The following is a 141337-nucleotide window of genomic DNA, read 5'->3' on the forward strand; positions in this document are numbered from 1 at the left end:
AACCTGAGGGGACTCCATCACTTTGGCAAAAGCTGGAAAAGGCAAGGTAATGGGGAAAATAACCAGACAATAACTGATACAAAGAAGGTGTAGAGGTGCTGATTTGCTGGCCCCAAGGGCTGCAGACCATCAAGGTAAGTTGTCATCTGGCAGATTCAGAGCAAAGAACATGAGGAACTTGATTGGGCTGAAGTTTGTTGCCACAGGATGAGGTTTTTGGATTCAAAAGTATTACTGAGATTTACAGTTTTTTTAAAAAGAGGATTTTGTGGGCAAATATTGAGGTCTCACCTGTGTCCTGAGTGTTCTTCAGAGAGCCTGTGAGGGGAGGGTTGTTGCAGATCTGCTCTCACGCAGTTCCTGTGGCACCCAGCGCTGGCCAGTCCCAGCTGGAACACAGGTCTTGGTAGCCTTTGCCTGCTCCTCACAGGCTGTTGGGCAAGGCAGGAGAAGGGAGCTGGCTGCCTCCAGGTGACCTCAAATTTGGATTATTGATCCTATCCCTGGCTGCCTGGAGGCAGATTTTAGGACTGGAATTCTATGGGTGGTAAAGAATGTGGAAAAACATGTTGTGGTGAAACCAGCACAGTTACACCCCAACATGTCTTGCCTGATCTCAGTGACCTGGAGCAGAGTAAATGACATCCCCTTGCTATTTGACTCCTTTCTGGCCCATCTTCAGCTGCTTTAGGCAGAGGGACTACTCAAGGTATGGAAATTGTTCTGATACTTGGTGTTGGCTGCTAAGTAGATAAGTGTGCTGTACACAAAACTGTTCCAGAATGAGGGCCTGGAAGGGCGTGTATAATGTGTGATTATACGACTTCTAAATCTTTGTCCAAATGGTGCCAGCCACTTCTCTTGCATTAATTCAAAGCAGAGCTGTCTAATTCTGCACAGAGGTGCCAGAGCAGCTGCTTAAACAGCTTTAAGGAAGCATAATTTTATAATCTCCTGAGTATTAGCTGTTAATTTGTTACTTTGTGCCCACAGTAGCTGGAGTAACTGATGAGCTTGGACAAGGGGATCACTGTCACAGGCTGCTCTCAGTGTGCTGATGGCCATTCAGGTGCTTGGAGCAGCGCCATGAAAAGCATGAACATTGCAGAATGGGATGAATTTTACCCATTTCAGTTCAGTTTCCCAGTGATGATTTCCTGTGGTGCTACCTGAGCATTGGTGCTGGCCAGGAGAGAAATGGAAGGACGGTGTGGTGCTGAGGACAGGAGGACACAACGGTGTAATTTTGGACAGCAGTGTTGGAGTCCTTGTGGAGCTTCACCATTGTGACGCTGGTGGCAAGGTTTTCTCATCCCCAGGTGCAGAAGAATTTGGTTGTTTTCCATGTAAGTGGCACAGGGCTGTCCAAACCCAGAAGGGGCTTGGACTGTCTCCTGTCATTGGTTTATGCTCCCTGAGAGGGGAGCAGGCCAGAAGACACCAGCTGGGCCCCCTTTTAATGGGACTTTTGGTTGTGTGAGGAGCAGTAGGAGGAGAAATAATCCTTCTGTGGACAGGAAGCTCAAAGTGCTGCTGTGAGGGCCTTTGCCAAGTGATGGCAGGGTTGCTGCTGAGCGAGCTGCTGTGCCAGCAGCCTCAGAATCAGTGCTGTGTTTATCCTGGCACGTGTCCCCCCAGCTGACCCAGTGCCGTTGCCAGGTCTGAGATGGTCAAGTGGTCCCCATGTGGTTCTTGGTAAATGAAGTTCAAAGCAACCTGTAACCTGGTTATACGATTCAGCTATGCCCTAATTCAGGTCAAAGAATACAAAAGTACAGTTTCACAGCAATGCTGAGTTTGGTCTATTTAAAAGAGAGCTCAAACTGGGTCCCACCTTTCACAGGGTCCCCAAGACCTGCTCTGGGTGGAAACACCACGTCAGTGAGCAGCCCTGGAGACTGAACATCCATCACGTGTCCCATGTCCCAGATTTCCTTTGGAGCTGCCAGCGAGCCTCGCGTTGGGGCTTCAAGGCTTCTTATGCTTCCTGTGCCACAGCAACTTCAAACATGTTCTTTGCTAAATCTCTGCTAGGACACCAAGATTAGAACTCTCTGCTCCAGTTATTAATCTCTGGAATACTTAATGTGCTGTGTAAGACAGCATCTCGGAAGAAAGAGAAGATGCCCGTGAACTGTCACTAAAAATGTAGGATTATCCCTCCGGAGACAGCCCACAATGATCCTCTGGCAGTCAGTCATAAACCACAAGTTTTGAAGCTTGTGTGGGATGAGCAGAGGAGGGGAGAATGCTGTAATGGATTTAACATTATCCCCAAAGTCATATGGTGGGATTTCCACCCGGTGGTTCAGAACGCCAGGCACAGAGCAGCTGTGCTGATTCCCTTTGCTCACTCCCACTGCTCTGTGCAGGGAGTGAGCTGCTCCCTGAGCATCAGCTTCAACAGAACTCGATTTGAAATGGCTCAAACCCCAGGCATGGTTTGCCAAGAGTTTTTCAGGCTCTTTTCAGGCACTCAGCTTCCTGTATGTAGTTGACAAACACCTTTTCCCCCTCCATGTTCACACGAGCTCAGCCCTCATGTCAGCAAGGTGTCATAGTTTCAAGGGATTTTTTTGTTGCTGTTTATTTTTAAATTACATGGCTTTCTTTACATCCTTGGGGGTCTTTTCTTCCTCTTTTTGAGCAGTGGACTTGGTTCCCATTTTCTAATGCAGCAGAGGCTGTGATGAGAGAACCGTTTTCATGGATCCAGCTCATTCAATGTTTGCTTGTGACAATTCACGGCTGTTGCTCTGCCCTCACTTCTGTGTCTCAGCAAAGCCAACCTGAGAGCGGTGCTGGCTGAGGCTTTCACAGAGTGCACAACTCCTCTGGGGAAGGAGGGAGGGCAAGTAAAATCGTGGAGGCTTGGTCCATTTGTGCTTATGCACAGTGTGCCAAGTGGGAAAACCTTCAAACCACTCATGTCCTGAAGCCAGAAGAAGTCTCAAGAATGGTGAGAATCTCTCTGTGCAGGTATGCTTTTATTTTTAAGCAATTGCTGTTCCCTGCTATCAGAGTACAAAGCAAGCTGGATTTATGGTCTGACTGGGAAACTTTTGTGCTCTTAAAATTCCTGGGTTTAGTCAGGACAGTATTTTTTTAGCTTTTAAATTATTTCAGATTTGAGTGGAAGTATGAAGCAGCTTGTCCCTTCATCTGACAGGAGGTAAATATGCAGTGCTGATGGGGAAAGCATTTTTATGTTGTCAGTGATGTTCTGTGAAGGCATCCAAGTTCCTGCACTTCCAGCAGTCAGGCTGTTACAGCAAGAGGAAGCTCCTCCCCAGGGAAGCTTGTGGCAGGTCTGGCTGGACAAATGAGCCTCACAACATGCAAGGAAGGAGTGTGGCTTTGTTCAAACCCATGTCAAATGAATTCCAGAGGAGAGAGACCTTTGGAAAGCTCCTTCTGTTTGAGCTCCTTGGGACTATAGTGGGTGATAGAGTATTGGATTGCAGGGAGACCACGGTGCACTGGGTGCCTTCCTTGTTTAGGTGAAGGGCAAAGGTGCGTGGTGGACCTCTGAGTAGGAGAAGTTTTGAGGGATGGTGGTGACCTGCAGCCCCCAAAGCCTCAAAGCTGCTGTGGTGACACTTTCCCGAGTGCCCTGATGCCCAGGAGGGTTGGGAGGCTGTTGACTGCAGCAGAGGCTGATTTTTCCTCCTCTAAACTATCACCCTGTTTCTGCAGCTCTCTCTGGAGCACACTCCATGCTCCTAAATGGCTCCTTATGCCAAGTGGGAAAACTGTCCTGTACAAGTTTGGGAGGCTGGAAGCTCACTGCCTTGTCTGAGCTTGCTTGGAAGCAAGTTCCAGTCAGTGCAAACAGTTTTTGAATAGTCTTATCTTTCCACTAAACATTTTGATGTGGAAGTTTTTTTCTTCAGGGTGTTTTCACTCTCTTCAAAGGAGAATAGTAATGGGTAAAACTATCCTGCCTCACTGACACTTGTTTCTGCACTTGAACAGCAGCCCCACTGTGTCCAGATGAGGTCCTGTTGCTCTGATCTTCCTGATCTCCTGTGAGAGAGCCCCTTCACTGGGCTTCCCCACACAATTTTAGAAATAACTCAGTCCCTGCTAGAACAACCAGAAGTCCCCTGTGGTACGCAGACTTCTCTGTCACCCCCTTACCTTGAGCACCAGCTGCCTTTCAGCGTTTTGTCTGCTACACTTAGATAAATCCACCTGATCTAGAAGCCATCAACTGATAAACTCTCAGTTGCTCCAGAGGCAAAATGCCTTGAGAGGGTCCCAAACTACTTTCTTGGACACATCCACAATGATATGTCACCCTTAAGCTCAGTTTTGTTCCTCAGTTCCTTGTGCATTAGCACAGTGCTCCTGGCTGGCATTGCTTCTCAGCTCTGGGAAATGCATTTCATATCCTCGTCCTTAGACTAGTTTCTTTTTCCCACTCTACAGCTTGGTTAAAATATACCCCACTCCTCCTCTCACCCCAGATTCCTGCCACATACCTGGCATTCTTTCATCCTTAATGAGATGAAGGAGTGGGGGATTTCGCCCTCCTGGAATTTTAGAGGAATACTAAGTGGATTTCTCATGAAAAGCCCCATTTAGGATACGAATCACCCTGACAGATAGTCCATGACAGCAAACCTTGGTTTTTTGCTGGTAATGGTGAACAGAATTTTTAGTTCCCTATTAAATAACTGCTTTCTGCTTGGTTGTTATAAGATGATCAAGACCCTGTTGGAGCAAGTTCCCAGTGGATGAAGCAGAGATTTGTATCCTTGCAAAGGTAGATGGGGAGACCAGTGGAACTCCTGCTGCAATCTGGCCAAACTTTCCATATAGACAAGACACCATAAAAGCGGTTAAGTCAAAATTGTTTTCATCCAGACTCAGTCATTAATTTCCCTTAATAAACATAAAGGTTTGTTGGATCAGAGGTTCCTCCAGCCTGGTCCTGGAAGTGACCTGCAGGAGATGATGAGGGGGGAGTGTAGGAATAGGAGCAGTGTGATGTGCGTGTAAAACAGGGAGAGGACGGTGAATCATCCCAGCTGGTCAGTGTTACACAGCCAGGGACACTGGAACGCAGTGTTCCTGGAGTCCTTGCATGGGATCCACCACAGAACCCTGCCCTCACACGTGTTGAAAGGCCAGGTTAAAGTATTCAAATTACAGAGCTCAGCAAGGATGATGAGTTTGGAGTAGCAACACCAGTCTGGACTGAGCATCGTGCTGGAGCGCTGGGCTGGGGATGTTCCTGAGGCTGCAGCGAGGCAGCTGCGACAGCCCCAAGCTGTGCCCCAGCAGTGAAGGGCTGGCACAGGACACAGCGAGCCCGGCCCTGCTCCTGCTCTGCGAGAGGGGCTTTGCTCAGCTCCGCGGGGCAGCGGCAGGAGGAGCGCTGGGCCCCGCTGTGAAGGGGGCTCCGGGTTCCTTTCATCCCTCTCTGCTGTGGCAGAGGGCCACGGGCTGTCCTCGCTGCTGGGAAACAATGGAGAGGAAGGCTTTGATTCCAGCAGTGATGGACACCCTCCTGCTCCAGGGTGGTGCCGATGGAAGGAACTGGGGGCTCGGTTATTTGCTTTTATCCTTTGTTAACCGCTGGTGACTTCTTGTTGTGGGAACTGCTGTGACTCCTCTGTAGGTTTTATTTATGCTCTTTTTGGCTGACGCGGTTCGCAGGAGGCCTTTGATTTTCAGCGCCGGCAGTGTCCCCTGGGCTGGGAACGGGAAGAGCTGAGCCGGGCTGTCCTCAGGCGCATCCAGCCCGGGGACAGGGATGCTGTCCCGCTGCGGTGGCACCGCACATGGCCCGGGGAGCGCACATCAGCCACACGCTGCTCTGGGCTGTCCCAGCTGGGCGATCTGTGCCCAGCATTGCCCTCCCGTGCCACAGCAGCGTCCCTTGTCAGCAGCAAGGCGGCTGAGAGCAGCTGGTGGTGCTGCAGTGCCAGCGGGTGGAAAAGGTGCAATTGGGCATTTATGGGAATTTGTAGGGTTTTTTTAAGAGGAGGAGAACCAGGAGGATACAGAGCTTTTTGTAGCGGGTTCATGCTGCAGGTTTATGCCTGGAAGAGCTGGGGAAGGCCCAGTGTGTCATCCAGGAGAGCTTTGCTCAGGCCTCCTTCCACAGGGACTGCAAGGGATGATTCCCCAGCTCCTGAAGGCTAGGCTTCCCCCTGTGCTATAACATTTAATCCATGCTTTTTACCATAGTTCCTATTCACAGGGGTCTACTTCTGCCCCTTGCTGCCCAGATCCATTAGTCTGGGTACTGAGTGAAAACAGCTTTTATAATGATGCAAAAATGGAGGGTATAACTCATATTTATACTTCCCCTGAGCCCAGTCTCTTGAAGGCATGTTAGAAATCTCATTGAATACTGTTTTTCACCACACAACAGATTCTCCAGGCAGCAGAGATGACAATTCCCAGGAACCATAAACCCCTTGAGCATGTTTACCCAACTCAAAGCGCGCTTTATAATATTATAACACCTTCAACCCACTCTGCAATTGTACATGCTGGGATTTGAAATTGTACAAGAACTGGTTATGCTGTGTGTCTTACAGAGAGCTTGGAAATGTGTTTTTAATTGTGAATTTAGGAGCTGTGGATGGCAGCTTTACAAGCAGTGTCACTTCAGTCACGGGAGCCAGCAGCCACCAACAATTGATTTTATCAGGTATCAAAGTGCACCCTTACGCTCTGGGAAGCAGGGCTCAGAGAGGGTTTTTATCTCAAGCTCTGGGCTTTATGGGGAGGGGTTAAGTAGATGGTCACTGTTTCAAGGAGAGCTTCCAAGTGCTCTCCAACACCCCTCTGCACGGTCTGGCAGCAGGGACTGAGCTACAGAGCCACGTGGGAAGTGAAGCTGGTTCACGTGGGAATGCCCCTGCTCTGGAAGAAGTAGATATCAAGAAAACAACATAAAAAATACCCCTCCAAACACCACTGTTGTGATTTTAAACCCAAAATAGCAATTTGGTGTTTCCCATAGAAGGAACCCTCCGTGACTCGTTCTGAGCAGCCCCACTGACTGTTTCCTATTTTTCTTCCTTGTAGGCGGCTGTTTGAGCCGCTCCGGCTCCTGAATTAAAGGAAGTGTTTTCCTGAAATGCAGACAGAAATGCTCCTGGGTTTTCTGGCTCAGGAAATCAGTCCTCAAATCTGAGTCTGACTTTGGAGCCACAGACATGAGCAGTCTCCACCAGGCTGGTAGGAACCCAGTGAGTCCAGCCCTGCCAGAAGGGAAAAATCCCATTTCTCCTGCTTTGAAGACTTCATGTCCTTGACATATTTTTGTTTCATGGGCTTTGTCAGAAGATGCCCTACCAGGCTGCCCCTTCCTTTCAAAAGAAGGCAAAAAAATCTAGGCAAAATCCCCTGGTATTTTATATTATTATAAATACATATATTTTGACATCCTAAGATCTTTCTGGAAATTAAAGCAAAAGTATGTTTATTTTAAAAATCTATTGCACCTTCATGTTTCTGCTTGAAAATAAAAAGGTTGTACCTCTCTCAAAGTGGCATCAGTTTCTTTTCAGATGTATAATTTCAACATTTAGAACTTAAGTGCAAGCCTCTAATGCCACTATTTCTTAGTACCACTGCCACGACTGTTTAGACATAAAAGCCATTGGATTACAGCTTTATGTTAAATGAGGAACCATAATTAATATGATCATGTTTAATTTCTTCCTTACTGAAGGAACAGAACGATAGAATAATTGCGCCAGAGAGAAGAGAGTTTCCTCAAATGAGTAAATGACAAGATTTAAAAAATAATTTAGCTATCGGAAAGAGAAGTTTAAGGCATCAGATAGGATCAGTGGAGGATATAAGATGCAGAATGCCCTGCTTGAGATGTGGAGAGAGAATCCCAAGGAGGTTCATTTCACACCTGCAGCATCCCCCCTCCCTGGTGTAGTGCCAGCCAACATCTCAGCCCCATGAGCCGCTTGCTCACTCCCCCAGTGTGAGGGGTGAGAGAAAAGTGAGAAAACTCATGGATTGAGATAAAGGCAGTTTCATATGGGAAGCAAAAGTCACGTGTGCAAGCAAAACAAAACCAGGAATTCATTCCCCACTCCCTATGGGCAGCAGGTGTTCAGCCCTCCTTAGGAGAGCAGAGCTCCATCACGTGGAACAGCGGCTGGGGAAGACAAACACTCCAAATGTTCCCCTTTTCCTCTTCTCCACCCAGCTCTGTGTGCTGAGCATGAGGCCACATGGGCTGGGATATCCCCGGAGTCAGCTGGGATCAGCTGTCCCTTCCCCACATCTTCAGCACCCCCAGCCTCCTCGCTGGTGGAATAGAAAAGTCCTTGGCACGATGCAAGCCCTGCTCAGCAGGAGCTGAAACATCCCTGTGTTATCAACACTGTGTTCAGCACAAACCCAAAACAGGCCCATACCAGCCACTGGGAAGAAAATTAATTCTATCCCAGCCCAAACAAGTACAGCCAGGTGCAGGTGGAGCAGCGGGATTTTCCCGAGCTGTCCCTTTCCTTCTCAGCACTGTTTCATGGAAAACACAGAATGAAAAGCCTTTGGTTGTCAGAGCTCCACAAAATATACTCTGTTTTTCACTGCTCTCTCCATTTTTTGTCAAAACTACATTCCCTGGCCATTTTGGGAAGCAGAACGTGTATAGAGAAGTGGCAATGACCCTGCTGTCATGTCCAGCCCCTCTGTGACTCTTTCCAGAGAGGCTCATAATGATTTGTAAACCTGGGAGGCTGTGCACACAGAGACATTTTATACTGAAAAGAGGTAGACTTGGATTAAATATAAGGAATAAATTCCTCCCTGTGAAGGTGGGGAGGCCCTGGCATAGGTTGCCCAGAGAAGTTGTGGCTGCCCCACCCCTGGAAGTGTCCAAGGCCAGGGTGGACAGGACTTGGAGCAACCTGGGATAGTGGAAGGTGTCCCTGCCTGTAGCAGGGGGTGGAAAGAGAGGGTCTCTAAGGTCCCCTCCAACCCAACCCATTCCATGACTGGGTGATTTTCACCCAGCTCTAAGTTCCTGCACGTCCCCATGGGTTTGTGGGATGCTCTGGAAAGGTGCCTTGCTGTACCCTGTAATTTGCTCATGTACAAACCAGGGTTTGATGGCTCCATGCCTGCTACCCTGTCATGAGTGAAGCAGCACCTGCAGCTGGCACTGCTGACTGTCCCTGCAGCACCCTGGTGCATCCCACAGAGATCACAGTCCCAGCACTGACACCTCATCCCTTTATCTTCTGTACAGCACATTTTGCCATTGAGTCCTCAAGCCTGGGAGCACTTATCTTCTCCTGGTGGAAATCCAGCACGAATGACTTCAGCAGGAACAGAATGATGCAGCTGGAGTACGCTTTATCCACACGCTGGTACAGCGTGCCACAGCCTTGATCACACATCACCGTTCACCTCTGAGCCCCCAGCCCACATTTTTGGTGTACTGTAAATACATTTGTGCTTTTCCCTTCCACATGGCTGCATGCTGACACCCATGTGTCCCAGGCCACTATTACCCTTGTGTTTCAGGAATACAGCTGGGTGCCACTGAGAGGGTGTTAGAACACCCTTGTGCTCAAAAATATGACCTTCAAATTACTTGCTTAAACTTCTGAATGCAGAGGGAGGAGAGTGTATGTCAAGCTCTCTGTTATTGCTGGGGTGAAAGAAGAAATGAATGCTTATTTCTGCCTGCAGTTCCTCCCTGAGCTGTTCCCCAGGAATACTTTGCCATTAAGCATCCCTCCCAGATTTCTGGTGACATTATTAGTGGTAATGGTCAATTAGGTACACAGGGAAGGGAGGAAGAGTGATCAACAGAGATGCCAATTTTAACCCTAGCAGGACAGAAGAGAATTAATGCTTGCTGAGCAGAAAGATTAAGATCCTAACAGAGAAGGGAAGAGAAGGAAAAATTGGAAGCCTTCAAAGAAAGAACTACAGAAAACATTTAATTCTGCTTTTTCAGGCTTCCAGAACAAGCCAAACACATTTTCACCTGCTGGCTCAGATTTGACTTTTGATTCACAATTATATAATGTGTTTTGCAGCCCACATTTTAAGCAGAGTCTGAAGGTAAAAGGATCCAGGGGCCATTGTACTATCAGGGAGAGGAATGTGGTTTTTGATAGAGGTGGGAATTTGCAGCAGCTCAGGTCTGGGCTGTTCAGGGATTAGGTCAGTATCAGCTCTCAATGCTGCCTTAAGGCAAATTGAATTTTTCCACAGAAGAGTGAAAGATTAAGAAAGAAAGAAAGAAAAAAAAAAAACCCAACCCTGTAACTTAACTAATCACCTGCCACTAAATAAGGCACCATGAACTATTCACCACCTCCACTCTGCTTTATACATTACTGCAGTAATTACATGGCACATTTGGTTGGAGCATTTCTAATCCTTGCAGAATAAAAGGGATCCTGCCCTGCTGTGCCTGTGCTGTGTTGGTGGCTGCATTTGAGTGCCTGGTGGTGGGCTCAGTCAGGGGGTGAGGTGTGGGCAGGCAGGAGATGAGCTCGGAGGGATGGGGATAATGAGTGTGGTGGTTGTCCAGCTGGGAATCAGCTTTGTCCCACAGGGGTTGATTCTCAGCTGTGTGATTTCAGAAATTCTGGGTCTGTTGGTTTGCATTGATGGCTGCTGTTGGAGAGAAGGCAAAAAGGCTGCCTCCTCCAAAACAGGTACTGGGTGTCTGTGACTTGTTGCTTTTCCTTCTGTAGTGGAGTAGCCCCAGTGATACCCCACCCCAGGTGCTCCTGTAACTCCTGTTAGACCCTGGGCTCAATTCCCTGCATGGCTTAAGCTTTGTGGGGTGGGTGGGTGCTGAGGATGGGATTGGAATGGTGGTTCTGCAGGACAGGTGTCTCTGGTCGCTGCCTCCTGGTGAGCAGAGCTCCTTGCAGAAACCCTGCAGTGGTCACAGGCTCCCTTTTGCTTTGCTCAAAGGAGGCTCACTCTAGGTAGAAAAAATCTGTTTTCACTCAGTAAACAGGGAAGAAAGCTGTAGATATGCCTAAGATAATGGTCTCCTCACTCTTGAATTAAGAGAAGGCTTAATGATGGCTCTGAGAGTGTTTCCTACTGCAGCTGCTCAGAGAAGAAGGGAGGGGAAGCACCTCACCAGGGATCACCAGGACTGTTTCCCCATCTCTCTGCTGGCTGAAAGTAATCTGTAGCATGGGTTATGCTTTGCTGCTCCTGGGGCTGTGGACTGTCTCCTCCAGACCCCCTCCCACCCTCCTGCCATAGCTGTGCGTGGCCAGGCTTGGCACTGGGGGTGATTAAGGGCGGGAAGATGGAAGGAAAAAACCAATTATTACAGTGTGGACAACAGCCTGGTGGCCCTGCAGAGAAGCAAAATCTATTGCAACACCTTTGGCAGCACTGCTGGAAGCAGAGCCTGTTTCTCACAGGCTCAGTGCCAGGAGTCACGGACCTGTCTCCAGCAGTGGTGTGGGTATGCTCAGGCTTGGGCTGAAGTGAAGGGTTCAGGTTGAGCAAGTTCAGCCAGGTGTGCCAGCAGCACTTTGTGGTCCTGCCAGGTTTGCTGGGGACTCGCTGAGCTGCAGCCTGGCAGGGCTGTGACGCTGCTGAAGGGCTGGGACTGTCACCTGTACCATGAGAGGGGGCTGCTGCACAGGACACAAATTACCTATTTGAGTTATTCCTCTGCTCGTGACCTCTGCTGATGTGTCTGGTCCTGGGTGTTTTTGGTGGCACTCCTGTTTGGTGGCTGCCTTGGCACACTGTGGAAGGCATCAGCTGGTTGGACTTTGAGGGGCAATGAATGATTCCCTCAGGTGGAGGGGTGTTGGCTGAGACCTTGAGAGGCTCATGCTGCTGAGGGTTCATTATGTTGTGTGCAGTGCTAGAGCCCTGGGAACCTGAATAGGAGTGGTTTGGGTTATTTGCAAATTCACAGCAAATGGAGGTGTCCAGTAGCACTGGGTGAGGTGGTCAGAGGACAAATGAGGCTCTGACCTTGGGCAAGCCTGGGGCCAGCCAGGTGCACACCTCCAGCCTGCCTCCTCCTGGGATTTCTGGCTGTTCCTGCAGCCCTTCTGGGCAGGGGCAGGGCTCATGCCTGTCCAGAGGTAATTTAAGATTTCTTGGTGGTCTCTAAATTGCGTGTCCCCCAGGCCATGTGAGAGCCCAAGGAAACCACACAAAGGGAAGACTTTTCCCTTCCAATGCTGCTGTGTGCCCATGTTGGGCAGAGGCAGTGAAAGCATCAGCTTTCCAGCAATAAGGAATTTATAGCAACCCATTAACTCCATTAATTGTTGTCTTAAAGAAATGAAAGGAGCTGCCTGCATGAATTAGTGAAAGGAAGCAGGAGGGGATTTTTCTCTATCCCTCCTTACAGGTGTGAATTGAGAGGGGTGCACCTCAACCCTGCAGCCCTTGTGCTCCCAGGGGAGCACAGCAACATCTCCCACCCCCAGCTGGGCTCTGCCAGGCAGCTCCCAGGGCTTTGCCATGGACTGGGGGACGATGCTGCCAAGCCAGCTGTGCCAAAGCCTGGCCTCCCCAGTGAGCCTCAATATCTGTGTGCTCATGAGAGCTGCAAACTGATTTTTTTTTTTTTTTTTTTTTTTTTTAAAGAAGTCAGACCTGAAACTTCAGCTACACTCCGTGGGGATACATCTTTTATTTAGGTACCCACATGTGACTGAGCACTTACAGCCTACCACCCACTGGAAAAGGCAAGATTTTGCCCCTTGCTCAGCAAAATTGGCATTTCAGGCATTATGAGGCAATTTGTAAGTGTCCAGCCTAATAACAAGACAAAGCTTGTGTTGATATCTATGGGAGCAGACTTAAACCAATGTTCATTGCTTTTGGAAACCTTTCTTTTTCCTACTGTATTTCAGATTTAGATGATTTTTTTTCCCCCCACTGTTTCATGGTCAGGGATAGAAATATCTCCTTGATACAAGGTACTGATATTTAACATCAGGCTGCCCTGATTAAGTAAAAATTATTTCTTAGAGTGTGATTTAAGGCACAGCCAAGAAAATAATTTAAAATGTGAATACTTGCTGCAGCTGTGAGACTTAATAGACATAAATCTGTGTTTCTGGTGACTTCACTGATGCCTCACCCCCCATATGCCTCTAAAACATTATTACCGAGAAAATTTAAGACCTTACCAAAGAAGCTTAGCCATAGCACTTTGTGTTGTATGTTATTTAGTGTCCCAAAGTGCTGAGCAGTGGTTTCTGGGGAAGGGATGGGTAGTTTAATCCCATACCTGAAGGCTTTGGTGGCTCTTTTGAGAGGCTTCATCCCTGCTGCCAGACCTGGCTGCAGAGCCAGAAGTCTCCCACTTTAACCACTCTCCTGAGGAATAATTTAGCATGGATGCCAAAGCATCTTCTCAAACCAGGGAACAGCTGGTCCATCCCCAGCCATGGAGAAAGACATCCCAAATTCTACCCAAATTGGATTCCTCTTATGAGTACGAAAATACTGTAACTCCTTCAGAAATTAAGACTACTCAGATTAACCACCACAAATCCTCCCTTCTTTCCTTCTCCTCCAGAATAATCCTTCTCAAAAACCTTTAGGAAATGAGTGGGGTCAGGCTTGCAGAGCACTGGGACAGCCAGGTACTGCTGTGAGCTGACCCTGTCCCTTTGGGGTCTGTTCAGTGCCACCAGGCCTCAGTTCAAGTTGTTCTGGTAACCAGCCCTGAGTCATTGCACCATTAATTCGGCTGAGCCTTCAACAGTGCTCATTTCAAACATCAGGGCTTTATTCCTTCACCTGTGGGTGGAATTAAAAAAAAAAATTAATTAATGCTAAGCAGTTATCAGCATTTAGAAGAGTCTTGTGTGCTTTGCAATGACTTTACCCAGTGTTGTCTTATATTTCTGGAATGTCATCTTCCTCTCTGCACTGGTATTTTCCTGGGAACTTGAGCATAGTGGTAGCTCTGTGTTTGTCCTGGCTACTGAGTCAACACCTGTAATGCTTTCAGACTGAAATAAGTGTTGTTTATGTAATGTAAGTGGCAAAGGCTCAGTTTTGATGACTCCATCCCCAGTGCTGTGAGTTTTTATCCATCCAGTCACCTCTAGAACAGCTGAATAATTGCATGGTTAAAACATGGCTTTTGTTAAACAAGCAGCAGCAGTTGATGAGGGGATGTGGGACATTGATAAGAACTTGATGAAGCCCTCCGCACTCTGCCTGGTCAGGCATCAAATCTTCTAGTGGGAACTAGAAATTGATGGTTTTATTTCTTATAAAATGGAGAAGTATGTGAGCAGAACTCATCTGTGAAACAACCATCATCCTGCTCTTTGTTCCTCTTTTTCTGAATATTTATTTTTCCTGGAAGTTCATCCTTGTGTCAAAAAATATCAGACAAAGTCTGTGAGACAGGGATGTCCATGATCAGACTAGGTGGCACAACTGTGAACCAGACTTTTATTAAGCACTCAGAGTATCAGAGCAGGAAACTTCCAACTAATACTGATGAGAATCCATTTTTTCCCCCTCATTTTAAATACTGCAGCACAATGTATGTTGTCATCATCGCTTTTCTTGTTACATTGTTTGCATTGATTTCTTTTCTACTCATTAGGATCTCAATGAAAAAATGGTCTTCCATTTGTTCTGTAACATGACCAGGGCAACTTAACTGGAACACATGTGAAAGCAATTAGGAACATCTTGACCTGCAACAGATGCAGAGCCATGCCCAAATGAATGGCTGAATGCACTGAGAAAGGAAAAAAACATTCATCTGCTTTGCTAAAAGCTCAATAAAAGTGGGAAAATCTGGGGTGTTGCAAAATAAAACCCAAGTTTGGGGCAGGAGCCACTTGTGTGTTGCCATAACCAGGGAACAGGCTTTGTTCTGCATGTTCTGCTCTGTTAGGTTGTCTTGATACATCATTAAACCAGGTCTCAATAGCCTCAGGGGGAAAAAAGAGAATCCTGATGTTGCTTTTAGAGCTGTCTGTGTTGTGTAATACTGAATATTCAATTAAGATACCTTAACCTTGAGTCTGTATTTCTAATGTCAAGGAACTTTGATAAAGGGCTGAGTTTCTGCTGGCTCCTGATGTGTCTTTTGGTGTTGCTTTGTTCTCATTCTCACTGTTCTTAAATGCTGATTATTTAAATGAGAATTTATGGATTTAAAGAGCAAAGGCATTATGTTCCCTTTTGGAAACACGGGGCACGTGTGACTGACTGGACTCTGAAAACACAACCCAGGTTATTTGAATGCTGCTGCAGCAGAGTCTTGTGTTTGCACAGCATCATCCCTGTCAGGGCAGCTGACCAGTAAAGCCACCCTTCTTCTGGAGGAGAAAGTCCTAAGCACAGAATCTCTGTGTTCAAATCCCTATAACCCAGCCCCTGACTCTCACAGCCGTAAATCCAAGCTGCAGCTTTCCTTCCTCAGGCCCTGCTAAAACTAACAGGGGGACTTTCATCAACTGTAGAAACTGGATCTGGCTCTGAAAGGTGGACAAAGGCTTCTGACACTCCTGCTGAGGCTTTTATGCCTTCAGCTATCAAGTGTGTTCTGTGCAGAGCATCATTAAAGATGCATGGCCTGTCAGGATCATTTCCCAGCGGGGCAGCGCTGCCTGGGCTCGGAGCAGCAGCCCCAGCATTCACAGTCTCCTCGTGCTCCTTTGCTTCACAGATGGTCAAGTCCTGCTGAACTCCAGGGCTCTCTGAAGCTGGCCCAGCCAGGTACAGCTGTCTGCTGTGAGGACTTGCTCAGAGCCAGGGATGGCAGTGCCAGCCTTTCACAGGCTCGCTCTGGGGTGCTGCTCCAGGGGACAAAGTGAGTGGTCACTCCTGGGAGAGGAGCAGGACCTGAGTGAAGGCACCAGAGCCATGGGAATGGCTGGAGAGAAATTCCAGTGAATAAACCCCCCTGGAAACTGGAAGATGAAACTCCTCAGAGAGCAGAACCAGGGCACTGAGCAGGCTGCAAGGCACAGCATGGCTGGTTCATCTCAAGGGTTAAGTGCCGGAACAAGCCAAGGGCTTGGGGTTATGATTCCAGAAACGTGTTTGCAGTTTTTCTGTTCCAAAGGTTTCTGAGGCCAAGTTTCTCTCTGAGCTTGGATTAAAATATACATTGCAGAGTTGTATATCTAAACAGAAATGCCAGGCACACCCTTGAACCCTTCAGCTTGTCAAATACCTGAATGCCACAGGGTATTTGGTGGCTAAATGTTCTGTGTGCTAACTGCAAACCAGATTATCAGACAAAATTTGCTTAAACTGGGGGGAAAGCTCACAGATGATGACAAAGCACTGATGAGTTTCAAGTCCAGTGCACAGGAGATATTTTAATTAATTCCAATCAATGGCTGCCTAATAGAAGGCAGAAGGCCCTTTAATGGGACCAGTGTGTGAGAGTTGTGTAGAAATTTCATGGTTTTCCTCCGGTAGTGCCCTGACCATCCCTCTAAATCACAGTCCTCTGCAAAAGTGACATTTCCTTTCAAAAGCAGTGCTGTTCTTTGTATTTGCCATTACACTCAACACTGTTGTGTTCCTGTGATCAAGGACTAGATTCTTGGGTCAGGATTTTTTATAACAGATTAAAGAAAACAGAAGTTAGAGAAACGTGGGGCGCTGTGGGTGTTTGAGGATGGTGCAGACCCCATTTTGCTGGTGTACCAAACCTGGTAGCACAGCTCTGCTCTGGGTTTCTGTGTAAGTCTCTGCTTTCTCTGGGCATAGTTCCCAGGCTGGACAACAGGAGCATGGCAAATATTTTCCAAATTTCCATCAGTTTTGTGAACTATAGGTGAATGCCCACCCCTGTTCCACAAGTGAATTATGGGCTGGGTGATTTCCTTCAAGGCCAGAAACTGAGAAATTCAAGGATGCTATCAGGAGTGACAGTTGCAAATAAAATATCATTGTCTTATCTAAATGCTAAACCATCTTTCAGTAGCCCAGTGCTGAGCTGTTCTAGGAGCATCCTGCTTTGCCTGATGTGATATTTTCTTCCTAAAATCCTTCATCACTGACACCAGAGCTGTCCAGAAATGCCTGATTTCAGGAAGACAGAGGGTCTGGCTTCTGAGTCATTCTTTTTGGAGACTGTTTTCTGAGGTTCCCCTCCTCGTGAGTAGCTGTGGCTTTTAAACTCCCTGAGACAGCATCTATTGCTAATGTCAGTGCAGTGAGCTTGTGCAGCACCAGCAGAGGGTTGTGCTTTTATGTTTTAGTCTGTAATAAACATAAAGCAGCTTACTGCTGACCTTCAAAACTTCCAGCCAGGTGCAAAGTTTGCACCTTGAGACGATCTTTGTAATTAATCTCCCCAAACTGCTGTGAAGAAGGTAAGTAACAGGTATTAAAGTGCCATGTGAGGGTGAGAGGAAAGAAACAAGCTATAATGACAGAAAAGGTTTTCAGCCCATGGACAGAAAAAAGTGTTGGGCTGTCTGTGTGGTCTTCCCCAGAAACTTCTGGAGGTGGCACCTACCCCACATGTTGCTCTGCTCTGCTGCAGCAGGAGGGAGGCTGCATCAGGGACTTGAGACACTAGAAAAGAGGTAGGGATTAGTCGTGAGGTTAAACCAGTGCTACTGCAGGACTGCTACTGCTCTGGAGGGCTGTGTTCTGCTGCAGTGCAATCCCTGTTTGTCACTGCAGTGCCTGTGTGGAGCTGGGGGGAGGAAACCACCTCCAGAGCAAATCCCATCAAAGCAAACCCCACAGGATTTCAGGCCAGGCCCTCAAGTGATCCCATGGATGTGCTCACCTGACACCAGGGGACTGGCTCTGGGTACAGGCAGCCCTGACAAGGTGGGGCAGGCAGTGCCCATTCCTTCAGCCGGAGGATGAGGAGGAGCAGGCTGCTAATAACTGGGATACAGTTTCACCCTGGGCAAGCAGCCAGCTCCTAACCACAGGGATTCTGACTTGTAACCTTGCAAGCCGTGGATCTTTGCCCACCAGCCTGTAATATTTCTTTCCTGTCAAGGCTTGAAATCCTTCATAGGTCAGCCTGGTCCTGGCTCTTTGTGGGTTTAGAGAGGTTTTCCTCTCCAGACCTGCTCCTGGCTTTTGTGTCTGCAGGTGGCCCTGCTGGGAAAGTCTTGGATGTTACAGTGCAGCTTCCATTGCCTTGGGCAAGTGCTGGGACTGGTACTGAATGTTCTGCCTGTTGGGAGTTGGCATTTGTGCCTGCAGAGGAGGAGGAGTGAGTGGCAGCCTGTGGTGTGTTGTACAAATATTGGGGATTGATCAATTAATCGCTTTTCTCCTTTTGGTCTATTTACAAGGTACAAACTGCCACTGGCTCCACCCCAAGTCTTAATTTTTCCACAGGGGTGGTGAGGATACACTCGGAGAACTTGTTGGACTGCTGGGAAGTCCTTGTGCCAGTTCACTGCCCAATTTGGAGCGGACTTTCCTGGTGCAGGTGGAGTGATGTCCTCAAGGTGACAGCCCCTCCTGCCAGCCTTTGCAAAGTTTTTTACTGATTTGAAGCCAGAGCATGAAATATCAGTTACTTTGGACTTTTTTTTGCTACACCACTTTCTAATTCAGCTGCACCAGGTGTATGCACCTTCTTTTTGCCTCCTGGGGTTTTTTTCAGCTAATCTCTGATATCCTCTCCCAGCCTTCTACTGAAATCAGCATGAGTATCCCAGATCTACTCCTCTGTCTCTTTTAGTCCCACAATTCTGCTGCTACTTCAGCTTTCCCTTGGTGTCCTCCTGTGTCCTCTCTTTTCTTACTGATTTCCTTCATCTAACTTTCCTTTTTAAGTCAGGCCCTGGTTATTCCATATGTGAGACATTTGAGAGCCTTCCCATGACATCAGCACTTTCCAAGCCCTTGAATCTGTTGTTTGTTTGTTTGTTTGTTACACAGAGAATAATCAATGTCAGTGTTCTTACTCATTAATCTTACTCTAAAATATTGTTTCACCACTGGCAACCCCCTGGTCTGAGCATCATTTCCTTTTCTTGTCCCTTGCTGTTGCCTTCTGGAGAACCCACACCCCACAGGTGGATCATCCCTCCCCTCCCACCACCCCACAGTTCCCCTTGTGCTGCACCACTGATTTCCTCCCACCATCTCTGTTTGAAACCTGCCCTTACCTGCAAGTTTGCCCATTTCCTTCTGTTTCCCCATCTCTTTCTTACCCACCTTCCTTTTCAGCACCCCCCCTGCAGTACTTTCTGTGCCTCCCTTGCCCAGCTGGCCTCACCTCCTGCACTGGGTGAGCCCCAGTGCTCGGAGCAGCCCATGTCCACCAACTGTGACCAACTTCTGCCTTCATTTGTTGTCTCATCACTTGTTTCTCCTGCCCAGCCCTCACTGTGCTGCCAGCCTCTGCCCATGGGCATTCCCAGAGGTGTTTGGATGTGCAGGCAGGGAGAGGACGTGCTCCTCTGCTCTGCAGGGACTCTTGCTCCTTTGCAGCAGGTTTAAGTAAGGACATGGTCTGCTCGCTCGCCATCAGACAGCAGCTCTGAGCTGGAATAAACTACACCAGGAGACCTTGAAACATCATGAAAGGAAAACTTTGCCAGGGCATTAAAACTGAGGAGATTGGAAGCGTGAATTGAAGAGGGGAGAGGAAAACCCAGCAGCACCTTCAGTGCCGTGTGGGGCCGCAGCCCACCTGCGCTCAGCCGTGTGTTTGACACGCTGACGCCAGCGCTGCAGGCTGAAGCAGAGACCACAGGCACACGTGCCCTGCATGCCTGCAGAAGCAGGGCAAGAGTTTTGCTGTCACCTCACTTCTTCACTTTAAACTCCCAGCACAGCCCACAGCAGCTCCTTCTGTGCATCCCAGCCACGGGGACTGCTCAGTGTCCTTCAGCCACTGCAGCTCTCTGCCTGCTTGTTTAATCCAGGGGGCTCGTCTGACCGCTGAGTAACTTATGTGTTATAAAAGCACAAGAGAAAAACCCCCTTCTTAGGCCTGGGTGAAATCTTTCCAGCAAATAGTGGGCTTCTGGAAGAAAGGAATTTGAGGGACCAAAACTACCTGTGAAATTGGATTGAAGGCTGGATGAGGAAGGGGAATCTAGGAACTGGGTCTTTGAAAATGCTGGTTGCTTTAGTGGTGCTTTTTATGAAAGTTCACCTTTGAAATGTCTTTTTTTCTTAACCTAGGTCTCTGCAAAATTTTATTCGTACTGGGAAAAAAAAAAGAAAACTCGATGCAGTGAATTTTGACTGTATTAGAAAACAAACATTGTATTTCTCTTCTAGCTCCAAATCTTTGTATTGGCAACTGAAGCAAAGGCTTTGATTTGCCAGCAAACCCGAGGGTGATGCAGATGCCTGCGGGCTCTCAGATGAGCTCAGCCCTGCCTCTGCCCTGAAGGTCTCCACCTTCTCCAGTCCCAGGCCCGGGGCACTGCAAGATCCTGCCGAGGTTGTAGCTGTCCTTATCTTCCCAATCAGAGTGCTGATACCCGAATTTCAACAGAAAATGAGGGGGGGCTGGGGGAGCATTGTTTGGGGATATTTTTGGGGTTTTTTTAAATCTCATAGCTGTTAAGCTGCATTTCAGCTTTTTCTGCTGACTCACTGGTCTGGCACAGAGCCAGGGTATTTATGAGGCTCCCCCTTCATTTCCATACGTGCCTCAGAAAGCAGCTGTGCTTACAACACAATTTCAATAAACAGACAACTGAATTATGGGCTTCAGAGACTGATGCAAAGTTGCTGAGCTCTCCCAGTGCCCTGGGCTAAGGCTCCTGCTGCCAGACTTGGGCTTTGGAAAGCTGCCTCCACCCTGCGCAGCCCAGGGCTGCTGAGGTCCTGGCTGGTGATCTAAGTCTAGTCCCAGAGCTGTAATTCACCTCTAACTTGGCTAAAGCTTTTCCCATTCCATCCATCCTGCACCTATAGCTCTCTGGATCCAGACAGGTGGAGAACACAGATGTGCTTTCTTCTCATCAGCTTTGTTTTCAGATTTTTGCATATACAGAGGCAGCAATAAGCCAAGTTTTACAGTTAAGCCATGTCTCTGTGGGTCACTTGCTGACTCTTAAACTGTGGTTCTGCCATGTTGGAGTAGTAATGAGTGAATTCTGGACAGAGCTCTCAACCACATGGCACAGTAAGCTCCCACCTTAATCAGACCTTCACGCTCTGGATGGTCTCTCACACTCCTGTACAATTGCGAGATCCAGGTTTATTACCCACGAGCACTTACCTACACCTTGTCCTATTTCAAGGAGTGACTCACATTTCGAACCTGAAGGCCTCTCTTGGGCTAGAAGGGTTTCAGTGAAACCCCACAGCTCAGTGTCAGAGATGCTCCCCGTTGATCTGTTCAGTCTGGGAGGAGGCTCTTTCCCCAGGAGAAATAGAGTCCATGGTGATTAATCCTCCAAACCTTCTGAAACCTATTTCACCCTGGAAAAGGCAACTGATCCCAGACACAGTACCTGACAGCAGCATGAGGAATCCTCTGCTCTGCTCCCAGTAGGTGAGTGTGGGCTCCCCAGTGCCACTCCCCGGCCCAGGAGGCTTCTTGGCTTCTCTCCCAGCTCCTGTGACTGGTTTGACCCCTGGCAAAGGGTCTTATCTGCCTTTAAAATTGGCATAAGGCACACTTCAAGAATGGCACTGGGTTTTGGTATCAGTCACTGTGTTTAAAAGCCTGATGTGGTGTTACATTGCATTGGGGGGGGGGATTTTGGTTCCTCCTAAAAATTGTCTGGGATCCCATCCCTCGCACCAAATCACTCAGTGGCAAATAGGAACCCGCTGCCGGGCTCAGATATTTGTGCCAAAAACCCTGGCAAAACAGTTTCTAAACCACACATCCACCTTCCAGCCTCAGTGGGGGCAGCAGCATCCCTCACCCTGTGCCCAGCCAGAAGTCGGGGTAAATCTTACCCACAGGCAGCCGGGCGGGCAGGCAGGGGTGCGACCTTCCACCGAAATTCAAAGAGGTTTCTTTTAAAAAAAAAAAATTTATTTATTTATCCTAATTACCCCTCCCGGCGACAGAAACAGCCCCGCCCGCCCCATGCGGACGAGCCCTCGCTCCCGCAGCATCCCCGGGGATGCTCCGCGCCTTCACCTGCAGGGCGGGCGCCGGTCCCCGCCCGCCTCCGGCCCCGGCCCCTCCTCGGGGCGGAGCTGCGGCCGCAACCGGGGCCGGAGGCGGGCGGGGACCGGGTCTGCGCGGCGCCGCTGCCTCCCGCTGCCTCCGTCCGCCTGCTCCTGCCCGCGGGAGCGCGGGGCCGGGCCCGCTGCGCGGAGCTGCCGCGGTGAGTGCGGGGCCGGGGCCGTGCGGGGGGCGAGCAGCGGGGATTGGGGCTGGCCCGGCCCGGCCCGGCCCGGGGGATGCTGCGCGGGGCTGCCGCGGTCCTGCCGTGCCGCGGGCGGGTGCGGTCCCCGCCGCAGGCAGCGCGGAGTTTGGGTAACTCCAGCCCCGAACGGGCTGCAGGAGCTGCTGCCCTCCCCGGGCAGCCCGGCACCGGCTCAGCCCGGCCACCTTATCGTGGCACATGGATGGGGACGCGGTTCCCCCTTTCCAGGCAGTCCCGACTCCGAGCAGCTTTTGTCGCCCGTGTAGAAGTGCCGTGCGTACCGTGGGGCATCGTGCGAGAGCCAGTCCGCTGTAGATGTGGGTGTTTTGGGCTGCCCGTGGGTGGGTTTTGCTTAGTGCGTGTAGAATTCCTCTCCCTTCTGGCACGAAAGGGGTGTGGAAGAAATTTACTCGAGGTAGCATAAATACAGGCAACCGTAATTCCTGAAATGGCATCGGGGTTGCAAGTGCTGGTTTCTGTGAGGGGTGAAGGGCTTTCTTGGAGAGTCTCCTTCAGACACTGGCAGACCGGGGGAACTTCAGGCTGAACTTCAGCCCCTTCTCCGGCTCCAGGGCCTGAGGTGTCAGTGGTGGTAGAGGTGCTTTTGGTTGACTCTGACAAGCCACCGAATTCATGTTTATTTCTCTGCTTGCTTACCATGAAAAGATCTTTTCTGCATGGTGATAACCGCTCAAGGAGGGGGAAGATGCTTCAAGCTGCAGTAGAGTAGTAGCAGGAAAAGTGGCTTTTCACAAATTGTCAGGGAAAGGAGAGGGTTTGCAAACCTAGAAAAGAAAACCCAAACCCATCTCTGAGCCCTCCTGTTCCCTAACAAACGCTCAGCGAACCTCGGGAGCAGCAGCTGCCTGGGCTGCCCTAGCTCTCACCTTGACCCAGCCTTCCTTGACCTGGTGTCCTGAGCCTTGCCGTTACTGTTAAGTGGTTTTTCACAGATGGAAGGGCCAAGTGCTGTTATGGCAGAAAGCAGAAGGGTTTTTTCTGGCTGGACAGAACTTAATTTGGAGGTGGATTCTGTTCGTTGTGAAAGATGTAATGTATTAAATTCTGAGAGTGAAGAATACTTTTTCATTTATGTTTTTTCCTTCCTTTCCTTCTCAGTGCTATGGGTTGGATCAAAAACTGTGGGTGATATAAAATACTCCTATTACAGTATTTTCATGGGGTCTGCTTCATGTCCTGAGATCTCTCATGAGGTTGGGATTAAAAAAAAAAAAAGCTTATTTTCCCTCTGACTGGAAAACATAAGTGACTGTTTCATAAGAAAAATAAGATTTAAAGTGTTGAACTTCAGATATATGTGATGGATGTGATGAAATGCTGAGATATCGCATCTTCTTTTTGCCATCAAGACCACGTGTTCAGGATGTGCATTTCCAACAATGTCTTCTTGTTGAGTCGGTTGTTGCAGGAAAAATGACCCTGTGTAAATGTGCTGGTACCCATTGTACCAGCTCCTTGGTGCTTCTGCAGTCACTTTGTTGGAACCTTATTTTCCCTTGGTTTAATAATTTATAAAATGCCTGTTGCCTCTAGGCACATTTCATCCAGCAAGAAGAAAAACATCCACCAGTGTTTACTGGTTACGGAGCCTGAGGTTGACAAATAATGAAGCTTTTGTGGATGAGGGGGTGTCTCATTTTTATCTTATATAAACTCACAAAAATGCAGGATTTGTGCTGAAAGTCTTGTTGGTTATTACTCTGTTCTTTCCCTCATCCTTTAGAAGGTCTCTTGCCTGCTGGTGACGAAGTGGGTTTTAACTGTGACCTTCCTTACCCTGATTTTGGGTCTGCTTCTTCTTTTTCCTTTTACCTGTGCCTGATTTAAGTTTAGCAGCTCTTGAGCATTTAACAACTGTCAAGTAAGATGGCAAAATCAGATCCTACATCTTCACCAGCTGAGCTGCTTTGGCTGAAAGAGATCAGCCTCTTTTTGGGCAATAAATTGCTCTCTCAAATCCTCTGCCAGATACTTATGAGCCACTATCATTAACTGCATTTTGAATCACTCATTGAGCTGGAGGGGGGAAATTGGCCTGCAGTTCATCTCCTCTCCTTTGAAACTGCTAAATGATGATTCAGTGACCTCAGTGGGCAAATTATATCAGCAGCTAATTGGCCTAAGAAGAAAAACTTGCTTGATATCAAATAAACTGGCTGCTGCTGTTCATTATCCTGAAGAAGATGCTCCAGGTGAAACCTCCAGTTTCAAACGGTGACAGGGTTTTGTTGTGGCACTGGCAGGGGGACATAGTGAGCTCCTTCTTTTGGCCATACCTGGGTGTGGTGTCCACTCCACCTCCAGCAGGTTTTGAAGGTATTGTCCTTTGAAGGATAAAAACCTTAACGCTTCAGGCTTGCCTTCCACTGTGGATAGCCCTCTCCTCTTCCTCCTCAGAGGGTGCAGCTGCTCCCTGGGGTGTGGTGTTTCTGGAGGACTTGGATTTGGGGGGATCCCAGCAGAGGTGAATTTAGGAAGGAAGGGAAAGCATAATGCAGGAGCCCTGCTCATCACCTCGTCATTCCCATCTGGGTTTGGCAAAGCCCTTTCCAGGAGCCATGTACTGCTTCCCAAAGAAGCCTGGCAGCTTTGTGGCCCAACACTGGGGACACGGGTCAGGATTAGCCCCCTGTGGGCAGTGAAATGTGCTGGGTGACCAGCCAGGGAGAGTGGGACAGTGAGCTCTGCCCATGCTGCGGTCAGCCCGACCTCGCTGCTTGTTCAGAACAGTTCAGGGCCAGTGGCTTCTCTGCAAGGAGGGCTGGAATTGCGAGGAGTGCTGGGGTTCAGGCATCCAGGTGTGGCTTGTTCAGCTTTCCTTGCTTGAGGAGCTGCAGGAGTGAGCTGGGACGTGTGAAAGGGGTCAGCTGTTGGCTTTTTGCAAGGCTGTTAGTCAACTTACACCACCTCCTAGGATGGTCTTGCCAGCTGGCTCATCCTTTAGGGAAGTTTCAAGAGGCTTATCGCAATCTTACTAGAAATCTGTTGTCTTCTATTAATCTGCTTGTCTCCTTCCCGAGTGCTGCCCTGCGCATTCATCCCGACAGCCCCGTTCTGCTGCGCTGCCACTGGCCCACACCAGCTCTGCTGCTTGCCAGGGCCTGTTTAGGGCATGCACAGTTGTGGACTGTCACTTTTTACTGTTCAACACGTTTTTTCTTTATATAAATAGAGGGAGACACTATATTTTTAAAGGGTTTTTTTGAAGGTGACGCTCCTGAAAGGAGAGCGGAGCCCGGGTGCTTTGCTGGCTGGGGTGGAGGTGCAGGGTGGTACCAGCAGCAAGCTGAGTCCAGCTCTGATTAAGGCACAGCCCCGCTCCTATGCCAGGTCCTGCTTGGCTGTAGGCTCAGCGTGGAGCACGGGGTGCTTGGCCACCAGCAGCAGCACCAGGGATAGGTAATGGTGGGTGGGAATCACCTGCAGCTCGCCCCTGAAATCGGGGTAGATCCCACTTTGCCGGGCAGTGCTGGACTCGGCTTGAGCAAAGAGCAGCAGGGAAAAGCTGTCAGACTTTGGGAGGTGAGGGAATGAATGCAACCCCCGGGGTCTCACGGCAAAGTGGGAAAGGGTTTGTCAATGAAGCTGCAGACACGGGACTGAGTCAGAACTCGGCACTGCCGGCTGGGACAAGCGTCACCTGCAGAGGGATGTGGCTCTTCCTGACAGAGCTTTTGCTTGCAGCTCTCAGAAGCGTGTCAGCACTGGGGTTAACAGCCACGTAGGCACTGAGGAAAAAGAATGAATAGCTTGAGGAAGGCTAAGCCTTAATACCCAAACAAAGCAAACAAATGGTGTATCGTTTGACGGGGATTAAGTGAGCTGTGAGATCTCTGGCTCTAGAGGCCCAGCTAGGAAATGCAAAGCCTTTGACAAAGGTGGCTTGGCTGTCCCTGCTTCCAGAGACAGCATCCATGTGCTGATGCAGGTGCTGGAGCCGCCCGTCTGCCTCTCCCCTTGACTTTCACAGGGATGCTCTTTCTCCCGCACAACGCATTGTTTGCTCTCCTTGAATGTTGCTGGCTGGCAGGGAAAGAGATCAGTCTGTTTTTTTTCCAGAATAGTCAGCTGATTTCATCCCATGGGAAGTGGTTGAAAAGCGTGAGACAGGTGGGTTGGCATTCCTGCTTTGTAGCCCTCCATAATTCCAGCAGGAGAAGGATAAACGGGAGAAGTGCAGTCGCTGGGTACATTTCCGTGTTTGCATTTGAAAGAGCTTGATAGGCTGTGATTAACGGGGCTAAATGGAAGCTTGATAAATGGTAAATTCAAAGGAACCTCAAACAAAACTGGCTTTACACGGAGGCCTCGGGGTGTGTGCAGAGGGCAGGCTGTGGGTCTCGTGTGGTGCTGCTGGGTTTATGGTGGGCAGAGAGCACTGCCTGGGCTGTCCCCTGCCCGGCTGTGTCCCATGCACCTGCTGCAGGGACAGCCCTGTGCCTGTGCAGACTCTCCTGCAGGCGGTTGTTTCCTTCCTGGTTTAAGTTAATGCGATGTTCCCAAATCCAGACTACCTCATCTGCATCCCAGAGCCCCCCATGTGCCCATAGCCAGGCTCCAATTAAGGGTGCTCTAAGAGCAGCAGGCCAGCTACCATGGCCCTGCAGATGAGAACCATTAGCCTAATCTATTTTTACAGTGAATTAAACTAGAAAAAGGTACTGCTACTCTAGAATAAGAAGCCACCTGGGGAGTTAACCCAGAATAGTTGTTCTGCTTTGAATTTGCACCCTGTCTCACTTCAAAATAACTTTCCTTCCATATATGCAGGCCCTGTAAATGCAGAATACAGGGCCTGGCTTAAGCAGGATCCCCAACAGTTTCTTCCTGAAGTCTTCTCTGCATCCACATACACTCCCTAACTCAGGTATCCTTCCCTGTCATGAATCTGCCCTGTTTCATGCTCGATCCCGTGCAGAGATCTGCACTCTTTTCCCACCCCCAGCTCTGTGCTTTGCTCCAACACCCTGACTGCCAGCTCCCACAGCCACCTCTGCTGTCCTCCCCTGTCCCCATCCAGCTCCTGAGCAGGTCACACACAGTGAAATGAGCATCCCGAGTGCTCAGTCCATGTTAGGACTGTGCAAAGAGCTTTTCCCAGGCTGGCTGGGCCTTACCACCTTTCTCAGTGAGTCAATGTGAGCACCAGCTAAGAGGCAGCATCAGGTGCCTTTTTGGGAGCTGGGGCTGATAGCTTGGGCTGGGCAGGGGTGCAGGTGTGAATTATTTGCAGTGGCCAAAGGCACTGCTCTGGTGCTGCTCTGGCCTTGTGTCCCTTGGGAAGAGCAGTGGGGATATTGTCATGATGGTTTGAGTTGTGCTGAGACATTGCTCCTCTGGATTTGTCAAGCTCAAGTTAAATGTATGTAATTTTAACATCTCATGATTCTTCGGGGGCTGACTCATGCTTTCTTGGCCTGAATGATTCATAGCTCTTGAACTCCATTGCTAAATTCATTATGCAACAATTACAGGGTTAGAAACGCCACCCTGAGTGCACACAAACAAGCTGGCAGGAATTCCCCCCTTCTTTTCTCTCACCCTGAGTTGCCAAGAGATCTTCCTTCTGAGTTTGCTCTTGCCCCTGCTTTGTAGGTGAGGGTCTGCTGTATCTTGCTGCTCTGCCCTTGAGCTGGCAAGGGGCAGAAGTTGCAGGTTGGGTATTTCTGGAAGAGAGGAGAGAGGACAGCCTAGGAGGGAAGGATGGAGATGCACAGCTTCACTAATCAGGACCAGTTGCCTTAATTTTGCCCCACCTGCTCCATTTGATGTCGTGGCATAGCCACAGCATCCTTAATGATCCATATTGGAAAACCCCAAGTGTGAGGCATTGCTCTAAGGCAGCTCCATGTGGTGATGTTGGAGTTTGGCAGCATTTCACAGGCACAGATTCTGTTTGATGACTGGCACGGCAGCTCAAAGGTCAAATACCCATACAAAGAGAAAGACCAAGGAAGGCAGGAGAGCCCCGTGCTGGCTATGGGGTGTCCATTAATACCTTCATTTTCTCTCCTTGGTGGGGCTAAGCTGAGATGTAGGGATTTTGTTAGTGAGGCCTCAAGCAAGAGTTCATCTGGTACGTGAAGTTAAGTGGGTTTTGTATTGGGTGGGCTTTGCTTGCTGCCTTGCTTAACCCCCCAAAGCAGCGGTGGGAGCAGTGCTGGAGGTCTGTCAGTGGGATGCAGAAGGGCCATCCCCACCATCTGCTGGATCAGATCAGATTTCAGGCTTTGAGGTGCCCCTGCTACCTGAATGTGACTTATACACTGATTTTTCTGCCATCCACATAACGCTGCTTCTCAGAACAAACATTCAAGTGAGGTATCTACTGAGTGGCAAGGTTGGCACCTCTGTCCAAGAAGCCCTCTAGAAAGTCTCCCCTAAGAGCAGCCATTCTTCCCAGCCAAGTTCTGGCCCTTAGATCTTGATATTTTTGGGAAGAGTCTCTTCTGGGCAGGTCTGACTGTTGGCACATTGGGACAGCAGAGAAGGATGGCTGAATGTTGGGCTCATGAGCGGATAAGGTTTCCCAAGGTTTTCCTTGGTTCTCCTTGGCCTGTGGCAGCAGAGCCCCTGTGCTGGTAATCCCAGAAATGGCAGCAGCAAAGTAAGAACTGGACTGATGAGGAGGAGAGCTGTACCAGCAATTCTGCTTCCATTCTTGTAAGTCAAGTCAATCTAAAGTATCCAAAATCTTATTTTCAAACTAGTAAGTGGTAAATATTTGATTGAACTGGTTGTCAGAGCAATTGTATTGTCAGAGCAGCGAGTCAAGCCAACAACAGCCCCTGACTTGTGGCCAAGAGGAGACGCAGAAAACACAGAAAGTAGGGCACGTATGGTGACGTGCGGGTTGATAGCTGCGCCTAAAAATAAGGCTCTTCAGAAACAGAAAATCTGCCTCGCCAGCAAGGCAGTGGCAAGCTGCTCCCAGAGTCTGATTTCAGACTGAAACTGGCGATGTTGGCACTGCAGAGGGCTGTGCTAACGTTTTGCTAGCGTTCTGCTAGCAAAACATTTCGTTTCAGTCTCATGGCTTACATGTGAGATACGGCGAGTTCCTCTGGAGCGGGGCTCGGGCAGAGGTGGAAGTGAGAGGCGGTGCTGGAGCTGCTTTTCCCCGTGCAGGCTTTCTGCTCATCTGCATCTTAAGGAGCCTCTGTCCTCTCCAAGTGTTGTGGTTCCACTTTCTAGAAGATGCTCTTGTAATATTCCTTCAGGCTTCCAGGGAAAACAGCCTGGATTTCCCTGATCTGGGCGTGCTGATCACGGCTGCCGCTGTGCATGGGCTGGCCCTGGTACCCTGTAGCAGCTGTAGGGTGCTGCAGGAGGCCTGACCCACTCTGTAAGTGTTGGATCAGCAGCCTCAGGGCCCCTTTCTTGCATGCTGGTGGCTAACCATGACCTGCAAAATCTGGGGTGACTGGACGATGAATTTTTTGGTGACATGTGTGTGGCTTAGTAGGTCAATAAGTCATTGTGGGGTTCACCAAGGTATAAGGGCTGAGCCCTAGACAACAAATCCAGATGTTTGAGCTGTCTGGAACAAAGCATCCCACACTGTAGCATGGATAATTAATTTTTCCCAAAGTCTCACCTCTGTACTCTCCCAGCAGAGCCTGTGGGCACCCCGCTGGTCCCTGCACAGCAGAGGCAGGAGGGTAACACTACCCTGAGTAGCTGTTTGGGCTCCCTGATGGATGCAGGATGGGTCAGAGGGCATCTTTTTATGTTATTTAGTTACGACCTTTTGAGGATTATTGGAATTGTTATAGATACACTCAATAATGTCCATAAGCTTTAGAGTTGAAAGCATTTTGTTAGCAGTAATTAAATGCAGCTGCTATTTAAAATGGATGGATCAGATGTTTGGGAAGAGAATCCTCTCATAAATCTCCCACAAAATCAATATTCCTCCTGTCAGGTGTGTAGGAATCACTTTTAAATTCTGCCAATCACTGGCTTTGTCAGCGTGGTGCCACAAAGCTGACAGAATCACACCTTTGCCTTGGAAAGAGAAGAGCAAGGCAGGACTTTCTTTTGGTGACAAAACCCCCAGAAAATCATTAAAAATCGAGGAATTTAGTCCCATTGGATGGTAACTCCCTGTAAGAAGGCACAGCCCTGGGGGTGCACATCTGTCTGGGGGCAGATGGGGTGCCCGGTGTGGGTGTTCCCAGGGAAAGGCACATCCCTGTCCATAGCTGGGAGCCCACAAGAGCCCTGCCGCTGACACATCCCACGCTGGCACGGCGTGAGGTGCCTCGGAGCTGCAAATGGAAAATCCAGGCACTTATCTAGCTTGTTGCTGTGCCAGAATAGGGCTGTTCCCAGGATTATTTTTTTCCGTTGGCCAAAATATGTGTAAATGGCTTTAAACAATGGAAGGATTTCTGTTAAAAAAAGTGGGGTGCAGGCGTGAATAGGGCTTTAATTTATATCTTGAGGGAAAGGGTGTGGGCTCTTCCAGTGGTGTTTTTGAGATTCTGTTGGAAATTAGCTTTGGGTTTGCTTTTTTTTTTTTAAATTTATTTTCCCCATGTCTTATTTTAAAGCCTGTTTTGAGGGAAAATTGTTGTTTTCCAAATTACAGATCTCTCAGTGTGTAGCTGAAAATGTCAGGAAGAGGGATGCAGTTTTGGAAGCCTCCACACATCTGTCTGTGGCAGGATTGATAAAAAATGGAAGCTCTAACCAGAAAAACAAATAAAAAGAGGTAATATCACTGTCACAGATGGGTTGGGCTGCTTTCCCTGCAGGTGTCTGCATTGCAACCCCCACTCCCATATAATGTGCTGTGGAAAAAAGAAATGGAGAGCCCAACCAGAGACTTATGCCCTCAATTAATTTTTGTTCCACATAATCGGAGCTGCTGCATGCCTTTCCTTCAATGTTTAACTGCCTGGCTCAGAGGATGGGGCTGCTCTCCTGCGAGGGAAGTTGGGATTCGCTTCATGTTTGCACAGAAATCCCATTCTGATCCTTCTCTCTTTGCCTAAGGGCAGGGATCCTGCTGCTCCTCTGATGCTGGAGATAAATTTTGTTAGCAGGCACTTTTCTGCTAAGGGGAGCAAAGGGGAGAGGGGAGTGGTGCGTGTGCTGGATTCTTGAAGGAATAAAATTTCCTTGTCTTCAAGCATCATCTTCCCTGGAGCTGTGTGTGCTGTCTGGGGCACAGTCAGAGGGGAGCAGGGGAGAGCTCTGCTCCTGGTTATGTGTGCTCAGCCGTCAGCTCAGGGAGAAAAGGAACCAGGACAATTAGTGAGTGCTGTCTGCAGCTTTGCACGCTGCTGAGTGGGTTTCTCTACAGCTCTGGATTAAAAGGGAATGCCTTGCTCTGATTTTGTTTGAAATTGAGCCCTGAACTTACTTTCTGATGTTTAACTCAACTCGAAATCACCGTTAGATGTTCATGTTCCAGCTGACAGAAATGCCCCTCTCCCTTCTCCCTGTGGAATTTAGTGGCCAAGGGCCCAGGGTGTCTGTTTTTACTGATTCATTGATCGACCTGAAAGCAGGAGGGGAATGAACCCAAGGCTTCCCCCTTGGGAAGTGCAAGGGGGCTGAGCAGTTTTTACAGCTCCAAGGTACCCTTCAAGGTGTTCTAGAGCTACACCTCAAACTGGGGCTGGAACAGCCCCCTCTGCCCATGGATGTGGTGGGAGAGCCAGTGAGAGTGGAGCTTGGCTGGTGAGGAAGATGATGGGGAATAAAAATAGAGAGGGGAGAAGAAACCCCCAACTATTAGTGAGTGGGAAAACCACCCACATGGAAGTTCTAGATTTGAAACTTTACCCAGGCAAGGGCAGTTTAACGCAGAAAAGTGGCAGCTCTGAAGTGCTGTGCTGGAGCAGGCACAGAAGGATGCATTTGCTCTACAGAGCTTTTAGAGGAAGGTTTTTAAAACGCCTTCAGGTCCTGCTACCTTGCACTGGGAACTCCAGGAGCAGCTTTGCACAGGAGCCACGTGGGGAGGGAAGTGAGATCTGAGCTGGTTTAGCTTTAATGCTCTGGCTTGCTCCTCAATCATGTGTGTAAACTGTGCTCAGACACAAAGCAAAGCCCTTCCCTGCTGTGTCTGCTGAACCCTGAGACTGAGCTGTCCAGCCCTTTGTGTCTGGGGACCACCACCAGGTTTGTGTTGCTCCTCACAGCACGCTGATGTGGGGGAGGACTGCTTGGCACAGAAGGTTTTTTGCTGTTTTTAAATTTTTTTTGAGGAAGCCCACGTTGAAATATTGATAGGAAAAAGAATGTATATTGTGCTGTGTTGAGTGTTTACAGGAAATATATAGTGAAAATGCTGAGGGGCTTTCCTCAAACAACTGCCAGTATTGTTAGGAGTGGAACACTTGGGAGGAGAAAAGAAAGAGGCACTTAAAACTTTCTATTACCAGTGTTGGCTCCAAAGAGATTTTTTTTGACTTGCTGTTTGGCTTTTTTCTTCTTTCTTGTATTTCATCCCGTCTGCTGGGAATGGGCTCATTGAAGACAGAGAGATTATCTGGAAATAGAGATAAAGCAGCCAAACCAAAATGTTTTTAGTTCTCTGGAGAAGAATTTAGCTTGAAATTTTGAGCTTTCTATCAAGCTGGAAAAATAATTTACAGTGATGCACCTTCACCACCATTGCAGCAGGCAGCAATGAAAGCTCCTTTGCTGCAGATGGTAAAACAGTATCTTCACTTTAAGAAGGTAATTAGGGCACAGATTAAGTTACTTACTTTGCATACAAGAAACCTGTTGGAAAGCCAAGAATCTTTCCTGAAACCCCCAATTTCTGATGAGATCTCTCACCCAGAAGATTTCTGTACCTGCTCTTCCCCACAAGCACCCCAGGGCAGATGTAGGAGTTGTGTTCCTGGCTAAAATATATATATTTTTTTCTTTTTAATTTTTTAAATGATATTTCTTGCTACTTGCCCTGTCATTCCTTCAGGAGGAACCATTCTCCTGGTAATGCTGAGCATCTGCTGCTTAAAGTGTTGCAGAAGCCCTGAGTGAGGAAAGGAGCTGTTTACTTCTAAGATGCCGGTGAAATTAAATGAGGCAGCAACAATTTTCATCATTTTCACTCCTCTGTGTGGTTAACCTGTGAGTGCTGTGGGGCTCACAGCACAACAGAGAGACTCACACGGTGCGTGCAAGAAGAATTTGCCACCAGAAGCAATAGCCAGAGCTCTCAGAGTAGCGCTGAGGGACGAGTAGCTTCCACCAGCACCTCGTGGCAGGAGCACAGGACTAGAAATAACAATCCTGAGGTGGTGGTGTGGCTCTTGCAGTGAGTTTGTTGCCCAGAGAAATGCCAGTGACCCTGTTCTGTGTTCATGTGCTCACCAGTGGATGCTCTTGACCTCTGGAGAAGGGTTTGTTGCAGGTTATTGTGAAGGCACTGGCTGGGGTTAGTGTCCAGCTGTTGTTTGATGTGCTGCCTTGGGCTGTGTTCAGGTTTCTGCCTTCAGCCCTCCCACCAGCCCTGATGTCCAGGGGAGATGGTGGTTGGTGCCCACCTGTGTCACAGTCCGTGCACAGAGATCCAGACAAAGGGGATGGTACAACCTGTCTGGGAGGGTGATATTGGAGAAATAAAAATTTAAGCTTCAGGACAAAAAGGAAACCCTTCAGGAGGCTGGAAATGCTGCTCTGTGGGAACTGAGACTGTGTCCTGTGGCACTGCCAGTGAAAATGAGTGTTTTGGGGCTGTGATTCGGTGGAGGGGCAGCTCTTGTGATTTGAACTCCCCAGTTTGCCATGTGGTCGCTGTTGGTATCCACCACTGTGTCTTCATTTGAAGACCCAGCAGCCAGGTCCCCTGTTGTAGATGTGTGAGGCTGTAACAGCTGGGGCAGTGTCCTTGCTGATGGTGCTCTAATGAAATGATTCTCCAAAAGGCAGGAGGTGACAGAGGCAGTTATATAAGAAATGGTTTTAGACTGTGGTGATCTTAGCATGGAGGACCCTCCTGATTTGATGCACTCTCTACTAATTAAAAAAATAAACACCACAAACGCCAAGAGCTCCTGATCCAGCACAGGGCTCTCTGTTCTCATCAGTAGGACAGGAGAGGGGTTTGTTTCCCGTCTTCCTGAAGGTGCTGCAGATCAGAGCAGCTCACGTGTCAGCGGTGGGTGGGGAGTGCCTTGGCAGAGCTGTTCGTGGGTATGTGCTCTGCAGGGACACGGCTTAGGAAGTGACTTGGAGCGAGTTCTTCTGGGAGGGGTGGGAGGGGGACGCTGCTGCCCTTCCCACCCAGTCTGGGCTGTGGGAGGGAGGGAAAAGACCTCAGCTCTTTGTGTATGGTCAGCCCCAAGGCACATCCCCTGCCTTGTCCTCCCTTGGGGATGGTTGAGCTCCTGTGCCTGCCGCTCCCTGCTGCTCCTGCCTGTCCCCTGGGCTGTCACCTCCTTCTCTCAGTGGCTTTCTGGCTGGCTGTGGATGGTGTTTGGCTTTTGGGCTCCAGTGAGCTCTTGCCTCATTGGGGGCCCAGTGATGAAGAGCTGCTCTGCTGCTGCCTCCAGACCCTGGGAAGATCCTGGCCAGCAGCAGGAGTACCCATGCAGAACATGTGTCTTTGGCTGCTCTGTATCCCTAAGCAGGGACAATCCTGAACGTGATGCCCGAAGGAGAAGCCTGTGGGTTCTTCAGTGGTGCCTATTGCCAGAGGATGGGTTCAGCAGAAGGGCTGGTCACCTAGCATTTCATGGGCCAGGAACACACAGATTGGCCTTGGCCCTCGCAGGGAGCAGAAGGGGTGAAGTTTGGCAACTCCTTGCCCTGCCATGGTGCAGGAGTTGACTGTTAATAAAATAATTAAGTCATGCACCACCTCCTCTGCTGACTGCTTATGCACTCAGATCCCTGCTAGAGGCTTTCCTGCTTGGTTTCCAATTCCAGTGGAGAGATTAGCTTGGCGTGGGGAGGAGAGGGCTATTTCTGTCACTCTCCATGCCACTGACTTGACTTTGTGCTGCAGACACCTCACCTGATCATCCGGGCCCTGTTCTGCAGGTGTCTCCCCACGAGCAATCCAGTGACTGGGAACAATCTCCTTAACTTCAGGAGTGGCCACTCACATACCTGGGCCTTCAGTTTTCCCTTTACTTGAAAGCTTTAAGAAATCTCCAGTCTTTCACTTCAAGATATTCCATTCAAGGGTTGCTTTTCCATGGTTTGTGTTTGTTTTTTTTTTTTTAAGTGGAATAAAACTGAAATTAGTTGATGACACTTAAGTGAAGGACTTCTGTAAGTGTTTGTGTTCTGCATCAGCGTCATGCTGTGCTTTAACTGCTGCCTTGGGAAGATGTGGCAGAGGATTTGCAGGTCTCAGCTCCAGCTTCATCATCAGATGGGGGGGTGAGGAGGCTCTCCAGCCTCACTCAGCAGTGTGGCTGCTTTAATAGATCCAGCTTCAGCCTCGGCAGTGTTATGGCAAAGTGTCTGCAAGCCAAATGCTTTGTAGGAAGGTCAGGGGGGCAGCTCTGAGTGTGTGCTGGTGGAGGAAAGTGAGTACCTTTGGTTTTCACCTTTGGGGGATTTCAAGATGTGAAACAGGAAGGAATGTGTGCGAGAGACGCCTTCAGACAGGGTTGGTGGCACAAGTTGCAACCACTCAGTAAACTCTCACTTCACGGAACCACCGTCTCTTCTTGTATTGTCAGTGAGTAACCTTGCCCTGAAAGCCCTTTTGGGCTTAGTCAGGTGAGACAAAATATACAGGAAATGCAAATTTACAAAAAAACCCCACAACGGTGTTGGCCAATACTTGTGTGCCCTTCTCAGGAACCAATCTCTGAGCCGGTGAGAGCGAGCCTTTCCCTGCTGCAGTGCTGGGAGGAGGGGGGTGGCACAAGTGCCTTGCCTTCCTTTTGGCCCCTGAAATAGTCCCCATTGTCCCTGCAGGGCCAGGGGCTGTGTGTGTGTGTGGCAGGATGTGCTCAGCGTGGTGGCAGCAGATCCGCTGAGCTCATGGAAACTGCTCAGCTCGCTCCAACATGAGGAATGGCACTTTTTTTCTCCCCCCTCTTCTTTTTTAAATAAAACGGAAACCAAAATGCAATGCCTTGCTAGCCACAGCCACCCACACAGCCACTTCTGTGTCACTTTGCAGGTAAACAGATGCTGGGGCCCGAACTTGTGCTATAGTTAGCCTGACCTGTTTGTGCCAGAAGTCAAATGTGCCATTTCTTTAGGTACAGGGAAGGAACCAGGTCACTGGAAAACAGGCAGCCAGAGTGATGGGGCCAAAATCTTTTCTGGGGCTCTGGGGTCTGTGAGAATGATAGGGAATTATGTCTGGGAGGAGTTGAACTGTGTCCCCTCCAGGAAGAGCTCTCAGGGTGACCTTTTAGCTCCTTTAGAGGTTCATCTTCTGGTTTGATTGAGGAGATGCTGGTGTTTGGTACTTCCAGAGATGTCTTGGTGCCCGTGGATCTCCCCTCTCCATTTCACTCCCCTTTGCAGACCATCTGAATCTCCCATTTTTTCTGTTGGAGAACAGAGGAGCAGCTGCAGGAAAGCTGAAACATGGGCAAGCCCAGCCACACTTGTCCTCTCCTTATAAATCAATGTCCTGTTGCTCTTTCCAGGGTGCAGTCCTAAACCCACCAAGAAAATTTCCAGTCTGTCTTATGAAATGCTGAAAAAAAGTTTCCTGCTTTAATAATCCTGCATTCCTCATTTCTACTCCAGGTGTGTTTTGGAAAATATTTGTTCATCTTTTAGCAAACAATGGAAAAGGAGCAGGGTGGGAGTGCCTGTGCGGTATTCCGAGAGGCATTTCCTGCCCTTATCTCCCCTCCTTCGAGGTATTGTAACCGGGGCTTCGGATCTGCAGGCTGTGTTGCTGCAGCAGAGACTGAGATTGCCAACAAAGATACTCCCAGGAATGCTTGCCAGGGGCAGGAGCTGAGTTCACAGGAGGTGCTGAAGAGCTTTCCAGCCGAGCGCCTGCACCTGGGAAATGCGTCTGTCCCAAAAGGAAAGCTTTTTGGAAAGCGCATTCATGCATTTTCTGTGGGGTTTCTGGGGACTATGGTGAGTCCCAGCCCGTGGGGGCTGTGGGCAGGGACTCACCAGGGTGAGCTGTGTGTGGCTCTCGTGCTGTGGAGGAGCCACGGCACCCTTCCCTTGCTTTCCAGTGCCGTGCTAAAGCCACAAGTTGGTTTTTTCCATCTCAAGCAAGTGAATTGAATTTGAATTTCTAGGGAGTATTTCCCTTATTAAATACTTTGCAAGGATTTGGGGTTTTCCCTGTGTGGAACTAAAGCATTTTTTGGCACCCCTAAATTCTTATGGGATTAAACAGGTTTTTTTTTTTCTGTTCAGGTCTATCCTGAAGTCCTCAAAATAAGGTTTGCAGGTGCTGCTGAAGCTGTCCTTGGCCATTTACTGGATAAAGCAGCTGCCTGGACCTGCCTGTTGTGCTCTGGCTGAGTTTGTTTGTTTTCAGTTCCCAAACCAATTATCTGTTGGAGGAAATGGCATGTCTTGCTCTCAGATATTTATAGGTAAGGTCAAGCCCCTGTGGAAGGTCTGTAGCAGTGTTTAGTAGGCGTGGATGCCTCAGCCTTGTGGAGTTCCCTGGGATGTGGTGGATGTGCTGCACGGTGTGGATGCTTCCCTGCAGCCCCCCAGAGTGAGGTCTCCTCGATGGGCTGCTCTGCCCTCTGAGAGGGATGAGCTGTGGCTGTTCCTGGCTTGCCTGGATAGGGTAAGCTGTGGTATCCTCACCATGGCTCTCAGCTGGGTTTAGCTGCCTCTCTTCTGCTGCTTTTCCCATAGATTCTCTGCATCCAGTGCTTACAAGGCTGTTGCTTCCTCCCTTTTGCAGCAGCAGAGCTGAGCTTCAGCAGTCCTATTGAGGCTTTTTCAGGTGCTTGTGAATACTTAAGTTCTCGGTCTCCCTTTCCCATCAACGCTTTCTTTTTCTTTTTTCTTTGTGTCCTCCAAGCTGGCTGAACCACAAGAGCTCTCATTTCTGACCTGGTTGTTTACTGCTTACCTGGATTTTGCACGAGCCGTTCAATGTGCTTTGCACAGGTCTGTTTGGAAAGGATTAATTCAATTTGTTTGTGATGCCGGCTTTATTTCAAATATACCTGTTGGACCTCTCCCAGAATGTGGGGTGTGTTTCCTCCTCCAGTGCAGCAGGTGACTGGGTAGCTGCCCATGGGTCCCTGGTTGGTCACTCTGTGGGTAGCCCTGCCCAGAGGTTTGTGTTGTGGTCACACCAAGGGTCAGGAGCTGTGAATTGACTGCTCTCACTGCTGTGCTTGTGGAGCCTGAACACCAAGACCAGAGTGATTTAGTGTGTGGTGAGGAGAAAACCCAAAGGAAGAGAGAAATGAACACAACACCATGTTTTTAAGAGCTCAGGTGCTTTAAGTGTTCTTAATGGGAGCCAGGTCTATCCATCTGTCCTCAGCTGGGGCTGGGCTGAGAAGGGGCTGGATGGATGAAGAAGAGCAGCACAGGTGATGCTCCTGGTGGGTAGAGTTCCTCTGGGAAAACCTGCCTGGCCTTGGAGCACCAGACAGGCAGCCTGAGGTTTCTCCAGCCTCTGGCTTCTGGGCTGTTTGTGCTGGAATGGCCTCATCTGGTGTCTGTGGCTGCCCTGGGCTCTGCCCCTGCAGCCTTGGTTCCCTTTGACCTGTGCTTTGCTGCTCAGGGAGGCAGCTGCTGGTGTGCATCGGAGCAGGACAGCGGGGTGGGGACACCTGGAACGAGGGGTGATGGAGGGGAGCAGCCTGGGGAAGGATGTGAGTCTCAGTACTCAGACTGCTCCTGAGTTGCCTGATAAATGGTATCAAACATGTGGAAGATCTTTGCTCACTAAGACTTTATTCTGCTTGTAGGAGAGGGTTAATGTGAGAGTAGAATTAATGAGTGTCTCAGTGGAACTTCTGCTTAATCAAGAGGGTTTTGCTGGGATGTTTGGAGTGGGGGAAGGGGGGAATCACCAAGGCCTGTAAGAACAATTAAAGCAATTAAAGCACAGTTAACTGAGCTGCCTTTTGCAGTGGTAGATGTTGCCTGTTGTGTTTTCCAGCAGGCTGCACTCATGTGCTTGATGACACCTGATCTCTCCTGCTTTTGTCTTCATTTCAGGTCCCCCCTCCTTCTCAGCAGACACTGCCATGGGCCCTCCCCAGCTCAGGATGCTGGTATAGCAGCAGGTGGCTGCCATCCAGAGGACCTGTGGTGGGACATCCCTTCCCACTGGGACATCCTCCCGCTCCCCTCTCTCGGCAGAAGCCATGGATGCCCACGTGGACCTCCTGACCGAGCTGCAGCTGCTGGACAAGGTGCCCACGCTGGAGAGGCTGCGGGCAGCCCAGAAACGGAGGGCTCAGCAGCTGAAGAAATGGGCCCAGTACGAGAAGGAGATGCAGCACAAGAAGAGGAAGCATGAAAAGAAGAGAAATGCTGTGAACAGAAAGAAAGTGTCTTTTGAAGCCAGCGTTGCTCTGCTGGAGGCTTCTCTGAGGAATGACGTGGAGGAAGGTACGGCACTTGTGCCTGGCGGGTTTTGTCTGGCTGCCTGTAAGCTCCATGTGGTGTGAAGTCCTCCCTGGTGTGCAGAGGCATCTGTGCTGTCATCCATGGACTGCCCTTGGTGTGGTGTTGGGCTTTAAAGCGTTGCCATCTCTGATACAGCTCTGAGGTCCCCAAAGCCCCGCGTGACACCAGCGTTACCTTGGTTGGCATCAGGAGTGGGTGCATGAGTGCCAGGATAGGGCAGGAGTTGTGACTGAGGTTTGGGTGAAGGAAGGCAGCTTTCATCTCTTTCCTTCTCACACTTCCTACTTACAGGAGGTGTGAAACACTTCCTTGCCTTCTGGGTGTGCCTCTCAGTGGTTTTATGGAAGTCTGTGGAAGGGATTTACATGTCAGTGTAAATCTCTTCAGCTTCCCTGCTTGAGGGCATGGATTCAGAGCTATGTGGATGGATGAATTTTTTCCCAAAATACTGGGAAGCATGGCTTTGCTTAGTGCTTCCTCAAGAACAGAACTGCAAATTGTTCAGAAATTGTTTTAATTGCACCATTTCAAAGTGGATGAAAGTGCTTTGCTTCTGCTACAAAATCTGAGGGGAGGAGAAAAAAATATGTCTAAAAGTCGATAACCATTAGCCTCAGCACAGCATGGGGGAAAACCTGTGAGCTCTGGGGAGCTGGAGAGTGCTCCTCTGCAGAGGAGTAAAAATATCTCTTGCAGCAGAGCTGGAGCAGCCTTTGGGGTTGGTGCTCTGCAAGGTAGCGAAACTGGTGTGATCTTCCTGATCCCTTGGCATGGCAGAGAAGGGTGCTTAGGAAACCTGGCCAGCTGAGCATCTCTGCTAGAGAATGCTGCTCTAGTTTGCAGCACCCTCTGCAAGAGGCAGTGTATCCTTGCCTGGTGTGAGTGGAAGGCGAGGACCTCATCTTGTCGCGTGAAGAATCTCCCCAAAGTCATGTCCCTGTTTCTGAGCAGGCCTTTTGTGCACTGTAACTTGTCCTTGTGTGTGTGTTTTGCTCCTATTTGGAAGCAGAGCATGGACAGTGGTGGCACGGCCTGGTCACTGTCACTGCATTAGCCAAGCCCTGCTGTGGCTCTGGTTCTGTGTGCGTTTGTGACCTCCCTGGGACAGCAGACCTGTGATAATGCCCTGGAACTGTAGGCTTTTATTTGTTCCTTCCTTGCTTTAGAGGTTTTGTAGCTCTTTCCAGCTCTTTGCTCCAGTGATCCCGTGTTTCTCTCTCTGAGCTGTTGTGGTCTTCTAGGAGGGCTCCTGCAGTGAAGCCAGCTGTGAAGCTGTGAGTGCTGGCATTGCTTGAAAGGACAGGTTTGTGACTTGTAGCACCTCTGCCTGTGCTGGCAGGTATTGGCAGGTTGTGGTTTGGGTTTCGTACCCAGTTGTTCAGCTGCCACTGACAGCGTTGGGGCAGATGATGAGAGTTTTACCATCTTCCTCTCTGTGCAGCGCTGGTGCCTCTGCTCAGCACTGTGGTGGGGGGTGTGATGGATCTGTGAGAGGCCCAACCTCGTAGTTTTGCTTTTAGCTCTTTCTGGTTTGGGATCTGGGCCATTTGGAAGGAGGAAAGCTCCTTCACTGTCTGTCCTACAGATGCTTTCTCATTTTGTGAGGGGTGCAGGAGTGGTGGAGGTGTTTGTGACCAGGGCCTGGGGAAGGATGGCTGTGCTCCCTGATGGCAGCGAGCAGGCAGGGCTGCCGTGTGTGCAGGCAGTGACAGCAGCGTTCTGGTGGCAGGGTCCTGTGGACAGTGGTCTTGCACCGCGTGTGGATGTGGATAGTTCACTGCTGAAGCTGCAGAGTTGAGCTTTCAGCTCCCAGCTTCACTCTTTTCCTCCTGTGAGGGAAAATCCATTGCTGCAGATCTCTTCTGGCACCATAATCCTGTTGACCTTTTTCCAGGGGCTTGCCATGGTGGGCTTGAACCAGCAGTTGCTCTTTCCAATGTGATGCTGGTGATAAAACTCAAATGTTGTAAAGCCACTTCCCTGCTGACAGAAAATCGACCTCCCCACCCTATGGAGAGGACGAGGGGCAGTATTCCCAGGGCACAGGTGCTTCCCAAGTAGCTGGATTTTTCAGATGCTTCAAGTTTTTACAGTGAATTTGTTTTGTGCTCAGTTGATTTAATTAATCAGTGTGTGGGCAGGTTCTGTGCCTGCTCTGCCCCCTCTGTGATGTGGGACCAGTATAAAGAGAGGAGGGGACAGTCAAACCCAGGTGCCAAACTGGCAAAATTCCTTATCAAGGAAGTGAGGAAACTCGTGGGCTTTCAGAGGTCCCAGGTGATTATTTTGATATATGAATCATCTTTTGTTTCCATGTGGGATGTGGAGGGGGAGGTGAAATATAAATGATTAAGAGGTTGGTAAGTCAGTGTGAGGAAGGTTGGAGCTGGGGGCACAGCTGGCACGTGTCACCTCCAAGCTGCCTCTGGGCGGCTGTGCCATTTCCATTCCTTGTGACTTTGCTGTTTATTTTTATCATTCTCACCCCTGAAGTGGGAGAGGGGAGGGTGGTAGGTGCTATGCAATGAAATCAGGGAGGAGAAAGTGGAGCTGGGCAGTGAGTTGGCTCTTTGTCCAGATGATGGCTGAGGCTGTGGTGTGTATGACCACCTCCTGAGGTGGTAGTTGAGCCCTGTAGGATGGAGCTGGTGGGTGCAGAACCCAGCCCCGCTCTTCAGGGGTCCTGAGGTCCTGGACATGCTGCTTTCACTGTTCTCTTGCCAGGGTGTAATTGAGAGAGCTGCTGTGGGCCAGGTGACAAGTGAAAGGCAAGAGGAAATGGCCTCAAGTTGCACCCCAGGGTAGGTTTAGATTGGTTATTATGAAAAATTTCTTCACCAAAAGAAATGCCCAGGGCAGTGGTTGAGTAACCATCCCTGGAGGGATTTAAAAGATGCATAGATGTGGCCCCTGGGGACATGGGTTAGTGGTGGCCTTAGCAGTGCTGGGAGAATGGTTGGACTCGATGATCCTGGGAGGCTTTTCCAACCTAAATGACTCTGTGGTTCCATGGTGTCAGTTTGGTGGCCAAGCAGGAATGAAGGCTCCTGGGGACCATCAGCCCCAGCGTGGGCAGGAGCTGCGAAGGGGTGATGGCTCCTGTCAGTTTGTGCCTTGCATCTGCAACAGCTCTGTCAAAACATCCCAGGTTTCACAAACAAGCTGCTATTAAAAGCTCCTTTGGATCTCTGCTGACAGAACCGGGGTAAGGAGCACGCTGCACACACGCTGGTGGCAGATGTGAGCGGACAGTCGCGCTGGGGACAGCGAGGTGATGGGCAGTGACCCCGCACCGAGGGCAGCAGTGCCCCTGGGCTGCATGGTGCTGCCTGGACCTTCAGTTTGGCAAGCTGAGGTAGCTCCAGACAGCTCGTTGGTGAGCTCTAAGGTGGGAGACCAGAGCACTCCCAGCTGCCAGACTGGACCTGGTCCCCTCTCCTCTGTGGGAATGCTGGGGAAAGGCATCACGCAGCAGCACCATTTTAAGTGGAAATATGTTCAAGTCTTCACACAGCTCTGGGCTCAATCTGAGCTGGTTTCAAAGGGATGGTGCAAAAGGGAGGACCCTCAGCCCACACAGAGCTTACAGGGAGTGTGGTGCTGGATGCAGCCTCTGGGCTGCTCCGATGGCTGCGAAGGAGTTGCTTTATAATGCAATAAAAGAATGCTTTATGAGCTACTGTACTGATTGCAAAGGATTTGTGAGAAGATAAGAAATTGCTGAGGGCTGTGGCCCTTTGAGGCTGTTCTGCGAGGTGATGGACTGAAACTATGGAGAGGAGGCTGGTCCTGCCATTCCCAGGGCAGCACCTTGTCCCCAAAAGCATCCAGGGCTGTCGTGTCCAGGTCTTTCTACATCACCGAGTTCCTCTAAAAGCAGCCTCAGAACATGGGGAGACAAGCTGGTGTTCTGTAAACTGAAAGAACAGATCCCAGAGGTGGGTAAAGTGGCTGCTTGTACAGACGTGTGGCATTTGCTGTCTGGAGGTCCCTTTGCACACCTGGGCTGTTTGCTGGGGGAGCTCCCGCTTGAATGACACCAACTGGAGGTGTTGGAATTGGCTTCAGGGTGAGCTGGGCTCCCTTCAAGGAGCCAGCAGGGAAGTAGAGACCCCAAGGATTGATTCACCTTCCAGCAGTGCCGGAGGTGCCCTGGTTTCTCCTGCTCTGGGATGAGAGGTGCCTCCCACAGGCAGCCGCTGCCCCCCCGGCGATGGCTGCAGGAAGCATCGCTGCGGAGTCCTTCAGCTCCCACCTCCTGGCACTTCATCCTGCAAGCAAAACTTTATCAGAGCCAGAGAGTTGCATAAAGCAGCGCTTCTGCAGGAGTTCAGCTGTGCAGATCCTTATGGCTGGTGAGCCTGAAAGTGAAGGAAAACGCGAGTTTGGTGACCTTGGACTTGGCATTCGGCAAAACAGTTCCCAGTGGCAGAGCAGAGGGCGTAAGCTTGGGGCTCACTGGGTCCTGTGGGGGAAGATTTCCCTGGGGAGGAAGCAACTTGTTCATATAAACACATTCCCCCTGTTCCCTTTGTGCCATCCCTCAAATCTCCCTGTTCCTGTGCTGTGATGCCGAGCGAGGCTCATCCACCCCGACCACGCTCCCTTTGCACCTCTCTGGAATAAACCCAACCTTGTCATTTGCAAAGGCACTTTTAAAAGAGGCCCTAATTAGTGTCTATAAATTGCTTTCTTTAACCTTTCCAAGCTGATGTGATCTGTTCCCTTGTTACCTCAAACCTTTTATGAGGTGCCTTAATTTTCCATCCACATCATTACTCTACTGAAGCTTTTTTGTGGGGTTTCTGTGTCCAGGTCTGTGAGTAAGTGCATTTATCTGTCTGAGAAGCTTTTCCCCCTGGGTTTTGTGCCCTTTGAAGGCCTCTGAAAAGAAAAGATCTCTTATCACCATCAGTCTGAGTGTGTATCTGGGTATTTGGGAATGGCTTGAGACAGAAATTAGAAGTTTCTTTTCAATAACAAAGGCATTTCTTGAGCTTTAAACTCACTGGGTGTGGAAATGAGAGCTGTCCTCTTTAGGAAGCTGCATGTGGGAGCCCTTGGAAATGATGAATTTCGTTAATTTTGTTAATGGGGGTTGGTGTGTCTTCCAAAAGCAGACTCACGTATTTGGCCACATTTTAACTTGGCTTTTTCATGCAATTTGGATGTGATGCCAACACGGGGTGATTTGCATATGGCAGCTAACTAGAGGCATCTGGGAGTGTGAGCAATATTGAATCAGCAACTTTCTCTGTTGTCATAACACATAAATATTTTTAAATTTTTTTCCCTTACTCTCTGAAATTCAATCAAGTGGGGAAATTATATTCATAAGAGCTTCAAATGCCAACTTTTCTGTTTTGAAATTAATGGTGGAAGTCCACCTCAGGTTTTCCTGGCATGAGGCCCTCTCCTTCCCCAAATCTGAACTCAACTTCAACAATTCATTTGAAAATTTTTCTTTAAACAAAAAAGTTTGATCAGAAAATTTTATTTCCCCCCCCCCCCCCCAAAATTTGGTCATTTCCACATCATTTCATTTTCTGGCTTTTACATGTGTGCTGCCTCCCACCATTTCTGATACCACTGAAAATATTTTTGGTGTATTTTGTAATAGAATTACAGGCTAATGAATAAACATTGCATTCAAACTGCTTGTCCTGCCAGTAAGAATAGACTGTTTGGGTTTAAGGTGTTTTTAATCAAACAGGGATTGGCCAATGACTGTTGTCAAGATTTCATTTCTTACTAGATATAGCTTAAGTCACTTAATCACCTTCCAACATTTGGCTACAGTGTGTTTTGGAGGAGAAACTCGATGTCTCCTTGGTTGCACGTGCACCTGAATACAAACTGGACATTTCTTTGGTTTATTGGTGTTGTCAATGGTGTTAGTGTGGCTGTGTGTGAGGAGTATTCCTGCCTCCAAAGGAGATCTGGGCAATGGGGAGGAGAGGCTGGAACTCCTCAGGTTGTGCCTGCAAGGTGCAGTAGGTAGGATATGTAAGGTCACCATCTGCTCTCAAACCCTGCCCAGCCAAATCACGGCAGGGAGGGCTCAGGATGCAGCAGCCGCCTTCGCCAGGAACGTCAGACTTTTGTGAGCCCAAGGCAGATTATCAGTGGGACCTTAATTCAACCAGGTGCCTGGAGATGTCCCTGCCTACAGGTGCTAAATCAGTGGCATTTAACCTTTCCCTTCCCTGTGCTGGCTGCTCTGCTTCCTGTGACACGGAGACAGCCTTGCATGCCTGCTTGTTTCCTGGTGTCTCCTCCGAATGTCGAAGCCAGCACTTCCCAGTCTGAGCCTGGAATTACTTGCTGATATGTCAGTGGCTCTTTATAGCCTGTAACTTCCCAGCTTGGTTGTTCTTGTGTTTTCTCTTGAGGGGACCACTGCCTGCCATGTGCACGAGGGGGGCCAAGGCATGGCCGTGGATGGGATGGAGCACTGAGAGCAGCACGCCTGGCTGCCTGCTCGGTGGGATAACGCCTGGAAGGGCAGACCCTACAGCCCAGCCAGGTCCTTGCTCGAGGGGCTGGGACACGGGGTTTTCTCGTGCAGACAGTGTGTTTCTTGCCTGCCTGGCTGCCTCCCCAGGTGTGTGCTGTTTCCTGCACTCCATTCACCGCGTGTTTTGTCCCACTCCAATAGCGAAGAACCAGAGAGCATAAACAGCAGCTCTGTCAGGGACCTCTGGTGTCTTCTGCGTAATAAGCAGCACAACCCAGAGTGAAATTTCGTCTGCTTTCTCTCCTTGGCTGTGAGCTCTGAGAGCCAAGGCTTTGTCCTGCTGCAGGGCTGTGTTGTGGGGTCTAATCCAGGGATGTAGGACATGAGCCTGATCGATCCCGAGAGCTCTCTGGCTTTTTGCAGCATCATTCTGTTTTCAAGTGTATTTTGTAAAACAACCCCCTGCAAAACAGCCCACAACCAAAACCACAGGTCTGCAGCCACGTATATGATTGTTCTCTGCAAATTTATGTTGGTGGGAAAATGAATACTTTTGGGGGTGAATCCTTCTTGAAGGGTGAAACATGATGTTGCTGCTTTACCCCTGGTACAGTTGAAAATGCATTTCCGGCCAGCAAGAACTTGCCTGTAAGCTGTGGTTGCAGGCTCTGCTTTCTGCCCCTTTCTCCTGGTCAAGGAGAACTTGAAAAGTGGATTAAATCTATTTTTTTTCCAGATTTAAATTCCTGGCTTTCTGGAATGGGGCCAGCTCAGCTCAGCTGGTGTAGATTTCTCCCTCCTAGAATCATGGAAAATAGAGGTTGAGAGGGCCTCAGGAGGTCATGTAATCCACCTCCTGCCCCAAGGCAGGATCAACTGTATCTAAAATGTTTGCTAATGAGGGTGGAGTTAGGTATCTTAGTGTATTTATAGGCATCTCCACAACACCAGAGCACACCTACCTGTGCAAGTGGCCCTGCTTCTCATTCAGTTGTACATATTTTTCCTACTTGCTTGTATTTATCCTCTTTTTTTTTTTTTTTTGCTTTGCATCTCATCCTTACGCTTATTGACTGGGAGTTTTCCTACTTCTGTGAAGAATGCTCTAATTCTTTCTTTAATAGCAGTTGCTATGGCAGCTGGTTCAGGCAGTGCCTTATAGCCTAGTGCAGAGCTGCTTCTACAGACACTTCCACTGCTTGTTTTTTCCTCTGGAGCCAGCCCAGATCTTTGGGAAATGTTATCATTCACTGCAAATGTCTTGAGAAGAAATAAAATTTAAAAAAAAAAAAAAGATGCTGGTATATAAAAACATCCCCTAAGCCTTGCCCACCCTCTAACCCAGCACTAAAGGATGCTAAATATTAGGCCAGGAAGCCAACTGTTTAATTCTGGCTGCTGGTGCATTTGTAATCAAGAGCCAAGATGCAATCAAGCACCTTGCCCTCCCTTTTAATTCGGGGAACAAGAGCCCATGTGCAGCTCCTAGCAAGCGGATGCAGTTTCCACTGAGGTCCCTGCAATTTGCAACTTTTTCTTGCTGGATGTGGCCTCTGGGTTCCCTGGATAGCATGAGGTAGGCTGGCTGCAAGTGCCTCTCATCTGGGAAAGGGGCTTTAGTTACTCTAGGGTGTTTCTCCTGTTCTGAATACGTTTTTATAGCAGTTTGCAGCATTTCTCTGCTTAGTCAAGGTTTTCAAGCTAGGCCTTAATTCACATTTCCCTGGTGGTCTTGTCTGCTGTGCTGGGCTGTGCTTTCAAAGTGGCAAGAAGGTCTCTGCCTTGAGTGTAAGAGCATCAAGCTCTGAAATGTAGTGGGAAACTTCCAAAGTCTCATTTAGCTTTGTCTGCCTTTACCTGGGCTGACGAGAAATCCTGTTAGATAAAAAGCACCACAATCCTCCTCCATAACAAAACCCCAAGCAATGCCCCCCCACCAAACAGCACTCATACTTTTTTGTTCTGTGGGCTACTGCTGTAGAGTCAACCTCTAGAAATGGGAGACTCGAGCAGGAATTAACCTCATTCTCACACCGTTCTCCCTGCTTGCACCAGTCCTGTTTTAGCCTGGTGGCAGCTGATGGTTTTCATGGCAGTTACCTGCACACAGCTTCTATTTTGTCCTGTGTTACACCTGCATCTGTCTGGACACATCCATGTTTTAGAGGGTGGCACCTCCAAAGTATTTCCAGTTGGAGCAGCAAGGGTGAGGGGCGAGGTGCTGGTACTTCCATGCTTCTGGTTGCAATGATAAGGACTGAGACATGATGGCTTGGTATATTCATGGTCTTTTAAATTATCTGATCTGAAGGATTCTCTGTGTCTGTCTTACCAATAACAGCAAATTTTTACCCTGTTCAATAATGCGGGACGAAAAGCATGAAGTCCTTGCACAGGAAGGGAGAAGCTCTGCTGCACCAAGGTTTCATTGCTGCAGGATGTTTGTGGTTTGCCCCATGACTTGGGACAAGGAATCCACCTGGAAATCCCTCGCAGCTCTCAGCCTCTTGGGGCTGGAAAGGTGCAGTGACCCTGCAGTAAAGGACGGCCGTTTCACTCAGGTTAAGGACATGGAGAGAACTTGTGTGTCTGTCTGCCAGCACTGGGTTCAGATCCTATGTCCTGTCAGAGAAGACAGGTGAGATCCGACCTGGGGCGTGTTGATGAACCCTCTGGAGAGTCTGTCAGCTCCACAGAGACCAGGACCTCGCTTAGAAACCTGGGGCTGGACAGCACACAGTGCTCACATGGAGAGCAAATTTCAACCTACTTAGAGCTCAGACTCGTTCTGTGCCTCTCAAACTTTTCAGACCTGGTTTATTTTATCATTTCAGATCCTGTCAGTTTGTCTTTAATTAGCAAGGCTGGATCAGGGCTCCACAGGAGCTTAAATGGGCCTCTTCTTTTAATTAAAATTTTGGTGTTAACAGCCTGAAATAGCAGGCGTTAGAAAGAGCCAGAGCTCCAGTGAAGGAGGACAGTCCCCGTGGATCTGCAGTGGCATCCTCCTGCCTGTCAGGCAGTTATCACAGGGGTTTCTTTCCCCCTAAAGCTGGTGCTGTCACAACAGTGATGCACGTCCTGAATGTGAGATGACGTTCCAGTCTAGGCTGTAACCAGCCAGCTTCCAACCTGCTGCTGGATGCTGTGCCAAAACCACAGCCTGGCTGGTTGGTAGGTGACAGTGGGTCATGGAGAGGTGCTGCAAGTCCATTTTGCTTTTATTAAAAGGGCAAATGAGTTTAAAATTTCCTCTGAAAGGGCACCTAAGCAGGATTCCTTTTGCTTTCACAGGAAATTTATTTCTTATAACTTCAATCATGCAGTTGTGAAATAGCTATGAAAAAGCTGCTGCTCTGTCCCCTGACCCAAATTACTCCCGTTTGTGGCAATTTTCTACCACTCTTTAGAGCCACGAAAGCTGTCATCTGAGTACAGGTCAGCACTGGATCTGTAGCATGAATTCAGGACTTGGGTCATCATTGCACTGTATCAGTTGGTGCTCCAGGATTTGCCACGTCTTCAGTAATGGCAATGTTTGCAGCACTGATCTGTCAGTTACCCTACAGGGAGCAAGCGAACAGGAAATATTTCTTGCTTTGCTTACATCCAGAGACTTGTCTTGTAGCTCAAGGGCAATATTTGTTGACTGATTTTTCTCCTGTGAGGTGGGATTGACAGTGTGGATTGCAGATAGAGGTGGAAGGAGCTGTGCCCAGAGCAAGGCAAGGGTGATGAGCCAGAGGTGTGGCCATGTGGCTTTGCTCGATCCTTGTGTCATTCTCATGGTTGCACAAATACATTCCTCACTCAGCCATCCTGGACCAAGCTCTGATAGGAATACCTTCAGCTACCACTGACTGGGGGTTTCCTGTGGATCCTTGAGCATTTGGCATAGACCTCCAAAGATATTTGGGTATTTGGACTTTACTGCAGTCAGTTTGGTTTGGTCACCTAATGCACTGTGCTCCATAGAGCACAGAATCCACGTGAAGAACACTCAGCTCCTTCCTGCTGGATGCTGCTGTGCAGACCACCCCATTAGTCACTGCCCCATGGTATTAAAATATACTGGCATGGCATGATCCCTCAGGGGTCACCCTGAGCAGAACCAGGAGTTGCCAGCAGCAGTGAAAACATCTTGTGTGTGCCATGGGGAGGAGTAGATCCCTGGGACAGCCAGTTCCCAGTTTTGGAAGCTGACCCCAGTGCTGTGGGCTCCCCACCCTCCTCCTTCCCTTCCTGCAGGAAGGGCCTGTGGGTTTTCCAGCCGTGGAACAGGAAAGAAGTGGGGATCCTGTTTACCTACCCACTGAGCTGCTCACATCTGTTTAGAACTCCTCCTCGTCCACACTGCTCGTGGCTGTGGCACCTCATTTGTCAGCTGTGCTTCTCTGCTGGACCCTCTGCAAAGAGCTCCTCATGGAGCATCGTGGGTGGGGGTCCTGAGGTGTCACAGCTGGAGAGGCCTTCGAAACCCAGTGGGCTGAGCCATGGGGTTAAGAGCCCTGCACTGGTTCCTGAGTGACTGGGACGTGAAAATAACAGCTTGGTCACCCAGAGACCACAGGATCTTGGGGCTGGAGGGCATGAGGAGGGTGTTTATTGTCACTGCAGTGGGCAAAGTTGGTTTTGCCCTTTCCCAAAACAGCTTCTGCGTTAGATCCTAATACATCCAATGCAATATCAGCTCCTTGGGAGGTGTCAGGTGGTGTCTGACTCGTGTCAGGAGTGTGGAGGTTTGGTGGGACTCCTGCAAAGCCTTGGCTGTGTTTATTATCTCTCACTAAAATATGAGAGGACATTGGGCTGTTTTATTAGGGGCATCCCTTTGCTTTTGTTGCGATGTCTGAATTCTCCACAGCTGGGGTGGAAGCCAGGAGGGTGAAACACGGAACTGTGAGTGGAGAGGGTTTGCTGGTGGAAATGCTTATGGGGTAGGTGAAGGGGAGGCTGGAGGTCTCCCTGTCAGAGCAGGAGGCACAAGCTGCAGGATCAGGGTGAGTGGTGCAGCCTGCCCTGGCTCTGGGGCAGCCTCCTCAGCAACAAAAACCTCTTTAGATTTGGCACAATTTGTGGTGTGGAGAGTGATGGTGTAAAATGCTGTCTTGGGGGCATAGGTGTTTAACCTGAACAAAAGTGTCAGCCTGGGAGTGCGTTTGCTTTGGAAAAAAGCTGTGTACCTGTGCTCACACATCCCCTGGGACATGCACAGCTCTGGAAAGCAGCAGGCTGCCAAGAGCATGTGGGGACACAGCCAGGGTGGCCTTCTCTGAGACTGCTGGTGGCAGGGAGCTTTTGTGCTGTCATTATCTCTGGGCAGTGAGTCCTTCCCGTGGGGTTTGGGGACAGCAGGAGTGGCTTCAGGGAGCTTTTTACCCTGGCAGCCCGGGTGGGTGTTGCTGCAAAGGGGCCCTGGGGCTAAGGGGGAGGCTGGTGGCTGTGCTGGCCATGGCACAGGGTGCTGGGGTGGTGGCTAATGAGGAGCCTGGATACCCAGCAAAGCACTGAGCGCTGCAGTCAGCTGAAATGAGCCCCTGGCAGCAGTGGTGGCAGCTCTGAGTAGCAGTGGGCTCATCTCAGGCAGCAGAGGGTTTGCTGGAGGAGCTGGTGGCTGGTTCAGGGACCAGGATCTGTGTCAGGCTTTCCTCGGCAAGGCAGGCACGGTGCTCCTGGGGTGGGTGTGTGTTGTACTCCTGCAATATTCAGTGCTGCAGCATGCCAGCAGCAGCAGGGATGTGCCCTCTCTGGTGTCAGGGGCCATGTAACTACACCAGCCTGCACCCTCAGGGCAGGATGCTCAGGGGCCTGTGCATGGCCACAGCCAGTGCTGGCACCAAATCTGGTGCTGTGTGAACTGGGCTGAGCCAAAAGCCGGGCTCTGGCAGTGCATCCCTGCCCTGCTGTAACCAGGACAAGGTGCCCTGAGCAGGGAGAATGGCACTGCCAGGAGGCAGTGACTATCACTTACTCTATTTAATTAAATTGGGGAGGCTTTTTTATGGCCTATTTAATTTTTTTTTTTTTTTTGGACAGTTGCTTAACTGGGAAAGTAAGCTGGGGAAGAGAAGCTGTCCTTGCTTAAAAGGGTCTACCCTTAGCCCATAAATCTGGGCCAGACCTACTGGTACATGCTGGTGCTTTGTGCAGCCCTGGAAAGGAAAACAGGCATAAATATCACTTTATAGCTGTTCTGCTTTGCTCCATGAATCTGGATCAGTGTTTCTCTCCCTCCTAATCGGGTTAGTTTTCTTTTGATCTACCTCTGTTAAGGAAATCTAAACTGATTTAGCTATTGCCATCCATTTTCCATTTGCCTGATGGCTCTTTCCACAAGGCTGTCTCAGCTCTACCCTCATTACTGTTGAGTTGTCTGATGCTGTAGCAGGTGACACTCTGCTGTAGAACTTTGTAAATCATAACCAATATTCACTGGGATTTTTTTTTGGCAGATGTTTTGTTTCATTTTTGGACAGATTAGTTTTAAATTGGCAAATGCACCAGGCTTAAGGAGAAGACAATTGCTACTAGCTGCCAAAAAGAAAACACTAATTATCAATCATGTTTTATTGAGCCTCTGTTGAACTGATTTGCTGTAGAAAACATAATTTTCTTGTACTCTAGCTTCAGGACATCTGATTTTTGAGAGTTCTGCTCTCTTGATAGCGGTGATGTATGATACAGCATAGAAGAGAGGAAAAAATTAGCTCAGGATTAAAATCTGTGACATCTTGGAATTTTAATCACCTGCTTTTAGGAACACAAAACCATTTTCTATGCTGATGTGCCATAAAATCATTGCAGATGCATCTTCCTTGTCACTTCTGCATGAGGAGCCTGTCCCTGCATGTGATTTACAGCACTCCCAGCCACAGCAGAGTTCAGTGAATGCCATGGCTTGTTTGGTCTCGATAGGTCCCAATACTGTGAGACAAGATAAGAACAGCTGGGGGAAGTCTCAGTGTTCCTGCCTTGCTGTGGGGCTTGGCTGCACTTGCTGTGACTTGGAGCAGCAGCAAAGCACCGACTGCCTCTGGAATCACCCACGTCTTGCAAAGCTGCTGGTACAGTCATTAAGTAAATCAGGTGTTCAGTGAGTTATTATCCACTGTGGTTACGTGTGATGGCCAAAATCTCTCTCACTGTGCTCCTGGTGGCTGTAACACGCTCAAACTGCCCGCTGGGAAAGGCAGGTGTGGGTGAAGGAGCATCTTCCCTGCTGGCTCATGCAGCCCCTTCCCGACTGCAGACTGGGTTGGCTTTTCTCTTGGGGTAAGTCCAACAGGGCAGTTTTTATCCAGCTGTTTTTCTTGTGAGAGGGAAGCGTCATCCATGAAGGGAGATGCTGTACCCTGTGTGGCATGGACACGTGGGAGCTGGCCCAGGAGTGTGGCCGAGAAGGACTGGTCAGTGGGTCAGCGTAGCCTGGCCCCTCTCCATCACTGCTGGCTTTTGCTGCTGGGAATGTGCTTCATCAACAGCAGATTTCTCCGTATTTCCAGCAAGACTGTAGGAAAGGAAGGGATTTCCAGCCAAGGAGCTGGGAAACCTTGTCATTCAAATCTAGTTCACTCTCTGAAGAAACTCCTTGATTTACATACTTTGTGTGGGGGAAGGAGGGATCAGATGGTTGCAAAGCATCTCAGAACTGCTGACAGTGTAAGGACCTCCTTATGAGAGCTCCTGTTCCTTTCACAGTCCTTTCAAGAACCTCCTTTTAATGCTTCTTGGAATTTTACTGCAGAGTAGAAACCCAAGGGAAGGTTTGTGCATCTTGCTGAGCTCTCTGGGGCTCAGGTGTGTCCGAATTCCCTTCTGACCGGGACCCTCCTGGCTGATGCTGCGGTGGAGGAGGAGATGGCTTTGCCTTGCCTCCTGTCCCCTTCCCAGGGTGACTCTGCAGTTCCCAGCTGCTGTGATTTGCCTGCTTGTGCTGAGCTTTCCTCTCTGCTTTTATGGGTGTGTTATTTGTTAGACTCTCTGGTGCAATATGTTCTTCTTCTTAACGTCTTTGATGCTGCTGTGTGTTACAGGCACAAAACACCTCAAACCCATCTGGTTTGTTGGGTCTGTGTAGAGAAAGAGCCCTCCTGGGGAACTGGGGTTGCACTGGAGAGCAAGGCTCCAGCAGCAGAGAGGGTAATGCTGTCTGTCCCAGAAGCTCTCTGTGTCACCCGCTTGTCCTTAGAGCCCACACAGCTGTTCTGTCCCCAGAGCAGGTACGGGGCCGTTTGCTCCATCAGGGATGCGTTCCCTTGCTCCAGGGCTGCTGGTGCCCTGTTGGGTGGAAGAGGCAGCACCAGCTGTTCCTTTGTGTTCCTTTCCTTCAACCCAGAAGCGGGTGGTGGTGTGTGGAGAGCTCAGCCACCAAAACACAGCCATCCCTCAGTTGTAGGTGGCACAGATGATGCAATTTATGCAACCAGGGCCCATTTTAACTCACTTATTGCTGGTGGTCCCCTTCCTCCCAGCTCTGCTGGATGGAGGAGAGGTAACAGTCCTGTCAGGATGTGGAGCCAAGCTGGGGTTACAGCTGTGGGAGGAGGCAGCAGCCAGGGCAGAAGACTTGTGCGGCCTTCACGTGTTCACTTCTCAAAGGGGAACAACTAGAATTTGGTTCAGGGTTTGTAGGTCAGGTTTCCATTATACAACTGTACTGGTTGCAGCTGCTTGTGTGAGATCCAGACCTCGTTGGATGCTTCTGGTGGGGTGGGCTCCTTTCCCTGGGGGTGATTCTTTATGACCAGATGAACAGAAAGAAATGGGGTTTCTCTGTTGTAGCAGTAACTGGGTGCTGATGGAGGGTTGGAGTGGGATTGCCTCAGCCTGTGAAATGTGAGAAACATCTCAAAAGCATTTTTTTACAAACAGCTGACTGGAAAAATAATAAATTTTTTTAAGCCTGTGTTTTTCCCAGACAAAGGTGAACCAAAAACAGGTGGGGAGGGACCTTGTGCTTGATCACAGATCGAGCAATGAGGATCAGATCTCCTGCATCTCCCAAAACAGACACAAGTGCTCTTGGCACAAGTCACACTGAGCTTGTGGGTTTCTGCCCATGCCTTCAGGACAGGACTTCTTGTGTGAGGAAGGTTATACCCTGTGTTTAGTGAGGGAGAGTACAATCCTCCCACTTAATTTCACAGGAGATGAAATGGTCCATGATGTCTCCAGGAACCAGAACACTTGGATTGCTATCCTCGTGATGGTCTGTAAGGGCCCTGTCACCTTGGTTAGCCAGCCCTACTCCTGTTAATGTAGGACTTGCTCTCAAAAAGGTGTTTAGTAGGATGCTCCAGACCTCTTCTGCTGGGTGTTGGTTGGCAGAAAAACAGCAGAAGCTGCCAGAGTTGCTCAGTTACACTCAGTGCTGGAGATGCTGCATTTTGGGGTTAGGAGCAGGAGGAAGCAGGGCAGTGCTGTGTCCAGCCCAAGCAGTGGCACAGGGATGCACATCTGCCCATTCCCATGCATTCCCAGCCAGCTCCTGGACCCCTTTGCTGTCACTGGGATCCACCTCTGCAGCCTGTAATTAGTGCTGTCAGCAGAGTGGTGTAAGCAGCCACTGCAGCATTAATTTCTTTGATGAACTTACCAAGGTGGGTTGAGCTACTGAAGCATTTTGTTGTTCTTGTAAATGTTCAAGTCAAAATATTAGAGGGTGGAATCGGTGGGAGATGGCACAAAGCTGGAGCCTGGCTTTCCTCTTGCCTTAATTTTCAGAATTGGGGTTATTTTAGTCAATTTGATCATGTAGCCTGTTCTCCTCAAGCATCATGGCAGGAGAGAGGCTCTCTCCCCCTTTACTCCTCGGTGTAAGGGGTGCAGTGAGTACAGGGCACTCTGCCACTAACCAGGAGATGGATGTCCCCGTTCTTGCACTGTGACAGCTCAAAGGTGGTCCGTGTGCTCAGGCTCTTGGTAGTGTTAAATCTGTAATGAAAAACTCCCCAGTGAGAGGGATCTGCTGGTGGGGGAGCTCTCAGAAGCAAACTGGATGGGATAAAATGGCTCATTAACAACACTGGGTTTACTGCAGAAATAAGCAGTTTTCACTGCTGCTGGGAGGAGAATGGTCCTGCTGTTGTTAGTGGCAAAACTTAATGGGGAATTTTAATGGCTGTTAATTATTTTGCAAACTGCTATTTTATTGGGAAATGTGATATAGTTTGGAAGACTGAAGCAGTTCTCCACTGGTGCAGAAAGGAAAACTAGAACTCCTCTGAGCTGCCTCTTGCTGCAGAGGCTGGGGAAGGCATTTCACTTGCAATACTGGCATGGAGACTTGGTCTTCCATCCCAGGATTAGAGTCCTCTCGCAGGGATGAAGGGAGGGAAGTCAACAGATGGTTGGACTTGAGGATCTTAAAAGTCTTTTCCAACCTTAGCAATTCTGTGATTCTGAGTGGGATATATTATGCTCTCTCTGCTCCCTGCTGTTGCCTGTCACTCCTTGTTCCCAGCATCAAGGAGTTGTGGCTTCAATGTTCAGAGATACTGCTCTGATAAGTGGGGTGCTTTGAACCTGTGTAAGAGCTGTAGGAATGACATATTTTTTTAATTTGGTGGTTTAAACCATGTCTTCTTAAAAAATATATAATAATAATATAGTTATATAACACGTAATAGATAAAATAATAATAATAATAAGATCAGTGTGTAAACACAAAGCAATGAATTAAAAAAGAAAAAATCAGTGCATGCACAGAGACTGAAGTGCTCGTCTCACATCAGTGCCCTGGCCTGAAGCAGTAAGGCCGAGCACTTTCTGGAGGAGACTTCCAGCTCTTTTCCTCTTTAGGTTAAGTAAAAGTCTCCCAGACTGCCCCTGAAGGCTGGTAGAGTCCTGAGCTCAGAGCTCCAGGCCGAGCTGCTGCAGGTTTGGACCGCAGACCTCTCCTTCCTCGAGGGAGCCACCTTGTTGCCCTGCCAGGAAATTGAGAGGTTTTCTCTCTCTGCCCATCACTAATCTGGAGGGGTTTGCTGAGTTCAGGCTGCATTGTGCAGATGAGAGATTGAAGCTGATGGAGATGGCTTTTGAAAGTGAGGTGAAAAAGGAAAGAGCTGCCAACCCTGTGCTCAGTTCCTTTCTTTTCTACATGAAAGTGCTGGAAGCTCAGCAGAGGAGGGCTGGCAGCAAAAGCTGTCCTCAGTTCACATGAGGCTGCGCTTTGGTGTCTGTGCACAGGGCAGGGATGGGTGAAGACAGCCAGCTGGGCTTTGTTTTGCCTTTCTAAGGTCCAAATGACCTGTCAAGCTCTGTCCATGGGCCTCCCAGCAGTCACAGAGCTGTGTTGCATCCCCCAGCCTGGGAACACTCATCTTCTGCTTCTTGAGGTGGCAGCAAGCAGAAATCACATGGAGCTTGTGGCAGAAGTTGTTGGAGGGAGTTTTCAACTTTGTGTAATGGAACAGGTGAGATAATTATTAAAACAAGGTGATCTGTGTGCACAGCACTCACAGTCAGGTTATAGGCCAAGCCAGGTTGTAGCACTGTGTGCCTGCTTGTTTTGACCCTATTTGAAGGCCTTTTTTCAGTGTCTGTCTCACTGATTATAAGCATTATTCTAGCTGTGAAAAACCTGCATTTCTGCCAAGCTCAGGTGCTAACTTTTGATTCCACTCTTAAATGTATGGATTGGTTTCCATGCAGTGCTGAATACCTCTGGTGATGACGTTCACAGATAAACTCTCTTGGCATCTCAGGCAAGAGTTTGTTGGTAACCGAGGGACACTGGACCTTGGGGATTGCTTTGGGATTGGAGGTGCTTGACCTGGAGAGCAAATTTGAATGCACTGCTTTGTTAATACGAAGACTAAATTGTGGGCTGTGTGATTTGTCTGTGAGACTGGTGCTGAAGTGAAAGTTGAAGGAACAGTGATTGGAAAGTCTGGGGGAATAGTGAGATTCGATCAGCCCTTAAAATTGCAAACTTCTGGGACTTGGGCATGTGGCAGGAGGGATGAAAAAGAGCTGTTAGCACTGAGGCTTCAGCTGCTTTGTCCAATTGCTCTTGGCTGTACAACGGAAAGGATGGGGGAGAGTAGAGTTTTCTTGTGCTTAAAGGACAGAGCTGGGACCTGGTGCTTAAGGGCAGTGTCACAGCTGTGCCATGGACTGTCACTGTGACCTTGGCAAAGAAAGATCCCTGAGCCTCCAGAGCCTTGGTCTAACTTGGGTTGAGATGTCACAGCTGTGAAATGAGGCAAAACTGATGGTAAAATCCCAGGAGACAGCCTGGAGCTCACTCCACTAAGTGCAGCTGCACTTTGGGAGATCTCTGGATAGAAGGTGCTGTTGAAATCCAAATCTCTGAAATGTGTAAAATTTGCTGCTGAATAATTACTGGTTGCAAAAGCAAAAGGGTTGCTAAGGATTGCGAGTGCTTCTCCGGTAAAGTTCAGATTGCTGCTAAACTTGCATGAAGGTTTTTGCTGTAATGTTTGTTTTTAAAATGAAACCATGTTCTGTCATTATCTGATACTAAAGAAGGGGGCGGGGGGGATGATTTTCTGCTTTTACAGGCATTTCCCTTCCTGCACTGCGCAGCAGCACAGCATTTCCAGTTAGGAGCAGTGCTGAGGAGCGGAGGGTGAGGTTTTAGCAGATTACTCTTTGACTGCTGGCATGTCCCTTGCGGTCTCCCACGTGTGGGCTGGCAGCAGCTCCCGCTGTGGCACTGTGGCACAGAGCCGGGCGCGTGTCCTGGCACACCGCGCTCTGCCCTCGCCGGCATTCACACCGTGGCCTCGTGGCACCCTGGGTCAGGAATGCAGCCACCCATGGGAGCAGACCGGAGGGTGTGACGTGGATCTGTAGCTCTTAAAGATCTTCGTCCCCAGCGTACCCATGCTAAACTAAAAGGAGACAAAGTTGGAAGGAGGGAAAAAACAAACCAAGCGGTGTTGACTGAGGTCAGAGTGGAGAAGGTGCTGGAACAGCCAGAGCAGATGGAGAAAGGAGGCCAGGACTCTCTGAAGGCCGGGGTGGGGTTAGAGAGGCACGACACAGAGCAGGAGTCGTTCAAGTGGGGCAGAGGAGGAGAGCCCAGTGTGCCACAAGCTCCTGGGGTGTGGTCTGCAGGCTGTCCTGCAGGGAAGTGTTCGGTATTAACTCAGGGCAGCCTGAAATGCAGATCTGTATTTCCCCACCCTCCACCACAACCTCTCTTCCGTTACTCTAAGTAGAAAGTTTCCTGGTTTATAATTGAGACTCTTAAAAACATTCATGTGGTTCAGGTCATCATACAGCTGCTTAACTGGGGTCATGGGATGCCTGAAATACGAGCTGGGGCAGAGGCTGTTGGCTCTGGAACCTAAGAGCACTTTCAGATGGCAATAGGAACTATTTCCTGCTGCACAGAGCACATCAGAGTATCCTCTTGCAAATCCTGAGAGTCTGGCTCTGCACAGAGGTTGGAGGGGGCCTTTGCAATTCTGCTCCTCTGATCACCTGTTAGGTTGTTGTGTTAATAATAACACAATAGCTTATTGTAGCTGGGAGGCTGTTCATGGACTCAGACAGCTGCAGAAGTTTCCCTCCTGACAACATTGCTCCCTTTTATCTAAACACTTCTCAGGCTGTCATTTCTATTAAAGCCAATTAACTTTTATGATGCATTTCCTTTTTGGTACCCTGAAAGACTTAATTTCTAATAAGCTTAGTACAGACAGGTGCTGACTGCTCCATGTCTCAGTCGATGGATTTTGGTCCAACACATCAGAGATTGTTTCTGAACGTGTATATAAGTGAGATCCTTTGTGCTGCTCAGATAAAAGGCACATGTTGTGTTGATGTTGTGTTGTCTGAATGGATTTGCATGTGTTGTCTTGACTTCCAGGAAGTGGTTTTTGTAGGAGCAAAGCTGGAAGCAGCCAGAGCAGTAGGAGAACAGGAGGTCCTGGTTGAGATACTGGCTCTCTAGGTGCCCTTTGTCTCGCTCTGCCTGAAACTCAAAGAGAAATGAGATGTGGACCTGCTTGGGTCCACCAAACCCAAAATTTCAGGTGTGAACTTCGGAGATGGGGGATGCAGGTGCCCCTGGAGCTGCTGCTGGAGGACGTGGCTGTCCATCATCCCTCGCTTTGTGGTGTCGTTCCCTGCTCAGGCCACTGCCTCATGTGGCTTCCACCACAGCAGGACCATTCCCTCTGTGAACTGTCAAACCCAAAAAGCCAGCACTGCTCTGCTGGTTGCCAATCTCCTGAGTCATCCTCGGGAAACTTGGCCTTGGGTTGCTCAGTCCATGCCTCCTGAAGTCTGAGTTAATGTATTTTTTTAGTACTCTTTAAATCAGGACCGTTCAAATAACTACTCCAAAATGCCTCGTAAAGAGAGAAGAGGCTCTCTGGCAGCCCAGGTGTTTCTGTCACAGCGATATTGGGGAATCTGCTTTCCTGGCTCCCTGCCCACACAAATCCTGCTGAAGGCAGCTGAGCCCAAAGGTTATATAAAACACTCATCCCTTTCAAATCCCATCATCTGTTTAAAAACCATCCCGAAATGATTTATTTATTCTTCCAATACCAGATGACAAATGGGAAACCAGGGAAGTAATCTTTGACTTTAATTTTGCTTTATGTATTTAACATTTCCAGTGTGGACCAATTTCACTGTTACTCTGACAGGAGAGAGGATCAGGATACTTTTGAACATGACACTACATCCTTAGAGAGGCATGTCAGGTGGCAGCATCCTCTAATTTTTATTTTCCCAGCTGAAATTAATTTGGCTTTGTTTCTGCTGCGCCCTTTGAGCACTGTGGCTGCAGATGGGTAACTTGCACGCTTCCTTATCCCACTAATCCCAGGTGGATGGCAGCCATTAAAGAAAGATGGTTTATCATCAGTAGCACTAAGTGGATTATCAGAGCTTGGAGTCCTGCATGCAGAGCAAGAGAAACGTGGGATGCAGAAGGCTGTGGGGGCCAGGCTATGGCCCATCCATCAGAGAAGCAGCTGTAGGAGGCTGTCCCGTTGTAGCATTCCTCTTGTTGCTCAGGTGCTGCAGTGATGGATAAGGGTCAAAGCATAAAGCAGAAGTGGATTGAAATATGCACAAACATGGGGAGAAAGAATCGGACCCTGTGCATTAAATAAATGTACGGCTTGCTGTCAGAATAAAACTTGTATGAGCCCGGCCCCCAACCCTGCAGGAGGAGCCTGCTGTGAAGAACAGGCTCCTCAGGGCTGAGGAGGGCTGTGCCCTCTTAAGTAAGAAGCATCAAAGTCAGAAATAGGTTTTCCTTGAGAGAAGCAGCACCTGGGCTGAGTGTAGCCGCGTGCAGTGTCCCTGCCCGTGTGAACGTGGCATGAAGCAGATGGGGCTCTGCTGGCCTCTCTCCAGACTTCCCAGATTTTGTGGATCTATTAGAAGCAATGTGTGTGCCCGGCTGTACACTGGGTGGGAAGTGTTTAACAGGCTTTGAACTTTCCCGAGAAAGCTCAGTGATCAATCGGGATGGGATGTCTCCGTCGCTGGCTCAGCAGGCAAACTGGGCCATATTTATTTTTAGGTGTACTACGTGTTTGAAGCTGTCTGAGTGTGGCTTTTTGCTTTCTGTGGGGTTTTTCTGTCTTTCAGAAAGCTTTAGGGAGCTGTGGAGTTTATCAATGGACCAGCATGGGCTATCAGTTGTACATTGCAGGGAGTGGAGGATAAGGCTGAGCGAGTTCATCCTGTTATTGCTCAGAGTTTAGATATGCTGTAAAATGTGAGTATCATTGTATGCTGGGCTAGGAAGCTGGCAGAGTGCTCACAGCTTCAGTGCTGTTTTCCTGGCATTGTTTCTCCTGTGCAATAAATATCCCTGCAAAACCACAGCAGTAAACATGCAGCTTTGAAGTAGCTGAGCCCATCCATAGTCCCATGCCTGGCAGGCTGGGATCAGCCTTTCCAGACGTTTGCCAACACCCCTGCGTGTATGTCACTACAAATAATGCTGGAAGGAGCTTCTTCTGCTACACTGGGTCTCTGACTAAAGCTACACTTCATTTGGGTGAAAGGGACTTGGAGCAATGTGTAAAAATGTTTTATTAACCTAAGTGAAACTTCATTTTATGCAGTGAAATCATGTGTGAACATACAGAAATTATTCTACTGCCGTGGAGACCTGAAAGTGCCTGGTTCACCAGAAGGTGAACTAGAAGGGTTTGAATGACTTCAAAAAGAAGTTGTTGAGTGTAAAAGATCGAGATAAACCTGGATTTTTAAAAAGTAATGGCCTGTGTGTGTATATAAACTTGGAACACACAGGTGAGGCTGCTTGCCAGTAGAGACAGTTTGCCACTATATATTTTTGGGAGGAATCAGGACCTCCTATCAGGATGGTGTCTGTTGGGTTTTTTTTAATCCCTCCATGGTATCCATATCAGTTCCAGCTGGCTTTTTCTCTTATGAGTTATTAATGCTTGAGGTATGCGAGTGCTTGGGATAGATGGGAGTGTAATAGTATCCAGGATTTTATGGTGTAGTTTATTGACTTAGGGGAAACTGCACTGACAAAAGCTTTTTTTTCTTCATCTGGTTTAGGAGCTTTTCTGGAAAAGCTGCTTCTCGTGTAAACTCAGTGGGAAGTAACACCAATAAAAAATGCTAGCGCTGTAATATCTCTTCAGGTGGGGGTCGATTGCCCCATGTTAAATTTTCCTTAGGACCTTTGCAATGTTGTTTTTGCCTTTCCCCTGCTTTTTAGAGTTTTGGGGGGGATAAGTGAGGCTGGGAGGAGAGGGAGCTCCTGAGAAGTGGTTTGCTATGTTTGGGGAGGAGAATGTTTCTAAGGCTGCCCCAGGACATCTGATGGAAGGCGGCTTAAAACCGAGGCTGTATTTTCACAGCTGTTGTGGGAGCTTTTTCCATTTAACACAGCACAGATGTGAATGATAAAATATAAATTGAAGATTAATGTACACCATCGTGGTGTGTGAGAGGTTCAATTATCGGCAGATCAAGGAGAATAATGGAAAATACATTTGAGTGATTGCTCAGTTAATACAGTTTGGAATGAATTATTCACAACAATTTGTTCACCCAGCTCTTATTGTGATCATTTTCATTCCTTCATTTGCTATGCGTTTGGAGCTGCTTCCCACAACTTGCGCTCGACACGCAATAAAGAATCTCCACGCACGCAGCCCCTGCTCCCCACCTGCCTCCGCCTACACGCAGCGCACAGATTCGACAGAGCTCAGCATTTTTGGCACTGAGCTCTCTAAGAAGTTAATCGCAGTGTTAGAGTGGAGGCTGATGCTGCTGAAGCTGCTGATGTGACCCCAAAGAGCCCCTTCTGTCGGGCTCAGGGGCTTGCAGAGGGCTCATTTCCGTGCTGTCCCGGAGGCATGCAGGGGGATGGTCCTTCCACGAGTGGAGGCTGAGGCTTGAGCCGACAGAAGGCGATCAGCTGGCACTGAGTGATTAATCTGTGTCCTTGGGAGCTGAAGTGTTTGCTTCCTACCTGTACAGCATCAGTCGTGCCTGGAGGTGGGGGAGAAGGTGTTGGGCTCTGCAGAGAAGCGTGTGACCCCGGCAGGGCTTGAAGAGAGGAGCATTTTGCATGCTCAGGTGCCTGTCCCTTATGTTGTGTGTGAGGCAGCAGAGCAGGTCAGTGGCACTGCCACAGCTGAGGGTGCAGCTTCCAGCACTGCAAAGCATCACAGTTCTGGCCCCCCTTTCCTATTCTTAGGGCACTGGACAACCCACAAATGCACATGTCCCATGAAGTTTATCAGAAAGGAGGACTCGTTCTTCATGGCTGTTTGGGAAGGGCTGCTCCTGGGTAGTGGGCATGGGGAAGGTGTCCCTGTCCTCCCTCCATATGCCTCTGCAGCTCACAGGGAGCAGGGGATGATGAAGCTGCTCTTTGCCACCCTGTGCCCTGCTGCTGGGCTGGTGGGCAGGAATGGGGCTGTGTTCTGCTGTGAACTTGGGCTGGTTTGCAGGAATGGGGCTGTGTTCTGCTGTGAACTTGGGCTGGTGGGCAGGAATGGGGCTGTGTTCTGCTGTGAACTTGGGCTGGTGGGCAGGAATGGGGCTGTGTTCTGCTGTGAACTTGGGCTGGTGGGCAGGAATGGGGCTGTGTTCTGCTGTGAACTTGGGCTGGTGGGTGGAAATGAGGGCTCCTTGCTGCCTGACCCTGTGCTCCCCCACCGAGCCTTGAAATGCAAGCTTCAGCTTAGGACTGGTCAGAAAGGAGTCTGATCTCTTCTTCATGCCTTGTTTGCCTTGACTCAGTGGTACCATGTCCATACCTTGCTTCATTATCTGACTTTTCCTGCCATTTCTGGTGTCTTGTGGCTGTTAGTCTTCACTGTGCTGGGAGATACTGGGAAATAGGGTGAGCCTGTCCTGAGGGCAGAAGGGAGCCAAGGGGAGGTGCACTGGGGACATGAGGGCTGCTGCAGGGGTTAGTGAAGGATTCAAACCTTCTTTAGGGTAAGATTAAAACTTTCCTGAATCTTAACCCTTCAGGGCCTCTCACAAGCTCTGTCAAGCCATGATCACAGTGCCTTCGACACAGAACCCTGTAACAAGCTGGGATTTATGCTGCTGCTTCTTCCCATGGAGAGACAGCTCTTACAAGGTTAATTTGCCAGCATCTACTTGTCCAAATCTCCATAATCAGGCAAAACATGATTACAGAGCTGTGTGTCATTAGTACACAATGGCACTTAACTGACTGAGATTGAATTAAAACCCTAATGGCAGAGCATCCAATGTAAATAAGGGACAACCAGAGCCACTGGTGAATGACTCGTCTATCACTCAGCTTGGATTAGGAGAGCAAGAGCTCAGGGCTGGCCAGAAACAGTAGAAGCAGAGTCATTAAATTGGATATACTGGCTGAGGTTCAGTGCTCTTATTACTGTTATGCATGCAAGTGTTGGGGCTGTGAGTCCAGTGTAGGCATGGGCTTCCTGCACTGGCCTTTGAGCTGGAAAAAAACAGAGCCTTTGGATTCACTGTGGTGCTGGATGAGTTTTGTCTTTGCTGTATTCTGCTTTTTTGCAGCAGTTCCACTGAGCAAGTGTCAATGCCTTGAAATTATTTCCAGCAAAAATAAATCCAAGCATTCGTTTTGAGTTGGGTGAAACAACCCTGTGGTGTGTTTTATTTCACTTCTGCCTGGTTTTGCCTTCCTTTGTGATAACGTCAGAGCAGTGGCTTCCAACCAAAATCTCACTTTGCTTTCAATTTGCCTTTCTTGCAAGTGTGTTTTTCAGATCTTTTAAACAAAGCCTCATAAATCATCAGTGATGTCATGGTGGGTGTGTTTTCCATGTTCTGCTTTGCATGCCAGAAGTGCTCTGTCCCTAGGGACAGCCCTGCAGATGGTTTTCCCCGTGGATGTGCTGGGGGAAGAGCTCCCTCTGACAGTGAGACAGGATCAGAGGCTGCAGGATGCTTTGGAGTGAGCAGCCTTGCGGTGTTTTTGATTGCCAGCTCTGAGGATGGTTATTGCCCTTTTAGCTCTGTCAGTGTGCCCTGTTGTGCAGCTCTGGTTTCACTCAGTGCTTGCATCCCTGCCGTCAAATCAGATGTGACGTGAATATCTGTTTCTGCTCTGGCCCTGGGGAGATGATTATGAACCTCTGGCTTGTGCTTGTGCTGTCAGTGACATTTGAGGTAGGAAAAGCATTAGGTAGTGAAATTTCTGGAGAAGAAGCAGGGAATGAGCACGTAAATGGCAGAAAAAGGGTATGGATCATCAAGATCTGTCAGCAGTGTTGAATTTGAAGGCTTTCTGGTATTGCTGTTAATTTATGGCCTCTGCCAACCTTGTTGCTATTGCCCTGTGCAAGATCTGTACCTCAGAGCAAACTTTGTTTTTTCACCTAGGGGTTAATGACTTTTCATGTGTTTCAGAAATTTGCATTTTAATGGAATAAATCTTTACCCTTTCCCCCCAAAGCAGTGATTAAAAACTAAAGCCTCTGGGAAGCTTTCTCCAAACACCCAGCAACTCAAGCGAAATGTCCAAAGCCACCCTGGTGTATTTAGATGTGACAGGGCCCTGAATGTGTTTGGTTTCTCATCATGGATCAATTACTTCTTGAGGCAAGACCTCATCCCTCTCATGGTGGGAGGGATCTCTCTCATGGTTCTAACTTGGGATCCCAAAATCCCCTTTTAGCTCTCCTGGGCCACAGAGTGCAGAGGTTGCACTGCGGCGTTGTGAAGCACACGGTAAAAATGGAGACTGTTCCAGCTCAAGTGAATGAAAATTTAAACTGTATTAACAGTCTCCTTTGGAAGGAGGTTGGGAGAAAATTGTGTGCTGGTGCTCTCTGCTGGATAAACCCAGGAAGGCTCTTCTCCCACTGCGGTGACAAGCCAGTGCTGGGCTTGTGGCTCCTGCAGCTCTGCCCACACTGATGTTGTGAATTTCCCTGCCTTGAACTGTCCAGCGCTGGCTGAGAGCAAGAGATGTGGCAGCGTGGCTGCTCTGACTCTCCTCTGTCCTTCCTTGCAGTGTGTTACTTGCTGAAGAGCAACATCAGCCCCGACCTGTGCAATGAGGATGGATTAACTGCGCTGCATCAGGTGAGGCGTGGGAGGAGCTCACACCTCCCTGTGTGTTCCTGCTGCCCGCTGAGCCCACCTGCCCAGGTCCAACAGGGAGGCCTCTTATATTTTATATTTTTTTTCTCAGTTAAAGCAGTGAAACTTGACCATGTTGTGCTGGCGATCCGGTTTCTTGGGGAGCAAACTGAGATCAAACCCTTTCCTTGCTGTATCCCAGACTTTATTCAGTGATAATAAGAGCTCAGGAGTCAGGGTTGGACTTCACATGCAAACAGCATTTCCCCACCTTTTAATCTTTGTAGGACTGGGCTCTAAACCCTTATAGCAGATTAACTCAATTTTAGGGACCTTGGCAATCCACGAGTTTTGAATAAATGATGCATGAGATGCTTGAAGAATCCTCTGCTGCTCGTTTTAGGCTCAGGGACTTCCAAAGTCTGTATGAGATGGCAGCAGCTGATCACCAGTGAAATACAGACTTGCTGTAGTGGTGTGTGGGTCTGTGGCCTTCCCTGGAGCCTCTGTGCTGTTCCCATAAGGGATTTTCTATTCTCTCTCAGGCACGTGGGACTGGCTGTGCCTGGCAGCTGCCGCCTCCACTGCCTCAAACAACAGTGGTGTGGTTGTCACCCGAGCACTCAGAGGTTTCTGGTCACTACTCCGTGCTGTAAATGCTCCCATTGACTTGGGATTTTGGATTCTTTTGCCAGTCGCCTGCTCTCTTCAAAGCTGGATGAATGTTTGTTTAAAAATGCTGACTGGCTCCTGGAAGAACAAAAGGTCCTGAGCACACCAAACCTCTCCAAAGAGATGTTATCCTGCACTCAGAGAAACACTGACAGCCTCCTTGCTTTCCCAGCCAGGCTCTGAAGCCTGGAGAATCCACCTTGCCCACTGCGAGATGGTAAAAGTGCATTTGGGAGTTATGATGGGAGCTTTGTATCCACTGGAATTAACTGAATCCCTGAGCACAGAGAAGCCCCTCAGTGGACACATTAGCATTCCTTCCAGTGCATGTGAACTCCTTCCACTTCCGTGATAGCTTGGCTGTGTGACAGGCATGACTTTAACCTCACTTCCTTGTACAAACAGTGAACAAAATAGAAATACCTGAAGGGTCCTTGTCACTCAGCTGCTAAAATGCCTGTTGTGTGTTGGAATTCAGCCCCATTAATGGCCCATACTGTGTGCTGAGCTGTGTGGGTCTGCAGCGATGCATAGACCACAAACAGGCTTCTTGCACAAGAATGAATCTTATTTTAATGTCTTTATCATATGCACATTCACGTCTAGAGGTGAGCAAGAGGTGGATCAAAGAGCAAATTCCGCCTTCACCCAAGGAAAGAGGCTGAGGCCCTTCTGGCCTGCTGGGCTACACTCTAAATGCAGGAAGGAAGCTGGTTATTTTCAGGAAATGAAAGGTGCCCTGCAAAGCACCTCATAACTCTGGGAATCCAGTTTGTGCCTAGCCAGATAACTGTGGTAAGGCAGCATGAGCTCCTGAGAAGACTCTTGCTCATCACATGCCAGTGTGTGGGATTTTCCCTAAGAAAAGGGAATGTCAGCTGTCAGCTCATCCCTTGGTATGTGGTTATACTGGTTACATTGAATTTCTGCTATGGTTGCTCTTGAATATGGAAGACCCAGTGGAATAGAAGCTGTGAGCGTGTTTGCTATTATTCCCTGCTGGTTGTGCCCCCACACCAGAAGGCCCTGTAAAACACCCAGTGACCTTTGATCTGTCCAGTGTAGGTGTTCTGCCTTTTTGACCTGCTGGTGTTCAATTTGGTGTCTAACTCTGCTGGAGATGCTCCTTGCCAAGCAGCACAGGGTGAAATAGGTCTCCATGTCCAGGTGCCCTTTATTATTTTACAGCTGAGCAGGTATGAGCCCTCACCTTCCCAAAGTTTCAAAAAACCCCAATCTGTCTGCATTTCTTCCTCACCAGTGCTGCATAGACAACTATGAGGACATAGTCAAGCTTCTCCTCAGCCACGGGGCCAATGTCAACGCCAAGGACAATGAGCTGTGGACTCCGCTGCATGCAGCAGCCACGTGTGGTCATATCAACCTGGTGAAGATCCTCATCCAGCAGTAGGTGGCTTTTTGTGTCTGTCCTTTATGTGGGTCTGATTCTACCCACAGCTTTTGTGGATGGAGACTCAGACTGCTTAGTACCTTGGGAGATGCCAGCAGTGGTGATTATTCCCTGCTTTCAAGCTGCTCGTGGGGGTCCTTCCTGCTTGGGGGAGAAGGGGGTGGAGGAGGAAGAGCAGAAAGGCTGAGGAGACAATAAAACCCTTGATGAGTAGGCTGAGTGTCATAAAGTTCCTGGAGACTGGGCCAAAAACTGCCCCTTTTTGCCTGTATTCTGGTGTGTCTGTGCGCACTTGTGGAACCGTGGTCGCTGGGTGGGTAGAAACAGGAGCAGCCAGCAGCATCCACCCTCAAGCTCCTAAACACTTCAGATCTTCCAGCCCCGGTCAAGCAGACACTGGTGTAGGAGGGCAGCAGTGTGTTTGTGTAACTCAGACATTGGGTGAACTCTGTGACCTGTCTCGCTGGGTCTTAATTAGTGATCAGTAAACTTCCTGCAATGTTTGATCCCCAGTGGTGACACAGGGTGCTTGACCAAGGCCCTAAAGCTCAAGTCTTTCCAGACTTGCCAGCCAGGAGGAGGACACCAGGTGTGCTTTGAGCTGTTTCATGAGCAGCTGTGGTGAATCCTGCCTGGAGCAGATAGTTGTGCCTGTGTATGGAGCCCTCTCCTCCCTTTCCCAGAGTGCTGGTGCTTTGGGAGTGTTAACCTGCTGCTTCTTCCTCGGGGAGGGAGACTTGTCTGTCATCTGGGAGATGAGCATTGAAAATTGGCTCTTCTTTGACTGTATAATGAAGGAGAGAAGAGGATGCAGTCAAGCATCCCTTGGAGGATGCTCCCACTTGGGTTAGGAAGTTTTTGGATGAGGGTTGTAAAAATGGAGCGGATGTGGAACACAGGGCATTGCTGACTCAGGAAAGAGGTGTAGTGTGCTGCCTTTCATCCAGTTCTGGAATTAATCTTCCCCATTCATATCTCCATAGCTTTGCTTCAAATCTTTCTTATCTCATACCTACCTTGGTGGCATTTGGGCCATTACTAAACCCCAGTTAGTTTTTCCTAAGCATTTATCCCAGTGTTTGGCACTGTCTGCTCTAGGATATCTGAGGTTCTTCCTTGTGTAACTCAGTTTTCCCCTTGCAGTGGAGCAGACCTGCTGGCAGTAAATGCAGATGGCAACATGCCATATGACCTCTGTGAAGATGAGCCAACCCTGGATGTCATTGAGACTTGCATGGCCTATCAAGGTAAGGAGATTGAGTTTATGTAAAATACCGAAATGGGTCAATGTGGTACTAAAAATTACCTTGTTTCCCAGCTCTTCATTTGCCTCTGGAGAAAAGCAGAGAGCTGGTTCTGGCATAATTTCTTGGGACCTGACTCTGTCTAGTTATTCTGATTCCTAAAGATCATGAGGGTGAAGGATTGCTGACAGTGCCCTCTGCAAAGGATGTGGGGTCTTATCAACCAGGATCATAATTCTTATTTTACTCAACCTGTGGAGACAACGACCCTTTCCAACTCTCCTCTAACTGGAATTTTAACAGGGATTACCCAGGAAAGGATCAATGAGATGCGGGCTGCTCCGGAGCAGGTCATGATCTGTGACATTCATGACATTCTTGCGACTGGACAGGACCTGAACAGGACTGATGCCCAAGGTGCTACGCTGGTGAGTGAAACTGCAGCGACTTCAGTTTTGCTTTCCTTCAGCCCACAGGTTATGAAACCTGCCCTGGAGCAAGAGTTACACAAAATCAACATGTGCAAGTCACTGAGAGGAAAAATCCCACAGAGCATAGCACATCTGCTGACCTGCAGGGAACTGGGCCTGGGAGACCTCCCAGTAACCTCTTGCTTCTCACTTAGTCCTGTGGGCTGATTGGACTCCTGTGGAGGAGATGTGAGAGCCCTCTGGTTTTCATGGGAGCAGGATCCGGTGCTGGGCACCCTTTCTGCCTCCTTTCTGCTTTGTGTGGGATCTGGCTCACACAGAGTCAGTGGCTGCTGTGTTTGTTCACACAGGGTGGCACCTGCCCCTGGGCAGAGTCGGGCACCCAGGACAAGTGAACAGCACAAAGCAGGCTGGCATCTGGTTTGTCTGGACAGGGATTGAGGAGGCTGAACAATCCTAGTTCTTTTTCCCCTGCAAAAGTATCTCCTTAACCGTGTCTTACAACAGTCCCAACTTAGGGAAAGTTCAGTAATGAGCTCATATGTGCTGGGAATTTCATACAACCTTGGTCATTTAATGCTTGGGTCCAGACATAACTGATAAACAGACACTTGGTTCACGGCAGTGCATTCCAGTTTCTTAATCTAAATGTCACCTTTAGCATATACCAGAAGTGTAAGGGGAGGGCAGGCTCCCTCCAAGGTAAGCTTGAATGATTGAAGTTTTTATTGCAGCTTATTTTTTTAACACATCTTCTGCTTTAACAAGGATTATATACATAAATTTAAGCAGGCCTCTTGGCTCCCCCTTTTGTAACACCCCCAAGTGATTCCTTATTAACTCATGTGGCCTCTAGAAGGTATGACTGCGTGGCATAAAATCTATGTAGAAATTAACTGAGTTGCCAGAAAGCATCAGAGTTTATTTCCAGATGAAGTTTTAACTTCATGTGGTGGAATCCCCATGAAAATTTTTTGAAAAGAAGCTTTGATTCTCCCCTTTAGCACAATTGAAATAGGAGGAGCTCTGAGTGGAATTAATCCCTTCAGAGCAGTGCATGGGTCAATGTTTTGCTCAGACATGCAACAGCAGGCTGCAGTTATGAAAATCTTCAGAGACATGAAGCTGGGGGACTAAAAGACACCATTATTGATGTCTCCAAAGTGGTGCCTGTGGTTGGAAGCCAATATCTGAAAAATCATACTCCCTTAATTTAAAGTAGCCAAGGTTTAATTTTTTTTTTACTTTCAAATGGTGAAAATAGTTATAGTGTGATTGGAAGTGCAATTGCACAGAGAGAGTCCTGAGTAAAGCAGGCTGTTAATTTGATTCAAACAAATCACATGCACAGCACTTTAATGGGGAAGAGGAGATATTCCACTGGCATGAGGAATACAGAGCTTACAGTGGATGATGTTCTGCATTGCAGGCTCATGTTTTGATGGTGTTATTTCCCTACAGATTGGGAAGCACTTAAAAGCCCTTGATTTAAAATGTGAATACATTATTTTTCTCATCCATATATCTAAGTTATTCTAAGAACTGTTAAGCAATTTCCTCTCCAAACCGAATTACATGCAGGCAGTACTGAGCTTTAGTAACAGGAACAACCTGCTTTTGACCTGGTGCCATCTGCCCAGTGTGAAATGTGCTGCCTGTCCAGCTCTAGGCTCAAACATTATCCAAGAAAATCTGCTGAAACTCGGTGTATGAAACCATTCGTGGCCCTTGCAGGTAGGTGGCTCATGCTCTGTTCCTTATCTCCTAGCTGCATATAGCTGCAGCCAATGGCTATCTGCATGCAGCTGAAGTGCTTCTGGACCAGGGGGCAAGCCTGGATGTTAAGGACTGGGATGGCTGGGAACCTCTTCATGCTGCTGCTTTCTGGGGACAGGTAAGGATTTCGCTGCAAGTGTCACGTGTGAGGGTGGCATTTCCTTCTGCCTGGACAAACTGTGGAGTACTCTGCAAATGGAATAAATCTGTACTGGGCTGGGCTCTCTGGGCAGCATCTTGGGCTCCAAAAATAACTGGTTGCTGAGAAAGTTCAGGCAGAGCATGTCTGTGCAGGTGGATGGTGGGAACAGTGTTTACCATCACACACATGCCAGAGTTATTTGAGGCGAGTGCCATTGCTTCTCATCTTATCCCAACCTTTCAGCTTTGGGGAGGAAAGCCTAAATTATCTAAAATATCTCTGTCAACCTAGCTTTCTTGCCTTTCTTTAGATGCAGATGGCTGAATTGCTGGTGTCCCATGGGGCTAGTTTGAGTGCCAGGACATCTTTGGATGAGATGCCAATAGGTGAGTTTATGAGGCTTAAAGAAAGAAATGGTTAAGAAATGGCTGGAGTCCTCACGTGGTGCTTTCAGAAGCATTAACATGAATTTTTAGGTGTCTTTAGAATCAAAGTTACTTAACTGGGGCTGAAGTTTTGAAGCACCTACTTTACTACTGAAAATGCTTCTTCCTGCTCATAAAAAGAAGGAAGAAGACATTTCCCAAGCCCCAAGTCTTCCTCCTGTGCATTTCCTATGTTATCCCTTGTGCTTGGGAGCCTCCCTGCTGTTGTGTGCAGCCCTAAGACCTGGGTGTGTAACTAGGAAGGCACAATTAGTAACATGGTGTTAATGAGAACTGTCTGATAAAGGGCTTGGTCTGTGTGTGTGCCATAGATCTGTGTGAAGAGGAGGAATTCAAAGTATTGCTTCTGGAGCTGAAACACAAACATGACGTGATCATGAAGTCTCAGATGAGGCATAAATCCTCCCTGAGCCGCAGGACCTCCAGCACTGGCAGCCGGGGGTGAGTTGTGCTGTTCCCTGCAGGTCACCCGGGGCATTGGCCTGGCCACCCAGGTGTGGTTGCAGAGCACCCTGAGGCCAGTGAGAACAACCCATCTGTCCTTTCTGAGTGAACTCAGGAAAGGCAGGAGCTCACCTTGGTTGCTGAAAGCAGAGCTCCTTTGAAGACTGGCTTTATCACTGGGGAGAGGTGCTGTTTCTTGGGGGGAAAATGGTTTTGTGCTGGTGTGGTTTAAGAACTGCCCTGAGCACAGGACCAAATGGTGAGAATTTACCCTGTTAAACCACTGAAACTGGTGTTGGAAAATCAGTGCTTCAAGTGCATTAACTTGAGCTTTTCAGTAGTATGTCACATGGCCAAGGCACAGTGCCCAGACACAGTTTGCAGCGGTCTTTTTAAGATGTTTACTAGACACCAAAGCAGTCCTGCAGACCACAAAGCTCCCTAAACAGCCCATGGGCCATTTCCTTCTACATTTACTCCACTGGTTGCAGAATAGGTCCAGAAGGTGACCTGTATGAGCTCTAGCACAGATTTGCAGTGCTAGTTTAGAACTCCTTAAAATTCCTCCCACCTTCAGTATCCATGCCAGTGCCTTCCCTTTGTGTGGGTGCCAGGAAGCTGAATCCACGTTCCATTCCAGAGGGAGAGGCTGTGAAGTGTGAGGAGGAGGAGGAGGTGAGAAGAGCTTCAGGCTAAGAGGAAATGTCATGTCCTGCTCATAGCTTTGATGCCCCTTGTCCCTGTCCCACAGGAAGGTGGTGAGGAGGGCCAGCCTTTCGGACCGGACAAACCTTTACAGGAAGGAGTGTGAGAAGGAGGCCATGGTGTGGCAGCAACTGGGGGCATCAGAAGAAGGAAGAAACTCAGGTCTCATTGGAGAAATTGGGGAGACTCGGTCTGACCAGGAGAATACAGACCCTGTAAGGAATCTCTTCTTCTTCATGGGAGTCACTGAGGAGGGCTGGTGGTGCAGGTTCAGTAGCAGTGGGTGGAAGGTGGCCGAAAAATTTGTAGACCTCATCCATCAGATGTAAGCAAAAGACCAAATTCTCATTTGGCATAAGCTGTCCCACTCAAGTGGAAAGCCTGTTTTGGATTTACAGCTGCATACATAGTTTTGAGATAAAAATGAACCAGGATGCTCCAAAAAATAGCCTGTGCCTTTCATTCTAAAGCTCACAAAGTGGTAACCACAAAAGAATTGTAAACTTGCTTTGCAGTTACTTGTTTTTAATTAAGTTATTGTCATATTATAGAGATAAGCATGTTAGTATTCTTGTGTGTGTGTGAGACCTTCCGAGTGTCCTGGTTGGGAACCAGTTCCTGGTTGGGGCCCGCAGCATTGTAGGGTCCTGTTCGTGGGGGAATTCCGTGTTCGTGCTGCAGTGCCTGTCTGGTGGAAAGGCTGAGTGTGAGCAGACTCAGGATGTTGTCACAGGGATCAACCCTGCTGTGGGCAGTGGGGGAAAATGCTCTTTCATGTCTCCTTGTTACAGAATTCAGTGCTGGAGAACTCCTCCCTCCTCCCGGAGCTAGCGAACAAAAGCACCCAGTGTGACACCGAGATCCCGCTCCAGAACGGACTGATGGCATCTGCCAGCCCTTACCAGTACACCTTTTCCAACGGGGACATTTGGAGCATGCACGCTGACCCCGACAGTAACCCTGGCCACGTGCTGCCCTACGGCAGCCCCGCGCTGCCCGAGGCCCCGCAGTTCTGGGGCGCCTACAAGGAGCACAACCACCAAACGCTCTCGGAACTGAAGCGGCAGCGAGCTGCAGCCAAACTCCTCCAGCACCCCTTCCTCAGCACCCACTTCAGCACCGGCATGGCAGGAGTTGCTGAGAACGTGGGCGAGGCCAAGTCGCACTTAATCGAATCCAGGACTTCTCCCTACAGCTCCAATGGGACCTCAGTGTATTACACAGTGTCCAGTGGTGATCCACCGCTCTTGAAATTCAAAGCTCCCATGGAGGAAATGGAAGAGAAGGTGCATGGGTGCTGCAGGATTTCCTAGTCTGCTCTGTGTCTCACCCCAGAGGAAGCGAGACGTGGGTGGCCTGGTTGGAGCTATCGCAGTGGCCAGGTTGTTTGCATTCCAAAGGGAGAATTTGGTTATGGACATCCTGACTGTGGCAGCCTCGTTCATCTCGAATTGTACTTTACCCTGCCAATTATTTCCATTGCAGCTGGATGAGTAACGCAGGTGGAGCAAGGCTCTTAGGAGAGGAAGGGATGCACATCAGTACGATGTCAAAAGAGTCTCCTTAGTCTTGCTCCCTGAGGAAGAAGGTATGGTGCGCTGCCTCCCCATCCTTGGGAAGTCATGAGATGCCTCGAACAAAGAAAGGATCTGAATTCAAATCTTTGTGTCTGAGCCTCTTGCTGTTAGTCACCGAGCAGCTGGAAGGTGACAGTTCCTGTGTTTTCACTCTTGGGTGATGCACATATCCTGGAGGGGAGGTCAGCCCCCACATGAGGTTTGCAAGAGTGGACAGACCTGTTTCCCACACAGCTGGATCCAGCACTTCCTAGGCCTGAGCAACAAGCAAGCACAGATGCTGCACTTAGGAAGTTTCCAAGGTGTTACCTCCTTGCAGTGACAGCTCACCATGACAAACTGTGCACTGACTGGGTCCTGTTCTGCTCATGTCAGCTTGTCACTGCAGACTGCCATCAGGTTTGAAGCAGAACTTTTCCTGGAACAGGCTTCACTCAATAGGCTTTAAAACTGATGTTGCAATAAAGGGGCCCTGGCAATAGAATTTTACTGCAATAAAATACTGACAAAGGTCTATATTGGGATAAGTAATTTAAAAAACTTATTTGTACTATTTAGACTCTTAATTTGTTAAAACTGAAAAGACTTTTGTTGATCTCACTTTCCTATTGATTCTGTTTGTTTACTCTGTACGCTCAACACAGATACTAGGGGCAGTATGCTTTGCGTTCTGATTCTTTCTGATTTCCAGAACAACAGGGCTCAGGAGGGATGGGAAGGAAAGGCTTGCCAACACTAACCTAGGAACGCTGTGAAAGCATTTCTAATCCTGTAGATGTGACACTTGCATTAACCTGCAGTCTTTGGCTGAGAAGTAACTTTAAGCATTGCTGTGGTAGTTGAACACTGCAGCAGGACAGGAGATGTTTTGTTCGGTTTTCCAGCTCCCTTGCTGAAGCTGTCAGCAGTGGGTAGCAGCTGGCAGAGGAAGGTTGAAATGTCTCTGTGTCTGTGGGAGTTGCCTGACACCATCGGTACCTAACAAAGCCTCTCTGCTGAGGAGCAGCTGCAGTGCCAACACTGTGTCTTGGTGCAGTTCATGTGAGCTCTGACAGCCTCCTGGGAAGCACTGGCATGGTGTAACCTGGGCGTTTGGCACTGGCTTTGCAGCGAGTTCAGGCTTTGTGTACCTGGGGGAGGTGAGAGGAGAGTGTGGGACAGCTCTGAGGACCTGGCCACACTTCAGCTGTATCTCAGAAGTAACTGTAAATCTTTAAACCCTTCTCTGCTCAGAGGGGCTGTCACACACGTAACTGTTTGCCTGCATGAATATGTGTCTTCTTGGGCAGCTTCAATTCCAAACTCTGAAGACATAAACCTGTTTGGGTCTCTGTAAGCCATCAGTGGATTACATCCAGCTCACGTAGATGTGCTTCAGCCAAGCAACAGCAAGTGCAGCTTCCACCCATTTTCCTTTTATTTGGTGGCTGTTAGACATCAATATGCCCCTTCACGTGTACTCTCCCTCTGGGCGAATCCTCACAGCCTTAACTTTTTTCTAGGCTATAAAAAGTTGACTGAGGCTGCCAGTGACTGTTAAGTGCTACCCTCTGCCCCCCATCAAATCCACCCATTGCTGGGGCTGGATACATTACCACACTGGGCTCTGGGCTCCTTGAGTCAGCAGAGGTGGCTGTGTCACCACCACTGCCATGCTGTGCAGGAGACACTTTTGGACCTGTGAGGTCGTTACCAGGCTGACAATTTACTGGTTTGAATGGTATGGATATACAACTCTCTTTCCTCACCAGTTTTAGGTGCAAACTAGAAAGTGGTAGCAGTTGATCTGATTCACCTAAAACCCCAGTTCTGCTCAAGGCAGAGTTTGAAGCATTTGAAGAAGTTGGGCTCCCTCCATTGTTGAAACAGATGCTAATTATAGGACTAGAAAATACTCCTTGTGCTTCACCTTAAGGTGAAGGGATTTTTTAAAGTCATTCTCTAGTAGAAAGAGGATGACTTGGTAACTGGAGAGACTTTACTGCATCTGTGTGTGGTTAGCAGTGGATTTTCTGATTACCTTGAGTCAATTATTCTGGGATAACACCAAGTGTGGCCTGGCTGTTACAGAACAGGGGAGATGATCTTTCAGGTGCCTCTCTTCTCCCGTGGTGGTGAGATTTGTCTCTCCACATCCATCTTAATGAGACTTCTGAACTCACTGTAACAAATTTTGGTGCCGCTGTCTACTAGGTTGTATATGGTGCAAAATTTGGGCCCAGATGTTGCCTTCCCTCCCAGCCAAGGAGGAGTAGGGCCCTTTTCCTTCTCAGAGCAACTTTGTGCTAGCAAGTGTATTGAACCCTGCCTAGCTCCAAGGAAATGAAAAGGAGATCATAGAATGCAATAATGTGAAGTAGTTTGGGGCTTGCTTTCACTGAGAGCTGTTAACACATTAAAGCTGCAGGAATCCAGTCGATTTTAGATAAGAGCTTTTTGGCTTCCACTGGTATTTTGCCCTGTTTATATGTAAAACTCTAGGAACTCATCATCCTAGCTGGGAAGTCTAGTGGTGTCTGATCAAATGCAATCCATTCTTGCTCAGACAGGAGAGTTATTAATGGTGAAAGTCAGTAATGGATGAATCTTCCAGGATATGTTTCACAGCCCTGCCAAGTATTTAGCTACCACTGGCTTTGGGCTGAAGTTGCACCCAGGTGTGAGCTGGAAGGCTGTTGAAGAATGGCCTGGAATGGATTTGTGGTTTTTTGTGCTGACATAATGGTCACTGCCTGTGGAGTTCTGGCAGAGCTGTTGGTTATGGGCCTGGGATGAGGGATTCTGTAAAGTGGATTAACCTGCTTCTGGTGATCTATTTTGTGGAGAAAAGCAGGCTTTTGGGGAATGACAAACACATAGATTCTCTTACATGGGCATTGTAGGAGCCTACCTCTAGGAATAAGGCTTTTCACTGTAAAATTTAGCAGCATTACAACAACAGTGGGGTTTTGATATGTGTGTTTTAAAGGCCATCCCAGTGGAAAGCTCTGAGGTACAAAGCAGAGGGCACTTGGCGGTTTCATTGGATCTTAATATGGCTAAAAAGCTGTGGAAACTAGAAGTCATGTTGTGACTGGCATATCTTAGTTTATTAGAGGAACATTTGAGGTTTTTATGATATTTATAGGCTCAATAAATATCTAATTACAGATTCAAGGCCAGATTAGAATCCCAGTTCAGTTACCAGTGAGCCAAAGGTTGTAGCTGCAGAGATTTGTGAATGGGAGTGTATTGACAGGTCTATTGCAGGCAGAGCTGCACAAGAATAACCCTCCTGCTCCCAACATTTTCCTGTGTGCTGAATTTGTCCTGTTTCTAGCAAACTAAGTGGTTGATGAGAGCAGCCTTACGTTCCATATTGAAAGAAATTTGTTAGATGGAGAAAAAGGTGTCTTTCAAAACAATGTCTCTACTTTACTGAGCTCAGGCAAGGAAGCCCCAGCACTGAAAAGTTAGATAAGGGCTTAAGTACCATTGCTGGGATCTGTTTGAAATCAGACCTGGATCTGTGTTTCACATACCACATGATGCGATTTCAGCCCACTTAATTTCACTTCTTTGGTGCTCCTGAATCTTAAAACCCTCCCAGTTTTGGGAAGAACTGACTCTCGCTGATGTTTCTGTGCCATCTTGGAGGTGTGGTTGAAGAACCACCTGGATGAGGAACTCCTGGTAGGGAAGGAGAAGAGCATGACAAGGCAACAGCAATAATGACAGTGCAATACTCAGTGGAGGCAATGAATTCTTGAGCTTATTGAGCAGGGTCTTATTTCACGGGGTTGAAGTCCCTTAAAAGCTCCCAAATGGCATTACAGCTTCTGTCTAGTGTCCTTTTTTCTTCAGTCTTGGAGCTCTGATTACCCACATTGTCCCTGCTAAAACAAAATCAGTGTTACCATGGAAAAGGGAATATCCTGAGAAGGCAATAGCACTGATCTCCAGTGAGCCATGGATGAACTGCTGTCTGTCTGCTGGAAGGTTTCTCCCTACACCTGGGTTATTTCCGTGCCTTATACTTGCTAAAGGTAACTTGTCTCTGGAAGGTTTGTGGTGACTATACAGTTCTTGCTGATCTTTAACTTGGAGACTTTTGCAAGGGGATAACAGTTCAGAGCATGCCAGATTTTGACATTGTTATTTGCTCTTTCAATTTCTCTCATTATTGCCACTTCTCTCTTCCTAAATACACAGAACAGAAATGCACAGGGGCTTCATTCTATTTTAACAAATCACGTTGACTGCTTTGGTGTAGCAGTTCTCTACAGGCAGAATCCAGAACATGCTTGTAGCAGCAAGGTCTCGCCTCTTACTACAGAACACATTTCCTCTTTTTGTTTCGTTTTGTTTTGCCCATGGCTGTGCAACAGCACAGTTCTCCCTGGTTGCTTTTCACCTCTATTCTGTTTTCATGTTGGCCAAACTGGTAATGGACTTTTCAGTTCCTTCACACAATTCAAGTACCACTGGGCTCTCTGGGCAACATCTGCCATGGCACAATTACAACCTAGAATATTTTGCTGTATTTCAACCGTGGAAGCTGTAGTAGAGGAGACTCTGCTCAAGATACCTGTTCCCAAAGCTACACCAATGCAATGATCTCCACCCGCAGCAGGAGGGGAGATACGGGTTTTTAAACAGTGCAGATGCAGCCTTAGTATTGCCACCATTATGTCTTCAGCCTTTAGATTGCAGTGTGAGATTGCAGGAGTGTGGATAACCCTGGTACAGCTTGGCGGGACTGCTGCGTGTACAGGACAGTGAGAGATGATGGCAAGCCTTCTGCAATAACTCGTAATTCCATTGATCAGTAGTAAACGATGTACAAATAAAACTTGATGAGATGTATTTTATGTGAAGAAAAAAATAATGTAAGAACTGTATATTGTATTAGCAGCTTTGTGTATAAAATGGCATTTTGGCAATCAGAGTCTAATATATTTAAAACTTTTTTTAAAAAAGGATATTTGATATTGTATGGAATTGACTTTATTGCTACTGTAAGTATGAAGATGGTTTCTTAACATGTTGAAGCAATGCATAAAATCTTAAACTTTATGTAAAACTCATGCCAAAAGGGTATGTTTGACAGTATTAGCACCTGACTCAGTGTCTTTAATAGAGAGATTGAATTTTTTAATTTAAAAATTATATTAAATTTCTTTTAATAATACAAAAATGCCACTGAGGGTTTTTTTTGTTGTTGTTGTTGTTTTTTTTTCAATTGGTTTACATCTTGGGACTCTGTTAAATGTCTCTGCCTCTCAACTCTCTACAGCCAGGGGATGTCTAGAAGAGGAAATCTAGGCAATGGGTGGGTGTAAATTTTTGTTTCAAATGTAGAGCTCAGGAAGCGTTTAGACAATGCTGTCAGGGGCATGGTGGGACTCTTGGGGCTGCTCTTTGTATGGCCGGGAATTGGACTTTGATGAGGCTTGGGTATCCCTTCCACCACCGAATATTCTGTGATTCGGTGAAGCAGCGGCAGTGGGTGCTGGAGATAAGCTGGAAAGCCCAAGCTGTGTCTGCCTCCCGTGGGCCTGGGAGTGTCCGAGTGTTCGGCTCCAGCATTTGTTAGCGCGCATCATTACGAGCGTCCTTCTCAGAGGGGTCTGATTCTGTTCCGGGCAAAAGCTCGGCGATCTCTCCCACCCCCCGAAGGCCAGCAGGGCTCGGGGCCGGGCTGTGTCCCAGCCGCGGAGCTCCGTCCCCGTCCCGCCCGGGGAGGCGGTGCCGCCCTGCCGGAGCCAACGGCGGCGCGGGGCGGGGAAGCGGCGGCCGCGTTGTTTGGATTCAAACTCGCCATAAAGCGCCCGCCGGGCTGAGCCCCGCGCTCCGGCCATGGCCAACGCGTCGCAGTGTCTGGAGGAGGGCTCGGGGCGCTGGCCGCCGCCGGCCGGGCCGTACAGCGAGGCGCAGCGGCTGGCGCTGGAGGAGCTGGTGGCGGGCGGCCCCGAGGCGCTGCGGGCTTTCCTGCGGCGGGAGCAGCTGCCGCCCTTCCTGTCGGAGCCCGAGGTGCAGGACATCGCGCGGGCCGCGCTGCCGCCCGCCGCGGGCCCGGAGCCGGCGGCCGAGCTCTCGGCCGGCGCCTCGCTCGACGCCTCGTCGCTCACCTACTTCCCCGAGCGCTCGGACCTGGAGCCGCCGGCGCTGGAGCTGGGCTGGCCGGGCTTCGCCAGCGGCGCCTTCCGCGGGCTGCCGCGGGTGGAGGCGCATTTCCAGCCCGGCTGCGGGGACAGCATCTACGGCTGCAAGGAGGCGGTGCGGCGGCAGATCCGCTCCGCGCGGCAGGTGAGTGCCCGAAGACCTCCCTGCCCTGCCCGGGGTCCCTCTCCCCTGGGTCTGCGAGCACATCAAAAGCCGGCACCGGCATCGATAAGCGTCTCCATGGGTAACCGAGCAAAGCCAAGTGGCTTTAAAACCCTGTCGAGCAGACAGTGTTTCATTAAGGAAGACAAGCTCGAAAATACACAAAGAGTGGCAGCACTCCGTATGCTGCATCTGCGAGCTCTCCCTTTCCCGGCTCCTCCGGAGGTGATGCGCCAAGAGCTCCCCGTTCCGCAGCGCTGCTGCCTTGGAGCACGGCTGCTGTATCCAGCTGATCCTGGATCTCACCCGGAGTGGAAGGTCTCCTATTCAAGATTCCTTACTGATGTGCTCTGCCTGACAGATTCTCTTGCAAAAACCTCCTACTGTCCCTTAAAGGGTGTGACACAGAACAGGCCTCTTTTATAAAAGAACATTACCTACAGATATAACACTGTGATTGTATTTCCCTTCCTTAGGTCACTAATTGCCCCCAAGTGACGTACAGACCTGTTTTTGACAGGACTTTCCTCCTACAGGAGTGGACGCTTTTGTTCTGATGCACTGTATGGCTTGAAAATCACGTGGCGTAGTAACTTGTAACTGTTCCCTGTAACTCATTGCATTCCTGGAGTTCGTAGCCTCCAACCGTAATCCCCAGCCGGGAACCACCCTTCTCCTTAGCAGCCATTCAATTGGCTCAGCTGAAATTTAAATGTGCAGCTTCCTTTTTGGGTGGCCAGATGAAGCAACCCTTGTCTCTTTGTGTAACGTGCTCGCACATGGCACACCCTGAATCAGCAACTGAGCTTGGTCTCTATTCCCTTCCGAGGGCAGAAGCTTAGGGTGTGTGTGAGGATGACATGAACGACGGGCTCCTTGCCAGAAACGGTCACAGAGGAAGCTCTGTTCTCAAACAATCCCTGTCAGGTATATGAGACCAGTCTGGTAACTCGAGTAAACGCCATAAAAACATCTGCTCCCCCCAAAAGCTGTACTTGTTTGTAATATTGTTCCTTGCAGCATCCTGTCAAACACCTTTCCTCAAACTGACCCAAGAGCCAGGCAAGCTGCTCCTGCCCTATCTGTGGCTTGTGGCTGATCCAGGGAGCGTTTTTGTGGACATAAAGGACATTTTTGACACCCTAAAATTTACTGAATGTCAGATTCTGTGTGATAGTTCTCAATCATTTCTGAGTTCCTCAAGTTAATGTGAAGACTGGGAAAACTTCAGATGCTGCATAATTTCTTCCCTGACTAGCGCACTCAAATGCAGTTAGTTCAAGTGACTGCTGCTATCTTGTCCTTGCTATCCTGAATAGATAAATGTAGAAAAGGGTTTTCTCTCTTTCCTCTAAGCACTTTGGGCAAAACTGTATTTCATTTTCAGCTGCTGATTCTGGGACTAGAACTCAAACGTGCTGTGAATTGAGCAGTCATGTGAAGGTGTCAGTGTTCCCAAGGATTTAGTGTGAATTGTTTTATTTTTCAGGGATGGTTTTCTTACTTGTCTGGTCTTGTCAAAAGCATCTTATTGGGTTTTTTATCTTCTTCAACACTTAGCCAAATGATTGGGTGGCAAGAAGCATAGGACGCACGCCAGAAGCACCAACTTAAAGTAACTTTTTGTAGAAATACCCATGTGCTTGTGCAGGTTATATGTAACAACTCAGCCAAATGGAACCAGTCCCTTAGGGAGCAGGACAGAGTTGGGAATGCAGAGCTCAGCCTGTTCCTGTGGGAAATGTTTCCTGTGAGTACAGGCCATGCCACACACAGAGCAGCTGTGTTGCGTGCTTACACACCTTGGGTGTGCTGCAGCAGCCTCCATCTGGTAAGGGCAGGTGCCAGGTATCCACAGTGGTTGTATAATCATTGTTCTTTATGCTGGTTTAATAGAAGGAAAATGAAAAATTCAGTAATGAAGCTGAATCCTTTATGCCTCTGTGTCCCTACACAGAGGTGGTTTTGAAGGGTGAGAACTCTAGCACCACATCAGTGTGTGAGGCGGCTCCGAATTAGCTGGAGAGATGGTTCAAATATGTGACCTTCCCATCTTATGATCTGCCTTTTTTAAAGAACTGTTGAGTGAGTGGAGGGGTTTCCTGTGAAGATATGGGATAGAAACTCAGTAAGAATCTAGAAACCAGGAGGAGTCTGGAAATCAGCTGGAGTTTGTGAGATGTGACAGCAAGGAGGCCATTTGAGCTAATTCTCCTGTAGCTGCTTGAAACACTGGGAGAACCTGTGGAGATGGTTTGTCTGGAGTCCCAATTCTGCTGTGATAGCTTCCTCAATGTGGCCACATTATAGGGGATTGTGTAGGAAAGGAGGATGTGAAAGTGTACAAAAGCAGCAGACATGAGGAAAAACATATTCAGGCCTATGCTTTGTATGCTGGAGCACAGTGAATTTACAGGAATGTTGTGGGAATATAGAAATCTTTTAGAACCTGCCTGGGCCTGTGCAGCAGGACAAGGAATTGTGCATGTGGCCCTGATGATAGCAGCAGGAGAAAATGGCTGTGGGAGGCAGTGGCCATGTGTAAAATAAATCCCTTGAGTGTTGTGATTTTCCTTGCAGGTGATTGCCCTTGTGATGGATTCCTTCACAGACATTGAGATCTTCAGTGACCTTCAGGACGCCTATAAACACCGCCAAGTCCCTGTCTACATCCTTCTTGACCAGGAATTTGTACCCCATTTCTTGAAAATGTGCAACAATTTGGGAGTTTGTCCTGAGCAGGAAAGTGTAAGTACTAAATTAGGGTCAGGGTGGTTTGTTTTTATTTTTGTGGTACAGTTTATGTATATCAAAGAAACACTTCTGTAAAGCATCAGACTGCCTTGAAAGGCTAAAGCAACCTGTCTGTTGCCCATATGTAGGAGCTACAACCATGGTGTGCACCAGCCCCATGTGCTGGGTGCAGTGTGCACTGGGATCTCTGTCCTGAGGATGCAACAATTTTCAGGGATTTAATTTTGCAATATTTAAATAGCTTTATTCTTTGGCTCAAGGAACTGCTTGCTAAGGAAAACAGAAACGTGGGAAGCTCAAGGGTGGTATAGCTCTGGTATCATCTGCTTTCTTTCCTAATACTTTATTTTAAAAGGATTTGGATGATGTGAGCCAGGTGATTTGCTTAGTTGCTGTGAATATAAACTGACATGGCTGTGTTATGGCTTGGCTTGGATAGGCTTATGTTCACTGCAGTAGAAGTTTCTCTGGACAGGGAGCGATGCCCTTCCTGGGCAATGATTAATTGGAACTGACTGTTCTCACTCAATCTAACAGAAATTTAGCACTGTGTGATTAATAATACTCATATACAGACTGTATTAAAAAGTTCATTTCATTCCTATCTTCCATGGTGTGTGTAGCTGCTTTTAAGTAGAATTGCTAATTAAAAGCTTTTTGAAGTTAACTTAAATCTGATGTTACTTCTTCCTCTCTTTTCTGAACCAGATGATGAGAGTTCGAACTCTCACAGGGAGCACGTACTACATGAGGTCAGGTGCCAAACTTGTTGGGAAAGCCAAAGAGAAATTCATGTTGATTGATGGCATTAGAGTGGCAACAGGCTCCTACAGGCAAGTACTGGGGTCTGCTGGTGCCCAGTGAAGCTGTAGAAAGGGGGATTTGCTGCAAGAAGGGGGATTTGCTGCAAGAAGGATGTATTAACTTTGCTGTTTGCTTGGCGTTAATGAGTGCAAATGGCACATGGGCTAGCTGAGTCGACATGGGGCTGACATAAATCTGAAAACACCTTTGGAGAACTGGTTTACACAAGTTGTTGCTAGCAGGGGGCTTGGCCATGGCTAAATAGAGTTCTTCCTGCAGAAATGAATAGTCTGTTGTTCTTACCTTGCCTTCATTTTTAAGCTGTCTTGCTGTCTGTAGCTGTATGTGTTGAAATGCACTGGAGATTAACTGTGAGTCTTGGTTTGTTTTCAACAGTTTCACATGGTCCGATGGGAAACTGAACAGCAGCAACTTGCTGGTGTTGTCAGGTCAAGTGGTTGAACACTTTGACCTCCAGTTCAGGATTCTTTATGCCCAGTCACTGCCCATCAGCCCTAAGCAACCGTCCAGCTGCAGGAATAGTGGCATGTTTGATCACCTGCTGACCAGAAGAGAGTCCTCTAAAGAATATACTGTGGAAGGCAACTTGAGAGCAGAATTTGCCAGACTGTCTAGCACTCCAAAGAAATTGCTGGAAAAACCAGATCAAACTGAATATACTCCTGCGGGAAAGCTTTGTAACCTGGGGCATTCCTGCCTGTGTGAAGAGGAGTCATTCAGCAATCAAGGGGCCACAATGGAACAGAAAAGTGCATCAACTCAAACTGGCCCGTGGGAAGAGATGGCAGCTGTGACCACGTGTAATGCAGCCACTCAGGCCAGTGCTGCCACAGCAGATGCTGGCACTCAGGCTTCTGTCATGGCCAGAGTGACAGGCACTCAGACATCAATTTTGCTGAAGACTGCAGTGACACAGACCAAGGAAGAGAGCACAGAAACACCCCTCCTTCCCAGAAAGTTGTCAAAAGAAGAATATTCTGTGTCTGGAAAGGCTGTATCCAGTTCTAGTCTGCACTCGCTGTCTTCATCATCATCCCAATGCTCTCTTGCAAGCTCTGCAGGCTCAATATCTTCTCTCCGGTCCTTTGAATATTCCAGCAGTCACAGGGCACAGTATTTCCAAAAACTGCATAAAGAGAGGCAATTCCACTACTCCACGATCAGGTCGAAGCTGAGCCACATGGTGGATATGCTGTCCCGGCGGGGTCGTGTCCCTGGGAGCTACATGACCCAGTACCCTGGCAGGTGCAGCCTAAAGCAGAGGCGGGACATCAGTGCCAGCCTGCACAGCCTCCGCGACGCCTCGCTCTTTTCCCTGAATAAATGATTCCTGCCCTGACCACAGAACGCACAAACCCCAGTCTCAAGCTGCTGTCACTTTGTATCTAAAGATTCTTCCACTTCCATCCAGCACTTTTACTTTTTTAATAGGTGTGTACGTCACTCTCCAGCACTTTGTTTTACACTATGCAATGTAAGCAATGAAAAAGAGGAATTATATGGTAACTACTTACAGATTCCTCTTGTATGCGTGAGTGGTGAAGATCATTTTAATTCTGGGTATTTAACCTCAAAACTGAACTTGTTACTGCTTTCTGGGATTGTTAATGCCCTAGTTTTAATTTATGTAGACTTGGAAAAGTCTGAGTCAGAATGAACTTGCTCAGAGTGACTTTGTAGATCTATCTTATACCAAGGAACTCTCAATCTCTTTTCCCAATATTGGCTTTTATTTCTACCTTATCTTTGACAGGAGAGGAATCAGCTTTTATAAAAAGCCATAAAGCTGTTTTTATTCTAACTTCTGTGATATATATGTTACTCTTCCACTAAGGTTGCAAAGGGTCTCTTGAAACAGTTGCAGGTTATCTTCAACTGTATTCTTTTTTCATTGTTTAAGCCTTCTGAAACAGACTGAGCTATCTATCTCTTTAGTTTGATCATGCTCTCGTGCCTTTGTGTAGAGATATATAAATATGTGTGTGCTTCCTTCTTTGCAGTGAACTTTGCGGCGAGGCAATCACTGAGGGCATGTGACAAAGCCCCTGTTCAAAAGTAAACTGACAAATGCACTACGAAATGTTATGGGTTATGTCGGGTAATGTTAATTTACAAGTAACTGTAGGAGTTAAATAAACGTTTTTCTCTTTTTAACTGTCTTATCTGAAATACTCTTTCTTGCACTGTCTATCATTTTTACCCTACTAACTTGGTTTGAGGAGCTGAAGTGCCACTCTAGTTTTTGAAGATACTTTCAATATTGAGTAGACCTTAGGTTAAGCTGCTTTGGAAAGTCTTTATCTGACTGCAGATTTCTGTGCATGTCTGTGCTTGCTGGGTCTCTTACCTGAGCAGTGTGTGCAGTCTTTGCCTGAGATCTGACCTGTACTGTTTTTCCTTAGACTTGCATCTCAATACTTCAGTGACCAACCACACTGAATTCTGCCAAATCTAACCAGAGTCTGGGTTATGTATTTTATTGTTTAGGGGTACATGTGTCCAGTAGATGGCACATTTCAGCTGTTGGCTTGATTATTGAATGAATGAATAAAAATATCCGTAACTCCAAAAGATTGCAAGTGTTGAGAGCAACTAACACTGAAATCTCTAACTAACTGTCCAAAATCTCTATGGACAAAGAGGCTTAGCTACTTTTATTACTTGGATTTCAAAGCAGCCATTCCTTCACTAAAGTAGGAGGTGTGGAAAAAAAGTTTTGTCTGCACTTGTTGAAAACGATAATGTACTTTATTGCTTGATCCCCGAATCTGGAACACTGGCAGCAAACCAAGTTGCAGGGAGCCAAGATACACCTTCAAAGCCAATATCGAGTTGTATTTTTAAGAGCTTAAGTCCTTCAGTTCTTGAATGTATGTAAAATCACCTTGTTTGTTCTATGTGCTCTTAAACTTTATTATACCGTGCAGCTGTTAAGGTACTCTAACAGGAACAAGAAACAGTTTACAAATAAACTCCTTTTTGCCATGGGGTTTTCACCTGATCATCTCTGAGCTTTGTTTCTGTTTATTTGGCATTTTAAATCGGGGTGACTAAGTCATTTCGTCGGCGCTTGGTGCCTTCCTGCTGGGGCCATTTGCCCTCTCCAACCTTAGGAGCAGCCTTTTGATCCGGGCTGGGCAGCAGGTCCAGGGCTGGGCTTATCCTTCCTCCTTAGAGGCTGGCGCTTCTGCGGGCGCTTCCCTGGGCGTGGGGAAGGCTGCCGGCTGTGCCACCCGTGACTGTCCCGTGGGCGAGCGGCCGGGAGGAGCGGAGCCGGGCGGGAGGTGCGGAGGAGCCCGCGGAGCGCTATAAAGAGCCGGGGCAGCGCCGGGGCGCTCCGGCCATGGCCAACGCGTCGCAGTGTCTGGAGGAGGGCTCGGGGCGCTGGCCGCCGCCGGCCGGGCCGTACAGCGAGGCGCAGCGGCTGGCGCTGGAGGAGCTGGTGGCGGGCGGCCCCGAGGCGCTGCGGGCTTTCCTGCGGCGGGAGCAGCTGCCGCCCTTCCTGTCGGAGCCCGAGGTGCAGGACATCGCGCGGGCCGCGCTGCCGCCCGCCGCGGGCCCGGAGCCGGCGGCCGAGCTCTCGGCCGGCGCCTCGCTCGACGCCTCGTCGCTCACCTACTTCCCCGAGCGCTCGGACCTGGAGCCGCCGGCGCTGGAGCTGGGCTGGCCGGGCTTCGCCAGCGGCGCCTTCCGCGGGCTGCCGCGGGTGGAGGCGCATTTCCAGCCCGGCTGCGGGGACAGCATCTACGGCTGCAAGGAGGCGGTGCGGCGGCAGATCCGCTCCGCGCGGCAGGTGAGAGCCCACGGCGGCCCCGCTCCCGCCCGCACCGCCCTGCGCAGCTTCCGGGGGCCGCCTCGTCCTTCCCCGCTTCACTTTACTCTTACATAAACTCCCGATTTTACTTACTCTGCTGTTTCGTATTGCTTTATATCTTTCCCACTGTCTTTTCTAGTTATTTTTTTAACACGTTCATTATTTGCCAGCTTTTCCCCCCCTTACTGCTGGAAACCGAGTCCGGACTCTCTGGGTGCCGCTGAGCTCCCTCAGGGAGCTGGCACCTGTGAGCGATACATCCCGAGTGTGCCCATTCCCGGCTCTCTGAAATAGCCTTTGCTTCCCCATCCTGCAGAGGATCCACGGCACACCCTGGGGTTCAGCCCATGGGGAAGATCTGCGGGGGTAGGAGCTGAGTCTCAATGGACGTTTTGCTCAGCTCTTGACTTGAAATATGAGAATCTGAATAATAAGTTGAAGACAAACCTTTTATCTTAAACAGAGAGGTGAGATGTAAAGAGCAGTCAGACACTGGTGGGTTTGGGTTTTTTTACTGTTTCTTCTCATATTTGAAAAGTTGAAAGACTGGAAAACTGTAGCATTGGAATTAAGCTCACCTTTTTCTTCTGGCAATGCTTTTGAGGAAAAGACATCTGTTCTTGGAAAAATCCCCTCTTGCCTAGGAAGAGATCAAATTTGCCTAACATAGAGCAAAACCAGGGGTCTAGTTCTGTTTCAGGGTGCGGAAGAATGCATTGAATCACGGAAGACTGTACCATGTTCCATAACCACCTGAAAAAAAGGCAGGGGGGAATATTTAATTTGAAAATCAAATTTCTCATGTGCTATCTCCCTTGCGATGCTGTGGAAACAGCCTAATGGTTTTTTCTGAAACTCGTTGCAGATGATTGCCCTGGTTATGGATTCCTTCACAGATACTGATATCTTCACAGACCTCTTGGAAGCCTGTAGCCAGTGGCAAGTTAAAGTGTATATCCTTCTAGATCAGTCTTCGTTTTCCCACTTTCTAAAAATGTGCAAGGATCTGGGAGTTGACCTTGAGCAGGAAAAGGTGAGCCTTGTCATATTTATAGGGGTAGGGAACTGAATCTCTCATGAGTGTAATCTTTGAGCTGACAAAAGAAGAATTTATTACACCTGCTGCCACAACTTAAAATGGGGGTTATGTAGCTCCAGCTCTTTTTTGGAAGATTTAACAATTCTTACATAAGGCAGCAATTAATAGAAAATCTGAAATATTTGTAATTGGATGTTACAGCTGCTTTCTGAGCACAAATACTAATTGAATGTTCAAGGAAATGCAGGAGGAATGTCCAGTTCCTAAAGCATGACTGGAGTTGCTTGGGCTCACCGAAACTTCGAAGGCTGATGGAGAAGCAGGTTCTCAGGAGTCTGTGGAATTTGGATCCTGACAATTATGTGACAGGAATTTTCACAGTCACATTCTGCACAGTCAGTTTATGGGTTTGCCCCTTAGTGTCACCTCTTTTCCTACAAAAATGAGACAAAAATCATCACTTGGTTCCTAGTGGGTCAGTCTTGTGCCAGCGTGCAGTTCAGCAGGGATGGTTATTCCTGTGTTACTCCTTTAAATGCAATCACTGGACTTTGCAGTCCACCTGACTCTTGCTGTGTCTTTAACAGCTGATGAGGGTTCGAATTATCACGGGGAGCACATACTGCACCAGGTCAGGTGTCAAAATCATTGGAAAAGTCCGTGAAAAGTTCATGTTAATTGATGGCATTCGAGTGACAACAGGCTCCTACAGGCAAGTGCCGATTTCTTTCTGTTGCTTAACATAATTTCTCTATCTGGAAAGTAAAACCAGCAATGTTGCTTTCCTTATCAGATTTTATGACTAACATTTATCCTTAAAAGACCCCACTGCTCATCAGTTGGGTTGCAAGAACAACATAACTAAATGTGATGAAGGAGAATTTTCAGTGAATACTTTCTTTACTAATTATTTTGAATTAACTCATAATTTTTCCACTCTTCCTTTGCTAGTTTTACGTGGACAGATGGGAAGCTGAACAGCAATAACATTTTGATCCTGTCAGGCCCTGCAGTCGCGCACTTTGACCTGGAATTTCGGATTCTTCATTCACGGTCAAAGCCTATCAACTTCAAAGAGTTTTCCAGCTGCAAGAAGAACAGGGTGTGGGACCAGCTGTTCAGGATAACAGTGGCTTCCAGAGACGTGACCAGGGAACACTTCCTGAGAATGGAATTTTTGTATCTGAGAGCATTTGTAGGAGATCTGAAGAGGAAGAGGAGCTGGCTGCATGCCTCCAGGGAGGCCGTGTACACCCCAAATAACACGATGCACACCTCCCCCCCGCTGACTAAGAGGAATGGCTCCCTGGTTATGAGGCCACACTGGATCATAGAGAGATGAACTGCATGTCCACACAGAGCAAGAAGCAGAACCTCAGGAACCACGTCCATCCATCCCTGTCCAGCACTATCTTGCAGTGTGTTTGTGAGAGCAGCTGGGAAAGAAACCTCAGACAGAGAGAAAGTGAAACTGGAATTGTGGCTTTGCTTGAAGAACACTATAAAGCCATTATTGACTTCTACTATTCTGTTAAATTTTCATTTCTCAACGTGTTCATGCATGTTTTAAGCTGATGGGTTGGCAGCGTCATGGCTCAGTAGCTCAACCCTTATTTCTAAGAAATCTGGGTATTGAAATTAATACTGCTTAAAAGTCTGTTCCAAGGATGAAAGCAGGATTGCTGTTCAGTTCTGCAATCAGTCTTGGTCTTGTGTTGTACAAACTCTCCATCAACTGTTTCATGACACAGAACTGGAGTAACCCTAATCTAGAAACTAGTAGGTCAGTACCACACTACTACTCCTCAAATGCTACATTTTCTTCACACAAAGCTGTGCTGGCAGGCAGAATGAGCTAATGTGTCAGCAAACAAGGTTTTAGTAGTGACTGAATTTCAAATGACCTTTATATTAGACTGGACTGTTGGACATCATGCAATAAATGTGTGCAAGTGATAATATTCTAAAGGACCCACTATGTTTGTAGTAGAGCCAAATGAGACCAATTCCTTGGCATTGCCAGATCTTTTTGGTTTCTTTGTGGCTGCTGCCACAGTCTGATCTTGTGGGAAAAGCTGAGTGGATCTGAAATCTGTGAAGCTGCTGCATCTTCACAAAAGTCCAAATTTCATCAGAAATGCAATGACACAAAAGTCAGCAACAGAACCATTTTTAAGGTCTCATGGATGCTCAATTTTTTTTATTATTATTTTTTAACCCATTCGTTTCTGGAGGTACAAAACCACCCTTAAATGAATAAGCTATCCTCCCAAACAGCTGCTCATTGAGGTACTGAAGTTCCAGCAGCCTGGCAGTGCAAATACTCATTAGTCAAAGCAAAGGTTTACCATTTCTCAGGTTGTTCTTGTGACTCTTCTACTGCAAAATACTTGGGTATATGCTTGTGTGAGTGTCCTGTGGGTTCTGGGCTTCAGAAAGGAAGGTTAAAACTTAGCTGGGGAATTTCACATGGGTTTCAGCTAATTAGCAGCAAGATAGCATTAAACTGGACAGATGGATCTTACAAGAAATGTCTTTATGGACAATCCAATAATGTACTGATTAGTATGCAACTAATCTGGGCCCTTTTTCTTCTGCACTTACAATCATTGAAATGTAATCATTCTGGCTCTCCTAATCTGTAAATATTCAATAGTTTATAGCTTTGTACTATTAACTTCCATCCACATGTAAAGAAGTTTGAAATATGTATTTTTATTCTTACCTGTATTTTCCATAAAGACAAAACCCATACAGTGTTGTACTCTATGCAAAATACTGTTTGTGCAATCTTATTTTCATAATAATTATCTGTATAGATTTTCTCAAATATAACTTTTCCACTTTGTTGTTCATGTTATCAATAGGCAGCTCTTTCCATGTGGGATTTTTTCTCAACAATTACTAATATATTGATGATACAAAATACTATGATTTGTGTTTATTTTTGACAGTGTGGACTTAATATCAAAAGTATATTGAAATATATACCTAGAACTTTAGGAACATCGTAATTATAACTTAATAACCTCTTTTACATGTGGTTACTCAGCGTAACAAGTGGCCATGGAGGTAGAGTGCTGTGAGGTGCTGTTTGTGTTAATCACCATAACTGCACTGCTAGCATGGGAAGTTATAAGAATATAAAATGTGATTTTATTTTTTTTCCTATAAGCATGAATATTTGACAGTATTACTGAACTCACTAGAAGCAATTTGGGCTTTCTATTTTTTATATTTCCTCTAGCTTCTACTTAATTTACTCAAAGCCTACATTAAGTTTGAGTCAGTACTAACTTCCATGGGCTTTCATGGGTGTGCCTGTGGTTTAAGCAGGCTGTAAGGAGCCTGTGAGGGGGCACAGCGGCATCTACTCACTATTAGTGTGATCATTTTCCTTCTTTTCCTTCAGCTCCCTGGTACAAAGTGCAGCAGCTGTGGCATGGATAGTGTGGAGGCATCCTCCACTGGAGAATGAATCAGCTCTAATTAATTAATGAGCAACGACTTTTGGGCAGTGATCTCCCAGTCCTGTTAAATCCTGTGTGCTCCACCAGGTGATCCCAGAATGGTTTGGGTTGGAAAAGACCTTAAAGCTCATCTCATCCCACCCCCTGCCAGGGGCAGGGGACACCTTCCTCTATCCCAGCTTACTCCAAGTCCCGTCCAACCTGGCCTTGGACACTTCCAGGGATGGGCAGCCACAGCTTCTCTGCGCCAGCGCCTCACCTAATCCAAAATTGCACCTTAATCCCTCACGGGCCACTGCTCCTCAGACAACCACGGCAGCGATGCCAACCCGCGCACTCGCATCGTAGTTTGCCGGACATTAGACGTTACTAAGTGTTAACAACGACTCCATTGTCTCTTGGTTGCAAAGATTTGGCGCTGCGGACTGAGCGAGGGCAGACAGAGAACCCGTTGTTATTGCCGGGCCGCTTCAGCCGCTCCCGCGCTGCGGGCGGGGCCGGGAGGGGCCGGGAGGGGCCGGGAGGGGCCGGGAGGGGCCGGGAGGGGCCGAGAGGGGCCGGGAGGGGCCGAGAGGGGCCGAGAGGGGCCGAGAGGGGCCGGGCCGGGAGGGGCCGAGAGGGGGCGCGGTCTCCACGGCAACGCGGGGGGCGTCACGTGGGCCCCGCGCTCCGCTTCCGGCTGCCCTCTCACCCCAAGATGGCGGCGCCCGTGAGGCCGGTGAAGTTTTGGAAGCCGGGTGAGGGATGTGGGGGGTGCGGGGAATGGAGCCCCGACCCGGGCTGGCCGCGGTGCGGGATACGGGGGAGGGAGCCTCGGCTGGCCATGGTGGTGAGGCAGTGTGGGGGACAGAGCTTCGCCCTGCCTGGCGGTGGTGAGAGATGCGGCGAAAGCCGGCAGCGCTGCCCCCCTCGGCTCTTGGGGGTCGCTGGAGTGTTTACAGTGAAGGGCGAGAAGGCTCGGAAAGGAGGCTTGGAAATGTTTTACGAGGAGCGGCGGAGGGAGCTGGGTTTGCTTAGTCTCCAGAAGAGGAGGCTTAGGGGTGACCTCATCGCTCCCTCCAACTCCCTGACAGGAGGCTGTAGTGAGGTGGGAGCCGGTCTCTTCTACGGTGTGTGCCGTGAGAGAACCAGAGGAAATGGCCTTAAACTGCGACACGGGAGACTCAGATTAGCTATTATAATTTTTTTTTATCGCTGCTCGGGTGGTCAGACGTTAGAATAATGTGCCCGGGAAGGTGGTGGAGTCACCATCCCTGAGGGTTTTCAAGAGGCGTCTGAATGGTGCTGGATGATGTGGTTTAGGGGTTACAGTGCTGGTGCAGGGTTGGTGGTTGGACTGGATGAGCTTGAAGGTTTTTTCCAAGCTTGATGATTCAATGAGGGCAGTGGGGAAATCGCTGTCCCCTCGCTGCCAAAGAGCAGGGGGTGTTTGTGGCTCCAGCTGGGTGGTGCCCGCTGTGGGGTGGCAGGGGAGGGGATGGCGTGGGTGGTTTGTGGGGTGGGTGTGCTGCCCTTTGGGGAGTCTCAACGGGCTGTGAAGTGTGCCGGGGAATCCCAAGGAGTTCTGAGGGAGGAGCAAAATCCTGGACTTGGGTGGAAATAATCCTGGTGAACAGCAGGGAGAGCAGCTCAATGGAGAAGGACCTTGGGAACAATCACAGTAATAGTTAATTTGTGGTAAAACTGCTTGGCAGTTCTGAATAGGGACTAACAGTGGGAGAAATGAAAGCAAGGAAATCCTACAAAATGGGGAATCCTCCTCTTTGCTCTCAGACTTTCCCAATTGAGTCTGTAGCTGGAGATGACACGTTCTGTTCTTGAGATCAGTTTTTGTTTCTAGTTCCCTCGATTCCTCATTTTCAGGTGTCAGTAGTATTGTGGTGATTTGCAGCAGGAATAAATCAAATTTCAGTTCCTGAGGTAAGTTCAGAGCAGAAGAGAGGGCTGTATCCCTTGTTTATTGTTAGTATTTCGATTGCTTTCACAGAAAGCTTGTTTTTTGTTTTTTTTTTTAGTATGCCGCCACCCATGATTCCTATTAGTATGAAACGTATTTATTTTGGCTGTATTGTGATACAGCAGGCAGTAGTGTATTGTTCCAGTTAAAATTCACTTCTGTCATGTAGGCTCAGAAGGTCCTGGTGTCAGTGTCTCGGAGGAGAGGCAGAGTCCTGCTGAGAGCAGTGCTGTGACCATCATCTATAACCCTTATGCTTCCCTCTCCATTGAACAGCAAAGGCAAAAGCTGCCTGTTTTTAAGGTACAGAAGTTCTTTTTGATATATTAAATGCATTGTATGATGTCTGGCTTGTCTGTCTTTTTTTTTTTTTTTTAAAGGCAGTATAAAATCACTTTGCAACATAAAGTAATAAATTTATGACTTTGCTCTCTATTTATTGGAATTTATTGTCCTGTTTGACAACTGTAAGTGACAGTTTTAAGGGCTTTGTTGATGTATATTATTCACTACATGTTGTACATGTCATTTAGAGATTTTAAAGGACACAGCTTTTGGCAGTGAACTCCATGTAATAAGAAGTTACTGTGTCTGCCAGATATGTAAATATTGTCATTTTAATTGTTTTCTTTTTTTTGTACAATCTGCTTTTTATATTTAAATGTCATTTTCTCTTTCAGCTAAGAAATCACATACTTTACCTAGTGGAGAATTACCAGACTCTGGTGATTATTGGGGAAACAGGATGTGGAAAATCAACGCAGATTCCACAAGTAAGTGTCTGTTTAGCTTGGTAAAATCAGGTGTTCCCTCAGGGGATTTTACATGGAATATTGAACAGAACCAGGTCAAAACACAAAGTGTGAGTGCCTAACACTTTGGTATAACCACAGCATGACCAGTGCCTCTCTTATCCCCATTCTTGTTTGCAGTACCTGGCAGAAGCTGGCTGGACAGCTGAAGGAAGAGTTGTTGGGGTGACACAGCCTCGTCGGGTCGCTGCTGTTTCAGTGAGTGTCCAAATCTTCCCAGCCTGTTGTCATTATAACCTCCAGTTTATCAGCAGGTTTTGCTCAATAGCAGGAATCTGCATGAGCTCCTGAATGAATAGATGTTTCTGCTTATCTTTCTGTAAGAGTTGCTGGTGTTACACACTGAATTCAACCTCATTAGTGGGTCTGGCCAAACATTTTTCAGCTCCAGAATTGCAGATGTAGAAGCTTTGAAGTAAAATTGACTGATGTCAGCAGAACTGTGTACGGAAGTTAGGGCTGAGCTGTGTTTGACTCAGAACTAGAACTGTGCTTGTGTGACCCTCAACTTCTTTCACAAGGTGAAACAGTGATGTAAATCTGCATACAGTTATGCAGCCAGTGGAAGAAACAAGAGGTTGTGTACCTCTTTCTAGCAATTCATAACTAGGTTTTTAATCTTTTTTTCTGTGTTTGTTTTTTGTTGTTATTACGGGGTGTGGTTTTTTTGGTTTCCCCTTGTAAAAATGTCAGGCAGAAGAAGAAACAGCTTTATTGTGAGAAATTTTTGCATGTACATATTCTGTCTTGGAGAACGTAATGTCAGCTGGATGTGCTATGAGGGGGAAAAGAGGAGATGCTGAGGGCAACGACTTCTCCTCTCTGGTAACAGTGTGCACAGAAAGCATCCAGTGCTCCTTGTCTTCACAACTGCTGCCAGCCCCTGACTTAGGTGAAGTTTCTGCTGCAGCATTCTTTTTATACAGAGAACTGAGGTGCTGTTTTATAACCCGCATTTTGCCTGTTCTCTGTAATGCAGTAAATGGTATCTACAACACACCAGCATCTACCTCTGGTAAATACTGTAGAATCCAGTATTCTTTGACCAGATGCAGCCTGGTTAAGGGAACAGTCTCTAGCAGTGCTCTGCATCTTGTGCTTTGGGCAGTCTGCCTGCAGTGTCCTCCCTTTTCTCCTTCATAGGGCATCCAGCTGACAGAGCACAAGTTCTACAGGAGATGTTGGGAGTGCTGCAATGATTTCTCACAGCAAACTCACTTCTCTTTTCCCTTTCATGTCTTAATGCGTCATTTTTAAGCCTAAAATAGATTATTCCATTCAGGCTTAGTACATAGATACAGCAGGGTTTTTGCTCGAGACTGTTGTTGCAGACTCCCTGGACTGTGGCTGTTACAGCAGATGAGAAATATAACTGGTGATTTATTGCTTTGTCTTGAACTGGAAGTGATATTTTATTTTAATAGATGACTTATCTGCTCTCCCATCTAGAACATGGGGGTTGTTAGAAATAAAGATAGCTAGTTGCAAAGATATATTCAGAAATTCCTGAACTTCTGCTTGCATTACTGACAATTACCCTGGATTCTTGGGCTGAAGGTGATGGGGTGATAAGATTCCAGCTGAAATCATGAGTTCACTGCCTGTAGGTATGGCTTAGAATGTCACTCAAATGACTGACAGTAGCTTCTTGTTGGAATTCTAGTGGGACTAATTTATGTATTGTGGAGTTTTATTGTGTCTTTAGATGTCTTTGTAGTTTGTAATGACACAAGACTGAAGTGTGCTGAGCTGTTTCTTGCTTCTGAGGATCTCTCTTCCCAGGTTGCAGGCCGAGTTGCTGATGAAAGAGGTGCAGTGCTGGGACATGAGGTTGGATATTGTATTCGGTTTGATGACTGCACAGACCCACAGGCTACAAGAATTAAGGTGAAACATGAACACTGTGTGGTTACTCTGAAGGAATTAGTTGAAACTCTTCAAGTACTTTTGCAAAATTATTGAGAACCTTGTGATGCCCAGTCAAGAGAGTAGGTAACATTTCAGTTTCCCAGGTGGGCACCCCAAAATTATGCATCAAATGACTGTGGTGATCCAAACCTTAATAAAACGAGTACCTGTTCTGTTCTGATAGTCTGACAAGCACCATTTTAAGTCTAAAGGACAATTCCAAGGTATGGCCAGCTGTTGGTACGGCGCTGGTGTGACCTGTGTGTCACTCAAAGTCATTGGGAAAGGCTGCAGTGAATCACAGTTAAAAGTATCCTCCCTACCCTGAAAATAGATTTTGATTAAAAGCACAGATAAAACCCAAATGAGTAGGCTAAGAGACAATTTGGTAGATTAAATAGCAGCTTTGCAGCTGTTCTTCAGGGCTGTGAGCAATGTTAGTGTTGCTTTTGTTCCTCCAGAAGATGTGTGCTTTATTTGTGCTGGAATAGCAGTGATGATGAATGAGACAATTTGCTTTATGATTTTTTTTTTTTCCAGAGGCTGGTGTTCCTTTTACAGTGAAAGAAGTGGAGATGTTTGTTCATTAAATAGAGCTGAACTTAATTTTTTTCTTTTATGCATGATGGTTATTCATTTAGAGTTGGACATATGGAGGGTTTTACCATCAATTCTTGCTTAGTTCAAGACCACAGTTGCAGTCACAGTCTAATTTGATAGATCATTAGAAAATTAAAGGCAAGGAAGCATTCAGGCAAAAGCCTAGAAAATCATCTTTAAAAATCAGAGTTAGCTGAGACTATCTTTTAAGGATTTTTCTACATTTTTTTTTCCATTCACTTTTAGTTTCTAACTGATGGTATGCTGGTGAGGGAAATGATGGCTGATCCTTTATTAACAAGATACAGGTAAGAAAACATGGAATGAGTGCTTGCTGAAGTGCAATTTGGTAAAAACCTGCATTTTTTTTACCTGTTACAATAGTGGTTTTTGTAAATTATTAGTGGTTATTATAAATTAAATACCAAAAAAGTGAAAATTACTGTAGAAGTTTGACTTCTTTATGTTGTAAAGACTGCTAGTTGATCATTGCAACACCAAAACCAATAGGATTTGATTCTATAGTTTTGGGACAAAAGCTAAGTGGGGGCCTTATGGAGTCCGAATTGTTTCATTTCCCAATTTTAAATTATTTTTTCTTCTTTATACTAATCAAAAAAAAATCAACAACAAACAGGCTTTTCTGATATCCAGAAGACCTATGCAGTACAGTAAACATAAACTTGTTTTCTTCTACCCCTTTCCAAAAATTAACCGAAATAGAGAACAGTGTGTATGTCCCATGTGACGTCAGGTACATTTTTCTCCCTGCTCCATTGCTGCAAGTTTTTTTTTAACTTCCACAGTTTCATAAGTGGCTGTGAACAGTAAAAATCCAGCAGCAGACTTCAAATAATGGTGTTTCTAGAAGACAGGGAGACACTGATTCTAGTGTCAGTCAGGTAATTTCTGAAACCTCATCTTTCTGCTTTTTTCACAGTGTCCTCATGCTGGATGAAGCTCATGAAAGGACTCTTTATACAGACATTGCCATTGGCTTACTAAAAAAGGTAATTCTTTTTTAATTCACGGTTCTCTGTAATTTTAATTTGGTAATTTTATTATAGCTCTCTGTAACTGCTTTAATTTCCATCCTTTTCATTAAACCTCTGATCCTGATGGCTGGTAATTGAGGGAGTGTGATTGCTGCTTCCTCATTTATCCTGCAGCCTATTGTACATACCCAGGTATTTTCTTTGGTTGTCTGACGTTCAGGATCCTCTATTTCTTCCCCCTGATGCTGAAATCTCTCCTTAGCTGATAGTACCCAAAATACAGTGTTGATTCTGCTGCTGCTGATCATGTGAAGTGATCTGATAGGGGCTTGTTGCTGACTTTCAACCTACTAAAGCTCTGACTCCCACCAGAAATTAAGAGTAAGTTAAAATAACAGACTGAATGCCCTTAAAATAAATACATAAAACCCCAAACAGTCATCAGGTTCTGAAACTTATGGGATGATATGGCTGTGATGCCTTTTCCTGATCTTAAAATCAAGAGTCAAACACAGTTAGAAGGGGAAAAGGGATTTTACTTTGATATTTATTTTAAGGATCCTTTGGTGCACCACATCCAGGTCAAATGCACGCTGCAATGCCCACCCTCAAAAGATCTGGTATAACATTATAGGTGTTACTATTTAGCACATCTATCAAAGATTCCCCAGTGAGAGGCTTGAATGAGCCCCCCTCCCCAAGGAGCCTTCCCTGGATGGTTCTATCTTGGTTTACAGAATGTGTTCTGGAGAGGACCTTGGGCTCTGGGGCACACTGATCCCTCCCTACGAAGCTTCTAAAATGTTCAGTCTCCCAGCTTGACAAACAAGTGCAAGAATGTAGGCAAAAAGCACCAAGAATACAGAAGTTGTAAAAAGGTATAACAGGGGTATAAAAGAAAAGGCAAAAAATCTTCATGGCATCAGCTGCTTCATTCATCATCTGTCTTGTAGTTTAAAGTAGTTTTATAGAGAAGTTTCTGGTAATCTGGATTCTCTAATTCTTGGTTCTAGTCTTGTATTTCAGAAAACACTTTTTACCCTGGGTGTTGTTGGTTTCTCTCCCAGGTTCAGAAGAAGCGTGGGGATCTTCGCCTGATTGTGGCTTCAGCCACCTTGGATGCAGAGGTACAACTCAGAGATTTGGGTTGAAATGAAGTGACATTAGGTGGCAGCTCCACTGCTATTTGTGTACAGCTTATCCTCTGTGCTGCTTGGGAAGCATTGCTGCTGCTTGAGTGGTTGCAGGAAAAAAAATCTGCTGTAGATCAATTGCTCTGGTTTTCATGTTGTATTAGCAAACTGTTTTGGATGTGAATTTAAAAATGAATCTCTTTTTTATGTATTGATGTCTTTTTTCTCCTTATTTGTATTTTTTATTAAATATGTTCTCTTGGCTTAATTTATTAAGAGGCATTGATTTAGCTCAGTGTTGCTGATAGAAGTAATATGAGGCAATTACACACAAGTAAAAATAAGTGATAAATGAATAGATTTGATTTCAGTGAGATCGTACTAGATCCCTGATTGACTCGTGGCCTGTGAACACTTATGTAAACTTAGTAAAAACATCATTAATTTAATTTTGAGTATGAACAGAAGAAGATCTCTCTTAGAGCTGAGCAGTGTTTCACCCAGCCCTGTGTTCTGCTTGTAGCAGCAGCAACAGGAGATGCTGTTTAGGGAGAGCACGCAAGCCCGTGCACCTGCTGTGGGTCTGTTCTCTTTGAGCTGCCTCAGCATCTGCAGTAGTTGTAACAGAGATATTAGTCAGCACCTTCCTGCTGTTTCCCTCTACTGTGTGTTTATGGGCCTGCTGTTTGTTAATTTGTCTTTGAATCTGCTCAATGAAGCTGCAAGTCTCCAGGACACCATGTGAGAATAATTTTCAGATGTTTGCCACCTGTTATATAACGAAGTAGTTGGTCTAAGTTCTTTCAAACCTATTCGTTTCATCAAGGATCTCCTAGTTCTTGTACTGGGGATTTGTGTTTAAGAAAAGCACTCCCAAAACCAGTTTTACATTTACTTTGTGACCTTTGATTCTGTAAACTTCAGCTGTGTGTTCTCAGTTCTCAACTTTGTGCTCCCCAAGAACAGCCTTTTCAGTCTCTCTTCATATGGCAGCTGCTCCATCTCCTGCATCATATTCATTCCTCATCTCCACTTTTCCTAACTCGTCTGTCCATAATAAGATGCGGTGGTGAAAGCTTTCATGTGGTGCTGAAGATGTGGGCACACTGAGATTTCCTTTAGTGACAAGTATCATAGGCCATGAATGTTGGTAGTGTCCTGTGCTTTGGTAGTATTTGCACTTCTATATATTCTGTATGTCACAGTGCAAAATTTTAACTCCAGAAATCACATTTCAAATAGTTGACAGTTAATATAAAATGAGTTAATAGGAGCAAAATGATTGGTGTGACCATATAAACATTTTTTTAATACAGAGAGTTGATGGTTATCTCTACAATGCCTGTAAAAGTTGAAATGAGTTATTTGGGTTCTTAAGTTCATCCTCTTGCTGTTATTTATTGGAAATACTTCATGACAATAAATCTGAATTTATGAAGGTGTCTCACAATTCGTAAATCAAAACCTCACATAAATCATGCCTAACTGTGCTTTTATTAAGTGAGATCTTGGTGTTCAGTAAGAGCTGGAAAATTTACTTGCTCATCCAAAAATGGATGAGAATATGCAGACCCTATACAAATCTTTTTGCACCAATCATTTCTAAGTTCTTAGCTATGACTTTGCTAATGCGATAAATCCAGTTAAAAGATTCTTTATCTTCTTTTTCTTTATCTTTCTTTTTTGTATCAGCTGATATAATTAATGTCCCTTTTCAATTTTTACCTCTCAAAGTAATAAACACGCAAGACTTTTTGTGCTAAATGCCTGAACCCCAAACAGAATGGAAGGCAACAAAATGAAACTTTCACATTTTTGAATTGACATTGTCAAATAGATGAAGTAAACATCCAAGTAGTAGTAATTTAACTTCTTCGTGTCTTTAGGTTTTTCCCTCTATTCCTTGAACTGTCAAACTGAAAGTGTTTGTTTTTATTTTAATGTAGAAATTCAGGGATTTCTTTAATCAGAACGATACCGGTGACCCCAGCAAAGACACCAGTGTGATCCTTACTGTGGAGGGAAGGACATTTCCAGTGGACATCTTTTACTTGCAGAGGTGTGTTCTTGTCTGCTCTTGGCAGTAGTGAGAATGTGCAACTGTGATATCATTTTGTCTAGGTTAGAGCTCTGGTGTCCAACAGCTGCTCTGTTTGTCCCTTCTGCAGGGGAGGAGTCTGTACCTATTTTTCTGCTCACGTCTCTGCTGTTTTCTCTCCCCATAGCCCTGTTCCTGACTATGTAAAGTCCACTGTGGAAACTACAATGAAAATTCACCAGATGGAGAATGATGGTGATATACTGGCATTTTTAACTGGCCAGGTATAGACATAAGCAGTTTTTTTTTTTTGCTTTACAGTGCTGTATTGTGAGCTTTGCAAAGCTGCCTCTGTCTCCTGAGGCTTTCCTTAGTTGTACTTACTTTATTCTCAGTGAAGATGACAAACATTTCTGTACTGATGGGAGCAAAACTAGGCCAGTCCCAAAGATGTGAAGACAATATATGGCCTGAATTTATTGAAGCTAGAGAGGGATGATAGTTTTTGTCATTTAATACTGTATTTTCTCAGCTGTGGTAGTGAGTAGAATATTGTGTGGTTTGTTGGTGCTAGTCACACATACCCAGCTGTTAAAATGACAGTGAGTCATCATTAATACTTAAGGCAAATGGATTCACATTTGTTAGGCTTACCATCTGAAGTGTTTGACAGAAAAACAAATTGCCATGAGATCAAAATGTACTGGTCTCTTCTGCTCTATTTATGCTTGTCAGCTCACTTTGCAGTGGGGAAGAGCAAATGGGAGGTAACTCATCATTTCTCCAGTGAGGAGCCACCTTGAAGAGCTTCAATAACATCTTGCGTATTTTCAAAAGCAATTCCTCATCCCTGTTATTGATTTAACTTTGGAATAATGAATTTGGTATTTTATGAGGCATTGTTTGAACATTTTGTTTTCTGTCTGTAAGAGTGAGGTGCCACAGCTGAGGTTAAACGTGAAGTTTAGCAAGAGGTGTTAATGCTGTGCCTGTGCCATTCCTGATCCAGGCCCGCAGCATTCTACACTGTCAAAATATTTTGACCTCCCCTTTTGCTCTCACCAGTTGAGACAGACAGGAAAATTAACCTGCTTCCTTCTGAGGTTGGTTCAGTCCTTCCCCTGTGATTTTGCTCGTGTGCTTGTGGTGTGACGTTGACTCAAATAACAGTGAACATAAATAGGCATGTCAAACTTTATTTATTATTAATAGGAATTTATCTAAGACTATTACAACATGGAGTGAGCTAGTCAAAAGTCCTGGAGTTTGGACAATTACAATGGTATTATTTTGGTGCAGTTGTTGTGTCTAGGTGACAGGAATGTGCTGTTAAAGTGAAACCTCTCTCATTCTGTGCCCTGTGCTGCTCTGGCTCCAGGAGGAAGTGGAGACTGTTGTTTCCATGCTCATAGAACAGGCTCGGGCCCTCGCTCGCACTGGGATGAAGAAGCACCTCCGTGTTCTCCCCATGTATGCCGGGCTGCCTTCTCCTGAGCAGCTGAAAGTGTTTGAGAGAGTCCCTCACACTGTCAGGAAGGTGAGGCTCGTGTGTGAGTCTGCTGCACTCAGGTTGTGTTTATCAGCTTCACATCATGGGACTATGGTAAATGCTCATTTGAGGGAGGCTTTCTGCATCTCCCATCACTGCCTGTCAGCTTTCAAACTGGGAACCCAGAACATGTTCCCTGGCTTCCCTTTTCATCTTTGATCACTCCTAGACATGTCAGTTCCAGCTCTTCTGTCTTCACATCAGCTCTGCAATTTTTAAGTGTCTCCATACAAGCTTGAATTTGTCTTCATTCAGCTGCAGCTTCTTACACTCTGAACTCCTCTGCTTTTATCTTTTTCTTTCTTTTTGTGGTCTAAATGTCCATGGCTGTTTTCCACCAGTAGTGGAAAAATTAGTGACAAAGTGGGTAAATACTGTATTTTTATCTAAAAAACAAGTTCAAACTTACTTGATTTTAGTGCAAAAAAAAAAAAGCTCTGTTTTGACTTCTGCAAGTCTTGTTTGGACATTTAGTGTCAGAAAAGTGTATCATTGGATATGATTAGTGCTTTCTGCTTATGCAGAGCCTGTGTTTGGGCTGAAATAAGCTGACAAAACTACACCAGAGTGACTTGTTATAATTCTTGTGCCTACTGGAGTTTGACAAGTGAAATTGTTCATCTGGCATTGAAGAACATTTCATATAAATACTTCCTTTTCTCTCCAGGATATGACATGAATCAATTAACTTCCAAAGTTTACTTTTTAATTTCAGGTGAAATAAGGATTTCCCACTGTTGTCTGGGAACAATTATTTTTTAATATTTTAGGACATACACATATAAGTGAATCTCTGCAGGAATGCTGAATATGGAACTCCTAATCAACTCTGTTCCCCTCCTATCCCCCACCTCATCTCAGTGTACAAAGAATAGTAACTGAGAAGCAGAAGGAAAATATCTTTAGTTTGCTACATAAGAACACTTGATTTACAGTCAGTTAATCCTTTTCTCTGCAAACACTGCCAATGATTTTCTCTGCAAACACTGCCAAGCTCTTCTTCTATGAAAAGAGAATAAATTTGAATAAGAAAGTGATTGTGAAGCTGTGAAAACTGCTATGCAAACTGGGCTTATTTCAAGCTGACAGCTCCTTCTGCTGCTTGTACCGTATCCTTTTGTGCTCCAGAGTGTGTCCTGGGCCCGCCAGGGCTGAGATGTCTCACATGGCTGATATCTGGGTGCTGGTGCAAAGGCCTGATGGGGTCATTGAGAGCAGGGAGCTCACAGGATCCTCTCTGTGCCTGTGCCTGCAGGTGATCGTGGCCACCAACATCGCTGAGACCTCCATCACAGTCCATGGCATCGCCTTTGTGATCGACTGTGGCTTTGTGAAGCTGCGGGCCTACAACCCCAAAACGGCCATCGAGTGCCTGGTGGTGGTGCCCGTGTCCAAAGCCTCGGCCAACCAGCGGGCAGGGCGTGCCGGCCGCAACCGCTCCGGGAAGTGCTACAGGCTCTACACAGGTCAGGAGCTTCAGGGGGGAGCTTCCTGCTGGGAGCTCCAGTTCTGTGCACTATGGTTTTAATTGTGGTGTGAGATTAAGGAAAAACTGTTTGTTCATTCATCGAGAGAACAGCATTTCCCTTTGTTATTCCTCTGGCTTGTTTAGAATTACCTCGTTCTTATGTGCTCAGCGTTAGAAATGGAATCTTTCTATGAATCAGAAGCACAAATGGAGCAGAGTCAGCAATTGCAAACCTGTGTTGTTAATGCAGTTCTTAAAGTGGTGAGTTTATTAAGAAGTTTGTTCTTTAGTGATTTTGGTTTCTGAGCAGTTGTTTCAATTTATAATACTTACCAGTGGTGCTCTCTTCTCTGACTGAAGTCTGCATTAGACCTTGCATTTAACAAAAGAGCTCTGGAAATCCTTTAGACGACTCAGAGAAAACTTCTTTGTCTCTCTTTTTTTCCTAGGAATAGCTGCCAACCCCAAATTCTTCCCTGGAATCAATGACCCTGGCAGTGCACAAAAATTACTGTTATAAATAAATCTGTTGGCCACCTTGTACTGTCCCGAAAGCTGCAATCAAAGTGTCTGTTCTCAGCTGCTTAATGAGAAAAGGCTTTGCAGCTGAACACTGCTGAACATTGCTGATGGCCTTCAGGTCCCCTCTAGTTTTACTGGAGCTCTGAGACGTTGAGAAATGAAGCATTTTCCTTTAAAATGTATATGTGCTTGCCAGCAGTTGCCACATTAAACCAAGCCATGATTTATGCTCCGAATTTATATGTATCCAGTAAGAATCAGGAGACAATGTGTGCTACACAATATCCCAAGCTTACATAGCTTTGTCAGTGTTTTACTGGAGAAACCATGGCTACACTGAAGATATTTTTGTGTGCTCAAGGACTGGTCTAGGGAGTGCTTTAAGAAGTGTTTTAAGGGAAGAAACAATAAAATAGAAAAGGAGAAAGTGCACTGAGTGAACAATAGCAGAGAAACATGCACTGTCTTTGTCCTAGGGAACATTTGAGATAGAAAAGGGTTTTGTAGAAAAATAGTTCAGGTGAAAATAAAGTAGAATGTGCCTTTTTCTTTACTGCAGAAAAGTTGGTTAGTGGAAGCTTACAGAGGTTTTATCCTTATATGGAGTATTTTTCCAGACTTGGACTTTATAGTGAATGTGATTTTAAAAAGGCATTGTTAAATAAATTGGTTTTCCATCCTTAATCTTTATTTAAAATATATATTTTATACTCTGTTTGTTCAAGTAGTTACAAAAATAGTGTTCTTGTACTGAAAGTGTGCTGGTTTGGAACTTTTCCATGTCTCTTTAAAAAAAAAAAAAAAAAAGCCTTTTTTGTAGTATTCCATCCTGCCTTTTATTTTCTGACAAAAACATTTAACAGAAGAGAAAGAAAACATTTCCAGATTTCTGTGAAGAATTTATAACATTCAATTCAAATTGAAATGTGGGCGGATCAACTACAGAATCAGCACTGTAGCCAAAACCATTGAATTTCTATTTAAATGAAAGTAACGTGAAATACAGTAATTGGAGAAAGATCATCTTTGGGTTGGAGATCATCTTTTAACACCTGTTAAGTATCCATATGTGATAATTTAAACTTGAAATGGGTATGATTCTGTCATGGTGACTGCACAGAATGGGACTTGAAGCTCAGTCCCCAGTTGTTTTTTTCTCCCACCCCAGAGGAGGACTTTGAGAAGCTGCCCAAGTCCACGGTCCCGGAGATGCAGCGCAGTAACCTGGCCCCTGTCATCCTGCAGCTCAAGGCTTTGGGGATCGACAACGTGCTCAGGTTCCCCTTCCTTTCGGTGAGTCCCAGGCTCTAAACACTGTCACCTTTCCTTGGGGTGAAGAGAGATCAGGAGATGACTTGGTGATAGTCCACAGAACCATTCACCATTGCCCTGCTGATTTGGAAAGCTCTGTCCCCTGTTAGGCAGCAAAGCATGTTGCTGGGAACCAATAGTGCAAATAATGTGTGTGACAACTTAGAAACGACCATTTATATTCAGAGTTTGGTGTTAAAATTGTTGAGAAGTCAAGAAAGTCTTAAAAAGACAAACTGTGAAGTTTTGTAGAACTGTAACTGCAGTCCCTTTGCACTGAATTTACGAACAAGGAAGAGTATGAGAGCTCTTCCTTCATTTTGCAGCAGAGAGTAGGTAATTAAGGATTTTGCAAAAGAGGAAGATCTATGAACTCATGTTCTGTGCTGATAACTTCAATCAATGCACATTTTCTCTTCACAGCCACCCCCTGCACAGTCGATGGTGCAAGCTTTAGAACTGCTGTACGCTTTAGGAGGTGAGATTGTAATGCTTTACTTTATTTGTAGCTGTATTACAGGAGTTGTGGAAAAAAAAATTGTAATTTGTATTTGGTGTTTAGATGGATATTAATCAAACCTGCATTTGAGAACTGTGCTTTGAGAAAGAAAGAAGCACAGCTGTGACTGGTGGAAACTTTTTGTTGGTGGGTTTTTAGAGTATACCTCAGTCTCTTCTGGATTTACGTTTTTTGGTTATTTCAGACAGGTAAGCAAGCAAATTGCAGCAGTAGAGTATAAACTAGAATTTAACTATTTAGATTGGGTAACTGAGTATTTTATAGCTATTTTCTCTGTATTTCCTTGCATTTTCATGGGAGGAAACCAGCTATTTGTCCTTGCTCGGAACAGGGCTCTGAGCTGATGAGGGTGTTTGTTCCCTGGCAGATCCTCTTTGTGTTCCTTCAGTCCTTACAGAGTGGTACGAAGATAAAGATGGGAGTTTGGACACTAATTAGACCAGTAGAGGAGTTAGACACTAAGTTTACCTGCATCCTGTTAGTTGTTACATACCTAAGACTTGGTGTGGTCATCTTTTATTTCATGTTACTGTGCCAGCAATGGAAACATGTAACACTTGCAGGTATAAACAAAAAATGTTGAAAGCCAAGATTTGATATCTTTTTCAGGATCAGACTGTTTGTAACAACCTAGAATTTATCAAGGCTGATAGTGCTACTTTGTTCCTTAGTGGGACTTTAAAAAGCATAGCGTGTCTATTGTAAATTTCCTGTTAACACGTTGCAGTCATTATCTGATCTTGCTGTGTGGGTGCTGGAACTCTGCCTGAGCACTGTGAGTCAAATGTGATGCCTGAATTTGCGAGAGCTCAGTCCCTGGAGGTTGTGCATGAAACCACACAGAGAGTGTGATAGTTTTCAAACTGCTTCCTTGCTATGATTTTGAAGGGTTGACTGACAAAAGTTATTAAGAGCTAATTTAATTGTAATTTTTAAAATAAATTCCGGTCTGTTCTCTGCTGTGGATGCAGGATGGGCTGTGGCTGAAGGGCTACGCCTGCTTTAGTGTAGTGCTTGGTGGTGTTTGTGCTGTTGGTCCTGCAGCTGAGGCAAAGTTCAAACCCACAGCAAGTCAAACTGTTCTGATTCTATTAGCTGTGATTACATGATACAACCACTAAAAAGACCCCCCAATTATCCCTAAAACCAGCACATTTTCTCCTGGATGAACTGGAACTCTGTTTCTCAAGGCAGTCTGTGTTGCAGTGCACAGCTTGCTGTTTTTTCATGCTTTTAAATGCATGCAGCTTGCAAAGACTCTGCTCTAATTTTAGTATTGAACTTGCCAGTTATGGACAAGTCAACAGATACACACAAACTTGTAATGAAAAGAAAAGATTAGTCTAACAGATCTTGAGAGGATAATTCAAAGTACTTTTCTACTATTTAGCTACTTAAAATATTTAAACATTCTGTTTCTGAGTTATTAATCACATTTTGTTCTCAAATTCAGTGGAGCCTGAACAACACTGTTGGCATATGGTTTAGTTTTAGGTGGTTCTGTGAGGAGCAGGGAGTTGGACTTGAGCCCTGTGGGTGGGTCCCTTCCAACTTGAGTTAGTTTTTGATTCTGAGTGTGTTCGTTCTGGTTTTATTCATTATGCTGCTGTTGGATAGTTTTAACACTCAGATCACACTGTAGTAATATGTTTTTATACACAGTTTTCAATTCCTTGTTGTGTGGTGAGTGGGATGTCTGCTGCCTAATTTTGTTTATAGGAAGAACTGTTATATTGTTGAGTTTTTTGACAGCTATTTAATCTTTTTGAATGCAACAAACTAAACAAAACAGAAACTTGACATGAGGCCAAGTAATCAAAATGAAGCTCTGTTTGACTTAAGCTTCTTGTTTGTAGCTAATTCAAAGTTGACAATGTTTGCTCCATAATGTAAACATGAGGCAGCATAAAGGAGATTGTGCAAGTTTTGGAAGCTTCCAGAGGTTTGTGGCGGTCTCACAATTGCTGTGTTGTAACTTGTGGCAGTCTGCTCTCTTTTTATTCTCATGAGCTGTAACTCTGCTTGGCCAGGATTTTGCCCTGTGCTGGTTGGGTTCCATCTCGCAAAGGAGGGTTTCACTTAAGGCACTTGGTTCTTGGCAACCTCTGCAAGCTTGGAACAAGGACTTTCACAGTGGCTCAGGAACGTGTTGCAAGGATGAATTCACAGCCAAAACCACCTTAGGGAAATGCAGAGGAAAGTTCAATAAACTCACTGATTAGCTGGGTGATGTTTTGGCAGAAGTGTTCTGCTCATGTAGCTTCAAAGAGCTCTTATTCTCTGTCTGCACAGCTTTGTAGCAGAGCAGAGAAGTACTGATCTTGGTGTTTCAGATGGGAAGAAATGTGTGTGATACACAGATTCACTCTCCAGTTTTTCTGAAGTATAAGGTTTTAGGTGGTTTATTAGGAAGATTTTATATAAGGTGCAGAGGTGAAGCTGCCCAAGCATTTGCAGGTGCAGTGAGGATTAAATTTCTCTTGTGGAAGTAGGAACATGAATTTCATCACTGGCCTTGCAGTCACATGCAAATGGGCAGTTTGGGGTCAGGCCCCTGTTGTGCCAGTGTGGTGCCAACTCGTGCAGGGCAGATGCTCCTAAGGCTGAGATAGTTGTGTTGAATAAACACATCACTGTTTTTAGAGGGATTATTTTTACAGTGGTGCAGACTGATTACATCAGGAGTCTCTCTCCTCAGCCTTCTCCCTTTGATGCCCCTTTGAGAGTCTGAGTTGTCAGTTGGAGTTTATTGGTTTTAAGCATAATTTAAAAGGTAAATAAGCAGGCAAAAAGTGGCTTTACTTTTAGCTTTATTTCAGGTCTTTGCTGAAGATTTGTTTGTGAGTTGTCACCTACCAGAAACAACCACTCTACCCAAGTTTAAAAAGGAGTGTTTTAATCCCTCAGCCTGTCACATTCTGGTGACTGGTTACTTGAAACATTTTAGTGTCATTGTACTTGAATAATCTCTCCTGAGCACGTTCAGTTTAAATCTTTGTAATATCTTTTTCTAAAATCTTTAATTTCCTGTATATATGCAGATTCAGTGGTTGCTTCCAGGATTATTTGAAGGAAACTTTTACCTATTCCAAACTAGTATCCATTGCAGGCTATATTCAGGCTTACTGCTACAAATACATCTGTGCACAACCCATATATAGATCATGCAAAATTGTATTGACATTTGTAGGATGCAGCAGAAGCCAAAGGATTTTGGCTTGATGCACCTGTAGAAAGTGGTGCATAAATATAGGGAAATGTCTCCTTTTTCCTACTTAGGAATGCAGTTGTCCTTCTGTATATGACAGCCTATCTAAGCTATTAATTGTGGTAGAACTTAAACTTCTCATGTGGCACTAGTCAAATGAAAGCTGTCATACATTAATTTTTGCAGTTGCTGTGACTTTGTGTTTAAATATGTTAGTTCATCATTGCACAAAAGCTGCCTTTGGTACCTGTTTCTGAGGAAAACACTGGGACATTATGTGAAGAGCCTGGTAGGTTTTGTTGAACACTGTAGGGGTGTGGTGAGTGAATTACTACATTGTCATGGGTTGATAGCATATCAAATAATAAACATTAGCTGGAGGGATCTGTGGGTTCAGATATGCTGACATGAGTTACAGGAGATCTCATTCCTTGACCTGATTTGTGGTTTTGCTTTTCTCTGTGAAACAGAGCTGCAGTGCAGCTGTGGCTTTGTTACCACCACACAGTCTGACAAATAATGTATTTATATTATGTGTGAGCCACGGCTGTGTTTCCTCAGGTCACTTTGCTGTGGTTGGTTATGCAACCTGCAGTGCCCCAAAGTCCTGTTTTTGGGCTCTCACTCATCCCTGCTTGTGTAGCCTTTCTCTTGTGCTTTGCCTACTTGTCATACCTCATGCAACTCAGCCTCTTGAGCTTTTCTTTTCTCTTTCAATTTTTACTCTTTGCTGCCTTTCTTAGCAAGCTTTTTTCTTATTATTGCTCCCTGTGTATTGTATTTTTTAAACTTTATGTCCTCTTGCACAGGAAATGCTTTTCCATTTAAATCTTTCCCTGAAATCTCAGCATAAAGCTCAGAGTTCGACTGTGACCTGGTGCTTTGCATGGGTCACCCATGCTGCAGGGTTTTGTCTGTAGGAAGCTAAACCTCTAAAATGGTAGATGTGCAAGGTTGCTCAGTGAGGACTGGGCATCACAGATCAAGCTATCAGGCCTCCCTTCTGTGCCATCTCCAGGGAAAAGGCACAGCTGGAATATGACTGACAGTTGAGTTGTTGATACATGAGGCAGACTAAACTGTAGAAAACCTTAATCAGCTGTACATCTCTTGTTTAGATAAAAATAAATTATTTTGCTCCATGACCTGAGTAGATGTACTCAGAAAAATGACACCTTACCCCCAGCAGTGCTTCCTGTTTCTGCAGTAATGCCTGTTCCATGTTTATCCCCATTTTCATTCTCATCTGCTTTACATCCCCATGAACAAAGATGTTGCTAAATATTTAAAAAGGGGATCAGAGGTCTGACAGCTAATATCCCCTCTGGCCATGGCATTGACTTGGACTTTTTTTTCTAAATTATTGACAGTAACAGTGAAACTTGCACAAAATTAAAAAACTTGTGTATTCAAGTATTTTTGGAAAAAAAATTCTGGTGATCCATGAGAGAGTAAATGGGTATCAAGGCTTGCCTTTAAGCTTCGTGTAATACACATTCAGCAACTCTAAGGTGCATTTGCTATATTTTAGCTTGTAATTCTGCTCTTTAGTATATTTTAAGCCTAAAAGAAGCCTTGCTGTACAATTGTGCCTGTGTCCCAGCTACACTTATTAATGTGCTGCAGGTCTGGATATGCACTGCCGATTAACAGAGCCCCTTGGGATGAGAATAGCAGAGTTTCCTTTGAATCCTATGTTTGCAAAGATGCTTCTGGAATCAGGTAGGAGGAAAAAAGTAACAGTTTCTTCATAGTCATGTAACTGTTATGTATTACTAGATATTTGCTAAACTCAAGACACACTGTATTTCATCTTGGTGTGGTCTGCAGTGAAAAGAATTGGTTCAGCTCAGGGACACCTCACATTTAACAGTGTAATAAGTCTAACACTTTTGTCTAAGTTTTCCATTGAAAACATTTAGACTTATACTAAAAAAAAAAATCCAGGAGTTTATGTATTTTTGTTTTAAATACTGTAAAAACATTTTCTGCTTCTTTTTCATTTTATTCTATATGGGGGCAAGTTGAATGGAAGATTTCCTATACTGAATTTCTCCATTTACTCCTCAGGAAATTTTGGCTGCTCCCAGGAGATTTTGACAATTGCTGCCATGATGCAGATTCAAAACATCTTTGTGATCCCTCCAAGTCAAAAAACTCAGGCAGTAAGTTCAGTTGTGTTTCATTTTCTGTTTATTGCTTCCACATTTCTGGACTTCTGGCAGGTATTTTACTGGTGCCTATTACAGACTGCAACTTAGTGTGAAAATAAAACAAAGTCTGGAATTGTATCTATTTGTTGTAGGTGAAAGAAGAAATCAAATAACAGGGGAACCTAAGGGAGTCTTTCAGTAGTGCTAAAAACCTCCTTCTGAGGGCCAGAAACATGAAAGGTTAGAAACCAGTACTGGTCAGTGTAAGGGTTTGCAAGAAAATCCCCCAAAACCTTCCCACACACCACTTCCTTTTGGGATGAACAAAACAGGAAGGATGTAGCAAATTCTTAATAGGTAGCAGGAGCCTGATTTTAATGAATGGAGATTCTTTATCTGTTCATTTTTCTAATTTCAGTTTTAGAAGTGTTCCTGAGTATAGGGGAGCTAGTAAAATATTGCTGTTGTCCAGAGGAACTGCCCTAGATGGGTAAGAACTTTAATAGTCCCCAGAAAATACAGAGCTGAAGGGAACTGGGCATGTCAGACATGATTTCAGCAAAAATCAGTCTTCCTTTAATATGATGTTTCTTGTTCTGCAGGCCAGGCAACACAGAAGGTTTGCTGTGGAGGAGGGTGACCATCTCACCATGCTGAATGTTTATGAAGCCTTTGTCAAAGTAAGTCAGTTCAAGTGGGTGTGGATTTGCAGGAATGGGAGGAACTTGAGGTTCTCACTTCTGAATTTGGAAGTTCTGGATACAGAGTCCTCAAAGCTGTGGACTTACCAAGCCTATCAAGTGATAATTCTACATTAAAAGATTCTCTGGTCACCATTTGCCACAGACCCTCCATAGTTCCTTTGAACAGGGAGTAAAGACAATTTTGTTTGGGTTACAGCATGGAAATCACATGGGTAGACAGCTGTGTTTTCAAGGAGACAGGGATTTTGTGTTGGGGCTTGGGGAAAACAAATATCCAATTTTCTAAAGAAATTAATATTTTCTCATGTTTTACTGATTATAATCTGCATTTAAATCTAGTAGTCTTTTTTCTGGTGTTAAATTAACGCATTGATCTTCATACCCTGTTTTTCATTGACCTTATTGTATTTTCCCTAAGGTTTAACACCAACCTTAGTACTGCTCTGTAAGCTGGGGTTTATTTAATAATTTTGAAGTGCTACACCTATTTGGGAGAAGTGTATTTTGCTGGTATAAAGCACTTCTGTAATAAAATACTTGCAGCAGTGCTGAGTTGAAGCAGTATAACCACCCAAGTGTTTAAACATGACTTTTCTTCCCCTAGCCACAAAGCAGCCAGGCCGGCACCAACTGAAATGTTGCCCTTCACATTTCGTATCTGTGTAATTCTCTTAGAAAGAGTCAGATGCAAAAGGTCTTGGAGTGAGTGCTGGCTTCTGGAGAAACAGCTCTTTGCAGAGAGAAGACCAATGAAAACAGCACTGAAAAGGTTGTTTACATTTTGAGGTTAAAAACAGACGAGTTTATGATCTGACAGAATTAAATGGAATGACTGATGCTCTTCTCTTTGACCACATATGAAGAAATGAAGCACATCTGTTTGAAAATACCCCTTAGCATTTGATCTGCTACTATTTAGAAGTTGTTTGAGACACATTTTTCAGTTACTAATGCTACATACCCTCGGTAGTTGCTCTGTAAATAGGTAATTTTCAGGGAAAACCACAATAAATGCGTTGTAGGAGACAGAATTAAAACAGAGCAAGGCTACCCAGAAGAGACTGGGTTTGCTTTGCTGATGGTATCTCATTGCAATTTTTTTCTCTTCTCACTGTACAGCACAGCAAGAGCTCCCAGTGGTGTCAGGAACACTTTCTGAACTACAAAGGGCTTGTTAGAGCTTCTGTTGTAAGAGAGCAGCTGAAAAAACTTCTCGTCCGCTTTAAAGTGCCAAAGAAGTCCAGTGAAGGTGAAATTTTTTTAAGCTCTTGTCTAACACATATTGAAGGTAGTTTCTAAACTGTCAGTCTGCTCCCTGCTTTTCTTGTAACCTCTGGAGTATTTTTATCCTGGCCTCAAAATAACGTTGATTTAGACCCTATTTTTTTCCTAAAAATGGCTGCAGCAGGGCACTTTAGCCTATTTGTACAGTTAAATTTTCATTCGGTCTTCATTAGTTAAGATTTCCAGCAAGAGATTATAACCACTGATTATATATTTAATGGACAGGTTTTCCAGAAGACTCATAAATAGGTCACCCCGTTCCCTGTTTGTCTTTTCGAAAAGGCCATTTTTGTTCAAAGTGCTGTGCAATCTTTGGGATGTGATTTCCAGCTGTGCTGTGAGTGCACGGGTGCCAGGACTTCTTCTCAGCACTTGTCTCTACCTGCTCTGAAAAATCAGCCTTCAGTGCTCAGCTGTCACAGTGGGCTGCTTTAGGGACCGTGAAACTCTTCATGGAGATACAGGTGGCAACATTCATTTTTTAGGTAGCAATTTTTGATTTGCTGTGAAATTGTCAAAAGGAAAGTCAAAAGGAATTGCAGGGTTTGTCTGCCCTCCTAGCTTTGCTGTCAAAGTCTGATGCACTCTGAAAAGTTGTTTGAGATGATTAAGTGGTATTTTAGGGACTTTTGGCATTCCACTGACTCATCTTACAGAAAAATTCTTCTTTCTAGGTGATCCAGATCCTGTTTTGAGGTGCATAGTTTCTGGATTTTTTGCTAATGCAGCTAAATTCCACTCCACGGGAGCTTACAGGTGACTATATACAATTCCAGTACCACTGTTGCTTGGTTGGAAAGCTCCTCTGATGAATAAATCTAAGTTTAATCAACAAGCAGATGCTTCTCTAGACATTTGCTGTTAGGAACATGTGGCAATCGATACACTAATTATTTTAAGTTCTGTATTTGCAAACTGCTTCAGTGTTTCTCTCTTCTCTTTGGCAAATATAACTAAAATTATTAATAGTGGGAAACTGCCACTAGTAGTCATTAGATTGTTTTAAGTTAAGAAAGTACAGTTGTAGTGCAGCAGTATTGTAGCACTCCCAGAGCAATGAATAAAAGCCTGAAATGCTACCTTTTAATTTAATGTAAAACTCTTTTAGGGCATTAAATTGTTGATTGTTCCTTTGTCCAGGATTTAAGCCTGGTTTTATCTGTTCATTAAATGCAAATGTTGTTAATTTACTCCAGCCCTTTCATTCTTGCTTTTATTAAACATTCATACTGGGGCAGAAAGGAACCAAATGTTAAGCAATAAAGAGAGGCACAGTCTGAAATAGTATCTTGCTTTCAAGGACTATCCGTGATGACCACGAGCTTCATATCCACCCCAGCTCAGTGCTGTATGCAGAGAAACCTCCACGCTGGTAAGTTAGAGCTGCTTTCTCTTCTTTGGGGATTTTTTTAAAGGGATTTGCAGCATCCAAATTGAATCGCTTCTATCCATCAGTGGAGGAATAGATGTAGAAGGTCATAGTTCCCACAGAGGGAATCCAAGTGGCATTTCCTTTGCAACATTTTGTAGGGAGTATCCAAATAAATCAGGGAAACAGAATGATGTTTACTGCCAAAGGAACCTGCAGAGGTTGGAAAGCAGAGCCAGGTGCCCCTGCTTAGTGGGCACCACACCTTGCACTGCAGATTGTTCTCCAAGTAGTCTCTGTACCTAGACAGAGCTAGGGTTAATTTACTTTTATTAAGCCTGCTAAGGAAATATCCTGTCAAACAGTTGCTGCAGAAATGGCAAATGGATTGCTAGGAAAGGGCGTACACATAAAATGCATGATGTGAAAAATTATGGCTGTCCAGAAGATTGAAGGAAGAACTGGTTGTATGTTCCCATTAGCTGGGATATGATCATTCCATCTGCAGGTCAGAGGTGCTCAGATAATGAACAGAAATGTGTTTCTGACTCTCAGGTCAGTGTGGTCAACCTGAAATATTCGGACTTTTGTCCTTCACTGCCTGCTGCTGAGACTTTGAAGGATAAGCTTGGCCTGGTGTCATTGCATCCTGTCAGATAGGAGTTTAACTTAGCAACCTAAATTTCAGTGCTACTGCAGCTTGGGCAACCATCCTCTATTGAGGGCTTCAGTTCTCTGTCTGCTATAGATGTATAGAAAATATGTTCTCATTCTGGTTTGTTTTCCTCTGATTTCTCTTTAGTTGTGTTAGTTGCCATGTCTCAGGCTGCATTTGGCAAAGGGAATTTTGGACTCTTTCCTCTTTGCTTTTGAGAGCAAAATACCAATTAATGAGAAACCACAAACCTCAGATGTTTTCAGTTCTGCCATGTATAGGAGGCAGATAGTGACTCAAGGATTTGGTAGCTACCCCTTCAGTGCAGGAGTTTGCACTTCCTTGGGGAAAATTACCTTCCCTGCTGAAGGTGACCTCAGAAATAGGTTGCCCATGCTGGCAACCTTACTGTGCTGGCAGTGGGGATGAGTCCACATGGTGGGCTGTTCCTAAATCTCTTCCCAGAAGATGTTCTGGCAGGAGTTAAAGCTGATTTCCTCCTCTGATGCTTATCTTACTTGTCTGCAGACTGGCGCCAGGGATAGTCATGCTGGGGTTTGTGCCCTCCTTGTTGTGGGTCCAGGGTTTTGGTGCTTTGGACATCTTTCCTTATGATATCATAGAGTAACTCATATTCTGTCTTCCAAAGCATCACTTGTGAGTCCCCCTAGACCTTATTATAAGAACCATTCTTTCATATATACCTGCATCCATATGGTCTGGTAGTATGGGAAGTTGTTTTCATGTCATTCTAAAGATTGTCTTAACTTATCCCCTTAGAGATAGATAGTAGAGAACTCTGACCAACCAGAGAGAAAGAGGCAAGAGGCTCAATTACAGCTTAAAGACTCTCTTGTCCCTCTGTAAGTGCCACCTCTCGCAGCATGTGTGTGAAACTGTGCTGTTAATAGCTCTCCCTCATTGCTTTACAGCAAACACTGTTCATTTTTGTCTCCTTTCTCTCAGGGTAGTTTACAATGAAGTCATACAGACTGCTAAGTATTACATGAGAGATGTGACAGCTGTTGAATCCTCCTGGCTCTTGGAACTGGCACCTCACTTTTACCAGCAAGGAACGGTACGGAATCGGCAAAAAGGCCAAACGGTACCATTGCTGCATGAGCAGCTCTTGTATCTGAACTTTCTAAGGGATTATGTTTTGGTGTGGTCTAATGGGACAGAAATGAAGCTCTAGTGGTTTTAATATGAAGGAAGAGGATAGTAAGTTGATGCATGAAAGGTTTTTCCCTATTAGCCAGCCAATGGATCTCAGAGTTACAAAATGAGATCCATTTGCTGGTAAAGTTGCATTTTCCATCGTAACACTTTGGGAAATGAAGCCTTCAGCCATTCTACATTTGAATACAGGCACTTGGTAGCACTCCCCTGAGCAACGCTGTAGGTTGGCAGTGGTCACACTTTGCATAATAATTTTGGGAGAGCCTTTGCATGCTTGCAAATCTTTGTGAAAATCCTGAGCCTTTTTTTGAGTATTAATTATGTTTACTGCAGAAAAATCAGTTCTGATCTGTTCAAATGTGTAATGGCAAAGAACAGCTGCTGTTTGTGCAAACCTTTATTGCAAATTGCTATGTGTGCTACAGATACCTTTTATTTACAAGTATCTTTTAACAGCTGTCACCAACCTTTATTGACTCTGTCCCATGTGAATCTGTCAATCCAGACTTACTCACTGGTCATTCTGAGAACTGAATTGGTATGAAATATTATCTAAATGTTAGTTCTGCTGCAGCTGTTGGTACCACACAGCCTATAAATACTGTACAGATTACCAAATTGATCTTGTATTTGAATTTCCCACGGGACATTAATAACTACTGAGCTTTATATTCTAAATTAATGAAATATTTCCAAAATCAGAGTGAGAAAATGCATTTGCATATCAGACCTGTGAAAAAGGTGGTCTGTTTCCAGTTTATATATCTGCTACACTATTGGACTTTTTGGAGAATCTGATTTGTTTTCTTCCACTTCTTTGGGGTTTTGTCAGAGTAGAGAATCCTGTGGTGCATGGAGCACCTTAGGACAGCTCTGTGGTTACAGTTCCCAACAGTCTGGCATCTGTTCATGTGACTGACTTGAGAGAAGGGTTTTTTATGCTGATTTTGGATAATTCATCTCAATTATCCAGACAATTCCCATCTATAAATGGACTTACTAAGTATCTGAATATTTTCTGCCTTTTTCCTATAAGACATTTAAGAAAGGCAGTGATGACCCTGTGGGGCAGACCCCTGAGCCTTCAGCTGCTGGGAGATGATCTGCAGACATGGTGTAAAAAGGAGCTGAGCCAATGTTGTATCAAATCTGTTCCTGCAATAATTAGTCCTTTGACTCACATATTTACATGTTGTCACATAATTTACATTTAACATCCTGCACCCACACAAAATCCCATTGTGACCTCTCCATGGGCTGAAGTTTGGGATGAGGTTTTCCTTTAGGTAGGTGGTAGCAAAGACTACTTGTCCTGAATTGTGCTGCCTACCTGACTGAGGGAACATGTTTTTCAGGGTAGTGCTGCTTCTGTTGTAGGTAATCTATGAAATTACATCAAAACCTAATTTTTACCATTGCCGTGCTTTTGATTCGATCAAGTGAACTCAGTTTGCAGTAGGACCTAATCATTGCTTTCATCCTAAAATAAATGGAAGCTCTGAAGGATGGTGCTGGTTTTGAGGAAAATTCCCTTTTCCAGCCTGGTCAGTTATCCATATCAGCCAAAAGGCTAGGGTGTCCTTATAAAATGTTTGAAAATTAGAAATATTTCTCTTGTATAAAACTTTGAGTCATATATGTAAAATGTGAATAAGTGAACCATTGCAAATCAAACAGGTCTATGTTAATTTATAGATATTCAGACCCTTTTTCTACTGAAGGATACATCTTTGTGCTAGGAAGAGATTCCTGAAATAATAAAGGTTTTATTTCTGTGTCAAGTTAAAAACAAATTACCACTGAACAGGACTCTGTGTTAAAAAATGTTCTCCTACAGCTTGATCTTTGTCAGTTATTTCTCATTCCAAGTTTTGTAGAACTCCCTTCATATTTAAATCCCACATTTTTGTAGGCCTTTAAGAGCACAGAGGTTCCAAAGATCCAGTCCAACTTCAGGATTAATACAGTTGTTAAAATCTCATCCTTCCCGTACATTCTCCTCGTGTTTTTTGCAGGTGTATTGTTGGGAGCACATCTTTCTGTGCATTTTTACACTTGGAAAATTGCTTCCAGTGGGAAATTGTTCCTGTGCTTGCAGTTAGTGCAGAAGAAGTTATTTTATACCAACCTAGAATATCACTTTGGGGTACATGTAGGTTCTTATTTAATGGGTTTATTTTAGTTGTGTCAGTAACTAGCAGAGCTTGGATGGGTGTGGATATTTATGTTAGAATTTATTTGAGTTGTTATTAAGGACTGAAAGCATTGTAGTTAACGTTTTTTCTAAATTTGGTGTGTCTGCTAAGCAGTTTTTCTGTTCTTTTCTTTTCTTGCAGCATCTTTCCTTGAAAGCAAAAAGGGCTAAAGTTGATGACCACTGACATGACTTCAGTTGTTGTGACATCAGCAGGAGAACCTACCAGTGATTTCAAGCTGGCTACAGTCCATTCAGCAGTCAGTTCATTAGCAATCTGATCTTCCATCAACCTAAATGTTTAAATGCCTGCCAGGATCTGTAGGGGTTTGTGCATGACCAGTACATTGTAAACCTAGAGCTTGCATTGTGGACATTTTAATCTTTGCCTACTTGACCTCTGTTGTTAATCTGGGCATGTTGCTCCTTTTAAATAGGTAGAAAAACAACTTTAAAAGTAAGAGGACATACAGGACCACAAAAAACCTGAAACCTTCAAGAAAGAAACAGATTTCCTGGAGTGGTACTGCCTTATGAGTGTGGGGAGTAGGGTACCCTGCCTCCTGTCACCCAGAGCACTGTGACTTACACCGGCCAAACTGAGCCTGGCTCCTGCCAGCAGGAGCTCAGGGCAATCAACTACCCTTGAAATGCAAGGTGCTGCCATGGAAACATTGATCTCGTGTTGGACCATCCCAAACTGGTGCAGCTTGTGCTCCCAAGCAGTAAAAGTGTCCTGCCCAAGGTTGAGCTGGCCCAGCTCGCTGTGCTGAGCAGTCCCTGTGTCCTGAAATGTCTGGTTCTGTACGTGGGAGTTGCTATTTGGGGAGGGGGACAAAGAGCAGCTCAGTATTTTTAAGATGGATTAATTTTCTGCTCAATCAGGGGACTAAACACGTGTGTTCACAATCAATCACAGATGGGGCTTTACTTTTCTTTTTTATCCTATGGGAGAAAAAATGTTAACCTTCCTCTGCTTGGAAATAGCAGTAAATATCATCTGGGCTGCATCATGGAACACTGATTTTTAGCCTCTGTTGATCAGCAAACAGGGAAGTGTTCTGTACTTTCCTATAAAGAACACAGTCCTTTATATTTCTTTTATTACAAGAAATTCTTTTATTTACTGCTTGGGACTCATTTTTCTCTGTTACTGAGGAGAAGGATGCTCTGAACAGTCGCTGCTTTAATCAGGATTCCATGGCTACTTTTCAATAAGGAATTATGCTTGTTTGTGTTTTAACAAGATAGCTTGGATACATGTATTTATTTATTTCCATTTTCTATTTTTACCTATTGATATTTATTTTAGAAAGACATCACCTGAAAATTTTATTTTTGTCATTCAGCTGATTTGAAGAATGGTTTTTTGGCATAATAACTATTTTATTTTCTTCTTAAAAAAAAAGTATGTAAATAGGCAAAAATTTCTACATAGAACAAATGCCTTCCTCATCACAGGACTGCCTTGAAAACTTTCTTGAGATCCTCTTTACCTTGTCCCTTCCAAATACCTGCAGAGAGAACACGTCGTGCCGGGTGCACTGTGTGGTCTCCTCAGTGTGTCCATCCTGACTGCCAGCACAAACACATGTACCAGTCTCCAGGAATGGCACCAGCAGCATGAAAACTGTGTCACCTTCCTCGTTCTTGTCCCTGTGACCCTCACCTTTGTATTACTCTCTTAGAGTGGAAGCTCCTTGGGGCAGGGACTGTCTCCTAGGCAAAGCTGAGAGCAGTGTTGGAACTCACTGAAAAGATTCAATTTGCAGGTTTTTTTTCTCTTAAAGGATTGGAGAAAGAACTGAATATGAAGACTTGCCAGTTGTCTGTGTTTCTCTGTCCTCTGGAAGTATTCTTAGAAAAAATAAAACCATTGAATTGAGGAAGCTTGGGAATGCATCACTTTGGCCTGAGCAGGGGTTGATTTCCCAGTGCTGGGTGTGCTGGGCTGGGCTGGGCTGGGCTGCCAGTGGGTGGGCACTGCATTTGCCAGCTCTGAGAATTTCAGGTGGGTCTGAACTTGTCCAGATGTTCTTTTACCAGGCTCCACAGCTGCAAAATTTCCTCTAAGAATGCTGGTGATTCCTGCTGAGTTCAGAACCCAGGGGTGTGCAAGCTTTGCCACATGCTGCAAGCATCGTACTTCTATCAGTGCAGAAGGTCTTTATAAACAAAAAAAAAAAAAAAAGAAATTGAGACTTGTCTTTTTAGCAGTTTTACAAACTATTGAGGTCTCACCACACACAGAGCAGGCAGACCTTATCCTAGAGATGCAGGCCAAGAATAAGTGTTTTTAGGATCCAGATTAAGGTCACACCTTTAGAGAGAAAACACTGCTCACATCAGAGATGTGGGCCCTTTGGAGGTGTTTGAAGACAGAAAACTTTAAAAACCCTGACAATCTCTTTATTTTGTAAAGCTTTGGCCTCCATCTCCCTGCTGGATTTGTACAGAGCATTCTGCTTTAAATAGCTTTGTGTAAGGAGCTGGGTCCCTGCCTTGTTGGTGGCTCTTTGCTGCATAAACAGGCTCTTGTAGGGGAGGTTGGAGTCATTTGGAGATGGTTGTCAGGAGTTTATGAAACACTTAAGGCTTTGAGCCCTGGCTTTTAGAGAATGAGGTTAAAATATCAGCCTGTTGAATCAAAATACTGCTTGGAATAGAAGTCATTCCACTGCTGGCAAGGAGACAGATTACTTAAGAAGTAAATTGACATCAAATGACTGGGGGGGGAAAGGTGCACTCCTCAAGGCCCTCAGAAAGTGATGTCAGGGTTACTACTCAGGACTTCAGAACTGGCAGCTCTAGAAGAAGATGAAGCTAAACTGGAAAAAGATTCAGCCAAGAAAATATTCATTGAAATGTAGTTCCCATCTTGTGGATTAAAAGTAATTCTGATAAATGAATGGGGTAACAGTCACAACTCTTCCTGGTTAATCTGAAGAAAGAGACAAGTAATTAAAGGTTGGGAGCCTTGGTTGTAGGGAAGGAGGGAGAGAATAAAGCAGGGAAGCAGAGAGCCTTCCAGAATCCCTTCTTTTGGGAGCATCATGGATAACTGTGGTCATCCCGGGGCTCAGGCAATTTTACTGAAAGCAGCTTGGAACCAGGTCTGTTCCTCTAATTTAATAGTGTTAATCTCTATCAAGTGATCATACGATAACACTTGGCAAAGAAAGTCGACACCACAACTCAGCATTTAGAGTAAGTGCCTCTGCTGGGGCTTGGAATAAACGAGTTGGAAGATGGACGTTAAGTAGCTTGTGGAAAAGCTGTTTTCTCTGTTTTTTTGGCTTAGAACTGGCTGCATTTTGAGAAAAGTGCCAGTAGATGGCAGGCACCGGTTTCAAGAAGTGTGTTGGGGAAAAACGAATTGGCCGATTCTTCAAAAGTTTCCCTTATTCTTCAGTTTTAACATTTAATTAGTTTAACGATAAGTGGGATGAGAAAGGGTAAAGGAAAAAGCTGTTGGTGGCTGTGGTATAAAGGCAGTATTTGAAATGCAGAGATTAATGAACAGCCCAGAGCTCTGAATGTCCCGCTGGTTTAAAGCAAACAAACAAAATGCCCTAAAAACCCCCCAAAATTCCCAACCGGTAAATTCTGTGGTGGTTCTTCCACTTACACACTGAGTCATAAAAAATGGCAGTTTGTCCACACTTCATATTCACTACAAAGGAATTTTTGAGATGTATTGGATTCTAGCCACTATTGTAATAAACAAAATTAACAGTTTAGTGCAAAAAAGCCCCCCAAACCCCAAACCAAACAAAAAGAAAATCCCTGTTCTGTTTGTGGCCACATGACATATTTGATTTGTCTCAGAGGATGCAGGAGTACCTTCCTGCTCCATTCCAAAATTGGCTTTTACAAGGCTGTGAGATGCAGGGGTTTTATTTGGCTGTGTTGCCACTTATGAGTGATCAAAAATCGCCTGGAAAAAAAAAAATCTCTTTTCTCCTTTCTAGAATAATAGTTAGAATTTAAAATAACTAAATGCATTTAATTTGTCTCTCAGATTTATTTGAACTCTCCCTTGCAGTTCCTGGAGTGCACAGGAGCGCTGGGAGCACCTCTCAAGGAAATCCCTGATGATGAGTTCACTGTGGAACTGGGAGATGTTTGGGATGCAGCTGCACATCCCACCCTTGCTGTTTCCCAGGTCCAAGGTTGCTCCCTGTGTTCTCCTCCCAAGCTGAGTGCTGTGGGGAGAGGCAGAGGGGGAGAAGAGCTGGGGTAGAAGCAGTCAGAGGTGGATGTTTCCTGTCCTTGGGGCGTTTCTGATCTCTTCCCACACATGCTTGGAAGTGGGTGGGTTTCCCTGCAGTGAGTCCTGCTTTGCTTGTGCAGCCTCTGCCTGCAAGGCTCCCTTCAAAGTCTCCCACCTGACCAGGGATCACCCACCAGATCCCTGTAGGCTTTCCATCCTGCACTACTTGGCTTGGGAAAGTGAAAACTTACAGGAGAGAGAGCAGGACAGACACCAACAAATCACAACAGCTTCTTGGTTCCCTGCAGGCTGAGAAATAGATTGTTTCTTGTAGATGCCTGTTGGCAGAGAGAGGATCCCATCAGACAGGGAATGTTTTGATGTCAGGAAACATCTTCCATGAGCCAGGTTTTATGGAAGTCCTGCTGCGTCTCCCTTTGGTGTCTGGTGAGATACCAGGGTTTCTTAAGCTGTGCAGAGATCCTGCTGCAGCCAGGGCGGGGAAGGGATCCTTTGGGATGTGCTAGGACCTGGAAGAGCCAGGATCATGCTTAGTTCTGCCACGGGGAGCAGGATCTGCCTGGCCCTGCTGCTGTGCTGGCACAGGCTGGGCAGTGCTGGTGGAAGGCATCGATCACAGAGACAGCTCTGGATGTAAATACAGGCTGGGACAATGTGAAATAGGGATGGCCATTAGGAGCTGTCAGAGCAGTCAGGATACCAGGAAGGCTCTTTGCAGCTCCCTGGGGATGCTGGGCAGTCTGGCACATGGAGGGGGGTTGTGTCAGAACCGCAGCAGGGTTGAACAAGTGCCTTGTCTTACTCAAAATCTGTTTTTTTCTGAAATTGCAGCTGGTGCTGATTTAACCCTTTGCATCGCACCGGTGGGAAAGCAGCATGTTACAGTGGTGAGGGATCGATCAGAGAAGCCTTTAAGCCTCTTGGTTTAGATAAAGAAGCAGAAAGTGATTCCTCCTGCAGCTGTGTGCAGGGAACCTGCTGCACTGGAGCGTTTCCAGAGGTGCTCATTCCTGGCTCTGTTACAAAACCTGCATTCACAGCTTGCCTGTCTGAGCACCATCATGGCAGGGAGTCAGGCCAGGGTTTGGGCACAGGATCTGCCTTGCAGGGCTCACCAGAGTGAAGGAGGCAGTTATGGTGGGGGGTGTGTGTGTGTGTGTGTGTTCTTCTTGTTGGCAGCAGGGCACATCTCTCTTGCTGCGCTGAGGGGAACCAGGCTGTCACTGCCCCTTGGTGTGGCCAAGGGTCCCCACGTGGTGATGCTGGTAAGGTGTCCACATCCCCTAGCGCTGATTTTCCAAGCAGCTGTCAAAACTTATGTTCTGTTTCTCATCCTGTCCACAAAACATACACAGAAAAGGCTAATTTAAAGTGATGTCTGCAAATGGCAAATGGCCCCATTCAAACCTCGTGAAGCCCTGCTCCAAGTGTCCCCGCTGGTGCCAAGTTGTGAGCAGGATGTGCAGCAGGTGAGCAGTGTGTCACCCACTCCGTGCAGGTCTCTCTGAGGGTATTGGTGCCCTTGCTGTTATTCATCGTTGCACCTTTCAATGTAAGCACCATTGGAGACCTCCTGAGGATGTGCTGCGCCACAAGGAAGGCTTGTGAGGATCTCCAAGTGGGAAGCACTCCTCATTAAACAGGGAATGATGGCAGCAGTGATTGGTACATGCTGGTAAGAGCAGCTGCTGCTCTGGATCTCCTCAATGTCCTCCTGCTGCTCTCCATCCAAAAGCTTTTCACAGACACCTCCTAATTCTTGTCCCTTTGTCACAAAGTCCTCTTGAGTCTATTTAAGGGTTGTCTTGTGAGTGTGAGGAGTGGAATACAGAGGGAAGATGTATTGTAGGAGGAAATCTCAGCGACTGGGGAGGCTGAAATATGTGGGAACCCACTACTCAGTCATTTGAGTGAAGTTCCCATTAGGGTTTGGAAACTTTCCAGGAGCCCTTGTACCTAAGCAAGCAATAACTTCAGACAAGACAGGAGTTTTAGGCTTTGCCAGAATTCCTGCATCAGGTGCAGTGGGAGGAGGGTGGAGCTGAGCCTGACAGAGCTTTGCCCAGGGCACAGCCAAGGAGGAAGGCGCAGTGCCTGTCACCATCACAGGTCTTCCCAAGGTGGTTTCTCCAGGGAAAAACACCTTCAAGAACTCCAGAGGCACTATAGACAACTTTGGAGCAGGCTGTTCTGTGTATTTTTACCAAAGTTAGTAGATAAACATTGTATATCCACCTCCTCCCTCCGAATTTTATTCTGGAATGACTTTTTGGTTGGAAACAGAAAGAACTGGAACATGTGAATTTTGCTGTTGACTTTGTCTCTCTCTGGGTAAATCCACTTGTAGTTCATTTTACTGAAGTGTAAATACGGGTGAAATTTTATCTCCTATAGCAGTAGGAGATGGCAGTGTCTGTCAGATTTATTGACACCCACAAACACCATGCTTTCTGGAAGGCAAAAATGGTTTTGGCAAGTGGGTTTGCATGTTTGGAATTTTGTCACCAAAACTGGCTGAGGCTGTTTGAGAGAAAACCCTTCTTTCTAAAACTGGAAGGAGCAGATTGCTGACATCTGATATTTCTCAGTGCTGACTGATCTTTAAATGCTGTGCTTGATTTCAGTCACACTTTTTTCCTCACTTCACTCTCTCTGGCTGAGTGGAAGAAAGTATTTTGCCACAACCCTCTCCTCGCTGTGCTTTTCCACTGCAGAAAGATGCAGATCTGCAAAGGAAGCTTGTTTCCCTTCCCTTTCTGTTCAAAAAAATGTGAAAGAAGCAGGGTGAAACTTCAAAACATGGAGAAAGGCTTAGAATCCTCCTTGGGAAAAAAAGATCAAAATGTTTTTAATGAAAGATTTCAGTGAAAAAACCCACAAATTAAGATTGTGGCACTGTCTGCCACTGCCCAGCTGTTGAGCTGTGTCTCTCCAAGCTGTGCTTCACACACACTCACAACAGTCCAACCCACTGGGCCTTTGCAGTGAGATGAAAATGCCCTTCTAGAGACTTCCAGCCCCTCTCATTTGCTTCTTCAGGCCGGTGTTGTTTTGGCTGAAGGGTTGGTGTGGCACAGCCAAGGTGGGAAGCATTGAGAAAGCTCCTGCTGCCAGCAGGCTGCTGTTAAAATCTTGCTGCTTATGTGATGCTGAATAGATGATATGGAGCTGCTCATGGAGCAACACGGGGCAAACACAGCGTGAAAAATGGCAAGTGAATCAAAATTAATGATTATAAGGAGCAGCTTTTCTGGGCAGCATCTTGTCTGTGCAGCCAGGATGGTTTGGTGGTTTGGGAGGTCTTTTAACATCTTTAAAGATTAAATCCTTCCACCACTGTAGTGTAAACTTGCATTAGTTGTTTACAGCTACGTGCATGAAAGGGCTCTGGGCGTGAGTCAGGGATCTGTGAGGGCTGACTTTTGGGTGTCTGGCTCCTGCAGTGGACACCACAGCCTTGTGTAGGTGTCTAATCTTCCATGCAGTGCAAAGGGACTGCTGATGCCAAAGGATAAGGTGCATGACACCCAGTTTGCTAACTGAGATACCTGAGATAGCCAGGGAAAAGAGAGTTTGAGGTGGTAGTGCCTGTGGGAGCTCATCTCTTTGAGGTACTGTGAAACCTCTTGTGGAACTGAGTTTCTAAAGGCCTCCCATAAAGTGATGTAGAGAGAGGTAAACCAGTTCTAAAAGTGGAAGCCCAGAACTCAGACACCAGTGAGCTGCTGATGGCCAGGAGTGATTTGGCTGTGCACAAGTTACATCCCCTTCTGAGGGAGAGGGACACAGTCATACCATTTCACTGGCCTTTGCTAGTAAGTGTGCAAAGAACTGCAAGGTTGGTGAGTTCCTGCACCACACTGCTGCAAAACAGTTGCAATTCCAGCTATAGCAGGAGATAGGTAAGTGATAAATTCCTGCCCTGCATGATGGCCCAGATGCGCTCACTGAAAATATGGTGGGACTTCCGAGCCCTCTTCAGCCGCAAGTGGTGGCACTCACCAGCTCCAGGAGAGAGGTCAGGGTGCAAAGAGGGGCCCTGGGCACCCCCTGAGTACAGATCAGCTCCCCCTTGTAAAAGGGAACCACCATCACAACACCCTGGGGAAGGACTGGGGCTGCACCTCTGCAAAAGCAGCTTCACAAATCCTTCTGCAAGGACTGGGGTGCATTTGGTGTGAGACGGATGCTGGGCAGAACACTTGGCTGGGAGTTTGGGACATGGCAGGAGCTGGGATTGGAGCCTGGCCCTGTGAGCTGGGCAGAGCTGGTGCAGCCCCAGGGCCAGGGGTGCCTGGCACAGGCACTGGGGTTAATGGTGGAGACTGGGGAACCTGGGATGCTGACAGCAGGGCCAGCCGGGCCCAGAGGCACTCAAGTAACAAATTGAATGGTGAATATCTTAAGATGACTTTGGTTTATTGTCCAGATCAGGTCAGCGGAAAAAATATTGGGAGACTGAACAAAGAGACAGGCTGCTTTAGCAGATAAATGGGCTGATCATTTCGTATTGAGGAACAATCTCTAAAACATAGTTTACTGCGCAGCTGAGGGCTGAAGCATTTGCTGATGCCAAGAGCTCCTTCTTTGACCCTCGGCACGCGTGGAATTAAATGGCGCGGTGTTTTTTGATGGTTAAACTCCCCGAAGAAGACACTCCATTTGTTACCAGGGCTCTGATGAAGTAAAGTGTGGTTTATATGTACAAGGCCGGCCTTCAACTCATCTCAGAATGAATGGAGAGGTAAAATTGAATTTTACACTCCTGCTGCTATGATTAATGTGCGGGCTCCGGGAGCCGGGTGCTGGCCGCAGGAGGGCAATGCAGGCTCGCTCTGAGCAGGAGCCTCCTGCCTCCACTTATGCACAGGGACGCCAGGAGAGGGGAGCCTGCATAAATGAATAGCTGCTGTAGGAATAAACCTGCGAGCGCAATAAATCCCCCCCTGTCTGTCCCAGCGCAGCAGTCCGACGTGAGGCTGCACCTGACAAAGGAATAAACTTGTTAGATGAATAAAAGAGCACATGGGCATTAAATCAGGGTCTAATGGCAGGGACTGAGAGGGCTCTGCAGGGCTGTGCTCCTCGCTGAGGAGTGGGCAGGGGTAAAGCTGCCCTGGGAAGGGCTCAGTGTTGGACAGGGAGCTGCAGGTGGCCCTTCAGCTGTGAGGCTCCATCCTCTGGGATGGCTCGGGGGAAGGCACGGGAAGACACCAGGGGTTTGAGAGCTCCCCATGAGCAGGACAGGGACAAGCTGCCCTGCAGTCCTGGGTGGGTGTGTTGTCCTCACCCACCACAGGTGCAAAGGAGAAGGTGAGACCAGTCCATAACTTCCTTTGGGACTGGGTGGGTTCTGTAGAAGGGAGTTGGGAGGCCAGGATCTGTGGAGCATCCTTGCAGTGATGGGAGGTGATGTCAGCAGCTCTTGCCATTGCACTCTTGCTCCACTCAGTGGGACTCTGCTTTTGCTGCTGGGCAGAGTGTGCTGCTTGCCTGTGATTCCTGTCCCACTAGTCCCAGTGGGGAAACAAGCTTCTGTGAACCCCTTCACTGATAAAAACTGTTCCCTGGCCCCCCTGCATGCTCTGGCCAGCCTTGCTGCTTCACCGACAGCGTGGTGATTACCTCCTTCACCTTGACCCCCAGCTTCCTTAGTGATGGTTCAGCTGCCTGGGCTACAGATAAATTCTCCCTTCTGGTAATTCCTGGATGTGGGGACCATCCAACCCCACTCACTGCTCAGTGCCCCAGATTTCATTGGCAGCTTTTGAACCTGTGGTAAGATACTCAACTGCTAAAGGGTGGTGTGTTCATTGAAAATAAACATTTCAAAAGGTATAAATCAGGAAAATGTTGGGCTAATTACTGTGGAGGACTGTTCCTATGTTAATGCAGGCAGTGGAATAGTTTCCCTAAGATTTACTGTACTACTTGCCTAAAACTGGAGCAATTCAAGCCAACGACATACAACAAAAGTAGAACAAGGTAAGCAATTGTCTTTCACCATCTCTCCAGCCCTGAGCTCAGGACTTTGAAAGGCTAAAGATCAGAGTTGGTAACAGGGAAACAACACAGAAACCTGTTAGATCTGCTCTGCTGAAACCTGTGGGCTCCCACCTATGTGACTGAAAATAGAACTGTGTAAGTCATTGCTTCTTTTTCTTTTTCCTTCATAAACTGAACTTTCACATGGCAAGTATCAGGTGAAACATCTTTTACATTTTAATTTTCTGTTGGAATGCAAAATCAGAAATACCGGTTTGGATCTTATGATTTATTTTTTGGTTTTAATTCCAGATGAGTTACTTTGGTTTGCTTTTAGTTATCTCTAAATTGAGGTACATTTCTACAGTTCTCTCACTAGAAACGATTATCTCACTCTCACCTGAAGATGTGAACAGTACTCTGCCCTTAACAAATGCCATTACCAAATGCTGGATGAAGTGCACAGGGCAGAAAGCCCAGAGCTCTGGAACGAGCCTGTTTGCAGGAGTGGTTCTTCCTGCACCTGGTACATTTCTTAGATGCTGAGCATGGAATGAGTTGATTCTTTTCAGGAAGCACCTTGGTAGTTTTGAAACCATCTCCCTGCTTCCAGAGACATGGCTGGAGAGGCTTCTCCATCCTGTGGCCAGGCACAGTGGAGTAAACACCCCATGCCCTGAGGAGTGCTCTGCTTTCCAGTGCTCCCCAAAACCACCGTTGGTCTTTAAATTGGTATCATTTAGAAGGTATTAAACAGTGCTCTTTGTTCTACCTCGCTGTGCAAAAACAATCTTGTTTTGCTTTCTGAGCTACTGAGCTGAGAGGAAAAGTTCTGCTGGCGAGGGAGACAAACTTTCTGTGGTAAATCTGAGCCCTCCAGCCCGGGCTGGGTGCAGGTGGCTTTGAAACATCTGCTTCAACTCAGCCCCTTTCCCCAGCCCAGCCACGGGCACCCGCTGACAAACAATGAACGGCTGAAGGATAACAATGAGTCAAGTGAAAAAAGGAAATTGTTTTTTTGACAATCTGCTGTTGGGCAGAGGGGGGAGGCAAAAGGCCCTGTAAGAATGAAAAGCCTGGGAGAAAGGGGATAAGTTAACATTAAATGGGCATGTGGTGACAGGGAGGGAAATGGTGGGACAGCTGGAAATGCAGCAGGAGCCTGGAGAAAATCGATACGAGATAAGCGTTCCAGGGGTAGTGCTGTTCATCAGGTGACAAAGTTAAAGGCAGCGAGACACTAAAAGTGAGAAAATATCACTGACCCCCTGCAGTATTGATCAAACAGCTGAGATACTCAAGGCCAAAGTCACTAATAAAGTGAGACGTATCAGCAAGAAGCCCATGAGAGCAGATGAGTTGGCTTCCGAAGGTCTTAAAAATAAAAATAAAACATATCTGCAAAAGTTCTTGTTAACCATCTTCTTTGTCTTGTTAAGTGCAAAGGAGACAGAGCAGCTTTGTTGGGAGGCACAGAGGAGAGGCATGAGGTTTGCTGTGTTATTTGAAAACTGAGTGGATTTTGTGTGGAGAGAAAAGAAGAGCGCGTGATGCTGGGGAGGGACAGCAGCTCTATCAGGACACCTACAGGAGCCACCTGAGCTTTGGGTCATGGCCCAAGGCTTACATGGGTCAGTCTGGTCACCTGAGCACCTGTGCTGACACCTGTGCACATGTACCTCAACACCCCCCAAAGCACAAGCCCTGAATGGGTTCACACAGGGAACATCAGGTGATTTGTGTTCCTTGATTTCCTCTAATTTCCCGTGGCTGAGGGAGGCAGGTAAGGACAGACCTCTCCCAGGACACAGGCATTTCAAATAGGACCAATAATTAAATTAACAAAAGTTTGTTCCCTGCCTCCTCCCCCTTGAAACATCTCAAATTGTGCCTGGAGGATTTGATGCTCTCATCTCCTGTTTGAAGTAGGCTCAGGTCAGCTTGGCTCGGGCACAATCTGCAGCTATCCTTGACCACCTCATGAACCAAAACTTGCCCCAGAGCTGGGTGAGAGGGTGTTTGTGCACTGCTGTGTGTTGGGAACTGTCCAACTGTTCCAACTCCCAGACGCTTCAAAAGTACTTTTTATGGTGAGAGGACAGTGTGAAAAGAGAGGTAAGTAGTTGTGGGGAAAGTAAATGTGTTTTAAGGTGTTGTCTGGGTAAGGTACAATTAGAGATGAATGGCGCTGTGTTCATGGCTACAGGGGGGACCGGAATAACTTTATTTTGGGTCTTGATGATGTATGCTAAACAAGAAGAAACCTCCTCTCCTGTTTTCTTAGAATTAAAGGAATCAGGAGAGTCTTTTCACCTCCCCTGTTTTTCAAGGAGTGAAGTTCTGAGTGGTTGTTCTCTGCTGGGAAATATCTGATTTAAAGGTTTCACACAGGTCGAGCTAGTCCCTTGCAGGTATGTGGATTTTGAGTGAGTAATTCTTGGGCATGTGCATCTGTACAGTGAAAACCCAGTGAATCAGAATAGCTCCTTTGTTTACTATTTTTATCTTCTAACAAAATCTCTGTTGTTTCACATACTTTAGGAATAAGTGAGTTAAGAACTAAACGTTCTGCCCTTTTATTCCAGTTCTTAGTGTGTCTGGGAAGGGGAGTGTTCCAGGACCAGTCAGAAAGAACGGAGAGGGTCTGTTTAGGCTGCTTTGTTGAGCTATTTTAGTTATCCCAGCACTTGCACCATTATCTGTTCACATGAACTGTTTTCTTCGTGCACTTTTACCTGCCTTTATTGTGGTTGAATACTGGGAAAACAAAGCTACTTGCGAAAGAAAAGGAAAAACCCCACCCTTTTGTTAGTCTCTTTTGAAAGATCACTTCCCCTGGCTTCTGTCTTTCCTCTGGCTTTTGCCCCCCTCCCTCGTGCAGCGAAGCAGGAAAGGAAGATGAAATAAATACTGACTTGCTAACTGAAGGTAGACATGAGATCCCTGTTGTGGTGATGATGTAGTGTCCTAAAAGCATGTGTGCTGTGAATAACTTCAGCACAGGAACGGGCAGGTCCCCCCAAAGGAGGTGTTTTTGGGGAAAAGTCCACAAAGGAAGCTGACAGAGGAGAAGGGATTTATGTACCTCAGCTGCAGGGAAGAGAGGTTAAAGCAATTGCTGGATTCATCAGGTTTCTATGATAGTAGGAACAACTGCACCTTAAATTCCTAGCTGAAGACCCTAAACACAGAAGACTGGTTTTGTTCTGGTTTTTTTAATGGGTAGGGTTGCCATTGGAAGCACTAAATTTAAATGGGATGTTGACTGTTTTATACACAGCAAGGTCAGATCAGCCAGCAAAGAGAGATAAATTAAATCAATGTGTGATTGCTAAGCCTCATAATAAAACCTTAAATAAAAACTTTGGGGAGAAAAATTGATTACCTTTGCAGGGTATAAAATGGAGCAACAGTTTGTTCATGAAATACTTTTGCAAAGGTTTAGAAAATGATTGACTTCTTCCTCTCCCATTTTCCCATCCCTTCACCTGATAGAAAAACTGGTAACCTGCACTCTGGTGTTTTGGGATTTTTCTTTAGCTGTTGGGTCTTCCAGCCTTGAAGGTTGGAACACGTAGTGGGGAAAAAGAGGAAACCCCCACTGCAACCCTTTGCATGTCTGTCCCTTCAGAAAGGTAAAATTGTGCTTCTTTTGGTGTTTTCAGGTGTTGACTTTCAACCAGATTTCACTACCTAAGTTCAGAGCAATGATCAAGATTTTTAAAAGCTCAGGGATCTTGGGCGTGTGACTGTGGGGTGCACAAGTATTTCTTGCACACCCTGTTGGGTTCTGTACTCACTGAGCCTGTTAAATTTCGTAATTTTATTTCCTAGGAAATCAGGTGTGAGATGCTCAGGCAGACAGGGAAAATTATGAAGGAGATGACCCTGGAGCAGCCCAGGTGCAGGAGGGTGCTGCTGCCCTCCAAAGAGCATCACCGCCCTGCACTAGGCTTTTTTCCCCAAATATCTCAAGTTGACTTGTTAACTTTGCTAGCAGGATCCCAAAGGGGGTTTCTCACATCTGCTCTTAAAACAAAGCACTTTTCCTTTCCTTTTGAGCACCCACTTTTTCATGCAGCTTAGACATCCTGCTTAGCTTGTCTGCAGACATTGAGAAGTGCAGGTGAGAGTGTGGCTGTCCCACCCCCACTTCTGGACCCAAGGTCCATCCCATAACTGCTTTCTCTGTGCCTGTACCCCCTCTCAAAGCTGAGCCACCTCCTGACGGGCTGCTCACATGGAGCCTTTCCCAGATCTCCTTCCTGAGGAGAACCAGTCCAAGGGAAACTGAGGCGGCATGAGGATCTGGGCAGTGCCACCCCAGAAGGGGGATAAAGGCTGCTGTGCCAGCCCTAGAGTGTCTGTGAGCACAGTCAGGCCCATTGGTGTGGGAACAGCTGGGTATTTATGGGAAAGCACCATCCCCAGCACCACCCTGCTATTTGTACTTGTCTAATTATCATTAATCTTTGCGTTTTCTTCTGGTGGATGAGCGATGGAGGAGGCCTAGAGGGAAGGGGTGGTGCAGGGGTAAGAGAGCAGTGATTTGTGGGATGGGGATCTCGTCCTGGAGAGGGGGGACATTGATCTGGCTGAGCATCCAGGAGCAGCCCTGGCTGCTGGTGTGTGCTGTTTGCCTGAGTGGGTGGCTTGGGTGGGGACTGTGGTGGGATTTAAGATTGCTTTGACCTGTAAGTGCCAGTTATTCATGTTTTAATTTTTTAAAAATTCCACAACAAGCCTACAATTGTTCTGAAAGCCATTTCCCCAGGAGACCTGAAGAGATGTTATAAGACTCCTGAGACTGTGATCCAAGCTATTGTGCTCATCCTTGATAAGCAAAATCTCCCAATTGTTCCAAGAGTTAGTTTAACAAATCAAACTGTTTCAAACAGTAACTTTCTCTTATTGGAGCCAAAGATAATCCTGGACTTTTCAGAGCAGACATCTTTATCCAAACAGCAGATGTAGATCTAAAACAACCCTTCAATTGGTGAGGCATGAGGGTTTTATTAGGATATTCCATGGTCTTGTCTAGGCTGGGTGTAATTATGGGTGGGAAACTGAACCCTGATGCATCTTTTTATTTTGTGTGTATGCATTAACCTGCCTTCTGAGAGTGTTCCTTGCCTTTTTTTCCTCTTGATCAAGAAGTTCCCAGAATAGTCCTGCTGGCCTCCCAGAGGGATCCTCCCTGTGCTTTCCTATGGTGCAATTTGGAGTCAGTGATCCTGTTCTAGTGAAGTGCAAAGCATTTTGGCCTCCTGGAGATTCACAGGCGTGGGGAGAGGACAGGATGTTTTGTGAGTATGGAGAGTGGGGTATAAATTCCTACTTCACTGAGAGACACATAAACGAGAAATCTGGATGGGTTGAGAGAGAAGATTTAGCTCAGTATCAGGTCAACCAGGCTTTTGTTTATTGAGCCTTTTTATTTTGTTTCATCAAGTTTGTTGTGATGCCTTTAAACACCTGCAACAGTCTAAATCCCTGAATCAGTAAGGGGGATTGGAATTCTTTGGCCACATCTAGGTAGCAAAGAGCATCTTGTACCTTCTGTAGTAGAATTTGTATGTGATGCAACAAACTCCCCTCTTGTTTTGGGTGATGCTTAAACATCTTGGCCCAAGAAATCCCAACAATTTATAATCTCTCTTGTCTCATATGTGAGTTACATGTGGAATATTTATAGGTGCAGTGAAGGAATCCTATGGAACATTTATAGATGCAATTCAGGAATTTTATCAAGGCTCCTTTTTATTCTGTGGAGCGTGTGCTTTCATGGAGTTTTTCTGTTTTGTTCTTATTTTCTACCTGGGTTTTTTTTGCCACCTGATTCCCAATAAGAGGTTTACTGATACCTGCACCAGCTCATATCATGCCCTAACCTGTGATATTGAGAATTTCATGCTTGTATTGCCCTCTGTGGCTGTGGAGGATTTTGGGCTGTTCTGACAGCAGAGGCTTCTGCTGTTGATCAGAACTGAGCTCAGCAAGGTGAGGCCTTTGCAAGACAACCCAGCACCTCTGACTCTGCCCCAGAGAGGCAGCAGTGAAACCAGCATCTGATGTGCCACCCTTTGGAATGCTCTTGGTTTCTGTAAAAACACAGCATCTTCTTACAGTGATTAAACAGTTGGATGAGAAGGAAGATGCTGGGCCTGGCTCAAAACCAGAGGGGTCCCTACCCCAGGGTAACACAACTTTGTTCCAGTGGTGTCTCAAGCAGAAGCTTTGGAGGGTGTTTGGAAACCAGTACAGCCACAGCCTGGTGTGACCAAATACAGGTTTTCCACAGTGAAAACAACCCCCCTCACAGACCTTTCCCTGACTCCCCTCCCCTCTGGAGGTGTGCACTGTGCTCCCTGTAGCACCCTGATCTCTGAGAGCCCTAAATCTACCCCAGGGGAGGCCACTGGGGCACTGTGCTGGGAATTTGCGTGGGCAGGGTTGGGAAGCAGTTCTGTTCTTTGTCCTTTGCCAGAACAGTCCAGAATTATTGAAATTCGTGGTGGGTAGGCACCAAATGAGCATTTCTTTCCCTTGAGCAGCTTGTTCTGCTAACTGCCAAACCTTGTAAAGCAAAGCCATCCTTTTCTCTGGGGACAGGAAGAGTTTTGAAGATCCAGAAGAGTGAAGGTGCATTGTCTCTCTCAATCAAAAATCAACATGCCCAACCATAAGATCTGCTTGTACTTGAGCATTCCTTAGTGAATGAATTGGAAGACTGTTGGCTGAATTTCCCAGTCATCCCAGCTTGTGGCTGAGCATCCCTGCCCTCCCTTGCCCTGGTCTGCAGGCAGGTCCTGGTTCAGAGACCTCTGGGGCTGGGTTTAACCTGCCCCTTCAGTAACATGACCTGGGAAGGGAAGAAACAAAAGATCTCAGCTCTAAAAAGCTCGAGCCAATCCGAGGGCACAGGATGGTAACAGCCAGTTATGATGGGATTATAAAGGATGGCATTACAGCACTGGGGGTATTGATTGAACCTTTAGCCATAGAGACATTGAGAGAGAGAGAAGGAATGAGTGTGAGATCAATATATGCGTCTTTAGGCCTATTCATCTCCGGGTGATTTTTCCATTCCCCTTCCTGTTCGATATGGCATAATTTACCTTCATAAAGTGTTCAGCGTCAGGGGTCCATTATCAGAGTAATCAGTTTTGATTAGTAGAGAAAGGGTACAAAATTGTTTAGCCTCTAGATAGAACTGTGAAGAGTGAGTAAACTATGCTTGACAGCACCTAATGCAGTTAGAATGTAGACTTAATTTGATTCCAATTCTTTATGGGTTTCCATGATTTCAAGCATCTATTGGTTTGTTAGAAAAATATAATAGGAAATGGGCTATGGCAGGTGGGAGGGGAGAGGGAGGAGAGAGATAATTTAAGTTTGCAGGATGCAATTTTCCTCAATATAAACATTCTAATGCAATTTGATGCCTGTTGTGTTTTGGTGCGCCAGGCAGGAGCTTTTGTTTTTCAGATTTATTTTTAGCACTTTGAGGATCCTCAGGGGGTAACCCAAGCTGGGTGGTTGGATGTTTATTCCCAGTGCCATGAGCTGAGCCTCAGAAACGCTGACCTGCAGTGCAGAGCTGGGAGTCAGGGCTCTTGTCTTTCCTTCCCAGCTCTTCCCCTCAAATGGGGCTGCAGCACTGGCCTCCTCCTAACTTGTGTGTGCTCCTTTTAAAGTGGAGTGGAGAATCCTGTGAAAGGCATTAATGGTGGCAGAGGTCTTGGAGATCCTCTAGTGAAGGGGGTGTCCTGCTTTGAAGTCAGTCATCGATCAGGAGGTGATTAATGCTACTGAGTAAGCCATCAGTGTCAGGGGAAAGCCTGACAGGATTTCACTGGGCAATGACCTCACTCTGCTCCAGTTCTCAGAACAGTGTGCTGGAAAGCATTAGCTGTTTCCCAAACTTCCATAAGCAGTTGGTTTGAATCCTCAGTCCATCTCAGTCGTGCCTGAGGCAGCTGCTCCACAATGATTCTACCTCTGCCAGGTGGACACAGAGGTCAGTCAGTTATCAACGTGACAGGAGAGGAGTGGGGACAGTCCCTTCCCCAGGCTGACTCCTGGCCCATCCCTGGCTGTGGTGGGAGGTGATGCTCAGGGCCTGGTGTCTGTCACACCAGGGTGCAGAGTTTAGTCCTAATGCACATCCCAAGTGGGGAAATCCTCATCCCTGCTGCCCCCTGCTCTTCTCTTACAGTGAACTGACATGAGGATTGAATCTCAGCCCTGAGCTGGTCAATAATCACCTGTGGAGAGGCAGGAGATGTGGGAGCAGAGTGGGTAGGTCACCTCCAGCATGCCTATGGCAAGAGGCACAGGGCAGCTGGCTGGGTCATCTGCAGCTGTAAAACTTTATGTGAAGGTAAAATCAATGATAAAACCTGGGTGTGCCAACTCCCATTGCATTCAGCTGAGGCTTTTAAACTCTGCCCAGATATCCATCTTGTTCTAAATCCTCCCCTGCTTTTCCCCCCTCTGTTTCCCTGTTTTTTTTTTTTTTTTGTTTTTTGTTTTTTTGTTTTCCAAAAGAAGTTGAGCAGTTGGAAGAAAACCAAACAGAATCCTTGAAGTTGGCCAAATGAAGTCCAACAAGGGGCCAGCCTGGATCTTGCACCCCCAAAGCCAGGCTGAGTCTCTGGAGCTCACACCCAGCTGGCACATCTGCCTCTGCCCATCTACAAGGGTCCCTTGCCCTGGGTGAATTACCAATAACACTCTGCAGGACATATTTATTTTTCTAGTTTTGGCTATAAAGTTAGAGCTGCACAAATCCATTTGAGTAATAGGATCTCCAGTCACAGATCCTGTGATGCTTGGTTTATACCCTCTAGTGACCAGGGCTTTTAATACCTTTAAACGCTTTGGAATGGAGACAGTGTTGCTTGTTCCTGTGCTTTTACTGAGTCTTGGGATATTTGGGTTTGTGTTTATTATCCCAGCTCCTGGAGGCAAGGGGCTACAAGAGAATCTTGGCTTTTGTTTTAAGCATTTCTAGTAATTGTGGTTTGTGAGAATGGCTTTAAAATGTGATCTGGCTCCACTGTAAAGAGTCAGGAACTAGAAGACAAATAAAAACTCAAGTTAAAAAAAGCACAAACCCAATTAATTTTTGAGCTACTCTATGTTGTTTTTATTAGGTGGGTGGACAATATACTCACAATATGTGTCTATATATATCATAATATATATATGGAACTATTCACTTCCAATTTTTTCTGATTTTTTTTCATTTGGAAAGTTGTGTGTAATGTAAAGAATTGGCAAGCAGCTACCATGAACTACAACAAAAGTATTTGAAACTGCTTTCGCCCTGTGCTGCTTCACTTGCTCCACATCCAACACAAGCCAAAGCAGCTGAATGCTGGACTTGGAAATGACTTTTCATGGTGAATCTATGTCCAGTTGGAAGTGGCTGTAGGAACTTCTGCTACTGGAATTGAGGAAATGCACCTTGGGCTCTAAAGGGATGAGCAAGAGGTGATGTGACCTTGAGTGGTTTGGATATGGTGGTGCTTGGATGATGATTGTGGTCAAAAAAGAACTGACTGTTATTATCCAAAAAGTCTTAACTGTACCAGTGCTGGTTTTGGGGCTTGTTTTCTTTCAGGCATGAAAATGGTATAAATTTTTCTGCATCTGTGGTTTTTTTGTCATGTTACACTTTGTGCAGACAATCAGAGG

General features: G+C 46.6%; 4 protein-coding genes across 7 annotated transcripts; all 4 read left to right on the plus strand.

The window, feature by feature from the left end:
• Positions 1 to 22171: 22171 nt before the first annotated feature.
• On the plus strand, positions 22172 to 77872 carry PPP1R16B (protein phosphatase 1 regulatory subunit 16B). Its single transcript, XM_082293042.1, has 11 exons — positions 22172 to 22226; positions 39396 to 39791; positions 66734 to 66804; positions 68735 to 68880; positions 70028 to 70131; positions 70432 to 70556; positions 72328 to 72453; positions 72788 to 72863; positions 73235 to 73364; positions 74119 to 74287; positions 74864 to 77872. Exons 2-11 carry the CDS (start codon positions 39545 to 39547, stop codon positions 75383 to 75385), a joined length of 1716 nt encoding a protein of 571 aa, XP_082149168.1. The 5' UTR covers positions 22172 to 22226; positions 39396 to 39544; the 3' UTR covers positions 75386 to 77872.
• Positions 77873 to 81487: 3615 nt separating this feature from the next.
• LOC309579667 (protein FAM83D-like) lies at positions 81488 to 86861 on the plus strand (the record flags this gene model as incomplete). Its single annotated transcript, XM_082293089.1, has 4 exons — positions 81488 to 81937; positions 84536 to 84703; positions 85418 to 85542; positions 85910 to 86861. 4 exons carry the CDS (start codon positions 81488 to 81490, stop codon positions 86859 to 86861), a joined length of 1695 nt encoding a protein of 564 aa, XP_082149215.1.
• A 2016-nt stretch (positions 86862 to 88877) lies between these two features.
• LOC309579565 (protein FAM83D-B-like) lies at positions 88878 to 91729 on the plus strand (the record flags this gene model as incomplete). The annotated part of the gene is made up of 4 exons (XM_082292970.1): positions 88878 to 89327; positions 90214 to 90381; positions 90975 to 91099; positions 91339 to 91729. 4 exons carry the CDS (start codon positions 88878 to 88880, stop codon positions 91727 to 91729), a joined length of 1134 nt encoding a protein of 377 aa, XP_082149096.1.
• A 2803-nt stretch (positions 91730 to 94532) lies between these two features.
• DHX35 (DEAH-box helicase 35) lies at positions 94533 to 123200 on the plus strand (the record flags this gene model as incomplete). 4 transcript variants are annotated; one of them, XM_082292744.1, is made up of 22 exons in its annotated part: positions 94533 to 94594; positions 95984 to 96117; positions 96495 to 96587; positions 96747 to 96824; positions 98409 to 98513; positions 99381 to 99442; positions 100075 to 100144; positions 101197 to 101256; positions 103209 to 103321; positions 103488 to 103584; positions 104679 to 104837; positions 106105 to 106315; positions 108008 to 108132; positions 108574 to 108628; positions 113505 to 113600; positions 113949 to 114043; positions 114634 to 114711; positions 115855 to 115984; positions 116694 to 116775; positions 117320 to 117391; positions 119010 to 119148; positions 121559 to 123200. In XM_082292744.1, 22 exons carry the CDS (start codon positions 94555 to 94557, stop codon positions 121601 to 121603), a joined length of 2139 nt encoding a protein of 712 aa, XP_082148870.1. In that variant the 3' UTR covers positions 121604 to 123200. The 4 variants fall into 4 exon arrangements, 3 of the variants coding, with proteins under 3 accessions (XP_082148870.1, XP_082148868.1, XP_082148869.1); XR_014226905.1 differs by having other exon boundaries at positions 94555 to 94594; positions 119015 to 119121; positions 121559 to 121592; XM_082292742.1 differs by having other exon boundaries at positions 94555 to 94594; positions 119010 to 119121.
• Between the last annotated feature and the right edge of the window lie 18137 nt (positions 123201 to 141337).

Source organism: Coloeus monedula (assembly GCF_965178545.1).
Source record: "Coloeus monedula genome assembly, chromosome: 17".
Taxonomy (NCBI): domain Eukaryota; kingdom Metazoa; phylum Chordata; class Aves; order Passeriformes; family Corvidae; genus Coloeus; species Coloeus monedula.

Excerpts from the sequence above, each read along its gene's own strand:
- PPP1R16B (XM_082293042.1), top strand. The coding sequence starts at position 39,545 with ATGGATGCCCACGTGGACCTCCTGACCGAGCTGCAGCTGCTGGACAAG. Across the intron at positions 73,365-74,118 it reads TCCAGCACTGGCAGCCGGGG|GAAGGTGGTGAGGAGGGCCA; the intron begins GTGAGTTGTGCT and ends CCTGTCCCACAG. Across the intron at positions 74,288-74,863 it reads ACCAGGAGAATACAGACCCT|AATTCAGTGCTGGAGAACTC; the intron begins GTAAGGAATCTC and ends TCCTTGTTACAG.